The sequence below is a fragment of the Salvia splendens genome, chromosome 2 (genome assembly GCF_004379255.2).
Source record: "Salvia splendens isolate huo1 chromosome 2, SspV2, whole genome shotgun sequence".
In the NCBI taxonomy this organism is placed as follows: Eukaryota; Viridiplantae; Streptophyta; class Magnoliopsida; order Lamiales; family Lamiaceae; genus Salvia; species Salvia splendens.
In genome coordinates, this window is record NC_056033.1 from 41493335 (window position 1) to 41630004 (window position 136670).

General features: G+C 39.9%; 22 protein-coding genes across 26 annotated transcripts in view; 15 read left to right on the forward strand and 7 right to left on the reverse strand.

The window, feature by feature from the left end:
• Nucleotides 1-10041: 10041 nt before the first annotated feature.
• Nucleotides 10042-13320, forward strand: LOC121792896. Of its 2 annotated transcripts, none has more exons than XM_042191028.1 (2): nt 10042-12219; nt 12331-13320. In XM_042191028.1, the coding sequence occupies exons 1-2, from the start codon at nt 11138-11140 to the stop codon at nt 13172-13174; spliced, it is 1926 nt and encodes a 641-aa protein (XP_042046962.1). In that variant the 5' UTR covers nt 10042-11137; the 3' UTR covers nt 13175-13320. The 2 variants fall into 2 exon arrangements, with proteins under 2 accessions (XP_042046962.1, XP_042046961.1); XM_042191027.1 differs by having other exon boundaries at nt 10042-10399; nt 11103-13320.
• Nucleotides 13321-16222: 2902 nt separating this feature from the next.
• On the forward strand, nt 16223-19051 carry LOC121780052 (putative inactive disease susceptibility protein LOV1). Its single transcript, XM_042177577.1, has one exon. The coding sequence runs from the start codon at nt 16223-16225 to the stop codon at nt 19049-19051; it is 2829 nt and encodes a 942-aa protein (XP_042033511.1).
• An 8137-nt stretch (nt 19052-27188) lies between these two features.
• On the forward strand, nt 27189-30271 carry LOC121771260. The gene is made up of 2 exons (XM_042168045.1): nt 27189-27238; nt 28063-30271. Exon 2 carries the CDS (start codon nt 28504-28506, stop codon nt 30139-30141), a length of 1638 nt encoding a protein of 545 aa, XP_042023979.1. The 5' UTR covers nt 27189-27238; nt 28063-28503; the 3' UTR covers nt 30142-30271.
• Nucleotides 30272-30554: 283 nt separating this feature from the next.
• Nucleotides 30555-31968, forward strand: LOC121780060 (disease resistance RPP8-like protein 3). Its single transcript, XM_042177588.1, has 2 exons — nt 30555-30761; nt 30871-31968. The coding sequence occupies exons 1-2, from the start codon at nt 30555-30557 to the stop codon at nt 31966-31968; spliced, it is 1305 nt and encodes a 434-aa protein (XP_042033522.1).
• Nucleotides 31969-33504: 1536 nt separating this feature from the next.
• Nucleotides 33505-41291, forward strand: LOC121792897 (epidermal growth factor receptor substrate 15-like 1). The gene is made up of 13 exons (XM_042191030.1): nt 33505-33928; nt 34641-35961; nt 36674-36889; nt 36971-37191; nt 37556-37630; nt 37774-37845; nt 37936-38034; nt 38393-38464; nt 38536-38650; nt 39539-39607; nt 39791-40082; nt 40192-40267; nt 40396-41291. The coding sequence occupies exons 1-13, from the start codon at nt 33794-33796 to the stop codon at nt 40771-40773; spliced, it is 3141 nt and encodes a 1046-aa protein (XP_042046964.1). The 5' UTR covers nt 33505-33793; the 3' UTR covers nt 40774-41291.
• A 141-nt stretch (nt 41292-41432) lies between these two features.
• Nucleotides 41433-44942, reverse strand: LOC121792898 (putative pentatricopeptide repeat-containing protein At5g06400, mitochondrial). The gene has a single exon (XM_042191031.1). It carries the CDS (start codon nt 44893-44895, stop codon nt 41791-41793), a length of 3105 nt encoding a protein of 1034 aa, XP_042046965.1. The 5' UTR covers nt 44896-44942; the 3' UTR covers nt 41433-41790.
• Nucleotides 44943-45649: 707 nt separating this feature from the next.
• Nucleotides 45650-49450, forward strand: LOC121792899 (U-box domain-containing protein 44-like). The gene is made up of 4 exons (XM_042191032.1): nt 45650-45922; nt 46682-47242; nt 47327-47636; nt 47721-49450. Exons 2-4 carry the CDS (start codon nt 46688-46690, stop codon nt 49298-49300), a joined length of 2445 nt encoding a protein of 814 aa, XP_042046966.1. The 5' UTR covers nt 45650-45922; nt 46682-46687; the 3' UTR covers nt 49301-49450.
• A 6047-nt stretch (nt 49451-55497) lies between these two features.
• LOC121792900 (glutamate receptor 3.3-like) lies at nt 55498-60383 on the forward strand. Of its 2 annotated transcripts, none has more exons than XM_042191033.1 (7): nt 55498-55665; nt 56190-56458; nt 56909-58251; nt 58323-58600; nt 58696-58727; nt 58803-59209; nt 59632-60383. In XM_042191033.1, exons 2-7 carry the CDS (start codon nt 56191-56193, stop codon nt 60106-60108), a joined length of 2805 nt encoding a protein of 934 aa, XP_042046967.1. In that variant the 5' UTR covers nt 55498-55665; nt 56190; the 3' UTR covers nt 60109-60383. The 2 variants fall into 2 exon arrangements, with proteins under 2 accessions (XP_042046967.1, XP_042046968.1); XM_042191034.1 differs by lacking the exon at nt 55498-55665 and adding an exon at nt 55765-55848.
• A 2269-nt stretch (nt 60384-62652) lies between these two features.
• Nucleotides 62653-67146, reverse strand: LOC121792901 (serine/threonine-protein kinase/endoribonuclease IRE1b-like). The gene is made up of 6 exons (XM_042191035.1): nt 66811-67146; nt 65705-65939; nt 64152-65563; nt 63656-63828; nt 63329-63575; nt 62653-63200 (listed from the first exon to the last, which is right to left on the reverse strand). The coding sequence occupies exons 1-6, from the start codon at nt 66927-66929 to the stop codon at nt 62750-62752; spliced, it is 2637 nt and encodes an 878-aa protein (XP_042046969.1). The 5' UTR covers nt 66930-67146; the 3' UTR covers nt 62653-62749.
• Nucleotides 67147-72138: 4992 nt separating this feature from the next.
• On the reverse strand, nt 72139-74745 carry LOC121792902 (glyceraldehyde-3-phosphate dehydrogenase B, chloroplastic). Its single transcript, XM_042191036.1, has 9 exons — nt 74533-74745; nt 74308-74421; nt 73970-74131; nt 73721-73888; nt 73483-73643; nt 73344-73405; nt 73212-73261; nt 72499-72905; nt 72139-72414 (listed from the first exon to the last, which is right to left on the reverse strand). Exons 1-9 carry the CDS (start codon nt 74629-74631, stop codon nt 72279-72281), a joined length of 1359 nt encoding a protein of 452 aa, XP_042046970.1. The 5' UTR covers nt 74632-74745; the 3' UTR covers nt 72139-72278.
• Nucleotides 74746-74990: 245 nt separating this feature from the next.
• LOC121792903 lies at nt 74991-77144 on the reverse strand. The gene is made up of 5 exons (XM_042191037.1): nt 76987-77144; nt 76148-76262; nt 75843-75939; nt 75622-75708; nt 74991-75349 (listed from the first exon to the last, which is right to left on the reverse strand). Exons 1-5 carry the CDS (start codon nt 77045-77047, stop codon nt 75209-75211), a joined length of 501 nt encoding a protein of 166 aa, XP_042046971.1. The 5' UTR covers nt 77048-77144; the 3' UTR covers nt 74991-75208.
• Nucleotides 77145-86079: 8935 nt separating this feature from the next.
• On the forward strand, nt 86080-89832 carry LOC121766904 (protein S-acyltransferase 21-like). Its single transcript, XM_042163136.1, has 10 exons — nt 86080-86462; nt 86983-87096; nt 87177-87303; nt 87411-87619; nt 87749-87817; nt 87941-88012; nt 88094-88222; nt 88326-88406; nt 88525-88731; nt 88940-89832. The coding sequence occupies exons 1-10, from the start codon at nt 86418-86420 to the stop codon at nt 89714-89716; spliced, it is 1830 nt and encodes a 609-aa protein (XP_042019070.1). The 5' UTR covers nt 86080-86417; the 3' UTR covers nt 89717-89832.
• A 331-nt stretch (nt 89833-90163) lies between these two features.
• Nucleotides 90164-93248, forward strand: LOC121780068 (MLO-like protein 9). The gene is made up of 15 exons (XM_042177597.1): nt 90164-90286; nt 90510-90567; nt 90633-90886; nt 90974-91090; nt 91187-91244; nt 91338-91426; nt 91507-91581; nt 91661-91749; nt 91839-91888; nt 91965-92005; nt 92087-92260; nt 92342-92377; nt 92444-92511; nt 92596-92656; nt 92970-93248. Exons 1-15 carry the CDS (start codon nt 90164-90166, stop codon nt 93246-93248), a joined length of 1572 nt encoding a protein of 523 aa, XP_042033531.1.
• An 822-nt stretch (nt 93249-94070) lies between these two features.
• Nucleotides 94071-98505, forward strand: LOC121792905 (spliceosome-associated protein 130 A-like). Its single transcript, XM_042191038.1, has 3 exons — nt 94071-97195; nt 97430-97921; nt 98171-98505. The coding sequence occupies exons 1-3, from the start codon at nt 94190-94192 to the stop codon at nt 98306-98308; spliced, it is 3636 nt and encodes a 1211-aa protein (XP_042046972.1). The 5' UTR covers nt 94071-94189; the 3' UTR covers nt 98309-98505.
• Nucleotides 98506-101741: 3236 nt separating this feature from the next.
• Nucleotides 101742-103106, forward strand: LOC121780077 (histidine-rich glycoprotein-like). The gene has a single exon (XM_042177603.1). It carries the CDS (start codon nt 101742-101744, stop codon nt 103104-103106), a length of 1365 nt encoding a protein of 454 aa, XP_042033537.1.
• A 748-nt stretch (nt 103107-103854) lies between these two features.
• Nucleotides 103855-107868, forward strand: LOC121792906 (dolichyl-diphosphooligosaccharide--protein glycosyltransferase subunit 1A-like). 2 transcript variants are annotated; one of them, XM_042191040.1, is made up of 11 exons: nt 103916-104054; nt 104256-104434; nt 104539-104583; nt 104677-105311; nt 105426-105573; nt 105645-105821; nt 106095-106163; nt 106253-106342; nt 106842-107000; nt 107095-107319; nt 107481-107868. In XM_042191040.1, exons 4-11 carry the CDS (start codon nt 104839-104841, stop codon nt 107670-107672), a joined length of 1533 nt encoding a protein of 510 aa, XP_042046974.1. In that variant the 5' UTR covers nt 103916-104054; nt 104256-104434; nt 104539-104583; nt 104677-104838; the 3' UTR covers nt 107673-107868. The 2 variants fall into 2 exon arrangements, with proteins under 2 accessions (XP_042046973.1, XP_042046974.1); XM_042191039.1 differs by lacking the exon at nt 104256-104434 and having other exon boundaries at nt 103855-104054.
• Nucleotides 107869-108175: 307 nt separating this feature from the next.
• On the forward strand, nt 108176-111221 carry LOC121792907 (outer envelope pore protein 21B, chloroplastic-like). Of its 2 annotated transcripts, XM_042191042.1 has the most exons (6): nt 108176-108427; nt 108976-109050; nt 109342-109494; nt 109592-109690; nt 109801-109871; nt 111046-111221. In XM_042191042.1, the coding sequence occupies exons 1-6, from the start codon at nt 108335-108337 to the stop codon at nt 111140-111142; spliced, it is 588 nt and encodes a 195-aa protein (XP_042046976.1). In that variant the 5' UTR covers nt 108176-108334; the 3' UTR covers nt 111143-111221. The 2 variants fall into 2 exon arrangements, with proteins under 2 accessions (XP_042046976.1, XP_042046977.1); XM_042191043.1 differs by lacking the exon at nt 111046-111221 and having other exon boundaries at nt 108184-108427; nt 109801-110062.
• An 840-nt stretch (nt 111222-112061) lies between these two features.
• Nucleotides 112062-112963, forward strand: LOC121768944 (RING-H2 finger protein ATL80-like). Its single transcript, XM_042165564.1, has one exon. It carries the CDS (start codon nt 112154-112156, stop codon nt 112691-112693), a length of 540 nt encoding a protein of 179 aa, XP_042021498.1. The 5' UTR covers nt 112062-112153; the 3' UTR covers nt 112694-112963.
• Nucleotides 112964-123223: 10260 nt separating this feature from the next.
• Nucleotides 123224-126953, reverse strand: LOC121792908 (monosaccharide-sensing protein 2-like). The gene is made up of 6 exons (XM_042191044.1): nt 126373-126953; nt 126105-126224; nt 125286-125846; nt 124185-125119; nt 123909-124096; nt 123224-123828 (listed from the first exon to the last, which is right to left on the reverse strand). Exons 2-6 carry the CDS (start codon nt 126181-126183, stop codon nt 123387-123389), a joined length of 2205 nt encoding a protein of 734 aa, XP_042046978.1. The 5' UTR covers nt 126184-126224; nt 126373-126953; the 3' UTR covers nt 123224-123386.
• Nucleotides 126954-129633: 2680 nt separating this feature from the next.
• Nucleotides 129634-132527, reverse strand: LOC121792909 (protein PLASTID MOVEMENT IMPAIRED 1-like). The gene has a single exon (XM_042191045.1). It carries the CDS (start codon nt 132426-132428, stop codon nt 129876-129878), a length of 2553 nt encoding a protein of 850 aa, XP_042046979.1. The 5' UTR covers nt 132429-132527; the 3' UTR covers nt 129634-129875.
• Nucleotides 132528-134132: 1605 nt separating this feature from the next.
• Nucleotides 134133-135608, forward strand: LOC121766916 (cysteine protease XCP1-like). Its single transcript, XM_042163146.1, has 4 exons — nt 134133-134615; nt 134708-134943; nt 135024-135164; nt 135273-135608. The coding sequence occupies exons 1-4, from the start codon at nt 134147-134149 to the stop codon at nt 135486-135488; spliced, it is 1062 nt and encodes a 353-aa protein (XP_042019080.1). The 5' UTR covers nt 134133-134146; the 3' UTR covers nt 135489-135608.
• A 633-nt stretch (nt 135609-136241) lies between these two features.
• LOC121792910 (AT-hook motif nuclear-localized protein 10-like) overlaps nt 136242-136670 on the reverse strand; it is a 3620-nt gene continuing 3191 nt past the window's right edge. The window contains exon 6 of the mRNA XM_042191046.1: nt 136242-136670. This exon is cut by the window's right edge and continues 29 nt beyond it. Within this exon, the coding sequence (XP_042046980.1) occupies nt 136472-136670 (199 nt within the window). The 3' untranslated portion in view covers nt 136242-136471.

A 136670-nucleotide genomic window follows, 5' to 3' on the forward strand; every position in this document is an offset into this window, starting at 1 on the left:
TAATATATATAAAAAATACAAATTAAAACATTTTTCTTCTTCAAATTTGAATTTTATAATAAAATAATATAGTTATTATGATGAAGAATTTTTGCGTTATCTTATTTTTTGTGTTATTTTCTATAGCTTTTGTTACATGAGAGGTTTTCTTAAGTTGCAAACTCTGATAACTTATCAATGCAGTGAATTAAAAATGTCAATACAGTGACATTAAAACGACAACAAATAATTTTGTTGACATTTCAATATACTGTGTTGATATTTTAATGTCATTGTGTAGATATTTTCAAGAAAAGTTATTATTTTTGAATAAAATTTATTATTTTAAAAGGATCAATAATAGGTTTCTATTTAACATGTGATGACTCAAATCATTTGGTCTATTGGATAGATAGAGAGCTTGTTATTTACTACACTTCATCATAGAATAAAGAGTATTGTTATTGGGAATAAAATTTACATTTACTATGAAAAAATAGTGTTTAATATATCAATTTACTAATATAGTTTGTTGCAAATAAAAAGTTATTTATTGCATAAAAAAGTTATTTATGTTTGCTATTTGACAAGAGATTATAATTGTTAAAAATATAATCATTTTAATTAATAAAATATTATTAATATAATCAATAAAAACATTATTGTAACAAATACTACCTCCGTCCCACAAGAATATACACTATTTTCTTTTTAGTCCGTCCCGCAACAATATGCACTTTCTAATTTTGGAAAGTCATTTCTCTCTAGTTAAATGAAATTATTGTTCCAATAAATAAAATTTATTATTCTTATGAATAACATTTATTATCCTTGTAAATAAAAGTTAATGTTTTGGGAATAAAAATTACTGTTATTGCAAATATGAGTTACTATTTTGGAAATAAAGTTACTATTCTCATAAATAAATAATTTTGTTCTAATGAATAAAAAGTTAGTAGTATTAAATTTTGTGAATTGACAAAAGCAAAGGGAATTAATCAAATGTGTATTTTAATCTACATGTGATAAAATGGTATAAATAATATTTTTTATTGTTATAGAAAATTAGAAATGAGCAAATTGGAAAAGAGATAAGTTGTTGATGTAAAACTATACTTGGAGAAAAAGAAAATGAGAATTTATTGATGGAGAATTATAATGTGAGAAAAAGGAGAGAATTTATTGATAGACTTATAATTAGAGAAGAGGAGAGAATACTTAATAAAAAATGAATTAAAAATCTTTGAAATTTAATTAATTGTCAGGCACAAATCTTATTAAGACACCCACCTTCCTTAATTGAAGTCATACATACGTTTTTATACCATTGAGGGTAAAATAGTATACATGTAAAGCATTAATTTAATAATAAACACAATATAATACAAAATTACTACTTTAACCTCATTATGTCTTGGACATTATGTCTCCAAAACATTGTCTACTAATAATTAATATAATAATATCTAATATTTATGAATCATTACATAAATAAAAACTAGACTTTGACACTATTGTCTACACTTTCAATCAAAGGTGGAAGTCTAAGGCTACCGGTCCTGAAAACATAACTAATGGGATGAAAAGGGTCAACGGGTAGCGTCAAAAGACAAAGACAGTGCGATGACTATTATCGGCAATGAATGATAGACGAATAATAAGTATGAATTAAAAACTCAAATTTAATGGAATTTGTTTGTTTTCAGGAATCGATCAACTCAGACCTTGGTTTCACCTAGATCTGCCATCGAATTTGAGTCAAACTTTTATGTGAATTCTATTTACTTGATTTTCCTTTTATTTACTATCGTTTCAATCAAAAATATTTTTTTGTAGTAAATAATAAATTATATTTGCTAGTTTATTAAAATTTAAAACTATATTAGTATCATTATAACAATCAGTCAATCACATATTTTTAGGCAATAAATAATAAATTATACTCGCTAGTTTATTACAACTCTATTATCATTATAATAATCAGTCAATCACATATAATTTTTTGGCTATGAATAATAAGTAGATTATTGATGGGATACGAACTAAACAACTAAACAATAATTGTGAGCCCAATAGCAGTGACGACCCATCAGCCCAAAACCCAAGAAAGAGTATCAGTTCGGCACAACCAAAGAGTTCGGTCACAGCCTATAGCTCGGTAAAAGCCGACCAATCGAGCTCAACTCTCAGATCGGCAAAAGCTGATCGGCAAAGTTCAGCAGTTCGGTCTCAGTATTCGACCGAACAAGGAGATAGTGGACCCATGCAGGATCTCCACGACCTCCATTACACCCACGATCTATTTAGTGGTATTAAGCAGTTATCAACCCCCCTACCAGGGCTGCAAACCACGATCTTAGTTCGAATGTATAAATAGAACTTAGATCAGATAGACCAGGGTTAAGTTCTCTAGATCCTGAATCTCATATAGCAAATCAGTATTGTAATCTGTAAGCTAGATCAAGCAATACAAATTTGCCCTCTATTCTTCCCGTGGACGTAGATTTACCTCAGTAAATCGAACCACGTAATTTTCAGTGTTGTGATCTTCATTTATTACTTGCATTTATTCCCATCAAAAATTCGCTAAATCATCACTGGCGCCGTCTGTGGGAAAACAGAAAACCAAAACTGTGATAAAAGCGAGTTTTTGATCCTCTTCCACCAAAAAATGCGTACCAGATCACATAATACCCATACTTCCGTCCGTGATGAACGTGAGGAAGCTAGTCCAGCCCGTAGGTCTGGAAAACAGCCTCTGGAGAAATCTGCCTCCAGTTCTCACGGTGAAAGAACAAACCACTCAAAAAGTCATCGCACCGAGCCTCCCCAGCAGCTCGATTTGAATGAGGCTGTCAAGTTGTTCTTGGCTGAGAAGCAGGATGAGTTCTTAACATTCCTGCAAAAGAGCCAGAAGCCGGAGAAGAAAACGGCGGATTCTCCCTCCCCCTCCAGACATGAAAGTCACTACCGCAGTAGTGTCGTATCTTCCAGGAGAAAGAATCCTCACCACCGATATGTTCCTTCTCCTCCTTGTTACCGAAATCACAGGAGAACTCCATCTCCACCATACCGTAGAGATGTCGGATTCGCTATGTATGGAGCGCTGAAGACTCCATTTTCGGATGATATCACCAGAACTCCGTTGCCACAGAATTACCGAACTCCGTCAGTGACTTATGACGGGTTAGTGGATCCTCATGATTTCCTGGGACGCTATCAGTATAATATGGCGAACCAAGGTCTCAATGAGGTTCATATGTGTAAGCTGTTTCCCGAGCTGCTCATCGGGAACGCAAGAAGGTGGTTTGATAGCCTCCCTCAAGGCAGCATTAGATCTTACAGAGATCTAATGGATGCTTTTCATAGGAGGTTCTTCCAGAAAGCTGAAACCCGAACCACTTCGGCTCAGCTGCTTTCTATACGTCAAGGTCGCGATGAAAAGATTAGCGACTTCATGACAAGATTCCACAAGGAATGCCTACAAGTAGATGATCTCAATGATCTACTTGTCATTTCGGCATTCCAAAATGGAATTCTGCCAGGAGCTCTCTACAGAAAGCTCGTTGAATGCAGTCCGCAAACAGCTCAAGAGATGTGGGACATTGCGGACCAGTTTTCTCGTGCTGATGAGGCAGACCGTCGAAAACGGTCTTTAGACAGCTCTTCCAGAGGAGACAAGAGGAAGCCCGATCATAGCGATCAGGGACATCCTCGCCGAACTCCTTTTGAAAGAATTCAAAGGGCACCGGTACAAGACAGATTGGGACCACGTCTCAATCCTGAGAAACCACCCGCTCAGTTCGTACCATTGAACAAGTCGAGAGCGGAAATTTTCGAACTGCATTATGATATGTTCGAAAAACCAAAGCCGATGACGAAATCGGCCACGCGCCGAAGTCAGGATAAATATTGCTCCTTCCATCAAGACCACGGTCATGATACCGAGGAGTGCCGAAATTTGGCAGCTGATATTGATGTTCTTGTGAAAGCAGGGACGTTAAAAAAATACCAAAGCAAGCCGCCGAAAAAGAATAAGAAACAGAGAAGTGCGAACTGCGCTCCTCAGGATCCTAAAAGGCAACAGGATCCCGAAGACGATGACGAGCCGCAATATGATGGAGTAATACAGACTATTGACGCTCTCCCAGCCGGGAAGACTAAATCGTCTCTAAAATCAGAGCGCAGAGGCTTCAATCGAGAGGAGCCAACACATAAAAGGCTGAAGAAGGAGGAAGTAATTACATTTTCAGATGCAGATCCCGTCCCGGCCATTTCTCCTCATCAAGACGCTATTGTCATTCAAGCTGGAGTGGCAAACAAACTGATCCACAGAGTGTTTGTGGATACAGGAGCGTCGGTTAGCATTCTTTTTAAAGAATGTTTTGATAAACTGGAAGTGGATCCAGCTCGGCTCAGTCCGGCCCCACTTCCTCTGAAAAGTTTCGCCCAGGAGGACACCCGCCCTGAAGGTATTATCAGCCTTCCGATTACGGTAGGAAGAGCGTCTACTAGCTCCAGTACGGTGATCAAGTTTTTTGTGGTAAAAGCTCGATCCCCGTATAACATTATACTGGGAAGAGACTGGCTCAACACAGTTCGGGCCATTTGCTCTACTTATCACCTCACAATCAAGATCCCCACTAAAGGAGGGATAGCAGTCATCCGAGGTGATCAAAAGAGAGCAAAAGAATGTCTGCAGATTGCGCTTAAAAGTGCCGAACAATCAGATCGGCACCATCAAGCATAGCAATCACAGCAGCCGGAGTCAGAGGCAGGCGAAATGAACGAAGTCACACCGGAGCCGAACTCGATGAAAGTTCAGTTATACGAAGATGATCCATCCAGAACGGTCAAGATCGGTTTCGCGGGAACACCTCTACTCCGGGAAAAGACCATCCAGCTCCTCAAAGAGTACAAAGATGTCTTTGCGTGGTCTCCGTTGGACATGACTGGAGTGTCTCCCGAGGTAATTACACATCGGTTAAATATTGATCCTTCAGTCCGGCCTATAAAACAGAAGCAAAGACTCTTTGCGGCAGAAAGAAATCAAGTCATCCATGACGAAGTCCGCCAATTACTGAAAGCGGATGTATTAGTTGAAGTAAAATATCCTTCTTGGGTGGCCAATCCTGTGATGATCAAGAAAAAAGAAGGAGGATGGCGGATGTGCATAGATTTTACGGATCTAAATAAGCACTGTCCTAAAGATTGCTACCCCCTTCCCAACATAGATAAAAAAGTAGAAGCTTTGATAGGCTTCGAAATTTTCTGTTTTCTTGATTTGTATAAAGGATACCACCAAGTTTTAATGGATGAGAATGATGCTTCAAAAACGGCTTTCATTACTGACTTCGGTATTTTTGCTTATAAAAAGATGCCATTTGGTTTAAAGAATGCCGGAGCCACATATCAAAGGATGGTAGATAAGCTATTTCGGCACCTGATCGGAAAAGAGGTTGAAGTATATGTTGACGACATAGTTGTTAAAAGCAGAAGCACTTCGGAGTACGAAAACAATCTCAAATCCACTCTCGACGTGCTCAAAAAAGCCAACCTCAAACTCAATCCCCAAAAATGTACCTTTTTGGTAGATTCGGGAAAATTTCTGGGTTGTTGGGTTTCAAAGGAAGGACTCAAGGCAAATCCCCTAAAGGTTCAAGTTGTTCAGAACATGGCAATGCCGAAGTCCATACATGATGTGCAAAGGTTAACTGGATGTCTAGCCGCACTGAATAGATTCCTTTCCCAAGCAGCCGAAAAGCAAATGCCGTTCTTCAATGTTTTGAAGAAGGCACCAAAGTTTGAGTGGGGAGCCGAACAGAAAAAGGCTTTTGACGAACTCAAAAGTTATTTAACCGAACTTCCTACTCTCTCTGCTCCAACAGATGCCGAAGTGATATTCTTATATTTAGCAGCATCAGATCAAACCCTTAGCGCGGTGCTTGTACGAGAAGAAGGCCTAAAACAGCGTCCTATCTACTTTACAAGCCGAGCATTAAGAGGTCCCGAAACAAGGTATCAACCTCTGGAAAAAATTGCTCTGGCATTAGTAAATGCAGCAAGGAGACTGCGGCCATATTTCTATGCTCACAAAGTATGCGTCTTAACCGATCTTCCACTTCGGCAAGTTTTGACTAAGCCAGAAGCATCAGGCAGAATTGCCAAGTGGGCCATAGAGTTGGGAGAACATTCAATAGAATATCTACCTCGGAAAGCCATCAAGGGACAAGCCTTGGCAGATTTTCTTGTAGAGGCAAAGTTCGATCAGGCAATCCCTATTATTGCCGAACAGAAAAATCCTACCAATGATGAACTAACACAGCCCCAGAAACCCGAAGTAGAGCCGCCGGACTGTTGGATTGGATTCGTAGATGGAGCTTCGAATAAGACAGGAAGTGGAGCTGGTATTCTACTTATCGCTCCCGACGGACACGAAGTAACTTATTCACTTCGGTTCTTATTCCCAACCACTAATAACGAAGCCGAATACGAAGCCCTTCTTGCCGGACTTCAGTTAGCGCAACGTCTACTTGTCAAATCTCTCAAAATTCATTGTGATTCACAAGTCATAGTGAATCACATGCTGGGTACAAGTGAAGCCCGTGGTGAAAGGATGAAAAAATACTTGGACAAAGCGCAAAGTATTAGCCGAAATTTCTCTTATTTTCGGATAATCCGCATTCCCAGAGCGGGAAATAGCCGAGCAGATACTTTAAGTAAGTTGGCCTCATATCCGAGCTCAAAGGTGGAGGAATTACCGCACAGAAGCATTGATGAAGCTGAAGTACACTCAGTAACCAGTTCACCAAACTGGATGACGCCAATATTAAAGTATCTAGATCAAGGACAACTGCCCGAGGATAAGAGAGAAGCAAGGAAAATCACATGCCGAGCACGTCGGTATGAACTTCATGAAGGAGTCCTATATAGAAAGTCCTACCTTCAACCGTTATTGCGATGTGTAGGACCAGAAGAGACGGATTACATCCTTAGAGAAGTTCATGAAGGATCTTGCGGTAGCCACATCGGAGCTAGAGCATTAGCTAAAAAAGTTCTGAGATGGGGATATTATTGGCCAACTTTGGTACAAGAAGCAGTACAGCTAGTTAAGAAATGTACGAAATGCCAAATCCATGCAAATATCCCAAGGACGCCGCAGACTGATCTATGTGCTATGCAAAGCCCTTGGCCTTTTATGCAATGGGGCATAGACATAGTAGGACCACTACCACAAGCTCCCCGGCAAATGAAATTCTTGATCGTTGCCGTGGATTACTTCACAAAGTGGGTGGAGGCTGAACCATTAGCTACGATAACAAGCTCAAAGGCATTAGATTTTGTCTGGAAGAACATAGTTTGCCGATTTGGCATACCCCATATCCTCATTTCAGATAATGGGACTCAGTTTACTGACAAAACATTCAAGAATTGGTGCCAAGAGTTGAATATTCAACAGCGGTTCACTTCAGTCTCTCACCCACAAGCAAACGGACAAACGGAAGTAACAAACCGTACTTTGGTGAAAGGATTAAAAACTCGGTTAGAACAAGCCAAAGGACAATGGGTAGAAAATCTTCCTCAAGTCCTATGGTCTTACCGAACTACACCAAAAACCTCCAACGGTGAAACTCCGTACAGTCTAGTGTACGGCACTGAAGCCGTAATTCCGGTTGAGATCGGCATACCCAGCCCCCGAACCCTTAATTTCTCAACAGAACTGAATGACGACGGACTGAGAGCCGAACTAGATCTTGCCGAAGAAAGAAGAGAATTGGCCTTCATAAAAGAAGCCAAGTACAAGGAGCAAGTAACCCGGTATTATAACCAAAGGGTGAAAAAGCTGCAGTTTCAAGTGGGAGATCTCGTATTAAGAAACAATGAAGTAAGCCGAGCAGAAAAGCTGGGCAAACTTGAACCCACATGGGAAGGTCCGTATCGGGTGTCAGAAGTCCTGGGAAAAGGGTCTTATAAATTAACTCACATGTCAGGAGAACAAGTACCCCGAACATGGCATATTTCCAACCTCAAGAAGTTCTATTTGTAAGAGACAATGTCCGGTCAGTCTTGTGTCTAGTTCGGTCCTAGGGTTATGTGCTTTCATATTTTTATTGTTCTTTATACTTGTCGTTTTTTAAAAGATTAAAATCTTTTTCGTCCTTTTTATTTGTCTCTCTATGTGCGTTTTGTCTCTTATAAATGTTACTGAGGTATATTGTTCCTTAAAGGCTGATCCCCTTTTTTTAGATCATGTATTAAAGACAATTGTGAGTCCAAGCTTCTAAGGAAGATACAAGATTCCACAATTCAGCTTAAGAAACAAGCAATTCGTCTGAAACGAACTGCAATAAGCCGAAAACCACTCCGGTTAACTAGGGAAAGTCCAATCCAAGCGATAAAACTCGCCAAATAAGGACACTAACTAAGTCCGGTCAAAGAAGAGTTTACTTCATAAGACCGAGGACGAGTACAATAAATGAAATAAAAAATCGCTGAACTGTAAATACGCAGTGATAGAAGCGAAATGAAAAAATTTCATTTACTAAGTCTTGTTGGGCATACAATTCCGCTGCCCTACGAGAATGCGTTACACCATTACAAAGGACTATTCTACTGTCTACGATTGCTAAAGTTGAGCCACCTATCCGAAAAATCCTCATGATGCTGAGTTCGGGCGTTCCGAGCAGTTGAAGAATAAGTAGGTGGACGAGATGCTCTGATCGACCTACCGCCTCTTCCCTGAGTCCGGGAAGTTCTAGCACCTCGGCGGCGAAGAGTCTCTTCACGAAGCATTCGCTGATCTTGCTCACTCATATTCACAACTCCTCTACGAACTTCAGGGCGTTCTTGTCTTGACGTTTCCGGTTGCTCCTGAGTCCGTTGCTGATTTGGAGTAGAATTTTGAGTAAGTGGATTAGAGGTTTGAGTTGGAGTGTGAGCATCTGTTAGCGGGAAACGGCTAAGGAATCTCTCGATTGAGGGACGCCGGGAAAGAATGATGTCGTACAGAGAAGCCAAGCGCCGCAATGATTTCACAACTTGTTGGCAAGCCGAGCTCTCCAGCACATTGTTCTTCCGGAGTACATGAAGCTTCTCCCACAGTTCATCAACTTGATTCTGAACTTCAGATATAGTCATTCCCCCGCGCCCGCAGATGAAATCTTCATATGCAGTCCTCTCAGCGATGACAGTATTCAGCTCAGCCTCCCCCTTACACTTATCCAAAATGCCGAAGTGATTCACTTCGCTTTTCGGGGGGGGGGTGGTGATGGGATACGAACTAAACAACTAAACAATAATTGCGAGCCCAATAGCAGTGACGGCCCATCAGCCCAAAACCCAAGAAAGAGTATCAGTTCGGCACAACCAAAGAGTTCGGTCACAGCCTATAGCTCGGTAAAAGCCGACCAATCGAGCTCAACTCTCAGATCGGCAAAAGCTGATCGGCAAAGTTCAGCAGTTCGGTCTCAGTATTCGACCGAACAAGGAGATAGTGGACCCATGCAGGATCTCCACGACCTCCATTACACCCACGATCTATTTAGTGGTATTAAGCAGTTATCAACCCCCCTACCAGGGCTGCAAACCACGATCTTAGTTCGAATGTATAAATAGAACTTAGATCAGATAGACCAGGGTTAAGTTCTCTAGATCCTGAATCTCATATAGCAAATCAGTATTGTAATCTGTAAGCTAGATCAAGTAATACAAATTTGCCCTCTATTCTTCCCGTGGACGTAGATTTACCTCAGTAAATCGAACCACGTAATTTTCAGTGTTGTGATCTTCATTTATTACTTGCATTTATTCCCATCAAAAATTCGCTAAATCATCAATTATATTCGCTAATTTATTACAACTATATCGTCAAATAAAATCTACATAGCGAATGGCTCGCGCGCAATGCACTAATTTGTATAGGTTTAAATTGCATTTTATGAAATCTCACTAAAAATTTATCAATTTTGATACAGGGTGAAATGTTAATCCTTCAAAATTTAGTGCAAATCAAATAACTGAGACAATTAGTAGTGTAGTAATTATGAGAATTAACAAGCATTTAATTAAAACTACATTTTTGGCTCACCGGGAAACGAAATTTCACCACCGTTGCCGCGTTAATTGTTTGACGAAACACCTCTACGCGTAAATTGTTCTCAATTGTAAGTTTTTGGGAAAACAATTTCGTGCATAGGGATTAAGGTAATTGTAAGTTTCCCACAACCATGGAAATTCCAAGGTTTTTCCGGTTCTGTTCTTCGATTTTAGGATGAAATTTACCAAATTGCGCAACGATATGTAAATAGTGAATGCGGTTTCTGAATAGTTTCCCGGAAATGAGACAAAATCGCCTTTAAAAGATCATGATTGGTTAAGCAAGTTATTTACTCGCTTTTGATTTGATTCTGCTCTTCATCAGGTACCTCTCCACTGTTTTGTTCTTCGATCTTTTTGGGGTCTTTTCATGTCATGTGAATTGTTAGACAAGTGTTTGTGCTGTATTTGTTTTTCATTCTTTTTGGTGTCTATTCATGTTTTTGTTTTTATGTTGTTTACATGAAACAAGAGAAATATTTGAAAAGTGATGATGTAAGTTGTTGAGAGTTAGCAATAGGTAGCTTAGATAGATAAAAATAGTAATATAGGCTAAATGGCTAATCCCCTTGTTTACTTAGATGTATTGAGTTTTGGAATGTCCTGAGGCCCTTGATATAACTCCTATCATTCAAGTATAATATAGATTGATTTATATCTCATTGAAATGGTGGGATTGGAGGAATCATAGTAATAAGGGCAAGAATTCTCAGTCGTCTATCTTATTGATCATGAAAAGTAAATGCTCCCTAAATCTAGTTTACTTTTATGGACGGCACTTCACAAAACTGTTGCTAGTGTTAGATTTTGCAAGGTATTGCAGTTTGATGGTGTGATTCTGTTAGATTCTGCAAAGTGTTGCAGTTTGATGGATTGATTCTGTTAGATTTTGCAAAGTATTGCAGTTTGATTGAGTGATTCTCTGCTCCATTGCTTTTCCATTCATTTTCTCTTTGGGTTGTGAAACTATGAGCTGAATTGGAATTGAACCTCGTATTGTTTATCTTATCTTTGGCTAAAATGACTAGTTGTTGGTGCCTTGATTCTTGTGGAGAGGAGGCCCATGGACTTAATTCCACTGAGGTTGATCACATTCTTGAATGAGTGGGAAATCAGGTCGTTCATTATTCTCAGCCTCGCGTTGCAGATTTTACTGACCATGGTGGGTAGTCGCAGGAAGTATGTATGCAAACTTTGGATGAGAATCATCCTTTGGTGTGCTTACGTATCAGCAGATTGGGTGGCATTGGTTGCACTTAGCATCATTGCAAAGAGCACAGTTGATGAGAACCAGAAAAAGACAATCCATGATGATCCCGGGATTGAACTGAGGTGGTTTTGGGCTCAGTTCTTTCTGCTGCATTTGGGCGGCCCCGACACCATTACAGCATATACTCTCGAAGATAATGAGCTGTGGCTGAGGCATGTGGTGGGGATGGTGATTCAAACTGGACTTGCCTTTTATGTACTACTCTTTGCTTTCCCAGGTTCTTATTGGCTTCCTTCTTTGAGCGTGCTCATCTTTGTAGCCGGTGTAATCAAGTACGCAGAGCGCTTGTCCAGCCTCTATGCTGCCAATGGTGAAAACTTCCGCAACGCCATGCTTCCAGAGTCTGATCCGGGCCCCAACTACCCGAAATTCATGGAAGAAGCTGCTATGAAGAAGGCTGAGGGATTCAATGTTAAGGTGGACCACCATGTTATAGATATCCCTGTTCTTGCAAAGCATGAGTTCCCTGACAAACCCAGATTACACGAAGTTTATGACCTATACAAAATATTTAAGCCCCTCTCTGCAGACTCAATCTTGAGTTTTCAAGATCGAGACAGGAGTGAGTCCTACTTCCGGAGGTTCTCATGGGAGCAAGCTTTTCATGTTGTTGAGATTGAGCTTTGCTTCTTGTATGATGAGCTGTACACAAAAGCGTCTGTTGTATACAATCAACGAGGCTATGTGTGTCGGGTTATCACTTCAACTTTTACTCTATTCTCCTACCTAGCGTTTATTTTCATTTGCAAGAACAGGAAATACTCTATGCTCGACTTGACAATTACTCACTTGTTGCTTGTGGTGGCTATGTTCTTAGAAGCATACGGCGTGTGGATTCTTATTGACTCGGATTGGACACGTCAGTGGCTGACCAGGTGCGACAAATTATCTCGTCTTGGTCGCGTGATTAAATGGTTTCAGAAGCCAATCAATAAGAGGTGGTCCAAGAAAATGGCTCAATACAATCTGCTTGATCTTTGTGTTAGGGGCAAATCTGCAGTGTGCCCAAGAAGCTACAGGTTTCTTCCGAGCATCAGAAAGATTACTATATTGGATCATTACGTCGAAAAGCACCAGCACAAGTATTTCGTAGACGTCTCCGTTGATCTGATGAAGCTAATATTCGCGGAGTTGAGGCGCTACACAGCTGTTTCTGATCCTGCAGCCATATGGAGCAGAAAGGGGAGTTTCACTCTTGAAAAGTACACCTCTCTCTCTCTTGACTGGATGCGAGAGAGAGAGTTTCATGAGAGAATCCTCCTGTGGCACATTGCTACAGACATTTGCTACTCAAAAGATTGGGGTGATGACAATCGAGCCTACACGGATGAGAGAAAGCAAACCGCAGACCACAGCAAGCAAATATCCGAGTACATGATGTATCTCCTCGTTGTCTACCCTTTCATGCTGCCACAAGGGAACGGGATGAGAAGATTCCGTGACACTTGTGCTGAAGTCAGAGTTTTCCTAGAAGAGAGAGATGCAGCAATATTCAGCAAAGTTGAGGCTTGCAAGAAGCTGCTCGAGGTGAACACAGAAGTGCCACCGGCTAAAGTGAAGGGTGACCGGAGCAAAACCGTGCTGTTTGATGCTTGCATACTGGCTAAGGCCCTCTTAGCAGAGGGGAAGAGGTGGGAGATTATAAGCAAAGTGTGGATGGAGATGCTGGCTCACGCCGCCACAAATTGCAGCGGCTACCACCACGTCCGCCAGCTGCGGAAGGGGGGAGAGCTGCTCAGCCATGTTTGGCTTCTCATGGCACATTTAGGTATCACTGAGCAGTTCCAGATATCTCAAGGTCATGCTAGAGCTAAAATTCAAGCAAAATAGATTCTTTAATTCATTGTTCTTTACAGGATTAAGTTGTAGTAGTTATATGCTCATTTGCCACTAATTCACGTGTACATTTGTTAAAAAATATAATGTGTACATACATCTTGGGTGCAACTTTTTACTTGGTTTTGAGTTTATGTTTATTTTTGGGTGTCTGTTGTAGAAGAGATGATGCCCAAGTTCTTTGTTCAAAAAACAGTGTATATTCTTTCTGATTTGTAACAGGTACAAACAATTAGTAAAAACAAAAAAAAAACAATTCGTAACACTATAACTACTAGCGATTTTTGTACAGGCATATTTGTAGATTACTAGCAACTACTATTATTTGAATTAGCAAAAATAAAGTTAATGAATAAAGTGGCTTCTCTTTGTATAGATTTTTTTATGAATTTTGGTACCCCATGTCCGTTAAATATTGTCCAAGTTCGACCCAACACGAGTTTTAAGAAATGCGAAAAAAAGTGAGTGGAAAAAGTTAGTGGAATGTATGTCCCACATTTATATATTAGTTTTATAATAAAATGTGAGTGTAATGAGTTAGTGAAAAGTGAGATCTATTTATCAAAAATGAAGAAAAAGTAAAGTAGACAACATTTTACGGACAATCCAAAATGGCAAAACTAGACAACATTTTACGTACGAAAAAAATACTATTTTTAATCAAGTATGAAATAAATATTGTTGCATGTTTTGGTCGGTATTTTCAATTGTTGTATGATCAAATTCTCTCCTATTCTAATTGTAAACATGTAGTGTGGAGGAGAGTTCGTGCTACAGTTGTCACTGCTTTTGATATTATAAATAAGAAAAATACAAGTATCATTCGTCCGTCATTAGGAGTCCCGTTGACTTTTCTGCACCCGTTTTATAAAAATGATAATAAATAGTTAAAGTGGAGAAATAGTAAAATAAGAGAGAAAATAACATAGAAAAGACATAATAATACAGAGGAAGAGTGTTATATTGCTAACTCAATACTTAATTGCTAACTCTAATTAAATAATAGCTCTTAGATATTCAAATGACTAGATCATCAGCCCCGAATTGTTATTAAGATCAACAAAAAAACGTCAATAAGAATATTAAGGTCAATTCACAACAAATTAGTTGTAACTAACTTTTGAAAAATATAACATAACTTTAAAACGCATATAACTTTCTCGATTTAAATTATTTTTTCGCACAACATATATCAAATTAAAGATAATTTCATAAGGATTCTAATGAGATCTCACTTGTATATGTTCCGATGTCAAATTTTTAAAAAGAATTTTGAAAATTTTCAGTTTTTTCGTACAGCAACAAATGTCAGCATAGTACATAAAACATATAAATATAATACATGTAGAATGTCATTCTTAAAGCAATGTGTTGACGTCTTCAAAGCATTGTGTTGATATTTTCATCAAAAACACTGATTTGATAGTTTTTTTTTATCTTTTTCGATTTAATTAATAAAAACGAAAATTACACATGACAAATTTTAGACCGCTAGATTTCTAAAATCCTATGATCTTAAATTAGTTGTAGTTAGCAACTAGAGAGTGAGTTAGCAATTCATCACTCCCCGTAACACAAATTATTCGGTATAGTATATAGTTGGCACTCCCAATCAAACACAAAGACATCTCTAACACTAGTATTAAAAAGCATAAAAACGGAAACTACAAATTAGAAACTCACCCAAACAAGCAAAAACTAAATCAAAGCACTAAACTGCATTAGCAAACAGTTTTCTATAATTTTAAATACGTTTTATTTGGTCTATAATTTTAAATACTGTCTCTTTCGCCAACCAACGATTCATGTTATAAAGGAACTATGAGGGAACTCACATGATATTTGCTGGAAATTCATGAATTACAAAGTACTAACGACAATACTCTTTCATCAACATGTAATTTCAAAAATCACAAAAATCTTGGTCGTTGAAGTCTTAATGTTAATGTCCTAGTTGTAGCATTCTACTAGTGTAACATAACTAAAACTGAACATACTTGAATTCTAACATGGCACCTTAAAAATGTCACCCTCTCATCATCCCATGTATGAATGATTTGCCTACTACTACACTCGTTCTACTAATTTTTTCAACTTACTTTTCTTCACATTTCTTAAAATCCGCACCGAGTCAAACTTGATAAAACTCCCTCCATCCGTGAAATGTTGTCTAGTTTTGCCATTTTAGTCTGCCCGTGAAAAGTTGTCCACTTTACTTTTTTCTATTTTTGGTAAATGAATTTCACTTTCCACTAACTCATTACCCCTACATTCTATTATAAAAATAATATATAAATACGAGATTCTCATTGTACTAACTTTTTCTAACTCACATTTCTTAAAATTCCTGCCGAGTCAAACTTGGACAATATTTCACGGGAGTATTAACCTTGAATAGTAAGGGTCACCCTCGCCAATAAACTACTATCATAAATTCAAGAGAAAAGTATTAAGTACTGCTACTAGCTAAACTACCATAAATTCAAGAGAAGAATAAGTCCAATTCAACAATTACGATTTGAGAAGAAACTAATGAAGCCAATAAATTTTCACCAACTTATTCAACTTATTAAAGACCAAGTATAATGCTATTTTTTCTAGGACATTGCACAATAATTCCCCTTAAATAAATAAATACAAAAACTGGGCCATGAAATGACCTATCTTGACACGGTTTTTACACTATTTTTTCCAGTTTCTTTTCCTCTTTGGTTCAACGAAAATGCATATCAAATCTCTCTCCCTCTCTCTGTATATGTTTCTCTCTCTTCCCTCTACATGTATATAACCACAGCATATACTGCATTCACCATTCAGCCTAACAAACTCAGATCTCTCTTTACCATCTGTGATACATCTCTCCCCAACACACACACATATTATATACATATATGCATCTGAACTCCCTATATATGTACATAAACAACATCATTTACTGCATTCACCATTAAGCCAACCAAACTTAGATTTTCTCTCTACCATCTCTCTCTCTCATACACTAACATTTTCCTCCCAACAAATATTGTGACATCAAAGCTCACCATGGGTGAAGAGATGGCTGTAGATGCAGTTGCATCAGTGGTGCTCCAGAAACTAACTGACCTGCTCCAAGACAAGTCCTTCGCCACCAACAAGATCATAAGCCCTCGCCTCAAGGAGATGAAGGCAACCCTGGAGACGACCCCCTCGGCCAGACCTGCACATGAGGGAACACACGAAAACGATGAAGAAATCAAGAAACTGAGGCAAGAGTACCTCGGCCACATTTACTCTATCGAGGACTCAATTGAGTCCTTCGCCCTCCGCTTCACCCGCCAGAGGAAGAAGCTCGGATTCCTCATGAATTACGCTCTCTTCCCCAAGAAATTCACAGCTCTCAAGATGCTCGACTACAAGCTCTGCAGCATTCAAACGGAGGTCAAGAAGATCAGTAGTCGAACAATCACCCTCGAAGGCAGCAGCAGAGCGGGAAGCCTGTTGCAGCAGCCAGAGTGTGATGACAATGATGTACAAGATGGTGAGGAGATGCAAGAGGTTTCATCTTCTTCCATTGACAAAGAAACTGAGAGCAGTATACAGAGCCTGCGTAGTACTTCGATAATTCGAGAGAGGATAGAGCACTCCAAGCTCATGTATAGCTACTCATACAATGAGGAAGAGCTACCAATCGTCGGATACCAATGCAAGGTGGATGATATGCGGCGTATGCTGTTGAATCCAGATGAAGGCCCGGTAATCCCCATAGTAGGCGAACTGGGCTCAGGCAAGACGATGCTGGCTCGTGCTGTTTATGGGAACAGAGCCATCACCAAGACGTTCGACAGTGCTGCTTGGGTGACTGTTTTCGAGAAATCTACAACCACGGATATCTTGCTCGCCTTGCTGAATCAGGTGACGAAATCTGAAGTCCAAGATGGGACTACAGAGGAGTCACTCAAACAAAGGCTCGCGCAGGAACTGAGTGGCCAGCGATACTTAGTCGTGTTGGACGGAGTTCAGACTTTGGATCGATGGGAAAGGATAAGACATGCTTTCCCTAATCAAGAAAATGGGAGCAAGATCATCCTCACCACTTGTGATGAGGGCGTAGCTGATCCAAAGGGGCAGATGTATAAAATGGATAAGCTGGATCATGAAGAGAGTTGGACTCTGTTCATGACAAAGGTGGGATCACATCAAGATCCAAAAGGAGTGAAGAAGAGGATCATCAAGGTTTGCCAGGGGCTGCCGTTGAGCATTGTCCTGCTCGGCAGCCTGTTCTCGATGAAGGACAGAAGTGAGTGGCCCAAAACACTCGACCGCCTCAGAAATTGGCAGGCCGCCGACATAATGAAGCTGAGCTACAACGACCTTGACAACCACTTGAAACTGTGTCTCATCTACATGACACTATTTCCTAGAGAGATGGACATTCCAGTGAGGAGGCTGCAACGGTTGTGGCTAGCCGAGGGGTTCGTGGAGCAGCCACGTGAGTTCCACGAAGATGTGAACCAGCCACTCGAGTTCCAAGAAGACGTGGCGCAGGAGTATTTCGAGAGCCTGGTGAAACGCAGCTTGATAATGGTGTCGAAGCAGCGCTCAGATGGGAGCGCTAGAAAGTGCCGGCTGCAAGGCGCCATCCATGACTTTTTGCTGGAACAGGCTCAGGATATCCGCCTTTTCCACGTCCATCCCGGATCAGACGAAGGCTTGGCTGGGATGCGGAGGCTCATCGAATATGCTGATGCCGGGATTGTCCCACCCAATACTGCTCCAATTCGACATACGAGGTCTTACATATCATTCAAGCTACAGAAAAAGGATATTCCAGCAAAGCATGTGTGCTCACTTGTTAGCAAAATGGGGAAACGGTTGGGCTTGTTGAGGGTTCTTGATCTTGAGGGAGTGTACCAACCTTGTTTGCCGGACAATCTAGGTGACTTGTATCATTTGAGGTATCTCGGATTGAGGTGGACATTCATCGACAAGCTTCCAAAATCTGTTGGCGAACTCCCTCATCTCCAGACATTAGACCTTAAGCATACACAGATAGACAAGATCCCGAAAACTGTTTGGAAACTGAAGAATCTCCAGCATCTCAATCTCAACGAAGTTCATCTAGACAAGGACACACCTCTGCACTTCCGCAAGTCCTTGCCCGATCTCCTAACTCTCTGGGGGTTATCAGTCAGCCACGAGACCCCAATAAAGAATGGCCTGAGCAAGCTGAAACACCTAAGAGAGCTAGGCATTTCTTTCCGTTGCATCAAGCTCAGTGATGATCATGAAAGATGTCAAGATCCTTTGGTGGAGTGGATTTCCGAGCTAACTGATCTCCAATCATTGAGGTTGCGATCCAAAGATGATGCTGGGAACCCTTTACGCCTTAGTTTAAGGCCGTTTTCACGCTTGGAGAAACTCTCCCACATGAAGTTACTTGGGAAGCTGCAGGAACTCCCTCCATTGGATCACTTCCCACCTCATATCAAGGTTCTCACATTGTCATTGACGTTTCTGTCCAAAGACCCCATGCCAATTCTTGGACAGCTCCCAGATTTAACGGTTTTGAGGCTGCTCGGTAGCTCATACCTCGGAGAGACAATGGTGTGCTTGAGTGGCAGGTTTAAGAGCCTTGAGGTGCTGAAACTATGGGTGCTCGAAGGTCTGAAGAAATGGGAAGTGGAAGATGGAGCGATGAAGAAACTCAAAGAGGTCAACATCAGAAGGTGTTCCAATCTGGAAAACTTCCCAACATTATTGCTGCAGCAGAAAACCTTCCAAGATTTGATCTTGAACAACATGCCCCATGCATTCAAGGATAAAATTGATGACATTTATCAGAGCAAAGTCTCCACCAAAGATTTTAAAGAACAACTCAGAGCTAGAGATTAGGATGATTTTTTGATGGATGTAGTTTATTACACATGAGTGTTTAAAAATCATAGTAGTAATAGTGTTTAATATGAAATGAACTCGGAAACACATTCATGAATGTCAAAATTAGAGAAACAGTGTCTTCATTCATACAAACTAATACGGAGTATAATTCTGTATTAGAATAGAAAAGGACTGAAAAGAGAAAATCCCCAAACAAATCTAAGAAATAATCGCTATTCAGAGCTAATTTCATCAATATTTCTTCATTCAAATGGAAAGACACCCTGAGAGCAAAATCCCCAAATAAATCTAAAAAAATCGCGATTCAGAGCTCAAAAATGCAGTTCTAAATAGATGCAAATTTAATAGAGATTAAAAATTATCAATCGATACATCTGTTAATTTGAGATAATGCGGAGCAGAAGATCTCAACAAAAAATCACAAAATCAATTACCAAACCGTCCATGTATATCTTGAATCGCGACGAACAAGAGAGAAAAATATCAGTTCACTTGCTCTCCGCCGCCGTAGATTTTACCCTTTTATTCCCACTTTTCAAATTTATCTACCAAAATAAGTAAATGGTGACAATATATAACGTAAAAAAATCCTTTAGTGCCAAATTAAAGAGGAGAGAGAATGCCTACTAGACAAATATCAACGAAGAAAGAATTGCTTTCTTGGCCGAAAAATTCGAGTTTTTTTGCTTCTGTTTGAATTTAAATGAAGAATTTTAATGGAACTTAAATATACTCCTAGTTTAACTAATTTGTATACATATATTGATTGGTTTTGCAGGTATGGACAAAAAACAAGAAAAGACTGCTTTTATCCCTTTGAAGTTGGAAACAGACTATTTTTTGTAGTTCTATCCGATTTCAGCTTGGGGAAAGATCCTGTTTTTTGCAGTTTCTGTATAGTTTTGTAGAAAGATCATCAATGGTGAAGTAAATTCTAAGTTGCTTTTTGGCTGAAACAGTTTGATTATGCTCTCATCAGGTATATCTCCCTTGTTACTTCTTTACTTCCTTTGCTGTGCTTGGTTTATTTATTTCAGCAGGTGCTGTGTTGTGCACTCACTCTTAGCTCTTCAGTTTTCAAGTAATTTCTTGTGTGCGTGCTATTGACAAGAAACAAGAGAAAAATCCCCCAAAAAGGTGAAATAATCCAACTGCAGAAACACTTTCTTTGGGCTGATGTAAGATGTTTATGTCTTGTCTTGTAAATGCTACTACTTTCGATGAAATATAGTAGTATGATGAATCGGCGAATTTTTGAGGGTGATGAATGCAGGAAGATGCAGATCACGACACAGAGATTTTACGTGGTTCGATTTACTGAGGTAAATCTACGTCCACGGGAAGAAAATGAGGGCAGAGTTGTATTGCTTGATCTGTTTTCTTACAGCTTACAATACAGACTTGCTATTTTGTATTTGATCTCTAGAAAGCGAGAGAGTCTAACAGAACTTAACCCTATCTATCTGATCTAGGTTCTATTTATACATTGAACCAAGATCGTGGCATGCAGCCATTTACTAGGTAGTGGATGTCGTGGAGATCGTGGCGATCTTGCATGGGTCCACTATCCTGCATGAGTTAATGACTGCTTGACACCACTAAATAGATCGTGGGTGTAGTGGAGGTGGAAATCCTGCATGAGTCCACTGTCTCCTAGTTCGGTCGAATACTGAGACCGAACTGCTGAATTATTGCCGAGCAGCTTTTGCCGATCTGAGAGTAGAGCTTGATGCCGACCTGAGCAGAGTTTGATTGGTTGGCTTTTACCGAGCTGTAGGCTGGGGCCGAACTCTTTGGTTGTGCCGAACTGAACTCTTTAGTCATGCCGAACTGATACTCTTTCTTGGGCTTTAGGCTGATGGGCTTTACTGCTGTTGGGCTTGTTTAGTACGTACTCCATCACTACCCCCCCCGGAAAGCGAAGTGAATCACTTCGGCATTCTGGATGAAGGTACGGGGTAAGTTGATGTTTGTCCTCGGTCTGATGAAGTGAACTCTTCTTTAACCGGACTTGGTTTTGCGTCCTAATTTGGCGAGTTTTATCGCTCGGATCGAACTTTCCGTTGTCCTAATTTGGGGATCGGACTTTCCCTTGTCCTAATTCGGCGAGTTTTATCGCGTGGATCGGACTTTCCCTTGTCCTAATTCAGGCAAGTTTTATCGCGAGAATCGGACTTTCGTTGCAGTTCGTTTCAGACGAAGTGCTTGATTTTTAAGCCGAATTGTGGTCTTGTATCCTCTTTAGAAGCTTGGACTTCACAATCGTTGGCTTATTGCAGTTCGTTTCAGACGAACTGCTTGTTTAAGCTGAATTGTGGTCTTGTATCTTCTGTAGAAGCTTTGACTCACAATCGTTGGCTTGTTGCAGCTCGTTTCAGACGAACTGCTTGTTTAAGCTGAATTGTGGTCTTGTATCTTCTTTAGAAGCTTTGACTCACAATCGTTGGCTTGTATATGTTCTAAGAAGGGGATCAGCCTTCGAAGAACAAGATACCTCAGTAACATTTGTAAGAGACGACACGCACAGAGAGACAAAACACACAGACAAAACGCACAGAGACAAATAAAGACCAAGCAAACCAAATAAAGCACATTGAGCAAACAGGACTCAAGACTGACTGACCGGACTGTCTCTTACAAATGGAACTCTTTGAGGTTGGAAATGTGCCATGTTCGGGGTACCTGTTCTCCTGACATGTGAGCCAATTTGTAAGACCCTTTGCCGAGGACTTCTGACACCCGATACGGACCTTCCCATGTGGGTTCGAGCTTGCCCAGCTTTTCTGCTCGGCTTACTTCGTTGTTTCTCAGGACGAGATCTCCCACTTGAAATTGCAGCTTCTTCACCCTTTGGTTGTAATACCGGGCTACTTGCTCCTTGTACTTGGCTGCTTTTATGCATGCCAATTCTCTTCTTTCTTCGGCAAGATCTAGCTCGGCTCTCAGTCTGTCGTCATTCAGTTCTGAGGAGAAATTTAGAGTTCGGGGACTGGGTACGCCGATCTCCACCGGAATTACGGCTTCAGTGCCGTACACCAGACTGTACGGAGTTTCACCGTTGGAGGTTGTGGGTGTAGTTCGGTAGGACCATAGGACTTGAGGGAGATTTTCTACCCATTGTCCTTTGGCTTGTTCTAACCGAGCTTTTAACCCTTTCACCAGGATACGATTTGTTACCTCCGTTTGTCCGTTTGCTTGTGGATGAGAGACCGAAGTGAACCGCTGTTGAATATTCAGCTCTTGGCACCAATTCTTGAACGTCTTGTCGGTGAACTGAGTCCCGTTATCCGAGATGAGGATGTGGGGTATGCCAAATCGGCACACTATGTTCTTCCAGACGAAATCCAATGCCTTCGAGCTCGTTATCGTAGCTAATGGTTCAGCTTCCACCCACTTCGTAAAGTAGTCCACGGCAACGATTAGGAATTTCATTTGCCGAGGAGCTTGAGAAAGTGGTCCTACTATGTCTATGCCCCATTGCATGAAAGGCCAAGGGCTTTGCATAGTATATAGATCGGTCTGCGGCATCCTTGGGACATTTGCATGAATTTGGCACTTCGTACACTTCTTGACGAGCTGCACTGCCTCTTGTACCATGGTTGGCCAATAATATCCCCATCTCAGAACTTTTTTAGCTAAAGCTCTGGCTCCGATGTGGCTACCGCACGATCCTTCATGAACTTCTCTGAGGATGTAGTCCGTCTCTTCTGGTCCTACGCACCGCAATAACGGCTGGAGGTAAGACTTTCTAAAGAGGACTCCTGCATGAAGTTCGTACCGAAGTGCTCGGCACGTGATCTTCCGAGCTTCTCTCTTATCCTCGGGCAATTGTCCTTGATCCAGATACTGCAAGATCGGCGTCATCCAGTTCGGCGGGCTGGATACTGAATGTACCTCGGCTTCATCAATGCTTCGATGCATTAATTCTTCCGCCTTTGAGCTCGGATCTGAGGCCAACTTACTTAAGGTATCTGCTCGGCTATTTTCCGCTCTGGGAATGCGGATTATCCGAAAATAGGAGAAACTTCGGCTGATGCTTTGCGCTTTGTCCAAATACTTCTTCATTCTCTCGTCACGAGCTTCACTTGTACTCAACATGTGATTTACTATGACTTGTGAATCACAATGGACTTTGAGAGATTTGACGAGCAGACTTTGCGCTAACTGGAGTCCGGCCAGGAGGGCTTCGTACTCGGCTTCATTATTAGTAGTGGGGAATAGGAACCGAAGTGAGTAGGTTACCTCGTGTCCATCGGGAGCGATAAGCAGAATACCAGCTCCACTTCCCGTTTTATTCGAAGCTCCATCTACGAATCCGCTCCAGCAGTCCGGCGGCTCTTCTTCGGATTCCAAGGGCTGTGCTAGTTCGGCATTGGCAGAATTTTTCTGTTCGGCAATGACAGGGATTGCTTGATCGAACTTGGCCTCTGCAAGAAAATCTGCCAAGGCTTGTCCCTTGATGGCTTTTCGAGGTAGGTACTCGATTGAGTGTTCTCCCAGCTCTATGGCCCATTTGGCGATTCTGCCTGATGCTTCTGGCTTGGTCACAACTTGCCGAAGAGGTAGATCGGTTAAGACGCATACCTTGTGAGCATAGAAGTATGGCCGCAGTCTCCTTGCTGCATTTACTAACGCCAGAGCAATTTTTTCCAGAGGTTGATACCTTGTTTCTGGACCTCTTAATGCTCGGCTTGTAAAGTAGATGGGAAACTGCTTTAGGCCTTCTTCTCGTACAAGCACCGCGCTGATGGTTTGATCCGATGCTGCTAAGTATAAGAATATTACTTCGGCTTTGGTTGGAGCAGAGAGAATAGGAAGCTCGGCTAGATGACTTTTGAGCTCGTCAAGGGCCTTTTTCTGCTCGGCTCCCCACTCGAACTTTGGTGCCTTTTTCAACACTTTGAAGAACGGCAGTTGCTTTTCGGCTGCTTGGGAAAGGAATCGATTCAGTGCGGCTAGACATCCGGTTAGCCTTTGCACGTCATGTATGGACTTCGGCATCGCCATGTTCTGAATAACTTGAACTTTTGAGGGATTTGCCTTGAGTCCGTCCTTTGAAACCCAACAACCCAGAAATTTTCCCGAATCTACCAAAAAGGTACATTTTTGGGGGTTGAGTTTGAGGTTGGCTTTTCGGAGCACGTCGAGAGTGGATTTGAGGTTGTCTTCGTACTCCGAAGTGCTTTTGCTTTTGACAACTATGTCGTCGACATACACTTCAACCTGTTTTCCGATTAGGTGCCGAAAAAGCTTGTCTACCATCCTTTGATAAGTGGCTCCGGCATTCTTTAAACCGAATGGCATCTTTTTATAAGCGAAAATGCCGAAATCGGTAATGAAAGCTGTTTTCGGAGCGTCACTCTCATCCATCAACACTTGGTGATATCCTTTGTATAAATCAAGAAAACAGAAAATTTCGAAGCCGATCAAAGCTTCTACTTTTTTATCTATATTCGGAAGGGGATAGCAATCTTTAGGACAGTGCTTGTTTAGATCGGTAAAATCTATGCACATCCGCCATCCTCCTTCTTTTTTCTTGATCATGACCGGATTGGCCACCCACGAAGGATACTTCACTTCGAATAACACATCCGCCTTCAATAATTGACGGACTTCGTCATGGATGACTTGACTTCGTTCTGCCGCAAAGAGTCTTTGCTTCTGTTTTATCGGCCGGACCGAAGGATCAATATTTAACCGATGAGTGATTACCTCGGGGGGCACTCCGGTCATGTCCAACGGAGACCATGCAAAGACATCTTTGTACTCCTTGAGGAGCTGAATGGTCTTTTCCCGGAGTAGAGGCGTTCCTGCGAAGCCGATCTTGACCGTTCTGGATGGATCATCTTCGTATAACTGAACGGTCATTGAGTTCGGCTCCGAAGTGACTTCGGTTATCTTGCTTGCCTCTGACTCCGGTTGCTGTGATTGCTATGCTTGATGGTGCCGAACTGATTGCTCGGCACTTTTAAGCGCAATCTGCAGACATTCTTTAGCTCTCTTTTGATCACCTCGGATGACCGCTATCCCACCTTTAGTGGGGATCTTGATGGTGAGGTGATAAGTAGAGCAAACGGCCCGAACTGTGTTGAGCCAGTCTCTCCCCAGGATGATGTTGTACGGGGACCGAGCTTTCACCACAAAGAACTCGATCATCGTATTGGAGCTTGTAGGCGCTTTTCCCACCGTGATCGGAAGGCTGATAATACCTTCAGGGCGGGTGTCCTCCTGGGCGAAACTTTTCAGAGGAAGTGGAGCCGGACTGAGCCGAGCTGGATCCACTTCCATTTTATCGAAACATTCTTTAAAAAGAATGCTGACTGACGCTCCTGTATCCACAAATACTCGGTGGACCAGTTTGTTTGCCACTCCGGCTTGAATGACAATAGCGTCTTGGTGAGGAGAGATGGCTGGGACGGGATCGGCGTCTGAAAATGTAATCACTTCGTCTTTCTTCAGCCTTTTATGTGTTGGCTCCTCTTGATTGGAACCTCTGCGTTCTGCTTTTAGGGACGACTTAGTCTTCCCGGCAGGGAGAGCATCAATAGTCAGGATTACTCCATCATATTGCGGCTCGTCGTCGTCTTCGGGATCCTCATGCCTTTTCGGATCCTGAGGATTGCAGTTCGCACCTCTCTGTCTTTTGTTCTTTTTCGGCTGCTTGCTTTGGTATTTTTTTAACGTTCCTGTTTTCACAAGAACATCAATACCTGCAGCCAAATTTCGGCACTCCTCGGTATCGTGACCGTGGGTTTGATGGAAGGAGCAAAATTGATCCTGAGGTCGGCGCGCGGCTGATTTCGTCATCCGCCTTGGTTTTTCGAACATATCGGAATGTAGTTCGAAAATTTCCGCTCTTGACTTGTTTAAGGGTACGAACTGAGCGGGCGGCTTCTCAGGATTGAGACGTGGTCCCAATCTGCCTTGTACCGGTGCCCTTTGAATTCTTTCAAAAGGAGTTCGGCGAGAAAGCCTCTGATCGCTATGATCGGGCTTCTTTTCGTCTCCTCTAGATGAGCTGTCTAAAGACCGTTTTCGACGGTCTGCCTCATCGGCACGGGAGAACTGGTCCGCAATGTCCCATATCTCTTGAGCTGTTTGCGGACTGCATTCCACGAGCTTTCTGTAGAGAGCTCCGGGCAGGATTCCATTTTGGAATGCCGAAATGACAAGTAGATCATTGAGATTATCTACTTGTAGGCATTCCTTATGGAACCTCGTCAGGAAGTCGCTGATCTTTTCGTCGCGACCTTGACGTATAGAAAGCAGCTGAGCCGAAGTGATCCGGGCTTCCGCTTTCTGAAAGAACCTCCTGTGGAAAGCATCCATTAGATCTCGGTAGGATCTAATGCTGCCTTGAGGAAGGCTGTCGAACCACCTTCTGGCGTTCCCGATGAGCAGCTCGGGGAACAGCTTGCACATATGGACCTCATTGAGACCCTGGTTCGCCATATTATATTGATAGCGTCCCAAGAAGTCATGAGGATCCTCTAGCCCGTCATAAGTCATTGACGGTGTCCGGTAGTTCCGCGGCAAAGGAGTTCGGGTGATATCGTCCGAGAACGGAGTCTTTAATGCTCCGTACATGGCGAACCCGACATCTCTTCGGTACGGAGGAGATGGAGTTCTCCTGTGGTTCCGGTACCGAGGAGGAACAGGAACATGTCGGGGTTGAGGATTCTTTCTCCTGGAAGACACGTCACTACTGCGGTAGTGACTTTCATGTCTGGATGAGGAGGGAGAATCCGTCGTTGTCTTCTCCGGCTGTTGGCTCTTCTGCAGGAAGGTTAAGAACTCCTCCTGCTTCTCGGCCAAGAACAGCTTGACAGCTTCATTTAAATCGGGCGGCTGGGAAGACTCGGTGCGATGACTCCTGGAGTGGCTTGTTCCTTCTTCGTGAGAACCGGAGGTAGATGTCTCCCGAGGCCGTTTTTCAGACCTGCGAGCTGGACTAGCTTCCTCACGATTATCACGAACGGTATTATGGGTGTTATGTGATCTGGTATGCATTTTTTTTTTTTTTTGGGTGAAAAAAAGGGGTCAAAAATTCGCTTTATCACAAATTTGGTTCTCTGTTTCCCACAGACGGCGCCAGTGATGAATCGGCGAATTTTTGAGGGTGATGAATGCAGGAAGATGCAGATCACGACACAGAGATTTTACGTGGTTCGATTTACTGAGGTAAATCTACGTCCACGGGAAGAAAATGAGGGCAGAGTTGTATTGCTTGATCTGTTTTCTTACAGCTTACAATACAGACTTGCTATTTTGTATTTGATCTCTAGAAAGCGAGAGAGTCTAACAGAACTTAACCCTATCTATCTGATCTAGGTTCTATTTATACATTGAACCAAGATCGTGGCATGCAGCCATTTACTAGGTAGTGGATGTCGTGGAGATCGTGGCGATCTTGCATGGGTCCACTATCCTGCATGAGTTAATGACTGCTTGACACCACTAAATAGATCGTGGGTGTAGTGGAGGTGGAAATCCTGCATGAGTCCACTGTCTCCTAGTTCGGTCGAATACTGAGACCGAACTGCTGAATTATTGCCGAGCAGCTTTTGCCGATCTGAGAGTAGAGCTTGATGCCGACCTGAGCAGAGTTTGATTGGTTGGCTTTTACCGAGCTGTAGGCTGGGGCCGAACTCTTTGGTTGTGCCGAACTGAACTCTTTAGTCATGCCGAACTGATACTCTTTCTTGGGCTTTAGGCTGATGGGCTTTACTGCTGTTGGGCTTGTTTAGTACGTACTCCATCATAGTACGAGTTAGCGTTGTTGGCCTCCCATTTTCACACCTGCAGTTTGATCTTTTCCATTTTTCTTGCTTGGGTTGTGAAGCTATGATCTAACTTGAAACAGAACCTGACGATGCTGTCTATTTTGTCTTCGTATCAGTTAGCATTGTTGGCCTCCCATCTGCAACCTGCAGTTTGATTGAGTTATCTTCCTTTCCCTTTTTCTTGCTTGGGTTGTGAAGCTATGAATATCTAACTTGAAATAGAATCGGATGCTGTCTATTTCGTCTTTGGCTAAAAGGACTACTGGTTGGCGCTTTGATTCTTGTTGAGAAGAGGAGAAGCCTCATGGAGGGAGTGCTGGAAGTGCTTCCACTAAGTTTGATGACATTCTTCGACGAATGGGAAGTCAGGGTGTCCATCATCCTCAGCCTCGTCTTGCAGATTTTGCTGATCACTCTGGGTGGTCGCAGGAAATATATATGCAGACTTTGGATCCGAATCATTCTCTGGTCTGCTTACTTATTGGCAGATTGGGTGGCTGTCGTCTCGCTTGGCATTATCTCGAAGAACACCCTTGATAAGTGCCACAAAAAGATTAATGATGAAACTGGGATTGAACTGAGGTGGTTCTGGGCTCAGTTCTTTCTGCTGCATTTAGGCCCCGACACCATCACAATGAGCTGTGGCTGAGGCATTTGGTGGGGATGGTGATTCAAACTGGCCTTGCTTTCTATGTACTACTTGTTGCTTCCCCCGGCTCGGATTTGCTTCCCTCTTTGAGTGCCCTCATCTTTATAGCGGGTGGAATTAAGTACGGAGAGCGCTTGTCCACGTTGTGTGCAGCCAATAGGGAGAATTTCCGTGACTCTATGCTCCCAGAGCCTGATCCGGGGCCAAACTACGCGAAATTCATGGAGGAATACGCGTTGAAGGAAGCTGAAGGGTTCAGTGTTAGTGTGGATGAGGTTGAAGAAATACAGGGTCCTGCTCAGCACGATTTCCCCGATGAACCAAGTGTACGAGAAGCTTATGACTTATTCTTGACGTTTAAGCGCCTCTTTGCTGACACGATCTTGAGCTTTCAAGATCGTGACAGAAGCAAATCCTACTTCATGAAGCTGGATGGGGAGCAAGCTTTTAAGGTTGTTGAGACTGAGCTTGGGTTCATGTTTGATGAACTGTACACGAAAGCATCCACAGTCTACAATCTCACGGCCACGGGATGTTTCCTTAAGATGATTACTTTCTCGCTCACGCTCATTGCATGGATGGTGTTCATCTTCGTGTGCGATAAAGGGAAGTACAAGGTGTTAGACTTGGTGATCACTCACTTGTTGCTTGGGGTGGCTGTCTTCTTAGAGATATACGCTGTTGGGGCTCTCGTGAACTCAGACTGGACACGTAGGCTCAGGGTATGTGACAGAAGTCTCAGAACAACTAGTTTTGCTCGCGTAATTCTATGGTTTCAGCCAGTCAAGAAGAGATGGTCGGAGAAAGCGGCTCAACACAATCTACTTGATCTTTGTGTCGGAAACAAATTTGCAGTGTTGCCTAGAAGTATCAGAAAGGTTACTAGAATATATCACTACTTCAAAAAGCAGTGGCACAAGTCGTTTGTCGACGTCTCCATAGATCTGAAAAGGCTAATATTCGAGGAGTTGAAGAGCTACACAAATTGCTCTGCTGCTGCTATGTGGAACAGAAGGGGAAGTTTCACTCTTGAAAGGTACACCTCTCTTTGCCTTGATAAGATCAAAGAGGGAGAATTCGACCAGAGGATCCTCCTCTGGCACATCGCCACGGACCTCTGCTATTCGCTGGAACCACCTGACAACAAAACTGCACTTGCACGCCACAGCAAGCCCATATCCGAATACATGCTGTGTCTCCTCGTTGTTTACCCTTTCATGCTGCCAATGGGGATCGGGATGATAAGGTTCCGGGACACGTGTGCTGAGGCAGAAGTGTTTTTCAGAGAGAGGGGCGCGATGATATACACGAAAGGCGAGGCATGCAAGAAGCTGCTGGAAGTGAGCACCCAAGTGAAACCGGCTAAAGTGAAGGGCGACCGGAGCAAAACTGTGCTGTTCGATGCTTGTATGCTGGCTAAGTCTCTCTTAGATGTGAAGGTACAGTCGCAGAGGTGGGAGATTATAAGCAAAGTGTGGGTGGAGATGCTGGCTCACGCCGCCACACATTGCAGCGGCCACCACCACGCCCACCAGCTGCGGAAGGGCGGAGAGCTGCTCAGCCATGTCTGGCTTCTCATGACACATTTGGGCATCACTGAGCAGTTCCAGATATCTCAAGGTCATGCTAGAGCTAAAATGCAAGCAAAATAGTTTCTTGCAACCTTTGCTGATTTTTTTTTGTACTCTGCTTAGGATTTGTACATGTTTTTATATATCATGGACACACACTTGATCTCATAAAGTTGTGTGGTATTTGATTTGGTAATAGACATAGACATGCATGGAATTCCTTCTCTCTTCTTTTCTTTTTTTTTATAAAAAATATAGTACAGTATATTCTATTAGTAAGGACTACTAAACCCTAATACTATTAACTGAGGACAACAATAAAAACAGTTTTATGAGATAAAGAGATAAATGTTGAAGATAGAGAAGAATAGTCCATTTTGGTTGCAAATGTGAATATTCATTCTCCATCACACATTTTGGCTATTCACTAAATTTTGTGAGAATAAAAGATAATGTTGAATCGACTACTTTATACTACAAAAATCAATGATCGGATGTACTTGGTCGTGCTGGATGGAGTTCAGTCATTGAATCAATGGAAAAGACTTAAAGATGCCTTCCCAGATCGACAAAATGGGAGCAAGATCATCCCTACCACCCGCGATGAGCGAGTAGCGATGCATGCTGATCCAATGGGGATGCAGATATATAATTTGAAGAAGCTCAGCGAGGAAGAGAGCTGGGCTTTGTTCATAAGAAAGGTGGGCTCCCAAACACATCCAGAAAACTCTCTGAAAGAGAAGATTAATGAAGTTTGCAGGTGGGCTTCCTTTGAACATTGTTCTGCTCGGCAGTCTGTTGTCAATGAAGGAGGGCGAGAAGTGGTCGGAAACAGTCAAGAAGATCGACAGAAACTGGCAAGCCTCAGACATTATGAAGTTTAGCTACAATGATCTGGATCACTGTTTCATCTATATGACACTGTTTCCCAGAGAGCTTGACATTCCAGTGAGGAGGCTCGGCTTGCTGAGGGTTCTTGATTTGGAGGGAGTCTACCAGCCTAATTTGCCCGACAACCTAGGTGACTTGTTTCATTTGAGGTATCTGGGATTGCGATGGACTTTCTTGGATAAGCTTCCTAAATCAGTTGGTGAACTCCCTTATCTCCAAACGTTAGACTTGAAGCATACACGCATCGACAAGATCCAGACAACCATTTGGAAACTGAAGAATCTCCAGCATCTCAATCTCGATGAAGACAAGGAAACGCCTCTGTATTGCCGCGAGTCCTTGCCCGATCTCCTGACACTTTGGGGATTATCAGTCAGCCACGAGAGCCGGATCAAAAATGGTTTGAGCAAGATGAAACACCTGAGAGAATTAGGCATTACTTTCCAAGAGAGAGTTCAAGGTCAATCTACAGATGCTTTGGTGAAATGGATTTCTGAGCTAAAGGATCTTCAATCATTGAGGTTGCGATCCAAAGATGATTGTGGGAAACCTTCGGATCTTAGTTTATGGCAATTTTCAGGATTGACAAATCTTTCTCACATGAAGTTACTTGGGAAGCTGCAACAACTTCCAACCTTGGATCAGTTCCCACCTCGTATTAAGGTTCTCACATTATCATTGTCAAATCTAACCAAAGATCCCATGCCAATTCTTGGGCAGCTCTCGGATTTAACAGTTTTGAGGCTGCTCGGTAACTCATTCGTCGGGGAGGAAATGGTCTGCCCGAGTGAAAGCTTTAAGAACCTTGAGGTTCTAAAACTCTGGGTGCTCCAAGATCTCAAGGAATGGAAACTCAAAGAGGTCAACATTAGAAGGTGTTCCAAACTTGAAAACTTCCCAGCCAGCTTGCTGGAGCAGGAAACATTCCAAGATTTGATCTTGAACAACATGCCCTCTGAGTTCAAGAATAATATTGCCAACGAGTATCAGTGGAAGGTTTCCATCAAAGATTTCTAAGGGGTGCTCAACATTATGGTGATTCTTTGTTTAAATTCATGTTCTGTTGAATGTATCTTTTTCTCCAAAAAGAATTAAATGGATTGTACAGCTTGTATAAACCGAACTCAGAAACACATTTCTGCATCTTTTATAATAATAACTCTTTACATCTAGTTTGAAATGCACGATATCAGTGCCACTCTCTTGATCCCTCCTATATAATAGTATATTCACACTTTTCTGGTACGAATATATGATTGTATCTGTATCAAACAGTTGTGCAAGTTTTTATCAATAGGCATGCTCTTGTTTTGTGAGTATTTTAGATAAATCCAATTCGAGTATCAAATATCTTATAGTACAAACTATAATTTCAACATATTTTCTGTATTCAACAAGATCAAATCCCCCTAAAAAATGTAGTTCTAGGTTTCTACATGATGCAGATAAAATGGAAAACAGAAATCCTCAAGAAAACATTCAATTTATCCACAATTATATATCTTGAACAATACCAAAATACGAAATTAATCACCCCAGAGATAGGATATTGCAGCTCGCTTGCTTTTCGCCTTCGTTGCATCAGCTCTTTTCCTCCATAATTGAATTTACGAAGTTTTAGTAATTTATAAATATATAAATTATTTCAAAATTTGATGTTTAATGGTGTAGTTTGGGATGTCCAATGGGTTTTTTCTTCTTTTGTTCTAAACTAGAACTTAGGTTCCTTATTTGTTCTAGACTTTTTTTTTGTTCCGGATTTGGGAGAGACGCATGACCCTCATGCGTCTCCTTTTAATGAGACGCATGACAGTCATGCGTCTTTCATAGAGATGCATGAGGGACATGCATCGTTAATTTTTTAATTTTTTTCGGGCAAAGACGCATGAGGGTCATGCGTCACTGGCAAAGACGCATGATCATCATGCGTCGCTATTTCTGACCTAGTTCAAACAATAAATGAAATAAGCACTTCAAATGCGGTGATGATAAGCACGTTGGGTGACATGACACCTGAACCAATAATTGCTAGTCCACTAAGATAGGTAAACTCCTAGAGGGCTGATTTTCTATCCGACAAATAAAGGGTGGTGGACCATCCTAGCCTATCACGTTATTATATTGTGAAATGTGTGGTCAAATCACTGGACAAATACATAAAATAAGGGGAGGTGGACCATCCTAGCCCATCACATGATTTATGGTGTCAAATGTGTGGTCAAATCACTGAACAAAAACCAACAAACTAAAGCAATAAAAACCACTGACAACCGGAGCGAAGCAACAAAAATAGCGACGCATGATGATCATGCGTCTTTGCCCGTGACGCATGACCCTCATGCGTCTTTGCCCGAAAAAAATTAAAAAATTAACGATGCATGTCCCTCATGCATCTCTATGAAAGACGCATGACTGTCATGCGTCTCATTAAGGAGACGCATGAGGGTCATGCGTCTCTCCCAAATCCGGAACAAAAAAAAAGTCTAGAACAAATAAGGAACCTAAGTTCTAGTTTAGAACAAAAGAAGAAAAAACCCGATGTCCAATGTGTACCTCCCCACAAAAAAATTATTTCTTCCAACAAAGCTAATTAATAAAGGGAAGTTTAAATCTGCTGTTCGTTAAATCGTCTCCCTCTGATCTCCAATCGCACCATCTTCCCCATATTTCTCCTCCGATCTGTCGTGGAATTCCCCCAATTTTCTCACTAACTGATTACTATTTGCCAATTCCGAGCTCTGTTTGAGCTGACTGCGTCGCGCATTTGGAGCTATAGGTACCGGTGGAAGTGATATTGATGGAGTAATGCGGTGATCTAGGGTTTGGAGAAGGGGCAAAAGAAATGGCGGGAGCAAGTACGGAAAAATTCGAGGAGTATTTCCAGAAGGCAGATGCGGATCGCGACGGCAGGATCAGTGGAGCTGAGGCGGTGGCTTTTCTGCAAGGATCCAATTTGCCAAGACAAGTTCTTGCGCAGGTCAATTTGATTACTTGTTTTGTTTTATAGCTTAATTTGGGTATTCTGCGAGTTTTTCGTAACTTAGCGTTATTAATTTTTGATAACATGTTGTGGGATCCGTCATTCAAGGTTAAGCTTTTCTGTATCTACCCATGGAGGATTTAGATGTTTAGGACTTTTGGTCTTTTTTTGGAACGGGAGGTGATGTTTATTAGTAGTGCTGGTTTGGATTTTAAGAGCTATATTAAGTGATGAACTTTTGTGAGTTACCGCGATGTTTGTAGTACACCGAACAATTGAGTTGGACTGCTTACTTCCTTTCTAGAAGTTTATACTCAATATGGAAGAGGTTTAAAGTGGTTTTCATGTTTTTGCTGGTCACTGCGATAATCATGATTGAGAGATGGCATAGCACCTCCATGATAGATGAAGTTGGTATAATTGAATTAGAGGGCTTTGCTTTTGATTTTTGTGTGGGTTGTTTCATAAGTTATGTCTATTTGCAAAAGTTGGACCTCACACTTTCCTAACTGATTGCTGTGGTGCGGGATGCATTGTAAAACTAGGATCAATATGTAAATTTATTAAACTGTTCTTGATTGATAGCTGTCTTACACTTTGGCGATTGTTGAGACTAGCAGCTATGTCAAAGTGGCCCTCTATCTTGTTCTGGTTTGTTTGATGATTATATAGTTCTGGTGTTCATTCAATATTGAAATTTTTGCTGCAGATATGGACGATTGCTGACCAAAATCGCACTGGCTTTCTCAGTCATCCTGAGTTTTATAATGCTCTTAAGCTTGTGACAGTGGCTCAAAGCAAGCGAGAGTTGACGAAAGATATTGTTAATGCAGCCTTATATAGTCCAGCTTCTGGCAAAATCCCACCTCCCCAAATAAATGTACCTGCTACACCTGGACCACAGCCAAGCCCAGTGGCTGCTTCACCTTTGACAGTGGTGGGTTCGACTCCCCAGCCATCTTCTCAAAATCTTGGATTCAGAGGGCCAGCTCCTCCTAGTTCCAGCTTTAACCAGCAACCGGGAACAGTTCTGTCAACTTCGGGCATGACCCAACAACTTAGACCAATGCCTTCTACTACTGGCATGAACTGGCAGATTGGGATGGTACCTTCAAGTTTGGGACAGTCTGCCAGTCCAATAAACCAGCAGTCTGGGCAGGCCCCACCTACAAACACAAGTATGAACCGGCCATTTGGGCAGTTGCAACCTTCTAGTACTGGAATGAACCAGCTGTATGGCCAGGTACCCCCAAATACACACCCACAAATTTTCCACTCTCACGGTAACCTGATGAGACCGCCTCTATCCATGCCTACTGGTCCTGCTTCGCTTCAACCTCAGGCTTCTGGTGGTCTAAATGTTTCTGGAGGCATGACTGGCGTAGGTCTTCCCAACACAAATAATGGTTGGTCGGTTGGGTCTGCTTCTGGCCTACCTGCTACACAAGTCTTGGATAGAGGAGTTAATCCATCCATATCAGCAGTTGGTCCAAATTCCCAACACCCTCTTTCATCTTTTTCAGGTGCCAAAGATCCTCAAGCGTTAGCTAGTTCAGGTATTGGGCCTAATTCGTCTGCCATGTTTGCTGGTGATCTGTTCTCTGCAAATCAGTCTTCATCCCAAAAAGTTTCTTCTGCTCTACAACAACCTATAAGTAGCCTGCCTACATCTTCTGCCGCTCTCCCTGATAGTTCGAGTGTCCAGCCTTCGGCTAAGCCTGATCCTTTTGAAGCTTTACAGAGCACTATCAGAAAACCATCTGCTGCAGTTCCAGCTGCACAGACACAGTATGTCCCCAAGTCTAATCAGCAGGTTCCAACCCAAATTACTTCCTCAGGCTTGACACCTGGACTTCAAACAGGTATAGAGAATGCAACGTCAGGGACCTCACAGATTTCATGGCCAAAAATGACACGAGCTAGCATTCAAAAGTACGCAAAAGTTTTTATGGAACAAGACACCGACAGAGATGGGAAAATTACGGGTGATCAGGCGCGTAATCTATTCTTGAGTTGGAGACTGCCAAGAGGTATGGAGTTCATTCGCTATATTCATACCATGCTTCTTGAATGTGCTTATGACATGAAGCTTTCCAATGGTTTCTATTTTCTAGTAAAAAAGTCAAACCATTAGGATTAAATTTGCAATACACATAAGAATTAAAATACTTATGTTCTGCATCACCATTCCACGATGAGCTTTTCTGGTCATCCGGTAGATCACCTAGAATAAAATACTTATGCGGTTAATGGTTATGCCGTTTGCAATTCCCGATTACTATTTGATTGCAAATGGATTTCTTTTGTATTGTCTCGTTCTGCTTTCCGGGAATATTGTTGAATTTCATGAAGCACCATGGTGCTTGCTGATTATGTGGTTATACATGTGCACGAACCATTTGAAATGATGTCATATATAACATATTATAAAGATGCTAATATATTCTAGGAGTATAGATTGAGATGTCATCTTAAGTTGAATTTGTTACCCAGATGCTTCTGTCTATTTAAATTTGTTGTATTGTATTTATGGATTTCTGAGTGGAAATTTGTTGAATTCATCTCAAGTGGAAATACCACTATGGTTTTCTCTGCTGTGATCTTACTTTATTTATTCTCTCCCCGTCCACTCTTTCTTCAGTTCTTGGGTGTGTGAGTGTTCTCTAGAACATTAAAAATCTACCAGGGCGTTACTGTATTAGATAACAGCACACTTACCAACATATATTTTATCATTTCCAGAGGTCTTAAAGCAGATTTGGGATCTATCAGATCAAGACAGTGATAGCATGCTCTCTTTGAGGGAGTTCTGCATTGCCCTCTATTGGATGGAGCGGTACAGGGAAGGAAACCCTCTTCCATCTCTGATCCCAAACAGTGTCATGTTCGACGAAACTTTAGTAACTTTGGTAGGTCCACCTACAGCTTATGGGGGCATGGCATGGAGTCCTGCTTCAGGTACTGACTGGCTTGTGTGTGTGTTATTTTTAAGCATCCTTCAAATTGTTCCATGATGTTTGTTTTGTCTCTTGGTTTCAGGATTAAGACAACAACAGGGTTTACCTGGTTCTCAACCAATTTCGCATGCCGGTTCAAGACCACCAATGCAGCCAGTAGTTTCTCAGGCTGATGGATCGATGCAATTCAATCAGAATTCTGGAGGGCGCACATTAGATAACTCACATGGAAATCAACACAGTAATGGGAAGGTTAATTCTTTGGATGTTGGGGGCCAGGAAGCAGCAGAAGCTACTGGAAAGGTATCTACAGCCATGATGTCATCCCCATGCATCTTTTGTTTTATGTAGGATTATCTTTTTCTGATTTAAGTGTTCCCAGCCATTATACTTTGTCTTGTTGTCATGAGCGTGCTTGAAGATTTGTATATCTCCATTGTGTTGCTAATTATCTATATTTTCGGTGGAAAAGATCCAATTAATAAGATTATTTGTGCCTTTTTCTCTCAAACTATCTGAAATTTCAAATAAATTTTGATGAAGATTTGTATCTCATGTAAGGATGTTAATGCGCACACCATTTTTCTTTGTCAACTTAAAAATTAATGTCTTTATGAGCAGCAAGTTCTGTAACATGGTCTAACAAGTTTCTTGTGATGAGTGCTAGGTTGACAACAAGGACAATGTGCTTTTGGATTCCAGAGAGAAGCTTGAATACTATCGGACAAAAATGCAAGACCTTGTACGTCACTGTACTCATGAACTATTTGTTTGCTCTTCGCCATCGTTGTAATTATGTATCACCACAGTTAATTACTACTACGTTTGATGTGTATGATTTACAAATTACAATAATTTGTCTTCTTTATCAAAATCATATTTCAGGTTTTGTATAAAAGTAGATGTGATAATCGACTTAATGAAATCACAGAAAGAGCTAGAGCAGACAAGGGCGAGGTATGTTTGGAATTCAAGATACATGCTTTAACACTTGATTCCATTACCTTCTTGTAGTCACAATATCATTGATTATCATTTAATTTCCAGGCTGAGTTGCTGGAGAAGAAATATCAAGAAAAATATAAACAAGTTGCAGAAATCCATTCAAAGTTAACTATTGAAGAGGCTTCCTTTCGTGATATTCAGGCAATTTTTACTTGGATCCTACTGCTGGTCTTGTTCATATTGTCCACTTGTTTGCTTGGCTGATTGTCCAAGCTTTATGATTGCTTAGTTACTTTTAATTTTATTGAAGTCTCCCCACTCACATCCCAATGATTGCCATCAGCACAGTTGAAAGTTGTTATCATCATGCCGTTCTTCCTAGTGTTACACTGCATCTACCATCACTTCCCTATGAATCAACCTCAATAGATCAAAATAGTATGATCACCGACAGCCAATATGATTATGGTTAATGTGTGACTGTGTGTCCCACTTGAATATTTCTCCCTCTAGCAATTATCATTAAAACCGATTCAAAACCAGTATTACATATTTACAGGAGCGGAAGATGGAGTTACAACAAGCAATCACAAAAATGGAACAAGGTGGAAGTGCTGATGGTATTCTTCAGGTTAGTACTGCCGCCGCTTAGCTAGGATGGTGATTGATCTTTTACATGTTCTATTGCATACCTGGTTTTAGGTACGTGCTGATCGTATACAATCCGATCTTGAGGAACTATTGAAGGCATTGGCTGAACGTTGCAAGAAACATTCTATAGAAGTTAACTCTGCAGCGATAATTGAGCTTCCCCAAGGTAATCCTGAATTGGCTACGAATTTTCTGTGTATAAAATAAATAAATAAATAAAAATAAAGTTCTGTGTGCTGTATTACTCAATCTGATTCTTTTTCTGCATTTTTGGAATTTGTTTTCTCGTTAAGAGTTTATTGGATTCAGTTCTTACATAGTAGTCCAAAAACAAGACTGAAAATTTTAGGGGCAAAAAGCAAAGGATTAGAGCTCATAGTCCCATGTTATAGGTGTTCGGGTAGCAGAAGATCAGCCAATAAAAGTTTTAAAATGGGAACTAGTGGAGACATATAAATAAGAAATGGAGGGAAGTTGATGAATATAAGGTTGAGGGAGACATGAAAGCCATGAAATGAAGTGGTCAAGACTCGAGGCTTGAAGCTTGAGAGATTTTTGGAAGCTTGAAGTGGTCCCTAACTCGAGCCATGAAAGCACAGCTGAGAAATTTATGGAAGCTTGAGAGATTGAATCTTCTGGTTGCGATTTTTTGTCATGGGCCATGGTAGTCTTAAAGTTAGTTGGGGACAGAAATTTAGTAATTAATGTTAGTCGTTAGAGCAAGAACTTCCAGTATCATTGGCTACCAAATAGAGTTATCAATAGTTTTTTTCCAAACATGAGGCCCACCAGGTATGTAGCATGAACACTGAATCACCGATGTCGAGACACGATTGAAACTATGTAGAGTTGTTACTATTACTCCTATTACCGATCTGTGTTCATACCCACAATTGAAACTATGTCAAGTTGTTATTATGTGATCTGTGTTCATACCCCTACTTTCTGTCCACTTGATCCATTGTGTAGTACCTGAATTTGATTCTTTTTGCTTGATTTGAATTTAGTTCATTACTTCCTAGCCATTAAAATTATTCTTATTTTTTTTCTTAAGGTTGGCAACCTGGGGTCCCAGAGATAGCAGCGGTATGGGATGAAGATTGGGACAAGTTTGATGATGAAGGTTTGATATCTCTTACCCTTGCTCTTGCAATTGCACTTCGATACACATACCCGTTCTCATCCCCACATAATTGTCAAGCATCTCCTTCTCTGAAATCTGCCTTTCCAATGAATTCTTGCATTATGTAAAAAAAAATTAGAAATTCTTTCATTATGGATGACATATCCTTTTTTTTTTTTACAGGATTTTCTTTTGACATCTCCCTTCCTGAAAATGACAAGTCAGCATCTTTGGGGAGAGAAAATTCTTCTCCAACCCATAGTTATGCCCCTGACTCACCATCAAATGCATCCGAGCCTGAGAAACCCTTTGTTGCTGTGGCTAGTCCCTTTGATGAAGAATCAGTTTTTAGTGCAGATGAGTCAAAAAGTCCACATGGAAGTCCAGAGAGGCCAACACCATATGAAAGTCCGTCTAAAGAGTACTCACAGGGACATTTCAGAAAAAGCTCTGATGGAGATACTGAAACCCACAGGTTTAGTTTTTCGCCATACGCTATCACATTACTCAGCTTTCTAAATCGTCAAACTTTTCTTGTGAGTTTCTTCATTGCGTGCTCCTGACATTTTTTCTATGACTGACAGAGGCTTTAATGAACCTTCTTGGGGTGATTTTGATAACAATGATGATATTGATTCAGTGTGGGGCTTCAATACTAAGGCAAGTAGTTTTGCTGCCTGCTTTCTCTTATTTATTATATTTATGAGACCACAAAATCATTGCATAGAAATGATTATTTGGATCTGTATGTGATTATATCTTGATTACTTTACCATCACTACTATCAGGACCCAGATGGTGCAAAGAACAACGAAAAATATTTCTTCGGTTCTAATGATTTTGGTGCAAGTCCTGAAAGAAGCAGCTCTCCTCGTGCAGAAAGTGCCTTCCCAAAGAGTAACCTGTTCTTTGAGGATTCTGTACCCAGCACCCCACTTACGAGGGCCGGCGATTCTCCGAGGTACGGCAATGATTCAAGAGACCCGATCGAGAGTTTCTCAAGATATGATTCATTCAGCACACATGAAAATGCCTCATCACCCCGTGGAGAGACCCACACTAGGTTTGACTCCATGAGCAGCTCGAGGGGCTTTGACCACAGCAGCAATTATTCATTTGATGACTCTGACCCCTTCGGTTCTAGTGGTCCATTCAAGGTTTCTTAAGATACCAAAGAAAATTCTAGACAATCCGGGGACGTATTCTCGTGAAATTACACGAACAGCAACAGCATTGAGATTTTACCAGCGTTTGATCACTGCAGAAATCAGCAATGTTTTGTATTATTGTATTGATCTGGAATGAAGATAGAGTAGGACGATGTATTGCGTCGGCACCGGTGCGTTCTGCTTCGCGTGTACGTCTGGAAGATTATTACAAGACCGCAGGAAGGATCGCAGCATTTGAAGAATCTTTCGGTGAATTTTGTCATCTCTCTTTTCTGCTGAAAACTAGAGCTGCTTTGTATTCTATTCATTATTTTTCCCCCAATATTGGTTTCCTTCTATTTCTGTTTTGGGATTCTTATTTCTCTTTTCATTTCTTACCCTGTGTGTTATTTTTGGGGTTTGGGATGTGTGTGAATGTACAAGAAATTGTCTATTAGTATGTTGTAATTGATAGACAACACACTTTTTATTCCTCTGTAATCTATATTTTGATTTACTGGATTTGCTGTTGTAAATTCAAATCTTGGATCCATATATCACATCCATATATAGCACATGTATGTATTATGCTACAAGAAGTAACATACAAACAAATTATAGTAACTAAAATTTAGAATTAGATGGTGTGTTGAAACAATACAACAAATATATACTAGTAACTGTTTTTTACCGTATTCCAATTAGTTATAAATAATATTTTGAAGATGGATATCCTCAACAATACATAGAGTGAGAATGCTCAGTAACAATTTTATCTAATCTATGCTACAATAAAAAACTAGAAAACAAAAATGGGACAGTGTTACACCAGTGTTTTAAAAATCAGACCGGACCGGCCGGTTGGACCGGTTCGGCCGCAAACCGGTGACCTTTCCAGTCTGGTTTGGCATCTTAAACCGTCAGACAATTGAGCCGTTTTGAACCAGTGAAACCGGACGGTTCGGCTGGAAACCGCTGCTCGGAAACATAAAAAAACAATGTTTAGAAAAAAATAATACTAATGAACAAGCATGCCTATGTTACCACTTGTCTTCTTCTTTTGAGATCCAACTTCTTCTTTAGAACAGCCTGTGCAAGATTTGGTTTTCCCTCTCTATTCAGTCCATACATAATCGTTCGAAAGTTGACAGTACTCGGGACAATTCCATCACGCAGCATTTCGGGGATAAGTGTGAAAGCATCCTCTGACTTGCCGGTTCCACAGAGGCAATCTATGAACATAGAATAAGTCTTGAAATCAGGCAACGGGCCTTCCCTTTTCAGACGGTGGAAAACATCCCAAGCCTCACCAACCTTCCCCAATCTCACGTAACCGCACAACAGAGCTGAATACGTGACTACAGTAGGCTGACAGCCGTGTACTTTCATTTCTTCAAGAGTAGCCAAAGCTCTGTTTATGTCTCTATCTTTAAAGAAATGAACAATCAAAGATGTATACACGTGAACAGTAGGGTGAAAGCCGAGTTGCTTCATACCATTTATCTTTTCCAACGCCTCCTCTGCCCGCCCCTGTCGTAGCAAGCCATTAACAAGACTACCGTAGGTATACTGTTGCAGGAGATGCTTTTCGCAGCCAGCTTCATCGACTAGGGCTAAAGCATCATCCAGCTTCCCTGCACGACAAAGGGCCCGAACATACAAGGAGTACGACAGTGGAATCGAGAAACCAAATTTGTGTAAAGATTCAACGCATCTTCTGGCATCCGACAATCTATTGACTTCACATAAACAGCCAACATAAGCCTCGATCAATTCTTTACATGGAACAAGCCCCGCTTGCACCATTTCCTCATATATCTGGATCGCCTCATCAACTTTGCGGCCCTTCTTTCCACAAAGCGAGGCTATCATAGAGAAATACGTGCTTTTGGTTGGTTTACATGTGCTCAGCTTCATCTCTCTAAAACAACTCAAAGCCAGATCCGTCAACCCTGTTCGGCCATACTGCATTATCATGATTGTCCATGAGTCAGGTGTTATCAAGCAGCCTCGTCTCCTCATCTCATAAAACAAGCTTTTCATCTCCTTAAAGTTTTTTCCCTGACCAGCAATTTTCATGGCCATGTTGTATGATTTCTCATCGTGACTGTAATTAGGCTGTTTCCCAATCCACGCAAAGAACTTCAAGGCAATACCAATATCAAGTCTGGAACTTCGTAAAATTTCCACAACAAGGTCTGGAGTAAACTGGAACTCGAGTTTATCTAGCTTCTCTTGTACAGAGCACCAATCATCCGAGGATGATAAAATTAGGCGAACTTCTTGTGCATCAGAGTAGTCATCTCGTCTCATTTCAGACTCCACAAAGCAAGCCGGACTTCTCTGCAGCATTGGATTCGTATCCAACATTTCTGATTCACTGCACTGATCAGCATTTTTCCCGTTTACACTTCTATGACAAGATGTACAATACCTATTAATAGCATTCACTTTCTCTACTTCTCCTTTCTTCTCAAGATAAGAACGAACCTCACTTAATATCTCGTCTACATTACTTAGTTTGCAGACCTGCATTTCATTCAGAACCTTAACAACCTCATCTGCTTTGCATATCTTACACATCTCCTTAATGAAAACCGAATACGATTTTGATGAAGGCCTAATCCCCATCTCAAACATACTCCTAAACACCTCCAACGCCTCAGAAACCCGATTTTGCTGAACATAACCAGCTGCAACAGCAGTTATAGCCACACTATCCAATCTCAATCCCAACCGAAGCATCTCATTGTACAGCTCCAAACCCTTATGAAATTCACCCTTCCAGAAAAAGTGTTGCATCAAATTAGTGTATGTGGAGACCAACACATTTCCATACCCTTTCGCCTCTTGAAAAAGACCGAATGCCTCAGAAACTCGATTTCTCCCCAAATATGCACTAATAAGGATTCCGTATATGTTCTGATCAAATACATCTCTCTTCTTCAGTATCTCAAGTATCTCCATCGCGTCTTCAATCCTATCTCTGCTACAAAGCCCTTTCACCAACGCCTCAAACATCCCCATGTCAAGTGAGACGTCTTTATTCTCCAGATCACGAATCAACTCCAACGATTCAGTGATCTTCCCTGCTATACAAAAACTCTTTAACATCATACCATAAACTCGAGATTCGGGTATCTCAGATTTGATCATGTTTTCACCAACCAAGCGAGCAGCATCAATATTTCCACACAATGCAAAGCATTTCATCAACTGTTTACACAAATCCACATCTAATTTCACCTCATTACGCACCATATCCTCATAGAACTCCAACGCAATGTCAGCCTTTCTAGCATTGCAGAGCGCCCGCAGCATTGTTCTGTATGCTACCGCATCAGGCTCGACACCAGCTCTCTTCATCTCGTGGAACGCCACCAATGCTTTCCCAATCCATTTTCTACTGCCATAGCACGACACAAGAACCGTCCACGTCTTCAAATCCTTCTCACAAGAACCCTTCCCCATTTCATCAACCAACTCCTCAACCAACCCAAACTCCTCAGCTTCCCCGGCTACATTTATCATCACATTGAAGGTGTTGGTCGTGTGTCGAAACCCTTCTCTGCTTTTCACCCAATTGAAGAACTTTAATCCCAATTTGGGAACTTTGAAACACTTCTTCAGCACATCGATAACAACCTCTTCGCTATATCTACAATCAGCATTTTCCAACCGTTCCTCCATTGAAAGCGAGCTGTTCTCGCACCTAACAATCTCAATCACTTTAAGAACAACTGGACCAACATCTATCACCTCGATTTCATTCAAAACCAAAGACTGATCCTTTTTCTCTTCGGCCTTTCCACAAACACCTTGCAGCCTACACGGATTTGATCCCAAATTTGCCACATTTCCTTCAAAGTTGACATCTTTCATTGCTGAAAACACACAAGGAGTGTTTCTTTCAAATTCAATGCCTTCACTATCCATAATTTTGAGGATCTCACAGAAAAGTGGATCCCCGTGCTTATTTTGATCACCATCTTTGCATACCTTCTTCGAATTTTTATGAGATTTTGACGAAAAATTCGAAATGCAGGTGAGCTGAACAACTCGAGATGACAGAAATTGAGAGTTCGACAAAATTTTGTATGAATTGGAATTCAAAATTCCACATTTAAATAAGTTCTTCATTGTTCTTGGCAATAACTTTAATTTGTGACACTTTCTATAATCATGGGCTAAGCGAATTTGCACAAAAAATAACTGTTTTGTTATGATTTTAATTAGGAAATGATAAATACTCTTAAAATTTAGTAAATCCTAATTTATTTACAATTTTATTAATTCATAATTGTCCCAAAGTAATTGATTATTTTCCCTTTGATTACACGTGTAAAAAATGGATTCATTGTATTCTCATCTAGCAGGTTAAATCATGATATTTTGTTGATGGATTTTAAGCATAAATCAAGTGTTTTTTAATGTGCACTAATGGTTTGTTTTATGACTTTTGAGAATATTAAATCACCAATATTCTTTTTTTTTCAATTGTGGAATAATTTAGAAAAAATAAAATTTAATACTATTCCAATTTCAAAGATCATAGAACAAACTAAAATTTAACCAAACATCATCATTTGAATAACTCTAAATGAATATTGTTTTTTTTAATATATTCAAATACCAAATAATCTTGTTCCACAAATTCCTTCCTCTTCTTAACCATATTCACAAATCAAAGAAATTACAACCAAAATAGATCAACGAGCATAACTAATTTTTCCTTTTAAAGAAACACAACTAAATTCTAATCAATTCCCACACACATTCGTCACAGCTCTACGTAGTTACATTCAAAAAAAAAAACAGGTAACAAAGAATAAGTGACTACTCATTTCTCAGTCAACTCACACTTCCACCTATTATTACCTTTAAACAAATCATTCAGTATTTCAGTTGATTGAAATCTGTATCACTGTAGTTCAACTTTAATAATCAGATAACACTCCAACAAAACGATCTTTCTTGTTTTCTTCCCCTTTTGTCTTTTCCCTTCACCTTTTTTCCAACACCTGCCACCTCTTCTCCTTTCCCATCTCCGCTCCATGATTCAAGATTCATGGAGGAATCTGAAGTTTTGATTTTTCGCAATTGGCTTCAATTTTCTTGACTTTTTTTTGCACCAATTGGGAGTTACCAAAGCTGTGTTCTTTTTGAGGTAATGGATCTGTGTTTTCTTGCAAGAATGTAGCTTTTGGGGTTTTGATTGAATGTTTTGATTTTGATTTGATTTGGTTGGATTGGATTGGGAGTTTCTTGATTTTTAGCTTGTGGGGTTGGATTGGTGCTCTAGTTTAATTTAGGGTTTTAGGTCAGCTTGATTTTGAGAATTCTTGCAAATTTGCTTTTAATTGGTGTTGAATTAGCTATTGCAATAAGTGATCATAGTTGATTCCTAGTAAATTTTACTATGAATAGATGAAAGTTTAGGATTTATTTGCTAGGGCTGTTTTGTGCTCATTTTCTTGTTGTTTAGTGGCTGGATCTAGACTATCAGTATCTTAGGTGGAATGGAGTAGGAACTAGAACACGCGATTCGAGCTGAAAATCGTAGTGAAAGGATGTAATGTGAAGTGGCTTTCATAAGAAAATCTTCACCTTGAGAAGTTGTGTAGTGCTAAGTTGTGTAGATGAAAGTTAGGTTTGATGTGTATAAAATTTACTTCTTGTCTTGTATTTGGCCATTCGGGGATGATCTAAAACCCGATCACGAGCTCTGTTACCAATATCCTAGGCAGAATAGGAACTATGTACGCTCTTTAATTTGCATCATGTGTAACAGATTGTTCTGTTTTAGGTCAATATGCTATTTAAATGATAGGAGCTAGGAATGCGTTGTCTGGATTGAATAATCGAGGTGGAAACAATGTAATGAAGTGTTTCTTGTGTTGAATTTTGTTTTGTTTCCTTTTTCTAGGCTTCTATGGCAGGAAACTGGGACTCGAGCTACGAGCAGGGGGGGCAGTCGGATGACAGCCACCATTTCGACAGATTACATCTAGAGCCGATCTATGACGCATTCATATGCCCCTTGACGAAGCAAGTGATGCGAGATCCCGTTACCTTGGAGAACGGGCAGACATTCGAGAGAGAGGCCATCGAGAAGTGGTTCAAGGAGTGCCGGGAGAATGGGAGGAAGCTGGTGTGCCCGTTAACGCTGAGGGAGTTGAGAAGCACAGAGCTAAATCCGAGCATAGCATTGAGGAACACGATCGAGGAATGGAATGCAAGGAACGAGGCAGCTCAGATCGACATGGCTCGTAGATCCTTATCCCTGTCAGCCCCGGAGAGTGATATCATACTGGCTCTGAAGTTCGTCCAGGACCTCTGCCTGAAAAGCCACTCGAACAAGCACGTGATCCGCCATGCGGAGCTGATACCCATGATTGTCGACGTACTGAAGAGCAGCAGCCGGAGGGTCCGGTGCAAGGCTCTGGAAACGATTCGGATCGTGGTGGAGGATGACCCTGATAATAAGGTTGTCAGAGGTTAACATTTGTTGCGTTTTAGTTGCTTACCTCGAATAGTTTTTCCGTTGGCTCATGGTGTTGTGGTTTTGCAGGATATAATGGCAGAGGGCGACACGGTAAGAACGGTGGTAAAGTTCATGTCGCACGAGCAGTCGAAGGAGAGAGAAGAAGCTGTTGCTCTACTGTATGAGCTCTCTAAATCAGAGAGACTCTGTGAGAAGATTGGATCAGTAAATGGAGCTATTCTCATATTGGTAGGGATGGCTAGCAGCAACTCGGAAAACGTCTTGACCGTCGACAGGTCTGAACGGACGCTGGACAACCTCGCTCATTGCGAGAACAACGTGCGACAGATGGCCGAGTGTGGCAGATTGCAGCCCCTTCTGCACCTGCTACTCGAAGGTGTGCGTTCGATTAATCTTCCACGCCTCAGACTCTCGTCGGAGTGCATTGTTAACTCGTGTTGTTGCTTTTGATCTCTTGCAGGATCCGCAGAGACCAAACTGTCGATGGCAGCATTGCTCGGTGAGCTGGTGCTGAACAACGAGGTGAAGGTCTTCGTGGCGAGGACCGCTGGCTTCTCACTGATCAATCTGATGAACAGTAGCGACGTGAAATCGAGGGAGGCCGCGTTGAAGGCTTTGAACCAGATCTCGTCGGATGACACGAGCGCGAAGGTCCTGATCGAGGCGGATATCCTTCCGCCCCTCGTCAAGGATCTCTTGACCGTTGGGGCCAAGCAGCTGCCGATGCGGCTGAAGGAGGTTTCTGCGACGATTCTCGCGAATGTGGTGAACTCGGGTTACGATTTTGACTCAATCGAGGTTGGGCCGGACCACCAGGTCCTCGTGTCGGAGGAGATCATCCATAACCTCCTCCATCTAATCAGCAACACTGGCCCTACGATCGGGTGCAAGCTTCTCCAAGTGCTCGTAGGGCTCACCAGCTCGCCCTCAACTGTGTACAGCGTCGTTTCCGCCATCAAAAGCTCCGGCGCTCTCATCAGCTTGGTGCAGTTCGTCGAGGCGCCTCAGCGAGATCTGCGGCTCGCCTCGATCAAGCTTCTTCAGAACCTCTCACCGCACATGGGGCCGGAGCTGGCCGACTGCCTGCGCGGCGCCTCAGGACAGCTCGGTAGCCTGATCCGAGTGACGTCGGAGAATGTAGCGATAACGGAGGAGCAGGCTGCGGCGGCCAGGCTATTAGCCGATCTCCCGGAGAGAGACGCCGGCCTGACAAGACAGATGTTAGAAGAGGGCGCTTTTGAGCTCTTCATCTCGAGAATAACTAGAATCCGGCAAGGCGAGACCCGAGGGAGCCGGTTCATGACTCCGTATCTCGAGGGGATCGTCAAAGTTCTATCGAGAATCACATTTGCCCTATCCGATGAGTCAGGTGCCGCCCGTGCGCTTTGCATTGAGCACAACCTCGCCGCCCTCTTCATCGACCTCCTTCAAATGAACGGCCTCGACAACGTGCAGATGGTGTCCGCAATGGCCTTGGAAAACCTATCGCAAGAGTCGAAGAACCTGACGAAGCTGCCGGAGTCCACCCCTCCGGGCTTCTGCATCTCAGTCTTCTCTTGCCTGACCAAGCCTCCGATCATCACTGGACACTGCAAGGTCCACCGCGGCAAGTGCTCGTTGAGAGAGACGTTCTGCCTTTTGGAAGGGCAGGCTGTGGACAAGCTCGTCGCGCTCCTCGACCACACCATGGAGAACGTGGTGGAGGCATCGCTTGCGGCCATTTGCACCTTGTTGGACGACGGAGTGGACATAGACGAGGGTGTCCATGTGTTGCTCGACGCCGAAGGGGTGAAGCCTATACTCGATGTGCTGCTTGAGAAACGGACGGACAGCCTGAGAAGGAGGGCCGTCTGGGCCGTTGAGAGGCTGCTGAGGAACGAAGAGATCGCCTACGAAGTGTCGGGCGATCCCAATGTCAGCACAGCGCTCGTGGACCTGTTCCAGCACGGAGACTTCCGGACCCGGCAAATCGCCGAGCACGCGTTGAAGCACGTCGACAAGATCCCAAACTTCTCCGGTATCTTCGCAAACATCTCTTGATGAATTTGGAATCGATGTAGTTTGTGAAGAAAGTATTTAGTTGCAGGTAAATAACTTTGTTTTTTTGTATTGATTGAACATTTTTTTCTTCCCATTTTTGGAATGTACCTGTGTTTATTGCAATAATTCCTTGCTGTATTTTGTGTCAAAGTCTTGTTATAAAGATTATGCACTGTTTTCACAACTTGTAGATTTTTATTTTATTTTTATTTATTGATCTTGATTTAGTAAACATTGAATGAGTAAACAAATTACATCATTATACAAAAGAATACAAACACAAACTAAGAAAGATAGGCAATGTGTGACAAAAACTACCAATTTCATTAGAAATAATCAATCAAGAAATGATAAGAAAAAAGATTAAGCCATGATTCATTTCTTCAAATCTACCTCACTTACAAACGCAGAACAGCCATCGATTTGGTCATGCACGACGACGCGTCAAAGATCGAGAGCCTCCAGTTGGCCGAAAATCTTGAACATCTTGACTACAAAACGAGGTCTTCATCGGCCCACGATCACGGTGTTCTAGTCCATCGAAGCATCCGGGTGCAACGGGACCGCCTTGCAAGAATGGTGCAGGAGATCGAGCTCCCAAAGCTTCCGGAACTGCCTTGTTCCTCCCGATCTTGCCGTCGCCTTCGCACCATGAGACATAGAGCATGAGGAGACGGCCCTTGCATGAGACGAGCTTCAGATAGTGCACATGGGGCAACATAGAGTCGTCTCAATCCTGATTCAGTGTCCCCGTCGATGTTGTACCTGGCGAGGTGGTCACTACGTAGAAGATTCCATTAGCACGCTTTTCTCATAGTTGTGACAACAGACTTTCAAGTTGTGACTTTGTATCACAATTATATATCTAAAGATGAACATATAGCTTAAAGATCGGTTGCAGTCCAATTAATATAAAGTGACCCTGAAAGAATATTGAAAGGAAATTTTTATTTATTAATATTAACATATTTTTATATTTGTATTAAAAGTTCATATGAAGATTCTATATTGGAAACATATCCACAAAAAACATATCCGCAACACTCTAGGAGGCTTCGTTCTTCAGCTTGGTTGAAAGTTACAAAATCGGGTCAACCTCTTCACTTCAAAAACATATACTCATTCCATATAGAAATGGCAATGTGGTGCATCCTTACCACCCGTCCCCTCCCCTAGTTGTTGGTCGTCTCTATTTTAGCAGAGTTGAGTTTTCCAATAAGAATTCGGCTCATGTCTTAAGACTGTGTCAACAAAATCCGATAAACGGATACCGCATACTTGATCTTTGATGTAGTGCCGGCGACTCCATTCTTCTTCTTCTTCTTGCGGTTGAAGTAATTGTTCTCTGGCTATGCTGATTGATTAATAGAACTAAATGAGAAGAATGTATTTCAATTCTTCTTGTATGTTGTTTGATTAATAGAACTAAATGAGAAGAACGTATTTCAATTTATAATGGTTTTATAAAAGCACAATCCATGTGCTTTTTGATTTGAGACGTTCTTCACAAAATCATAAGTCAATCGTAGCATTCATCTAAAAAGTATAAAATCACACATCAATCTTAATGATCATCGAAAATCATAAAAATATTTTCTAGTAGGTTCTTAACTATAAAAAAAATCAATTTCTCATGAGTTCTAAAATATTGATACTATAAAATTCAACATTTTTCAAGAGGGGGTGGATTGAGTGAAGGATTATTATTTTGTTAGTCATGAAAAGTCTTGGAAAAGTAGTCTATACCTAATTCATAGTTTTATAAAGAAATCGCACATTAAGTAAATCTAAATAAAAACAATTAAAGATAAAAAAAAATGAACAAGACTAATATAAATGTAATTCGTTTAAAAATAATCCGATTAATACAACATATCACTAGCAAAAATTCTCATACAAATATAACTAAAAACTATAAGAAATCAGCATGTCACAAGTTACCTTCTAAAGCTCCTTTGAGAAGATTCTGCCCCATCTGCCGATATGCTCCACCTCACTCGGCTGACGGGGGCGATCTCGATCCGAGGAGACATCTCGATGGATCTGCCGCGCTTCCCCAGCACAGCTCGACAATCTCCCGCATTGGCAACTATCATTTTTCTGCAAACACGGATATGATTATGCAACCAACATTTCTCGTGAAGAGTTTAACGTGAAACTCGTCAAAGCGTTCCAACTCTTCTTGTTAATTGATTTCAACATTGACCGTTTTTTGCCAGGCAACATCGAGAATAAAGGTCGGAAGTAACATACTATGGTATTAATGTAACGTGATCCACAATTACGTTCACATGATACAGAAAACTACAATGTCGAACCATAAACAATTGGACCAATATTCACAAATATGGAATATCAACTAAATTAGGCGTGTGCTAACTCAACGCACAAACATGATACACGCACTATTCAGCCTTTGTGGAAAGCAGAAATTCTAATTCAAAGCTGCACATATATGACTCAAATCCTAAATTAAACTACAGAGAAACTCAAATATTATAATTGAAACTCATCATAATAGAATTAAAATGTTGAGGTAAAAAGCGGAAATTGCAAATAATTTTAAAAAAAGGAAAAAAAACCCGCGGACGACAAAGGAAAAGAGAAGGAAGAAAATTGGGCGAAAATGGAAAGAAAAAGAATCGCGAATTGTTGTTGCCGGAAAATTGGGTTGTTGCCATTTTTTGTTGGTCGATTGGTGGAGTTGAATCCCAGCCGTCAGATCCTGTTGCAGTTTTGTGAGGGTGGGTTCGTTGGCGGCAGTTAAAGCCGGCCTTCGCCACGTGGCGATGACGGTCTTAGTCAAAATTGAGGATTATCAACTTGTTGGAATTTTTTATTACCAAAAAAACACTCCTACGTAATAGTATATTCTGAAAGGTTTGAACTTTTTTTAGTTATTTAACAAAAAAATCATTCTTCATAATACTCTACGATATATTGCTAATATTTTTTAATCAAATGACATTTTATATAAATAAACGTTATTGTTTAATTTATTGTTGATATTCACATTTGATTTTTCGATTTTTTCAGCTGATTTTAAAAGTTGCAGGGTAAACTGAATTTTGACTAAAGTTCCTAAAAGATTGAAGACATATAGAGAGAAAATTGGTTGAATGTAATTAGTTATAGGTGGACGCGGTATTAATGGATATAATAAGGGAGAGATAATGAGTTTTGTCTTGATTTTTCAATATTCTTAATGATATAATATAATGTTTGATGTAATGTGGTTTTATAATTGATCACTTAATATTTATATATTAGTAATACGAAATATTACATGGCACGTCGTTGTCTTTGAAATAAGGATACCATATAAGATGTACTCTTATTTAAAGATGTACTTTAACATCAAAAGTTGGAATAGTGCTCACAACATGATTGTGAAATGTTGAAATTTGAGTTTTAATTTCTCACATGTTCTAAATATATATATAGTGACTTTTTTTTCATTTTTGTTTGTATTACAAAATAAATCAACATACATTTTCAAAACTTTTTTTTATAATTATATATTACTATATCTCACTATCGACACTAACTACGTCAACTATATTTTGTATTTCTCTAAATTAATTTACCAATTTCACATTTTGTATTGTCCTAAAGTTTCTATGATTTCAAGATGGAGGGAGTGTTAAATGTTTATGGTATTTCACGAGCTCATAATTTAGGTTGGGGGCTCACCACTCACAAGTCACAATCTTCATTATTAATTACTAGTAAGAGTCATTTATATTAAATTATGGTTGTATATTATATATACGCTGACGATTTTGAAATATTAAAACTTAAATCGTCATTATAATTAAAGGGATATTGATTGAGTCATGATGTGATGAGCATAATCGTTCACCATATAATACTGATTGTGATCAAACTAGTAGTGTATTTATTAATTTTTAGTATTACAAAGTTAATCTTAGATAATTTCGAGTTAATCTAGTTTCAAACAATCTTGAGATAAACTAATTTTGAACAATCAAACCATCCCTAAATGTGAATGAAAATAGTATTAACATCATCCACATGAATAATTCTATTGTTAGTAGTAACGAAATGTCTTTGTGTTATAGTAATTCATTGGATATTCGTAAAATTAATATTGCATCCAAATGAAAGAGTATTTGAATATAATTTCTAACTATATATCAAATATTTAAATCCACTATCTAGTACTCTAGTATCCTAAATTTCATTTCAAATATTTGATTTTTTCTCTCTAACTTATCACTTTATAAAAAAAACCTTCAATTACTTAATTATGTAACACCTTTATATCCTTTAGACTTTCAAACAATTTTCTTTTGTCTCAAAGCTTCTCAAAAAGTTTAGAGGCAATTAGGAAGAAATTAATTATCGTGATTTGTTCCATAATGATATTTTTTAGGTCCCCACGTTTAATGTGGAAACTGGAAACTATCAATAAATTTGAGTCAACGTCTTATTTCATCGGTGCAAAATTTAACTCTCTTCATTTAATGTTATTTATTGACCCTATGATAAACGTTGGTTGAAATTCCTAGCTTCGTACCCTTCTCATAATAAATAAATAAATCAAGCTCCCTTAACAATTCACATAAATAAAACGTACATTTAGAATAAATAACACCCAAGAAAAATAAAAGGAAAAATAATAAAAGGTTTATCTTGATGATTTTGTCACATATCTAATCTCTTTCTTCCAATCTCTCAATCGTGGACTAATCATAATCATAAAATTGTCAGCATCTTTCTTTGGTATGGATTTAGACATCCAATGATGTAAATCTAAATATTTCACTTTATTCTTTCCTTAATTAGTTGAAATATTCGTTTCAATTTCCAACTCTTGTCATTCGTGTCCCCCACATATTCAATGTGCCCTTCTACACCAAAAAATTTTTAGCACATGCTTTTGTCTCTTATCTTTAGCTATTTATGTAGTTATTGACAAAACAATGCGATAAATTTCCCATTTAAATGAAGGAAAATATTACCATTTGTACGTTTGTACCCTATTTTTATATCTAACCTTTTAAAAGAATATTGCTAGTAAAATATCTTATTTTATAAAGAAAATTGGCTAAGATGGACAGCCGATATTTCCTATCGTATTAGGCAGGCTATGAATGATGAATTGATGGAATTTCCTTCTCCCTTATCTCTCTCGTCTTCTCTCAATAGCTCATTATGTATAGGTGAGATTCCGGTCGCCGTTCCTATCCCCGGTGACCCCAATTCTGCACCACAATACAATATCATTCAATTAATCATAGATGTCATTATATTTTTTCTGGATCTATATAGTCCATTAGGGTAAAACTTGTTAGGTTCAAAATTAGTTGGCTATATATGAATTTTGTCACATGCCCTTAAAAATTGAATTCCTCAAACATACATAATTGTGTGGACATCGTGAGCCCCAATAAAATTATTAATAGGACGATTATCCAACTTAATCATATATACTATACCTACTAAAAGAATAAAATAAATGGCTGTTTACTAAATACATTTACGTACATATATATTGGTAGGGGTAATCAAAACATTTCATATCCTCATTCCTCAATTGTTGATTATTTTTGCTAGAATAAAGCCTAATTACATCTTTATAGCCAATTTAATCTGCAATCGTTGTTCCAAACAAATTATCATTTCTTTCCCACTTTCACCAAAACCAAAAACGTTTTCCACGGCTGTAATAATTGATTAATTAATACTACTAATTAATTCAACAATTTATTAAATTCCCACTTGCACTTCTCAAGTTCATGCATTGGTCCAATTTTTTCATTGCATAAATCATCAAAAAAGAAGAATCAAGAAAACCTTAGTTTGCTGTGATGTGACATCTACACACCCAAATATAATGTCGACAATGTAAAATGGGTATGCTTAGCACGATTTATTTCCATAAAAAAATATCAATCTTGAATAAAATCCAATCTTGAAAAATGAAATAAATGGCCAAATATAATGTTTATAAGGTATCCTTAGCTCGATTTATTATAATTAAAGATTGAATAAAAATCAAATCTTGAATAAAAAATAAAATAAATGGGGCCAGGGTTCAGGTGACTCCCATTTTGTTGGTGGGTTTTGTTTCCATGGATGAGATTTACAGAGAGAAATGGTGAATGAGACATGACCCACATGATGCACTGTAACTTTTTTTGTATATATATATATAATCATAGATGTATTTTGAGATAGTATGTATAGTTGGTTTATCTTTGGGATAGCTCTTATGGCTCTCCTGCTGTCTAATTTGGCTTCTCCAAAACACCCAAAAAGCATCATATTGAATATGAGGCTTCTTAGTCACTTTTTAGGAGCATAATTTTGTGCCAAAGTTGCAATCTTGGTGATCTAAGGTATGCTTCTCAGCTCAGAATCTGATTCTGTATGTTTTTTTTTTCCTGCTGTTTTTCTGTGTAATTCCCTCTTTTTGTTCATTTATTAATTAAGTAGCTTCTTTATCTTTAATTCTTGTACATGTGTGAATGTGTCTGTAAAATTCTGCAAGTTGTTGTCTGTGTGCATTTCCACTGATAAAGGTGCTGGATTTAGATACCCTTTTCTCTTTTTTGGTGTTTTTTGCTACCATGATTTTGGGGTTTTGGTTATAAATTGTGGAACTCATTATTGTTAGGGATTTGTGAAGTTGGGTGTGTGTTTTGGCTTTGCTTAATTGATAGCTCATTGTGTGCTTGTGTGTGTGATTTGAAGATTGAAAGTGCATTTCCATTGCTAAAGTGCTGAGATTTTGTTAGACCTTTTTTCGTTGGAAAGGTTTTAGGTTGTTTTGGTTACAAATTACAATTGATGGAAGTGATTGGGAATTTTGTGATCTTGATCCATTTCTTGAACTGAGAACTCATAGTGTGTGTGTGTGTAGGATGAGTGTGTTTTGGATTGTTCTGCTTTCGACACTCTCTCTAGGGGCGTTGTTGTCGGATGGCTTGAGCGTCAACGGTTCTTCAAGGCCTGCCGTTGTGAATGTTGGGGCGATCTTCACTCTTGATTCGACGATTGGGAGAGTTGCCAAGATTGCCATTGACGAGGCTGTCAGAGATATCAATGCCAACTCGAGCGTGCTTAAAGGATCCAAATACAATGTGATATTCCGAAACTCCAACTGCAGCGGATTCCTTGGCTTGGTTGAAGGTACTCCTTATAGTTATCTCCCCTAGATTGTGTTTTTCATTCGAACTTAATTGGAAAATCGAAGTTAGAGTCTTGTCGTTTCATGTAAACGAGCTCCTTCGGTTGACTCTTGATCTGAAACGTACTACAGAAATGAGTTCTTGAGTGATTTTGAAGCGAGTGGCGATGAAATAGCTGCAGTTTAATTTGATAGAGTGAAAAATGAAGTTGATCTTAGTGTTTGAATTATGTATGAATCAAACTAAGGATGTTTTAGTTTTGTGTAAACGAGCTCAGTTGATCGAATCTTGATCTGTGATGTTCGTGTAAACGATCTTCACCTATCGAATTTTGATCTGAAATGTCTTAATGCCGAGAGTTCTTGAGCTGTTTTGAAACGATAGGCGATTAAAACAGACGCATTTTTATGTGCTCGACGCTGAGACTGACATAACTCTCTACTTTGTGCAGCTCTGCGGTTTATGGAGACGGACATTCTTGCAGTGATCGGCCCTCAATCGTCCGTGGTTGCACATACTATCCTGCACGTTGGGAACGAGCTGTTAACTCCCTTTGTGTCGTTCTCTGCAACAGATCCTACTCTCTCGACTCTTCAGTTCCCCTATTTCGTTAGGTCGACACAAAGTGATCTGCATCAGATGACCGCAGTGGCTGAGATAGTCGAAAACTACGGTTGGAAGGAAGTGATTGTTGTCTTTCTCGACGATGATTATGGAAGAAACGGGTTGTCTGCGCTGGATGACGCGCTTGCAGCTAGGCGCTGTCGAGTTTCCTACAAAGCAGGGATTCCTCCCGGGAATGTGAGCCGGAGCGAAATCATGGATATACTCGTCAAAGTTGCGATGACCGAGTCTCGTGTGATCGTCCTGCACACCTATCCACCAACTGGATTCACGGTGTTTTCCGTGGCGCACTATCTTGGAATGATGGACGACGGCTACGTTTGGATCGCAACAGATTGGCTCGCGTCTGCTGTCGATTCTGCTCCGGCTCTTCAGTCGGTAGGTATGATGGAAACATTGCAGGGAGTGATTTTTCTACGGCAATACACTCCGGATTCAGAGAGGAAACGAGCTTTCTCAGCGCGGTGGAACAAGGTGACCGGTGGTTCGTTAGGGCTAAGCACTTACGGTCTATATGCTTACGACGCTACTTGGTTGCTTGCTCACGCTATCGACTCGTTCTTCGATCAAGGAGGGAAAATCTCATTTTCTAACGACTCCAACTTGCTCTCGACGCAAGGGAGTAAGCTGCATCTCGATAAAATGGTCATTTTCGACGGAGGGCCCCTTCTTCTCAAGAATCTGATGGAGAGCGACTTTGAAGGTCTAACGGGCCGAGTAAAGTTTACGGACGACAGGTCTCTCGTTTATCCCGCTTATGAAATTATAAACGTTGTTGGGACTGGTCTCCATCGGGTTGGATACTGGTCTAACTATTCGGGATTATCAACTCTGCCTCCCGAGACTCTGTATTCGCAACCTCCCAATCGCTCTAGCTCGACTAATAAACTAAACAGTGTTCTTTGGCCGGGAGAGTCCATAAGGACGCCCCGTGGCTGGGTGTTCCCGAACAACGGGAAGCAACTGAGGATTGGCGTGCCACGACGCGCTAGCTACAAAGAATACGTATCTCAGGTTCAAGGCACCAATAACTCCAAAGGCTTCTGCATTGATGTATTCACAGCTGCTGTGAACTTGCTGCCTTACGCCGTTCCCTATCAGTTCATCCCCTACGGAAATGGCCGCGAAAATCCGAACTACAACGAGCTCGTGAAGTTGATCACCACGGGAGTAAGTAACTATCCATCTCTATTCTCTATAAATCGGGATCAGCATCTTAAAATCGTGCTTTCTTGTGATAGTTCTTCGATGGCGCAGTTGGAGACATTGCCATCACGACGAACCGGACAAAGATCGTGGATTTCACGCAGCCGTACGCTGCATCTGGACTTGTGGTGGTAGCCTCGGTCAGTAAACGGAACACGGGCGCCTGGGCTTTCTTGAGGCCGTTTTCTCCTCAAATGTGGGCGGTTAGTGCAGCGTTCTTCGTTTTCATTGGCATCGTCGTGTGGATTTTGGAGCACCGGATGAATGATGAGTTCCGTGGGACGCCAAAGCAGCAGCTAATAACCATCTTGTGGTAAGCTTCAAATACTACTAGCGATTTCTTAAACGAATGTACGACGAAATTGGACATCGTTCGACCTAATTTTTCGCTTCTTTTCTTCGTTGCAGGTTCAGCCTCTCAACTCTGTTTTTTGCTCACAGTGAGTAGTCCTCTCAACTCTGTTTCTTTTTATATTCATGCACATCTAAATTATCGATTCTCTCGTCGAAAACAGGGGAGACGACAGTGAGCACCCTCGGGCGGGGAGTGCTGATCATATGGCTTTTCGTTGTTTTGATCATAAACTCGAGCTATACTGCGAGTTTAACGTCCATACTCACGGTACAGCAGCTCTACTCTCCTATCAAGGGAATCGAGAGCTTGAGAGAAGGCGACGACCCTATCGGATTCCAAGTGGGCTCTTTCGCGGAGCATTATCTGACCGATGGAATTGGCATTCCAAGGTCGAGGCTTATGCCTCTCGGATCACCGGAAGAGTATGCCACCGCCCTTCAACGCGGCCCCAAGAAAGGAGGCGTTGCTGCTATCGTTGATGAACGGCCTTACGTCGAACTTTTCTTGGCTAGCCAGTGCCGGTTCAGGATTATTGGTCAAGAGTTCACCAAAAGCGGCTGGGGATTTGTGAGTAACTCTTCTTCTTCTTCTTCTTGTCTTCCTTTTAGCATGATTTCGCCTCGTTAGAGTGGTTTAGTTGGTGGTGCGATCGAGTCTATGACTAAAATGCGACGAGTCATAGCAGTATAAACATTTTAGATCGCGCCCGATGCAACCCGTCTTAGTTGCTTCGTTGGTGGAATAGTGAGTTTTACGACTGATGCGTCACAAGTCAGAATCCTATTAGTTGAACATACTACTTCGATCTTATTTTGAGTGGTTTAATTGAAAATCGCGTAATTTCGCACAAAAGTGGTCTAGTTGGTGGAGTGACGAGCGTATGAATAAACTAATGTGACCGAGTTCCGAGCCTACCATCGCTTTCTAGGTCGAGCTCGTTGCACGTTACATGTATGAAATCCTTACTAATTTTTTGAATCTTTATCAAGGCGTTTCCACGGGACTCGCCTCTGGCCATCGACCTATCGACCGCGATCCTAACCCTATCCGAGAACGGAGATTTGCAACGGATCCACGACAAGTGGCTGACGACGAGCGCATGCAGCTCGGAGAACACGGAGCTAGAATCAGACCGGCTCCATCTAAAGAGCTTCTGGGGCCTCTATCTCTTATGTGGCATCGCTTGCTTCCTTGCGCTCCTCGTCTACTTCATCCAGATCATCAACAGGTACCGACAAGCCTCTAGAGACGAGCTCGTTTCGTCGGATGGGCCGGGCAGCATGCGCTCTAAACGCATCCAGAGGCTGCTGTCGTTGATCGACGAGAAGGAGGATGTGTCACGACACGAGCGGAAACGGAGAAAGCTCGAGACGTCGTTGTCCGAGAGCAGCGGGGGAAACGAAAGGGAGAGGGATTCAAAGAGGAAACATTCTTCGGCGAATAATAGCTTCAACATACGGAGATGATGGCTCGTCGCGACCTTCTATTTTCTGTCGCGACGAGCACGTGCCATGGCGTTATATGTCTCGTACATTTAACGCGCGTGATAAAAATACGAACACGAGATTTAGAAAATTAGTGGACATAGTTAATAAGTAGATTATGTTCATCAACCTTGAAGCTTATGCTATTGAGCTATTGCCATGACAATTTATTGTATATGAACAATTTTAACTAGTGGAAATTGTATATATTATAGAGGTATATAATTGAATTTAAGTCGAGCTTTAATTTTTCTTTATTTTGCATGAAATGGGAACATAGATTTAGGATATTTGTAAGGATAATTGACATTTAAATTATAATTTCATAGTATTAATTTTTGGTCAAATTAATACTACTAACTTTTTTTGAAAGCAAAATATATTAAGTCGTTATTTTTCATTTTTTTTATTATTCCATGATGATTGAAACTAAAACTAATATAGCAAAAGTTATATATGATGATTGAAATTATAATTTAAATGACAAATATTAAAAAAAAATCAGTATTTAAATGATACGTGAAGATGCTATACTGTATTTTCTTTCATTCAAACGTTAAGATTTTATATTCCCCTGGTGTATACCTGAAAAAATTAACTTCCCTTTTTATGAAACTAAGGATCCAATATGTATCAGTATTATAAATTTAAGGGAGTGTGTATGAAAACAATTTACCTTTTTATGAAAACAGGATCTCAGTATAAAATCCAAGGGATCAACTATTAATATAAACTTTAATTGGAATATTATATCTCTTTTAATATTATTAATTATTTTAAAATTGAAACCAAAAGTCATTACGTTTTTGTTGCTATAAATTGCATGATTATATAGTACTACAGCACTATATTGTATTCTCAAATCATGAACAAATTTGCAACTATTGTTTTGCTTATGTCGTTGGTTCTTCTTTGTAGAGGTAAATTTCCATTACTATTTTAAATCAGTACATATGTATGTACATATCTAGACTAATTATCTTAATGGCATTCAAGCTTTGAAATTTTTTAAATAATTATCATAATGTTAAGGACCTCAATTGTTAGAAATTTTGTAAGTACTCCCTATGTCCCCAAAGAGTATGAACTTTGTATTCGGCACGAGTTTTAATCTATTATTGATAAAATAAGAGAGAGACGGATAGAGAAGGTGTTTTAAGTATTGTAAGTGGAGAATGAGTCACACCTCATTAGAGAGAAAAAAGTTTCCAAAATTAGAATGTTCACTCTCTTTGGGGACGGACGAAATAGGAAATAATGCATACTCTTCAGGGACGGAGGGAGTACTATTTTAGTATGCTCGTGCTATTTATGTGTCTAGGGTTGATAGTTTCGACAAAAATCCGATACGAACACACACGAAATTAATATATTTTGATTAAGCCTAATCGGGTTCGTGTACTTGACCATCCGTTAGGAACCCGATAATTTGTTGGTTGGATTCGGGTTGGCTTTGGATTAGGTTTGGGTAACCCATTGAAAAATAATAATACAGTATTACATTAATTATTTTTATTCTTTTCAAAAAATATGTATATTTTAGTTTTATTCTTTAGGTTGTGTAAATCAGGTGTAAAAATTAGGTTTTATCATGTAATATCATGTTTTAATCCTGTTAATTATGTTTTTGTTGTTAATGGGCGTGTGTGGTATTCGTATTCGAAGGCAGAAAGTTGGTATCGTGTTTGGGTTGAGAGTTTCCTTGACAAGTCTGATTCGGTTTAGGCCTTATATATAGAATTGAGTTGTTGCTAGATTGACCCGATAATAACTCGACTCGCACAATTGGCTATGAATCTAATTCGTTTTCATTTTTGGTGCAGCTGATCTTGATAATGAAATAAGTAAAAAGTGTTTGCATGAGCCAACTTCCTTGTAGTTGTGGTGTGTGTAGCAACGAGATATGTCGGCCACTGCATCAGTCTTCAATTATGTAATTGTATTTCTCAATGTTTATAAACATAATATCAACCCAAAGCAATTTTATATTGGATGGATTGATATAAGATTATTAAAGTTATTATATTCCATCATAATTGTATTCAGCCTACAATTAATATTCACTTTTTTCCATTTCTAATTGTTCATAAAAACTAGTACTAGTATATTTATGATCCACTACTATTTGATGTTTCTCAACACATTTCTTTTTACCCCTCCTATTTACTCACTTTTAATTAATAATATTTCAAATAATTTTTCTCCATCTTCTATTTTGCCAATTTAATTAAAACATGGATTATCCACTATCAATAATTATCAAATTTATATCAAAACTCGTCGTGCACACGAAACAATCACAACGAACACGCACATAAACATTGCATGCTTCATTCAAATTCAAACGCAAATACGACTCGCACAGAACACAAACACATTAGAGACATGATAAATACGAAGTCTAAATTATCTAAGTTTTAAGACAAGCACGCAAGTAAACGGAGATTATCCGTCTTTACTCGATAAAGACATGAACATGATAAGATTTGACACTACCTGCGCGTGTTCACGTGTTATGCTTTCATGTAATGTCCAAAACTGTAAACCCTATACCATATTAATTAGATTAGTTACATTACATGTACAAATTTTGTTACAACAATGTTACATTGCAAGATCTAAGTTAGAATCCACTACCTCTAAAATACTTGCCAAATGTTTCTTCATTCTCGCAATGGCAACGAATCACGTGATACACCTCAATCAAGAGCTTAGGAAATCTGGTTGAGAAATAAGTGTTGAATCCTTCAGGCACTGACCCCAAAATTGCTTGAATCTCCCTTGGAAGCTCTCTATAGTGATTCAACTTGTTCCGAATCACGCGCAGCAGATCGCGCACGCTGTCGTACCTGTATCGCCGGAAGCGCCCAATGTCATTGATGAAGGCACTTTCCATCTTCTCGTCCCATTTCCCGTCCAACGCGGCTTTCCCTGTGTTCTCTAGGGCCTCGAGGAGGTCAGACGCGCTCTCCCGGTCCTGCAGCTCGACTCTGTCGCTGACGTCACGGAGGAACGAGAGCCTCGTCTCGGAACTCCAGAACAGAGGATGGTGCATCACTTCTGCAGCCTTTGGCCTATCATGTATACAAGAAGACGTTCCGATGAAAATGTGTGAAAGGAGTTTCATCGATTATCCGTCAATTTACTATCGAACGAGGGTAAAACTGTAAAACTATCAACTCAAGCTCTAATTCAAGCGTACCTCGTGTCTGGATTAGGGGCGAGAAGGCCGGAGATGAGATCTGTGGCTTCCGGGATATGGTCTATCAAGAAGAGGTCTTTCCGAGAATTGATTATATTAACATCGCGCTCAATACTTTCGCCAAAAGGGTGTTTACCGCCGGTTAAGCAGAAAAACAGCATGCATCCCAGACTGAAAAGGTCTACGGCACGAGTCTGCCGCTCATTACGTAGCTGCTCGGGCGCTTGCCATCCCGAGCTTCCATATCCTATGTAACATGAGAAAATTGAGAGAAAAGGTAAAGTGGGCATTTAATCGAAAAGAAAAGGTCACAACGACATTACTCACCGGTAGCGTGCTTGGATAGAGATGACATGTCTCCATCCAAGTGCTTGCTGATGCCCATATCCGATATTTTTGCAGATATAGATCTATCTTTCATCACGAGGACATTTTGAGGCTTCAAATCCCGATGTATAATCCCGAGTTCGTGCAAATGAGCAAGTCCTAAGACAATGTCCCTACAAGTTGACAGAAATTGCACCATAATTGTATTCGAATATTGGGGTTGATTGACAGAAAACGAATATCCAACCAGACAGGTACATTTGGACGGGTCGTCTGCTAATTACTGAGTTATAGCTAAGATAAATAACTTTGATAATCTGAATATTGATAGCGTAAACCTTCAAAATACTCAATCGTATGTATTGTTGATTTAATCTATCACCCGAAGTAACGACCTCTAAATGGACTCTTCAAGGCTTAATAAATGAATCCCGGTATATATAGTTCAGAGTTCGTGCAACGTTTTGCAGTTAATGGATGTTGAAATTAAAGATACCTCATCAACTTCACCAACAAAGCAGACGGATATCCATTAGCCCTCCAAAGCTCGAGCTCCTCATTGTTTCCAAGATTGCTCAGCAATTCCATGTTAGAACCAACAATACTCGGAGATTGTTGACTTTGATCTGAAGAAGTGCAGAATACGATCAAATCAAACAAACTACAAGTACATCGCTCCAGACATATATAAACGAAATCTTGATCATATTCCACTCCGTGCCAACGAACAATGTTTGGATGTTGATCAGATGCAATGAGATTCTGGATCTCCTTCACAGCCACATCGTGATGGGTGCGGACAAGACGTTTGACAGCAACGGAACGGCCTTCATAGTTTCCTTCGAGTACAATTGTCCCATTGCTCCCCTTTGCGATCTCTTTGCTGGTCACCACCATTCTACCAATCTTACGCCCATACGTGGAAATGCCATTGTTCTCGAAAGGATTAGGGGTCAAAAATCTATCCTCTTTCATACCATTCTTCCCATCGGAGATACTATGTCTTTTCACAACCGTTTTCCGGCCTTTCTTCTTTTTGGGTGTCGCATTTTGCAACTTTTTCAAATCTTCCGATTGCCGATGAAACAGATGTAACACAACCCCTTTCCTCGTAATTTGATGTCTGGCGTAGCAAACGAAAGTCAGGGCTATAGACAGCAAAGCGGAAAACAGCATGGAAGGCCACAGATGAGGATGTGCTATGCTATCAGATTCTACACGACCGCTGATTTGACGAGCGCCAGTGCTGGGAACACTTTCAATCATAAAATCTTTTCGTTCAGGAGTCGGCAGCGCAAGCATAAGTTCATTCTGATTGCCACCATAAAGTGCCAATAAGTTTTTGGGTTCACCATGATCGGTAGCAGGCAAAGAAAGAATTCCACCTCCCGGAAGAGCATCTCCAACACGATTCGCTTTAAAAAGCGGCTCGAGAGAGCTACGATCCCGGATACGGTAGACTAGAGGCCGTGTCTGACAAGGCATCGGCAGCTTCATATCAATCCCTCTCCCCGAGAAACCCCCCAAAAAATCTTCAATTCCTTCACACTGAAACGACGCTTCAATGTCAGCAAACATAAGATACCATAGAACCTCTCCCGTTTTCGCAGACGTATACTTCACTGCGTAGTCAGTCCTGGTAAGATAAAGCGGCTTCTCAACGGCCTCGGCATCCACAGAACTTGCAGGCAACCATTTTTCAATGTCAGCTCTAGTCATAATCGAAGTTTCATCAGCACCACGATCCTCGCCCGAGGAAAGGTTATCCGACCTTAAAGTGCGAACGACCTTTCCAGTTTTCGCATCCACGACAAACACAGAAGTCCTTTTTGATCCTAGCATAATCCCACCACCAGCCGACACAAATGGAGTGCGTTTTACGAATTCTTCAGCACTCATAGGGAGCTTCTGCAATAACACAATAGGATTTCTCGAAGTAAGACGCACATAAGTCAAATGCTCACATACATAACACACAAAACACTAAACAAAGACGAGAAATGTTACATTGATAAGTGCATCAGTTCTAATTCAGACCAGTGAACATACCACTTTCTTAAGGCCAGTTCCATGTAAGTAGAGTTCCCAATCTTCTCCACAATCTATATAGAAATTATCACCATCAGCAGATGTGTTGAGCTTTTCTCCTTCGTGGTTAGGGATTTGTTGATACGAGGAATAAATTGACGGGCCAGATGAGAACGACCAGAGGATTTTTCCGGAACCAATCTCCACCATATATACTGTTCCATCAGGAGCAGCCAATATTGCTGTCTCGTGTTTGCTGATTATATACCACCAGAAGTAGTAGGTCAGGAAACGGAAATTAGTATGTCTACATAAGCTCGGATTTATTTGCAGAAACAATTTTTCAGCAGTGAAACCAATGCTTTATTTTACACAAAATTGCAATCGGAATAGTTAAAATTCACTACAATTATCTGCATTTTGCTCGCATATAATAAGCAACTACATTCACCATATGCTTTCCTCAATAAGTTGTGACTGATGTACCTCCGGAGATCATAATCAATTAATCGAACATTCATCCACGACCCACTATTCAATCTATGAAATTACAGACCAAGCCAAATCAAACTGAAACAGTAAGCCCTTCCGACAACCATGCACGACTCAATATCCAATTGAGAAAAAGCAGAAAGCTTCCAACACAAAGAAGGTAGCAAACAAGCCAAAGAAACAACCTTTACTTCATTTTCATGGTTCTTTAAATCAATAGTATAACATTCTAACTAAGAACTTGCACAAGCTTTCCAAAACTCGAACGAATTTACAAAGCAGAGAAATCAAAAGCCAAAGAAGCAACCTTTAAATCATATGCATGACTCTTTAACTCAAAATCAAAGTTCCATCCTACCAAACCATATCTCATCCCATTTCGATACACAAAGTAGTTCATTTCTGAATCCAAGCCAGCATATAATCAATAATCCACCTAAAAGCCCCAAATTTAGCATAAATTGAACCAGAATCACAACAAATCCTTAAACTAAATAGTCTAAATTAGGCATGAACTGCAAATCACCAATTCCCCTATCAAAATATATGAACATAAACCTAATTTTGGTCAAATCATTTTCAATCAAAATTCATCCCAAACCTCAAAAAACAGTAATTAGATTCAGTGAACTCACGCAGTCAACGGCAACGGCGGATTATCGGAATCCGGATCCGGGTCGGAGCTTGAGGAAGCTCCAATTACAACAGCTAAAATCAAGATCACGAAAAACAGCGGAATCAATAAGCCCCTCATTTGAATAAGATTTCAATCAATCATGAAATCATAAATTGTTGAACACAAATTTGAGTGTTGGTGTGTGATTTTTCTCCCCTGATTCCAAGGTTTTCGATTCGTACGGATTAAGAAAAATCTTAGCTGAATCTATGTCGTGAAAGGGCGTGTTTGGGAAATGGAGGAGAATGTGTTCAATTTGGAATGTATACTGGAAACGTTATGTAATCTGTATTCCATTAATGACTAATTTGCTTGCTACTAATATTAATTATAGCATAAGAAGGAAATCTGACGACTCAAAAGTTACAATTTACAAACATTATTATTGACTGTGTAAAATCAAGTGTTTTCGCACAGTTTGGATCAATATGGCAAAATAAATTAAGTATAGTAGTATTCATTTATTAGTAGTATTCATTTTTCCACCCCTAAACCTATGCCTTTGGATTGCAAATATATTGGATTTAATTTAACTAATTGAAAATTTGGTGTCAAAATAAAACCAAATTTATTACAGCTTAAAAAATGAGAGAGAAAAAAATAGAAGTGGAGTCATGTCGGATTTTAAGAGCATCTCGAATAGAGATAGCCCCGTCATAGCCCAGCCATAACCTAGCCATAAACTTCACATGTCACATCATCAGCACTAAAAACTCCTCCTGCCACATCATCAGGACAAGCAACTGGACAAGCAATAGGTCAGCCATAGCCTAGGCACAATAAACAAAATTATAAAAAACAAATAATTAACAATCACACTAAATACGGAATTAAATTTACGACACAAATACGAGAAAATTCAATAATAATATTAATTAAAAAATACGGAATTAAATTAATATTAATACTTTTTTAAAAAGTACATTAATTAAAAAATAGATTAATTAAAAAAAATTACATTAATTTAAAAAAAATTACATTATTTAAAAAAAAAACTCCTCCTCCACACACGAGCCCCCCGCCGTCGCTGTTGTCGCCGCTATCCTGGACCCCCAAATCTACGGCATTTGAGCCCACGTCTGAGCCCCCCAACTGTGCCGCAGCGGCATTCAAATCGGCCCGCATACTCATGAGCATTGAGTGAAGAAAATGCTTCTCCTCGGGGTCAGTTGCCGTCTTCCAGTCAGCTAAGATCTTGTACATCTGAGCCCGCGTTTGTTGATGCGGAAAGAAGGCGAGCTCGGCTGTCGACCTGCCAACAGGGGGGATGCCAACTGGACCTCCTGGGACCCCTGGCGAGCTCGTTGCGCTCGCCTTTGACCAACCTGGCGAGTGCAGCAAGTAAACGCGAGAGGGGACGGGAACTCCTGAATATCCTCGGGGAGGTCGTGGGAACTGCCGCCGCTGCCGCCGCTGTAATCACCGGTATAGTTCAGTCGCTGCTTCTTCGGCCAGCCAGCATCGACACCTGCCCGAAACTTCTCGGAATCCATCAGCACCTCATAGCAGTTCAAGTAGGTGAACTCCTTATAAGGCCCGGGCACGGGGAAGGCTTTCTCCGCTATCCTCCTGCAGTCCTCGTCAGTTTGGCCACTGGTTTGCATGCGGAGGGCGTTGGTGTACAAGCCAGAAAATCGGGAGACCGCAGCCCTGATTCGGTCCCACCCCTTCCGGCACTCCTCCCCGCACGTGGCCTCCACTCCGGGCAAAATGCCTTGTAGGCTGCTGCTATTTTAGCCCACAAGTTGACGATCCTCTGATTGTTCGAGGCGAGGGGATCATCGCAAACACTCACCCACGCCTTGGGATCCTCTGATTGTTCGAGGCGAGGGGATCATCGCAAACACTCACCCACGCCTTGGACAGCGCGACGTTCTCCGCATCCGTCCACTTCCTCCGTGCCAGGCTCTCGTCATCAGCCGGCTGCGACGACTCGCCGACCACCCTCTTGCCCTTGCCCTTCTTCTTCTTTGGCACGCCCCGACCCCGCCCTACTCCCCTCGTTTGAACGGGAGTGTCCACATCCCCGAGATCTATCACAAACTCCTCTAAGGAGAAAATATCACACCATGTGAACTGCGTCTCCGATGGGGTCGATGTGTGCGAAGAAGTAGTCAAAAAATCAAAACTGGGGCGATAGACGTTGTCCCCCCCCCCCCCCGGCGTCCCCTGCATCCCCGGCTGCCACCCCGGCATCATCTGCATCTCGGGTACCCCTGCCCGCCCGGCATCGCCGGTCCGCCCTGCATCCCCTGCCATCCCGGCATACTACCCCCGGATGTCATCTTGGGCATCATCTGCTTCCAATGGTACATGTTGTAGTACCCGGCCATCGGACCCCATCCACTTCCACGGGTACCGTGGGAGTTTGAGACTCGCTCGTCACTGGAGTAGACTCGTTGTTGTGCTCCATTTCGTGTTGTTGCTCTTGTACAGAAATTAAGATAGAGAGAAAACTCGTCAAAACAAGTGGTGCGAATGAAAATGATGTGCAAATCGCGTATATATAGTGTTTCGAAAATTAAATAAAATAAAAATAAAAAATCGGCTGGCCGATCGCTCGCAGATCGGGAGCCTGCAATGGCGGCCAGCCGATCGGCGAGCTCATCGGCCAGCGCCCGAAAATCGACGTGCGCTCACCGTTTTTCTCGCGTCGGCGAGCGGACCACTGCAATGGTTCGGCGAGCGGACCAGCCAGCGCCGGGAATCGGCTAGCCGATCCGCTCACCGCCATTGTGGATGCGCTAATGATTTGACTCAATAATAAATCGATCGGTGAATTATTGTTTACATTATAGCTTAGCTTTATATTGATCTCTTCCAAAATATCTAATTACAAGAGAAAATAGGACCATATATACAATTACAAGAGAAAATATCAGCTTGTAATAATATACTCCTAGTACAAATTTAAATCGACGAGAGGAAGAATGTAGAATCATCATTTTGTGGAGATGTTTTAATATGAGAAGATTTTATACAACTAAGCAAGCATTCTTTGCTACAATAATCCTCGTTGAAAATCTTGATTTCTAGGCATTGGCTGTAACACTCGCTCACACAGTAGGCTGTGTTTCTCGCCGCAGCTGCTGCAGCCTGCGCTGCCGCGAGAGCCACCATGAGCACGGCGGCGATCACCCCATTTCTTGCCATTTTATGATAAAATAATATGTTATGAGTTAGTTATGTTATGTTCGTGTATATATATTTCTTGCCTATATATAGAGATAGATGGAAATTGGACTTCTTGGGAGTATTAGATTAGGGGGGTACATCAATTATTTATTTGTTTTGTAGTCAAATATAAAAGAATGGCAAATAATCATAATTCAGTCTTGATTCTTGAAAGAGGGTAGTCTATTTTATAGAAAATGAAAGTAAATGTATTATTGCAGTTTTATTATGTGAAAATATTGTTATTTTCATGGCTTCTTTATTTTTATTGATTGCAGATATCCATTAAAATGTCATTTTTTCCCTAAACATGCAGATACCTAAAAACACAACATTTTATCGGTTATATAAGCGAAAAATGCGAACAAGAATATTTTGAAACTATATACTATTATTTATATTTTAAAACTAAAATTTGACCAAATTTCTTGATTTTATAGATAACTATTCGTTTGTTACATAACTAAAGAAAAAAAGTCCACTAGATTTTAAACTCTAAAAAGTGGAGTACACATGAATTCATTGCATGTTAATATCTGAGAGAATACTGATATGTTTGACATGTGAAAATTTCTATTATTAAACAAACAATTTATCTAATATTCATCAAACAATAGTGTATGTACATAATTCTTAAACAACAATTATGAAAAAGTGACATAAAAAATCTTAAATCCAAGAAGGGAAGAATTTATAATCGTCATCTTGGTCCCTCAGTTTCTTTCCATTTCCATTTCCATTTCCATTTCCAGATTTAGCACATGCAAAGACGCAATCTCTTTTGCACTCACTATCGCTGAATATTTTAATTTGAGTGCAATCGAAATAGCACTCTGCCATGCAATGGGCGGCGCTTCCACTCCTCTCCGCCATTGCCGCCGCCGCCATAAGAGCCACCACCAACACGGCCGCAATCACACCATTCCTTGCCATACTGTAAATGATTTAGATTTTGATTTAAATTCAAATTTGCAATGGAGTATATTATTTTGAGTTTGAGGGTATATATAGGTTAAGAGGCATACAAATTGAAGAGACACGTTGTTTGGGATTAAATGGAAAAATATTTACTTTATTGTATTTTATGAGGGTGTAGGAATTTTAATTTTTAAAATTTTTTAATCGGTGCTTTGTGAGGGAGTTTTTGATTTAGTAACCAAAGGATTTTTGTTTATGAAATGAAAACCGTAATTATTCTAATTTTTTGCCACTAAAATATAACTGCAAAAGTTGGAGATAATAAAGCAAAACAAAAAAAGAAGTATTTTTTACTAGGCTAAAAAATATCAAACCATTTTCTTTTCTTTTTGATTGAGTAACCAATGGTGAAAACCGTAATTATTCAATTTTATTTTATTGATAAAAAAGTACGGACGGTTGAGTAGTTTGCCGCTAAAATATAACTGCAAAAGGATGGAGATAATAAAGCAAAACTAAAATGAATCTTTTTAGTTTTTTTTTAGGTTAAAAAACAATACTGGTATTATACTATCAAACCATTTTCTTTTCGTTTAGAACACCATTCTTTACAATAAAAAAATCTGATATTATATCTAAAAGTTGATTAATGTTCAAAAGTGACAATGTATATTAGCCTAAATGCATATTTAAGTCTACACATTGACTTTGGTATTTTTTTGGTCTCATTCTCATACAATATAAAATGGTCAAATTTTATCAGTTCCGTTGACGGTGAGCAATTAAATTAATTAATTTAATGACTAAAGTTCATTTTAGTCTCAGCATTTGTCAAAAAATATATTTTGATCCTTATATTATGAATTGGTCTAAAAAATTTAGAAAAAAATAAATAATATTTTTTGAAAAAAATATGTCATAGAATAAAATTCATATAACTAATATATTAGAAAATATAATCTGTATATCAGAAAATAAAAATAACGTGCTCAAAGCTTTTGAATTTGAAATCCATATAAAAGAGCTATCCAACACTGAATTCAAAAAAGTTGGTTCAGTGCTAGATTCGATAGTAAACGAGCCAAACTCGAGCCCGAGTTTCGGGCTCGAGCTTTATTGTGCTGGGTCCATTGGACCTGCGAACATGCTCGGATTGGTTTGTTCAACAACGATCTTGTTAGTAAACTGAGAAATCTTTAACAACTGAAAAAAGATGCTAGAATTTTCTATTACACTTTCGTGTCACATAATTTTAAGCGAAAAATAAGATGTGAAGATGAAAATATAACAGAAAAATCCAATCAACTGAGGCGAATTAAAAAATCATACAAAAAACTAAGCTTCATAGACCTTGCATTCCTCCTCTGCAGGGTTGGTCTTGCAGTAGTCCTCCAATGGATCACCGCTCCCTTGTGTCGAATCCCCGGGCCATTTCGCCGCCACCAGATGTGCCAAATCGACCACTCGTTGGCTGCAAAAAGTCCGTAAAAACGACCATAAGACACGTTGCACGCGATCCTAAATCCTAAACCTTAAACTGTAAACCCGTCCGTACCTGTAACCCCACTCGTTGTCGTACCATGCGACAACCTTCACCATGTCGTCCCCCATCACCATGGTCAGCGATGAGTCTATGGTCGACGAGACGTCGCTGCACCGGAAGTCCACGGAGACGAGCGGGACGTCGCACACGTCCAGCACGCCCGCCAGCGGCCCCTCGGCCGCCTTCCTGAACGCGGCGTTCACGTCCTCTGCCGACATCCCCTTCTTCGCCGTGTTCACGACGAGGTCCACGACCGAGACGTTAGGCGTCGGCACACGGAGGGCGATACCATTCAGTTTGCCCTTCAGCTGAGGCAGGACTAGGGACACGGCCTTGGCCGCACCCGTGCTCGTCGGCACGATGTTCAACGCTGCGGCTCTCGCCCTCCTCAGGTCGCGGTGCGAAGCATCTAGAAGCCTCTACATGATTCATACACAACCTGAGGTGTTAGAAAATTGCGCACACAAACGAACACAACAATAAGATATGAACGAAGCAAGACGACACCAAGATTTAACGTGAAAAACCAAATACAGAAAAAATCAGGGGGGTGCACGAAGGCAACCAAAGTATGCACTAGAGAATTGAGATACATGATCAAATGGTTCCAAGGCCTAACACTATACAACCAATAATCCGACCAGTCGAGGGGATAACGATCACAAATTAACACGAGGCTTAAGCGTTCGAGTTTTTTAACAGCAAACATGTGGAATTAGTCATACCTGATCACCAGTGTAAGAGTGTGTAGTTGTCATAGTTCCCTTAACAATGCCTGCAAATTCAAAGAAAATTTTCACATACTTTTTTGAATCAATCAAGGAAAAGAAGTTTCTACTCTTAAAATTCTGACTTACCAAATTCTTCATCCAATATCTTCACAAAAGGAGCCAAACAGTTGGTAGTGCAGGAAGCATTGCTGTAAATGCATCGATCACACACGGTTACATAAGATTCTTACAAAGATCGGACGAGAGCTGGCTCGACTATACGGACCTTATGATGTTAGCGACTTCATGAGAGTAGTCTTGTTCGTTCACACCGACGACGTAGGTTGGAATATCAGCCCCTTTAGCCGGAGCAGTGATGATAACCTTCTTGGCCCCGGCTTGGATGTGCTTCCCAGCTCCCGGACCATCCACAAAAACACCGGTCCCCTGCATTTGTTATTTCTCAGTATAGTCCATCTAATCTTGATTAATAAACATTGGATTTTGGTTCTGAGCATAGTAACCTCAATGACAATGTCAATGCCAAGTTCAGCCCAAGGAAGCTTGAGAGGGTCCCTGTTGGCAACAACCTTGATGGGCTTCCCGTCTACGCTGATGGTCTCGTTGTCGACTATCTTGACATCTGCCTTGAAGGTGCCGAGCATGGAGTCGTACTTCAGCAAGTGGGAGGCCTAACGTTGAAATGAAAATCAGTTGAATACCAAAGGTGGGAATTCTTTTGTGAGTTTAAGCTTTGAATGTCACAGACTTACATTCTTGACACCACCACTGTCGTTCACGACCACCACCTCGAGTGGCGAGTCCTTCCGGCCATGCCAGCAGCGTAGGAAGTTCCTCCCAATGCGCCCAAAACCATTTATCGCGACCTTTAATTTGGCAACGGTTTCTCCCTTAATGGGTGTGGATCCTGCCACCTGATCTTGCACGACAAATGTGTTACTTTTCGTTCAAAGATTTGTGTCATGCTTCATCATTCAATACATCAACCTTCTTAACAAAGATGAATCTTAAACAGACACAGAATTTTTATTTTTCAAAATTTGCATATGAATCAATCAAAAAGTAGGTTTCAGTATGAATCAATCTGTACCGGTGTAGTGAGTTGTGCAGCCACCACATCGAAGAAAGAAGCCTCCCTGGCATTCTTGGCAAAAGTCGCATATCCACTCGACCTAAGGCCGGAGAATTCTGCCACTTCGAGCTTCTAAAGACATCCCCGGAAACAATTGATAAGTCGAAAATCTGCTTTTGAATTTTTTTTCTGCCAACTGCAGTAGACACAACGAGAGATGCAAGAAAAGGGAAGGAAACTCGCCTTAGAGAAGCATTGAGAAGGGAAAGAATGAGCGGTTTTCGAAGGAAGCCTCGTGCTCGTTGGGATTCTTGAAGATGCCAATGCTGCATGGGAAGCCATTGCTGCAACTCAATCTACAGGGGAGCAAATTTCAAGATAAATGTAATACTATATGGCTTTAACATATGAAAATAAATTATCTTTTTTTTTTGGTGTTTTTTGAAGAAATTATTGGCTATGATTGACTTGTAGAGTGGTGAAGACTGTGAAGTTGATGTTTGAGGACTAATATCAGATAGGATCAACCTTGTTTCTCCACCATTAGATTTTGCACCACAAGATTGATCATTTTATTTTTCAATTTTTAACTTCTATTTTTATATTATACAACCAATTTGACATTACCTAAACAAGGATTTTTTAATTTGATCAAATTAATCATGAATTCAGATATCCTGCAAATGGAAAAATGCAGCAAATGAGGAAAATGAAGAAGTGAAAGTTATTATTTCATATCTCCAACATATGAATAATCTCAGCACTCACAGAATTCATAGATTTTCAGAAACGATTTCAAGCTAACATCTCGGGTAAACTAGTCTCGAAGCACAAACAAACATGAGTGTGTGTTCCAAAACGAGGGGCGTCTTATGCAAGAAACGAGCAGGAGGTCCGGTTTTGAGACGACTGACATGGTTTAAACGAGAGCCTCTACGTCGTCCTCAACACTCAAAGCTTCCTCCTCAGTAGGGGGTTCTTCTGTCCTCAACTGAGTCGACACGTTATCTATAGCTGAGTTGAGTTGTTCGATCTTCTCAGACAGTTTCTTCCGTTGTTTCTGTGGATAAAGTTATATGTAAGGAAATGATCATAAATGCGGAAAAGAATAAGAAGCCTATACTAAGATTGATTTTTAAACATCATTACCACCAGAAGCCAGTAAAAGAGTTTAGATAGAGCTATCCTTTCTTTATCTAATATATTACGCAGGACCTTCAGTCGAGACCAGGGCGGCGTTTATTTGTGTTTATTTATGATCTAAACTAGTAAGTACTTGAATGGGACGTGATAATTATAATTGGCATCATTACAACTACAAGAGCTGCTTACCTCCAAAGCCTTCTCTTCATCGTAGATGAATTTGGGCAGTTTTTTCATCAATTCATTCTTCTCAGTACCAATTAAAGCCTTGCTGATCTGTGAGCCAACGAAAAGACCAGTCCGACATCAGCTATGAGCGCATTGTGCAGGAAACAAAATGTGCAGCAGAAAACACATATTGACAATTTGATACGAATCAGATTAATACTGATTGATCATATCAGACGTACCTTAGGTGCGTAGATGCAACCAAGTGTTCCGACAATCAATCCCCCTAGAACAAATCCGCTAATAAAGGCACTTCCGTTGCTTGATCTTCCATCGTCACTACATCAAATGCAAAATCCCAACGGCACTTTTAGATAGCTTCTCATACTGAATCTCAATTATATTACTAGTATATATGTGCATTATATATTATCCATCACATTTTCATTTAAATCTTGATAAGAAACTAAATATATTTGGGAAAAAACAGGAATTCTTGATAGCACCTAAAGCTCACGGAACTGCAAATCAAACGTGAAGATTTTACCTGTAACTGGCTTTGACTGTGAGTGCTTTACTCAGGCTGCTCGATTTTCTAGTGCTGTTTACGCTGAAGGACAACTTGGAGGACCCTAATACATCTGCTGATTTAAGAGACGAACCTAACAAAACGAACAAAGTTAGGAGATACGTCATAAATATACAGTTGCATATGACAAGATGCCATCAGCTGTAGATCATGAGTGCCAAATAAATTCGGAAAAGCAAATATTCTAGAATGCAGGGCAAATCTCATTGCAGAACTCGAGAAACTTCATCACGTAAAATGTGGCTAACTTTTTCCTTCTGAAGAGTGTACACAAAATCATAAAAGAACCAGAACGATAGTAACCAAGATCAATCTATATAATTCAAAAGTAACATTTTCTAATCACAAGCGTTAAATTTATACTAGAAGCAAACAATATTATAACACAAAAGAGCTAAGATTCAACATATTAACGAAATAAATGAAAATAAAATCCCCTAAGTTTGATAAATTAAGAGAAACCTAATTAATTAGTTAATCAAGAGCTGTTTCATTTTCACTTAATGTCAGCAACAATATTCAAAATCCCCAAATTTATCAAGCAGTTCTTTTCTATCTCCAGATCTAAAAATTCGTACAAAAATCATACTTCCGGAAAATTACAACAGCGTTTGATTCTCGCATTATGAAGAAACAATGGAGCCTATAAAAATTTGATAAAAGCAATTACACAAACAACAGTAAAATAAATCAGAAAATCCATATATAGTTCAATTCCAGCATTAGGAAAATAATAAAAAATCAAAAAGCAAACAAAAAGAAAGATACTACAAAACGAAATAAATCAGAAGCTTTACCAGACGAGAGATGGAGAAGAGGGCGTTCCGAAATCACAATAGAATTGGATAGAGCTGACATTTTTGCTGAGATTTCAGCACCGCAGTGTGTAGTGTGTGTGAACAAATCAAAGACTGTGAGTGAATTTCCTTCTAGAAGTTTCAGTCGATTCTGATTGGCGGTGACGATGTTTATGTCATCCGCAATATTGTCTCTTATCCGTCTATTAACCATCTCATCACTATTCATGGGCCCACTATACTTTTCACTCCGTCTCTTAACTAAGAGACAGCACCTGCAACCCTCCGTCTCTTAATCATCTCATTCCTTAACTATTCATTCAATTTCATTTTTTATTTTTATTTCCAACAAATTCAATTAATAAAAACACACTTCATTAAATAAAATAAAATTACAACTTAAAATCCTAAAAAAATACATAAGTAAATCTGTGGCAAAATAAATAAAAAAAGACATAATTTAAAATACAAATTTATAGAAATTATAAAAACTATTCCGCCGGCGAATCATCCCCCGAAGGGGGTGGCGGTGCACCGAATGGAGGCGGAATACCAAGTTGTCCCGCCAGATACACAATGCCGGCATGATGGGCTTGATATTGGACGGACGTCATCCGGGAAGTGTCCGCCATCGTGGCGGTGAAGTACATGGACATTAGGGAGGAGGGCGGCCCTTGGGAACCCGCTTGGCTTGATTCGTCTCGGCCTCTCCTCCCTCTAGCCGCCTTCACCTCCTTGGTCCCTTGCGGCTGACGGCGCACACGGGAGGACCCCCTGCATCGTCTCCCGTGCCCTCAACCTCCTGCGAGGCAACCTCTTGTGCGGCACTGCCTGAACCTCCCCCACTAGACGAGTATTGGTCACCCGCCGTGTGCTTCGTGCGTTTCGAGGTCGAACCCGTGCTGGACTGGACACCGCCGGCCCACCTTTCAACGTCTTTGACGGTCTCCCAAACATCGACATGTTTGAATTCTTTGTCATTGTCGTCGAAATAGACTTGCAAAGCCGATTTCAGAATGTCGGCTCCAGTGGCTCCGCTTTGGTAATGAGCCGCTTCATTCTTGTAGATGCCGCATAATTTTTTTGATCTCTCTGTCGACTCGGTCAAAATGACTTCAGGGCATCTTCAATGTGCGGCGGCGGGACCCCTTCGGCTTAATTTCGTTGTAGGCCCTCGGTGACCTTTCCCAATAGCACTTCCGGGATTGTTGATTCCCGACGATGGGATCGTACGAGACGCTGATCCAGGCGTTGTACAGGGCCATCGTGTCCTTGCGGCTGTACGGATGACGGCCTACATCCTCCTCCTCCTCCTCGGCCGCATCCTCCTCTTCCTCCACGGTGTCGAATGCCCTGGAGCTTCCACCGTCTCGTCCTCCTTTCAGATTGGGTTCATCAGGACAATCCTCCCTAATTTGGGATAATCCCTGCGAATACCTGGGGGCGGAGGGACGAGCGTATGCATCCACATCAAAATAGGGTGGTTGGTACCCCGCCGGCGTCGACGAGCCTTGGGTGCCCGACGTCGACGAACCGGAACCAGAACCACCCAAGACACTGTACATGCCACTCAGTCGCCAAACGCGTTGATGTCAAACCCGCCGGAGCCGCCAGAGTTTCCGTAGCCGAACATTTTGTGATGAAAATTGGAGAGGTCAGATCAAAATTTGAGAGGTAATGGAGATGATTTGGGAAGAATAGATGTGTGTTTGTGTGTATAATGAGAAGGAAATAGGAGTATTTATAGAGTAAAAAAAAGAAAGAAAAAAAACGGACGAAAACGGTAACATTACCGTTTGAATTTTTTATTTTTTTTATTAAATTCAAATTTTTTTTAAAAAAATGATTTATTGCATCAACGTGACGAAGCCCACTCGCTGGCCGGCGAGTGGGTGTCACGCCTAGCGCCACGTCGCGCGGGCAGGTGGCGAGCTGGCGCGCCAGCCGTCTCGGTGGGACGGGCGTCTCGGCGAGATCGGGACGAGACGGGACGCTGCAACGCGTCTTGCTGCCGTCTCTTCTCGGAGGGACGAGATACGAGACACCCGCTCGACGCGTCGCGGGTGCTCTTATAGACAAAATAATAAAATTGGAAAATAACTGAACGACAATAGAGTATTCTTTATTTAACTCGAGAAAAATGAAAATTCATGAAATTAGACAATTTTGTAATTTGCTTTTATGGGATAAACAGATTTTAGGGGTGCAAAATACTGAAAAATCAAGCATCTAAATCAAAATTTAAATTTGGTTTGACTTTATGAAAATTTGTTTTGTTGTTACCTTCTGTCAAAGTTGAAACTTAGGTAATTACTAAAAATAATATAGATAAAATTTAAATTTAAATATTAAAATAAGCATTATATTGTTTTTTTTAAAACTTTTTAATAAGTTCCACTATAATGGAGCATTTCTTATTCGTCCACTAGTTAGATTTGTTTAGTAGTAGTATTGTTTTGTGAGTCAGGTGGAGAGAGAGAAAAAAATTAGGGAGAAAAAAATAAAGAGAAGGTTAATTTTTATATTTTAAGAAATGTATCATTAAGATACCCACGACTAAAAAGGAATGTGTGTGAACTAAAAGATGATGAAAAGAGTAAATGCTAGTACTAAGTTTGTTGGTTTAACATAAATAGATATATTTAATATTTTTAGGATTGAAATTGAACATATATACACATTATATAATATTAGAAGAATTTTTAATATTTTTGGATAATTTTTTAAAACAAAATATTTTTTTGGGATTTCAGATCTTATATTTTTGGATTTCATTTTTTCAAGTGTTTAGATTTATATTTAAGTTATTGATTCAGTTAGTAGACACAAAATCGAACCGAAACTCGAATGTTTGGTCCTAAATTCTATGATTAAAAAGTAATACAATATTCTCTTTTAAAGAAATACAAACACAATATGGAACGATTTGATATCTTTATTTATTATTTGATAATATAGTATAGTATTAGTACATTGCTTTTGATGTTACTACTTTAATCAACAACGAGAAACACAAGTGCATCTATCACTTGCACCACCGCAATTGCCTTGCACCTTCGTTCCTTCAACCGTTTTTTGGCAGAGTGCTAGACATAACTCAGGAGTACACACATCACACTCACAAGGAATTTCATTCAGACAAATTTTAGGCTTCATTATTTCATTATCTAGACGACCTGTAAAAGAAAAGAAAATAAATTAATTAGATTCACGGGCAGTATCGAATCCAGGTGGGGTCGGAGGGGATCGATCGATCTTATACTATTAAAAAAATGTTAGTACTTACTTTTGGTTATACGTCATAATCAAAATCCAATTTTCAATGTCCGATAAAATTGTTTACCTTGTACTTATATACTATTCTTTTAAATAAAAGATTTTTCAAGAATTTATGATTTAACTTTAACAACTTCAAATTTTTGTAAATGATGCAAGAAAAGATACATGTTGCTCGAGGCGAGCCAAAACGATCAAGACACATGTTTTCGACACCATATTTGAACATGAAAAAAAGAGTTTAAAACAACGATGGTATATGTGTGAAGAAGACTGATTACTTTAGCAAGGACGATAAAGAAGACGATGGAAAAAGAAACCATGAAAAGGGCAACGTCAAAGTCGAGACATTGCAATAATATTCTTCACCGTGTTCAACCCTACGAATTCTAATTTCTAGTTTTATTGATGGAGTGACGAAACTTGTAAGCACGTATAAATAGTGAGTATGTTGGAATAGAGGCCTACATTTCCAGATAATAAATCTTTTAGAAAAAGAGCAATCGAAAAAGATATAAAAATAAACATGATATTGATCTAGAGAAATGAGATTTACCTCTAACAATAAGAACCAATGACAAAAGCATAACAATGATAGCAATTTTGAAATAATCATTATTATTTATAAAGATGTACAGTCACATTAAAGTTAATGGATTTTAAATAATCCGTAGATACTATAAATACATAAAATTAATTGTACCATTGTCCGTAGATACTATAAATGCATAAAATTAATTGGGTCATTGTTTCATAATATACGATTCGTGCAATAAAAACTAACATCCTTAATTTATAGAATGTAACCTGTATTTTCATTGAAATCACTTAAATTGTATTAGTGAAATTATTCACTAATTAAACCTTTCATTACATGGAAATGAATTGATTACACTAGGCCCAGTACCTTTGATAATACTAATAACTAACAATATTTTTGTAAACTTGTTACACATGCTTAATTAATTAATTAAGTAAAATAAACACAACTATTATTTAATTTAATTAATGTAATAAAACAAACTAAGCTAACAAATGGAATAGTGTTGCAAATTCATGAATATAAATTTATTTCAATCGGGACTCAATATTCTTATTAGACGCAAATAAGACATATATAAATAAAACATGAATTCACCCTCAATAAAATAAAATCGAAAAACGATAAATATATAGTAGTACTACTATAGACTATGAAATAAAATAATAGAAGAAGCTTATTAAGGTTACTGTTATTTTGAATTATGTCTCATTTCTTCATCTCTTTTTGAATTCTGGCATTGTTAAAGTTGAATTTTTATAGAGTGTGAGTTTTACACTGCTTCTGAATTTTGTTTGAGCCCTTTTGTTTGGTGAGAGTTTGAAAATTTCCAATCTTTACTTTTGTTTGGTGTTGATTTTTATTGCTACAAATAAATGCACAGCTGTAAATTTATTCAAACAAAATAAATTAAACTATATGTTGATGGGGTGACGAAACTTATAAACGAATATAAATAGTGAGTATATATGTTGGAATAGAGGCCCTAACATTACAAAAATTAATAAATGAATGAATATAACAGCGTTTAAAAAATAGGTTTTCGGGAGTGTCAAAGTCCCCCACGAAGCTAATATTTGTACGTTCGACAAGATAATAAGGTACTCCAATATTGATAATTAAGTCACAATAAACTTTATCTATCATTGAATGAATCACATGAGTTGGGAGTGAGATGGAAAATCGTGAAACACACTCATCTTAGCAACGTGGAGACAAGCCGAGATCGAGATACATTACCAAAAAATAAATTTTTGATAGAAAGAACAATCAGATAAAATATAAAAATAAACATGACATCTAATTACGAGCAATGTATAATAGAAAGAAGAGATGATCCATAAAATTGAAAATTTACCTCTACAAGAAAGAACCAATGATAAAAGCATAACAAAGATAATTGCGAATTTGTTCATGGTGTGAGATTGAAATATAGTGCTTGTTGGTTGTTATTTTCTTTTATTCTTTGGGAATTTTGTATATGAGTTGAATACATATACTTATAAACAAAGAGATTGGTTTTTAACTTTGTTTTCGAAAAGCATAACGGCTTAGTTGCATAAAAACAAAGATTAATGACTTGTCGTTTCAGTTTTCAAATAGTCAATTAACATTAAAATAGATGTAACAGTCACATTAAAGTTTATGGATTTTAAATAATCCTTAGATACTATAATACATAAAATTTGTTGGTCGAAAATACAATAATAAATTTATAGTACTGATAGTACTATATAAGGATAATTGTTTCATAAGAATTTTTTTTCAATGGTATACATAATTCTAACCTTCTAAGTTTCGTATAGTACAAACGAGTATATCCTTAATTTATAAAATGTAATCTGTATTTTCATAGAAATTACTTAAATTTTTATATGTGAAATTATTTACTAGTACAAATTAGTAAAACTTTATATTACGGGCGTGTTCACTATAGGCGATCTTCATTTATAACATTTGGAAGAATTAAATCTTTCAGGAATTGAGCCATAATTAGCCACATGTATAATTATTTCCCCATTGTTTAGTATTCAAGAATTGGCCCAAATATTATCCAAAATAAAGACTTTGACTTAATAGAATTATGAATTAACAAATTAGAAAGATGAAAAAGTAGAAAGGTGGAAAAGTGGTGCATTTTTCAATGCACAAACAAATCTTACTTATAAGGCAAAAATTCAATTCTTCCGCAATTGACATGAATAGTACGGACCACACCTCAATTGTAAAGCCCCCAATAATTAATTAGTGGAAGGTGAACATCATGATTCCCCTAATTGGACCAAGAATTACCCAATTATTACATAGTGAACACGCCCTACATTATGCCCAAATGTTGAATACAACCCATATAAATATTTAGACCCAGCCCAATACGAATAAGATATACTACTACTAACTAACAATAATTTTGTTCAAAAAAAACTTATAATCACATTCTTAATTTTAACAAAATAAAATAAACGTAACTTTTAATTAATTAATTAATTAATGTAATAAAACAAACTAATTAACTAATGGAATTGTTTACAAATATATTCATGAATATAAATTTATTTCAATCGGACTCAATATTCTTATTAGACGCAACTAAAATATTTATACATAAATAAAACATGAATTCATCTTCAATAAGATAAAATTATAAAACGATAAACAACAATAAGAAAATAAATAAGTCGAAACAACAATATATAACACTATAATAATAAAATTAAATAACATGCTTCTAATTTTAATTTTTAAACAGATAAAAATGCCTCTTTGCTGTTATCATCATTATTACTACTACTCCACTAATTATTTGTAATTGTACTAATTATTAGTAATTAGCACAAGGATAAGTACAATTACAAATATCGGTAGCAACATTGCAATGGCCTTTAATCCCTCCTTTAACCTTTTGTTTGCATAGTGAATTGCATATATCATCATTGCACACTCCACAGCCACAACAAATTTGTTGTATGCAAACTCCAGCCTTAATTATTTCATTATCATTGTCACCTAAAAAACAAATGTCATTAGTTATAAGTTATAATTGATGGCAGAGCAAGATATTTCACGTTAGGAGCTAAAAACAACTTTCTCAACAAATTTCTTTTTAAATCAAAACAAAAATTAAATGCTGAATTATACACATTTCACTAATCTCCAAAAATCTATTTTTGTTATAGATTCTTGATATTCATTTCAAAACAAAGAGATACTACAAAGACAGATAAATGAGTCAATTGAAGGTCTAGTATATGTAAAACAAACCCATGATCTCATATTTAACTAGTTAAATAACGATCTTATAGTTTTTACATAAATTTACTAGAATTTTCCTATAAAATTATAAAGTTATTGGTGACAAAACTATACTTCTAAAATAATATTTCCCTCATCCCACGTTACTTGAGTCATTTATTTTCCACACTCGTTTTGAAAAAAATGATAATAAATAGTTAAAGATGAGAGATAGTAAAGTAAGGGAGAGAATAATATAGAAAAGAGTCTTCTCGTTCGTATTCTCTCCCTTACTTAACTTTCTCTCCATTTTAACTATTTATAATATATTTTTTAAAATGATTAAAAAAAAGTGACTATGTGAGACATATGGATTAATTAACATAAAATATAAATCTATTATTGAAAATTACCTCTACAAAATAGAACTAACGATAGAAGTATAACAGCTCGTGCAAGTTCTTCATTGTTTGAGACTTAAATTGAAATGATAAGTTGATGGATACTAATAGATGATTTCATATTATTTATAGATGAGTGCCAACTTACTTTCTTTTTGTAAATTAAATATTTATGTGGACAGGATAGCAGCAAATTTAATGATTTGGCCTTTAAATTTGAAAAGGAAATAAATATTAAATGAGAGATATCACTGGCAATAAAGTACTTATAAATATTTATACAATCCCATTAATTTATACTCCAATATAGATTGAGTCCTTTTATTTTATAAAAAAGTAAGTTATTTTTCATGAAATATATGACTCACTTCTTCTCTGAAAATTTGTCACTTATTTCAATTTTTTGTTCGTCACCAAAATTTGTCACCTTTAATTTGTAATACTATTTTTGGCATTCGACTAATGCTATAAAATTAGGACTCATATTTCACTTACTTTTTGAACTCACTTTCTATTATTACAGGTTCTTAAAATCTGTGTTGGGTCAAGTGGTGACAAATTATTAGAAACGGAGAGAGTAATAGTATGAAGTCATTATTGTATTATGACAAATTTACTTATAATTTTTAGTTAAAAAAATTATACTACTATCTAAACTATGTGGTTTCTTGTTAAGTTATTATATTGGCGTCAATGCAAGACGTTTATAATCAAAAGAACGAAAAAATATTGTTCAGATTTTGAAATTTGTATAATTATTTTTTATATACTCGAATCTAAAATTCTGAATATGCCACTGGTAGCAACGTGGAGTGAAAACCTCCTACCATGTATGATGAATACGATTTATGGTAGCTTGATATACTTCCATTGAATGTAAGTATACATTTAACAAAGAGTTAATTGTGACTAATGAAAATTCAGAGTGATGGCCCACCCAATAATGAACAAGCAAAGAATTGATCGAGACCAATGTGGTCGTCGCCAAATAAGGACTTTGGCCCTAAATTGGGTCAGACAAAGAATTGATCGAGACCAACGTGGTCGTAGCCAAATAAGGACTTTGGCCCTAAATTGGGTCGAATACTACATACTCTAATGTCTCATGTCGGTTTTGAGTGGTAATTGGCGTGGAGTTTATGCCATCCACAATGATTATTTTGGGGGCAGTTTCAATAAATTATTTCAAGTCGAATTACTTCGAAAAAATATAGAGACATGGCCTTAGTAAGTGACAAAAAGTTTTTTCTAACTTCGTCAATATTTACATAAACAAATTATGAATCGCAATGCATTAAAATAAGCCTTTAGCTTTATGGGTTTGACTTTTTAAAAGTAGAATCTTTTATTATAATACCCAAATTTAATATAGATTATTTACCAAACAAAGCCAGTACATATCAAAGTTCAATAAAAGATTAAATCATTAAAGTAATTATGATGCTTTTAATATGTTTGTTGTCATCATTCTTCACAATTTATAAGTTGACAACACATTAAGTAAATAAGTAAAATTTGCTTTACTATTTACACCAGAAAAATAAGTTAATGAATTTATTTCTCTGTTTGGTGCTACATTTTGAGGTAAAAAATAAAATGTTAGTCATTGACCGACCATTCTTTCTCGAGAATATAGTAAATGTGAGCATTAGTTCAATTTTGTATTTATATTTTCTTTTAGTTTCCTCACCTTTATGCAGGCTGATTGCTCGATAATTCGTATTGCATAGCCCTAGATGTCTGAGTGAAAAAGTAACTGAATGGGTCGTGTCAAAATGACATTTTTGCATATGGGTCAGCATTAGAATCTAGTGAGGGATATTGGAGTTTGTGGGTTCAGTTATTAGTTCAATTTGCTTGAGAGGAAATATAAGGTTACTGCTATTTTGAATTATGTCCCATTTCTTCATCTCTCTTGGAATTCTGGCATTGTTAAAGTTTGAATTTTTATAGAGAGTGAGTTTTACACTGCTTTTGAATTTATGGCGAGGCGTCATGGGTGGCAACTCCCTGCTCACTCCTTTCAGGTTTGAATTTTTAGTTTTTCTCTTTTATTTTGTTTGAATCCTTTTTGTACACTGTGATTGGTTGATATTTTTGAATGTAGGTTTTATCTTTTGTTTGGTGAGAGTTTGAAATTTTCCATCCTTACTTTTGTTTGGTGCTGATGTTTACTGTGACATGCTTCCATTTTGGGATTGTTGTTTATTTTAGTAGTTTCCTTGTTGCAGTTACAGAATTGTGATTTATGATTTGGCAGAAAGTTTTTATTGATATACTATTTGGGATTTTGGATAATGCCTTTTTGAGCAAGTTTGAAAATGATGTTTGAAGTTTTTTAGTATTTTTTGCTTATTTATATTGTGGGAAATAAAACTTAGTTGAAATCTGGTTTGATTGATGTAAATGGAGTAATTTTCCAGTGCTTATTGGCTGAAGCTGCAAAATTAGTGATTTTGATGAAATTTAGTGGCATTTAATGTAAAATGATTTGGAATATGTATCTTGTTGTGTCCACATTCTTAAATCTTTTCCTTCCCTATGCAGGTTGTGGCAATAATGGTTTTTTTCCTATTATCCATTGCTTTCTATTCATTTTTCGCTCCTTTTTTGGGGAAGGAAATCTGTGAGTACATTGCTATAGGCATCTATTCTTTTCTGGTAAGTGTGATTGAAGCTCAGTTTTCTTCTTTATGTTCGTTTGAATCCCAACTCTTAATATCAGTTCAACATTCATCCAGGCACTCTCCGTGTTTATACTTTATGTGCGATGCACGGCTATAGATCCTGCTGATCCTGGAATTCTCATTGAAGCAGACAGTGACAAGATGTCACCGTGCACATCTCATGTTGGCACGGAGTCGACTGGTAAGTAACTTGAAGAGATGCATATAAGAAGTGAAGGGTCTCTTTTCAATGACCATGTTGCTAGTTTAGCCTAATCTTCTAGTAACAGCCTTGACTGTCGTGACTAGGTACGTTATCTGCAGCTGAAGAGCCTGGTAAATTCGTAGGGTCGAAGAATGGTGGAGCATCTTATGAACATGATTCAGGTTGTTGTTCGAATGTGGGATGTTGCCTTTGCTATTGCCTTGTGAAGGAGGATTGTCGCAAGTATGAAAATCATGTAGAGGAACAAAATGACGAGGAGGAGGCTTTGTTCTGCACATTGTGCAATGCCGAGGTACGCCAGTTGAAGGCCTATTTAAGGGGTTTGGTAGTTTGCATTAGTAACACCAAATTTTGAGAGTAATTTATACGATTGATTTCTAAAATGGCGGTAAAAATTGCTGATTTAGTTTCCAATTCTTAGGTTCGCACATTAAGCAAACATTGCAGAAGTTGTGACAAATGTGTTGATGGATTCGATCATCACTGCCGGGTGAGTAAAAGAGGTTCAACTTGATTAGTTAGATAATCATGTTGTCTACCATGCTCCTATAGATTATCAAAGTAATATATGATGGATCTTAACTGTCGTGATTGATTTTTCCGATGCTTGCAGTGGCTGAATAATTGTGTGGGCAGGAAAAACTACATATCGTTCTTTTGTTTAATGGCTGCAAGCCTTGCCTGGGTATGATCTTCGCTAGTCTTGCTTGTATAGCCGATCCTGTTTCACCACTCGTCCAATTAACATATGCATTTTTGGTTCCAGCTCGTATTCGAAATCACAGTGGGGATTGCCGTGCTTGTTCGCTGTTTTGTTGATAGGAAAGCTACTGAGGTCGCAATCGCTGACAGGCTCGGAGATGGATTTTCTCGCCCTCCATTCGCTACTGTGGTGGTATATTATTACAACCTTTTATATTTTATCTTCTTTTTTATGTAATTTGCTCATTTATTTCGCTGTAAAGATTCAATTGTCGTCATGTTTGCTTCCTTTCCAGGCTCTGTGTATAGGTGTTTCCTTACTCGCGACCGTTCCTTTGGCAGAGTTATTCTTTTTCCACATCATTCTTATCCGAAAGGTGGGACGTGAGATTTGATTCTCATTTATGCTTCTGTTCTTTGCCTAACGAGACTCGGTCGTGTGTCAAATCGAAGGTGGCAGTGTAGTTATGGCATGTTCTTTTGCCTTTTTTGCAGGGTATAACGACGTATGAGTATGTCGTTTCCATGAGGAGCCAAAGTGAACCCCCCGGACCTTCTGTAGACGGAGGAGATCTGGAAAGCTTACCCTCTTCGCCAACAAACTCTGCTGTGACCGCCATTAGCGGTAAAAGCTCCATTGGAATGGGTCTGCAACGTAAAGGCGCTTGGTGCACTCCACCGAGGATATTTATGGATCATCAGGTAACAACGATGCTGAAATTTGACCTCGTTTTCGTGCGTGCCATCTAGACATTGCCGATTTGTTCGGTTACTAGGGATGCCATCTTCATGTGAAGCCTAATTTGTTGTTTGTCGTTGGATCTTTTATATCGTTGAACGTGGAGTCGGTTGTTTGTCGTCCGATCATTTGTCGTGTTGATTGTTTTTGAAGTTTCTTGTTGGTTTGCAGGACGAAATCGTATCTCACCTTGAGCCCGGTCGGCTACCATCGACTGTCGATCCGGATCACGTCGTCCAACCCGACAAGGGAAAAAAACCGTCACAGCGACCCATCAGAATCAGCGTGCGGAAGCTGGCGAAACTGGACTCCCACGAGGCGATCAAAGCCGGTGCAAAGGCCCGAGCATCGTCCTCCGTCCTACGCCCCATCGGTTCCCGACCTCATTCGTACGACGGCGACCACTTGTCGAGCATGACCATGAGCAGCCCTGCTAGTACGAGACACGGTCACTACAAGACCAACGCTCGAGCGGGAACGTCTCGGTTGTCGCCGGCGAAGAGCTCGTACCCGCCGAGCCGAAGCGCCAGCAACCGGAGCAGCCCTCTCACCGCAAACCTCACCCCCTCGCCGATGGGGCAGCACTCATCGAACTTCAACCAGACGAGGAACAACAACAATAATGCGGGACCCGCAGACAGGGCGAAGTCCTCGGTGTTCTGGGATCCGGAGGCAGGGAGGTTTGTCTCGTCCGCGTCGAGGGGCGTCGGTGGTTCTTCTTCGTCTGCGGCGACGGAGCTCACGTACTCGGGCCAGTCGATATTCTTCGGAGGGCCGCTCGTGAACGAGCAGATGAACAGGAGCGGGAGCTCGGCTGGGGCACCACAACGGAGCTCGACGGCGAGTTACTACCAGCAAGGGAGATCGCAGCGTGGAGGGCAGCTTCCTGTGTTTGTGCCGAGTGATTCACAGCAGCAGCAAAACCAATATTCTTCTAATTTAGATTAGCATTTTGATTAATGTTTTCTGTTACTAGTTTTCAGCAGTAGAGTTAGATAGTTACATTTATCATGTCACGTCAACTTAATTTTGCAGCAAAAGGAGAAATAGTATTATTACAATGTTTAAAATTACAAAATTATACAGTAAATCTCATTATATTTATGTCATTTTTTATTCACATTTCCTTTCTCACAATGGCATTCTCGTAATTAAACCCAACTCCACGCTCCAATAGTTGACTCACCCGGTCCAGTTCTGTTACAACTCCCTTGAACCGGCCTTGCTCTTCCCTTCGAAAATCTCTTTCAATTTACTATTATAAGATAACATGCCAAAAAATCATTCTCTCACATGGATTTTTATTCATTCCAACTTGAAAAAGACTTGAGAAATCAACAGATTTGACTCTTTTTCTTTCTTTTTTTTCTTTCCTTTTCTTGTTGGTTGTTGACTATGGGCGGAGGCGGAGGAGGGAGGGAGCTCGACGCCACCCCCACATGGGCAGTGGCGCTCGTCTGTTTAGTGATTGTTGTGATCTCCATCATATTGGAGAAAACTATTCATAAAACAGCACATGTATTTTTTAATCCTTTTTCCTCTTTGAGTTTTTTTTTGTGATATGGTCTAGTTTTTATTGGCCATGATCATAACATTTTTGGAGAAAAGTGTGTTTATGATCATGATTAAACGATTTTTGATGTTTTTGCAAGAAAATTATGAATCATTGTTCCATTTCTTTCCACATCAAAATCTTCTATTGAAATGTTTGTTTTCCCTTAATTTTTTTTTGTATTTGTAGGCTTTTGAAAAGAGGAAGAGAGTGGCATTGGTTGAAGCTCTTGAGAAAATCAAAGGAGGCAAGACCTCTCTCTCTCTCTCTCTCTGAGTTACTCATCTTCCGTTTCTCATGTGCAATCTGCAGAGCTTATGGTGCTCGGATTCATATCCCTACTTCTCACGTTCGGGCAAACTTACATCACGCAAGTGTGCATCCCCGAGAAAATCTCAGAAACAATGCTGCCATGTGAGTTCAAGGAGAAGAATCATGAGGAGGGTGGTGGCGGTGCGGACGCAAAGGCTCCAAGTCAGGAGGCAGCCCATCGGAGGAGGCTCCTCTCGCACACACGAAGGATGTTGGGAGGAGGTGGTGCTGACTCAGCCAAAGGCTGCCATGATGTGACAATGCCATCTCCTTTCCCATATATATGTGATGGATTAATTGATCAAAACAATAAAAAAAAGTTTATGTTTTGAATTTGGTAGGGATATGTGCCTCTCATCTCTGTAAGTGCACTTCATCAGCTCCACATCTTCATCTTCTTCTTGGCCGTGTTTCACGTCTTCTACAGTGCTATAACCATGATGCTCGGGAGGCTCAAGGTACGCCTCATTGAATCTTCACAAATCACACTCTTGTGATTAGTCTTGTTTGGGTCGAACTTTAAGGATGTCTCACTCGCGCCTCCTTTGGTCTAGATTCGAGGATGGAAGGAATGGGAGAGACAGATTGCAGAGGAAACTGATGGATCTTCTGGTATTTTTATTTTTGTTTTATGACAATAAAGGAAAGAAAAGTGATCAACATAAACATGGGTTTGAACTAAGTTTTCCTTCTTGTCTTAAGCAGATGCTGCAAGATTCAGGCTTACACATGAAACATCTTTTGTCAAAAGCCATTCGAACGCGTGGATGGAAAATCCCATCATATTTTACATCGTAAGCATGAAACTTTTTGCAAGATTTTTGAGGCCCTTTTTTCATCGGCTCCATTGATGAGTTTGGAAGCTTGTTTTTAGGTCTGCTTTTTCCGACACATGCTGTATTCAGTTCAGAAGCCAGACTACTCCGCTCTGCGCCATGGATTCGTATCAGTGAGTTTTTATGATGGAAAATGTGATGAGCTATGAACATTTTAGCATATGAACAAAATCTGCATATCTATCTATATAGGTCCATCTCTCTCCTGGGACGAAGTTCGACTTTCAGAAATACATCAAGAGGTCATTGGAGGATGACTTCAAAGTGATTGTGGGAATTCCGTATGGTCCCTTTTTCTCCGAATACCATTAATGATCAGAAAATTTCAAAGTAAAGTCACATGAGTAAATGTTCGTATTGCCTGTTTCAGCCCGTATCTGTGGATGATATCAGTCGTGTATCTGCTGTTGAACGTCAAGGGTAAGTAGGTTGTTCCTATTCTATTTCAAACTCAACGTTAATTTTTCGTCACACGTTCATCTGCAATGTTTTGCAGGAGGGCAGGTTATGTTCATAATGTCGATTTTCCCCCTACTGGTAAGGCAATGGCCTTAGAAAAGCATGATTTCTTGATCATTTTATCAAATGTGACAGAAGCTGACTATTTGGTTGATTAAGGTAATCTTAGCAGTTGGCACGAAGCTGCAGTCGATCATAACACAGATGGCAATCGAGATCCAAGAAAAGCACGCGGTAGTGCAGGGCATCCCGCTCGTGCAAGTCTCTGATAGGCATTTCTGGTTCAGCAACCCCACATTAGTCCTTCACTTGATCCATCTCACCCTATTTCAGGTTTCCAGACTCGTTCCTCGTTCTCTTGAGGCACGTTTTCTTGATCTTCTTGAGACTGACTGCGATTTCTGTTTCTTGCAGAACGCATTTGAGATCACATTCTTCATTTGGATAACGGTATACACCATCTCTCTCCTCCTCACTCTCTCATGAAATGGCTTAAAACAGCCTCTTCTGATGCAGTATGAATTTGGGCTGCATTCATGTTTTCACAAATACTTCCTTCTTGCTGTCATCAGAGTTTGCATCGGGTAAGTCCCCCGGTTCTGTGTCGCACTAAACGTGCTTGAACGAGCTTTTATTATGATAAACGAACCTCAAAATCTTCACCTCAGGATATGTGTGCAGATCGTCTGCAGCTACATTACTCTCCCCCTCTACGCCCTCGTCACACAGGTAATACAAGAAACTCTCCATTCACAATCAAGAAAGATTTTTTTCAATAATTCAAGAATCCCACCAAAATCTTGGCCTAGTATTCTCCAAACATGAAGATGGGGATCATGGGATCACACATTAGTTAAAAAAACAGAAAAATGCAAAATTTCAAGAATCCCACCAAAATCATGGCCTAATTTGATTCAAACATGCAAAAAGATGAAATCTTTAGGTGTGATCACACATAAGTACCCCCCCCCCCCCAAAAAAAAAATCAAGAATCCAAACCAAAAATTTAGCCTAATTTACTTCAAACCTGCACCTTTTATAGATGGGATCACACATGAAGAAATCCATCTTCGATGAGCAAACTTCCAAGGCTCTCGTGAGCTGGCACAACAAGGTGAAGAAGAAGCACGACCACGAGAGTGACCATGTCCCCATCCACACAAAGAAGGTAGGAGAGAGCGACTCATCACCCGACCACTCTCCAAATCACCTGGCTGCAGGTGGGGCTGCCTTGGTTGTTGCTGAGTCGAGCATTGAGATGTCCGATCAGAACTCGCCTAAGGAACGGATGATCAAGATAGATCTGCTAACGGGGCTTTGATCCCCAATGCTGTTCATGTAGGAGGTAGAAGTCATAGCACAAGAAGGTTAGAATAGGCTTGCAAATTTAGTTAGTACTTAGGAGTAGTTGTTTAAGTCATCTTGTGAAGGTGTTATTTTTTGTACAATTCTTTTAAGTTTTGGGAAATCTCACATTCTTTAGCGATAATCCAAGAATCTGTTGTGATTGAATCAGTTGCATTCTTATCATTCTTCTACACTTCTTTCATCTTTTGAGTTCAAACATATTCTGCTTCATACCTTTGCCTGATTTTATTTCCATTATTTAATTTGTTAGTGATGATTCTGGAAAAACTGTGAGCTGTTTCAAGATGGGATTTTTATGAGGTGAAGATTGCCAATTTAGTAAGTACTATGACAGATGAAAAATCAGTAAAATTGCATTTTAAAAAAATGGGATATGGATCTGTGCTATTATTCTGCATTTTCTTGATTCAAGGTTTATTTTTTTCTTTATTTACTGTATTAGCTATTTGTTGATCATGTCATGATGTTGAGATTCCATAGCTTTAGCTGTTTTGTGGAGTAATAGATATGATTTGTTTATTTAAAACAATCAATCTGCATTGCCTAATGATGTGAAAAATGTGGCATAAAATGTGACAGAAGGAAAAAAAAGAAGAAGAATTGAATTAAAAACTATCTACGTATAAATATAATAAAAATGACATCAAATATTTAAAGAAGCATTTCAAAATGAGACATTTAATAGAAGACAGAGAAAAATAGATTTGAAGATCTCAAATCTCGGGGCATTAAATCCATTAGCCAAACGCGGTCTTAAATCAATAAAACAAGGAGCCAAATCACTTCCCTCCTACTTCACTTCCCCAAATTCTAGGGTTTCTCTAAACCCTCACTCGCTCCCTCTCTCTCTCTCTCTACACGCAAATCTGACCTTCTTCTTCTCCGCCAATCACCATGTACCTCTACAGTCTAACCCTTCAACAATCCACTGGAATCCTCTGCGCCATAAATGGCAGTTTCTCCGGCGGCAAATCACAAGAGATCGCGGTCGCGCGCGGCAAGGTCCTGGAGCTTCTGCGCCCCGACGACAACGGTAAGCTCCAGTCTCTCCTCTCTGTTGAAATCTTCGGTGCTATTCGCTCATTAGCTCAATTTCGCCTCACTGGTGCGCAAAAGGATTACATAGTGGTCGGGTCGGATTCGGGGCGCATTGTAATCCTTGAGTACAATAAAGAGAAGAATACGCTCGAAAAAGTTCATCAGGAGACGTTTGGGAAGTCGGGATGCCGTAGGATAGTACCCGGCCAGTACTTGGCAATTGACCCTAAGGGTAGAGCTGTAATGATTGGTGCGTGCGAGAAGCAGAAGCTTGTTTATGTTTTGAATAGGGATAGTGTAGCTAGGTTAACTATTTCGTCTCCGTTGGAGGCGCACAAGAGCCACACTATAGTTTACTCGATTTGTGGGGTGGATTGTGGGTTCGACAATCCTATTTTTGCGGCTATAGAGCTGGATTACTCGGAGGCTGACCAGGACCCCACCGGTCAAGCTGCTAATGAGGCGCAGAAGCATTTGACCTTCTATGAATTGGATCTGGGGCTTAACCATGTGTCTAGGAAATGGTCTGAGCAGGTTGACAATGGTGCTAATATGCTTGTGACTGTACCCGGTGGTGGGGATGGGCCGAGTGGTGTGCTTGTTTGTGCGGAAAATTTTGTAATATACAAGAATCAGGGGCATCCTGATGTAAGGGCAGTCATTCCGAGGCGTGAGGACTTGCCTGCGGAGCGTGGTGTTCTGATTGTCTCGGCTGCTATGCATAAGCAGAAATCCATGTTTTTCTTCTTGTTGCAAACTGAATATGGGGATGTATTCAAAGTGACACTGGACCATGACAATGACAGGGTAAAAGAGTTGAAGATCAAGTATTTTGATACTATTCCAGTCACATCTTCCTTGTGTGTCTTGAAATCTGGGTTTCTGTTTGCTGCATCAGAATTTGGAAACCATGCCTTGTATCAGTTTCAGGCGATTGGTGATGATCCTGACGTGGAGGCGTCTTCTGCTACACTGATGGAAACAGAGGAAGGTTTCCCGCCAGTGTTCTTCCAGCCTAGAAAGCTGAAGAATCTTGTTCGGATCGATCAAATTGAGAGCTTAATGCCTATTATGGATATGAAAGTGTCCAATCTATTTGAGGAAGAAACCCCTCAAATCTTTTCACTTTGTGGGCGTGGACCACGTTCTTCTCTGCGGATACTGAGACCAGGTTTGGCTATTAGTGAAATGGCAGTTTCACAATTACCTGGTGTTCCAAGTGCTGTATGGACTGTCAAAAAGAATGTGAATGATGAATTTGATGCCTATATTGTTGTCTCTTTTGCAAATGCCACTCTCGTACTTTCCATTGGTGAAACTGTTGAAGAAGTTAGTGATAGTGGATTTCTTGACACTACGCCTTCTCTTGCTGTTTCTTTGATTGGTGATGACTCCTTGATGCAAGTCCACCCGGGTGGTATCAGGCATATCAGAGAAGATGGGCGTATCAATGAATGGAGGACTCCAGGAAAGAGAACAATTGTTAAGGTTGGGTCTAATAGAAATCAGGTTGTCATTGCTCTGAGTGGAGGGGAGCTAATATATTTTGAAGTTGATATGACAGGGCAGCTGATGGAGCTTGCAAAACATGAAATGTCCGGAGACATAGCCTGTTTAGATATTGCTCCTGTCCCAGAAGGACGACAGAGATCTCGCTTTCTGGCTGTTGGATCTTATGACAATACGATCCGCATCTTGTCTTTGGACCCCGATGACACCATGGACATTTTGAGTCTTCAAAGTGTTTCATCTCCTCCGGAGTCCCTACTCTTTCTTGAAGTTCAGGCTTCATTAGGAGGTGAGGATGGAGCAGACCACCCCGCTAACCTCTTTCTAAATGCTGGTTTGCAAAATGGAGTTCTATACAGAACGGTTGTGGATATGGTGACTGGCACACTCTCAGATGCTCGTTCTCGATTCTTAGGTCTCAGAGCACCTAAGCTCTTTTCTATTTTTGTGAGAGGGAGACAAGCTATGCTTTGCTTGTCAAGTAGACCTTGGCTTGGATATATACACCAAGGTCACTTCCTTCTTACCCCTCTGTCGTATGAGACACTTGAATATGCCGCCTCCTTTTCGTCGGACCAGTGTGCAGAAGGTGTTGTAGCTGTGGCTGGGGATGCTTTGAGGGTTTTCACCATCGAGAGACTAGGAGAATCATTTAATGAAACTGCTATACCTTTGAGGTATACACCAAGGAAGTTTGTTGTTCATCCCAAGCGAAAGCTTTTGCTTATAATCGAGACCGATCAGGGAGCATTCACTGCAGAAGAACGTGAAGCTGCAAAAAAGGAATCATTTGAGGCTGCTGGGATGGGTGAGAACGGAAATGCAGAGCAGATGGAGAATGGTGATGATGAGGAGAACAATAACCCTCTTACAGACGAACAATATGGTTATCCCAAGGCAGAGTCTGGAAGGTGGGTTTCTTGTATCAGAGTTTTAGACCCGAGGACAACACAGACGACCTGTTTACTTGAGCTTCAGGATGGTGAAGCAGCATTTAGCATGTGCACTGTCAATTTTCATGACAAGGAGTACGGAACTCTTTTGGCTGTAGGAACAGCAAAGGGCCTACAGTTTTGGCCCAAAAGATCCTTCGAGGCTGGATATATCCATATATATAGGTTCAAGGAAGATGGGAAGGTTCTTGAACTTCTGCATAAAACACAAGTGGAAGGTGTCCCTCTTGCTTTGGCCCAATTTCAGGGAAGACTGCTGGCTGGAATAGGACCTGTGCTTAGATTATATGATTTGGGGAAAAGAAGATTGCTTAGGAAGTGTGAGAATAAGTTGTTCCCTAATTCAATTACATCTATCCAGACATACCGTGATCGGATTTATGTTGGTGATATGCAAGAGGTATGTCGTCTGAACATCTTTGTATATTAAATTATTAATTGGCGTGTTTGACAAAATTATAAAGTTTTATCCTTCAGTATGGGGGTTGCAAGTTATGTTCCTTATTTTACAAATCGTTAGAGAGGGTGCAGATTCTACCCTATCCCTAGATGTATAATATTAGAATGTTACTATATAGATCTAGGTGCAGTTTCTTCCAACTTATTCTAAATACTGTAACTGTTTGTTTTGCAGTCATTCCACTACTGCAAGTATAGACGCGATGAAAACCAGCTGTACATATTCGCTGATGACACAGTCCCCAGATGGCTTACTGCCGCACAGCATGTAGATTTCGACACCATGGCAGGGGCAGACAAATTTGGTAACGTTTACTTTGTTCGGTTGCCACAAGATGTCTCTGATGAGATCGAAGAAGATCCAACTGGTGGTAAGATAAAATGGGAGCAGGGGAAGCTGAACGGGGCACCAAACAAAGTGGAGGAAATAGTTCAGTTCCACGTTGGTGATGTGGTCACTTGCTTGCAGAAGGCATCTTTGATACCAGGAGGTGGGGAGTGCCTCATTTATGGGACTGTAATGGGGAGTTTGGGGGCGTTCCTCCCATTCACATCCCGTGATGATGTTGATTTCTTCTCTCATTTGGAGATGCACCTTCGACAGGAGTACCCACCTTTGTGTGGCAGAGACCACATGGCCTATAGATCTTCCTACTTCCCGGTGAAGGTGAGTTGCAAGATTCTTCCATCTCTGTCTGTCATGATTGCATGCGATTTGTTTTGTGCCCGATATACTGCTTACTGAATAGGGAGGGAACTAGACAGGGATGATGCCTAGCTTATGTTACATTGATCAGTTTTCTTTGATGAACTCCTCACTATGTTTCGGTTTCACTCCACGTGGCTCAATGCATTGGCACCACTTCCGTTGTATTAGTCTATCTTGCTTGTTAACTCCACTCCTCTGTGACTGCAGGATGTGATTGATGGAGATTTGTGTGAACAGTTCCCAACTCTGCCTATGGACATGCAACGCAAAATTGCGGACGAGCTTGATAGAACTCCAGGGGAGATCATGAAGAAACTGGAAGAGATAAGAAACAAAATCATCTGAGATTGATCTTCACGTTGATGACTCCTTATCTTTACAGCATTTGCGTTTGCAGGCCTGTTGTTTTCCTTGTTACTAAGTACTTAAATGTTGATGCATCATCTTGTTCATATATTTGAGGTTTTTGCAGTTTCACTTTCTTGTTTGTGTGACATTTGCTCTAATAGACGATTTTATATACATATTTTTTATAAGGGAAATTGGTAGACTATAGTAGGAGTGAGAAATAGAAAAAGAAAATGTCGGTAAAATAAGGAAAATTATATGAAAAAATAATACTCCTAGTATATCTTTTATTCATTAGAATTATAATTTCATTCAATAATACTTTTTCTAACAATAGTAACTTTTATTAAAAAAAAATTAGTAATATTATTTTTTAAAAAAATAGTAATTTTAATTTGAAATAATTTAGTTTAGTAAAAAAGTTTTAGCAATAATGAAATATGATGTGTCTTATTACCCACATCAAATGAATTATAATAGATATTATTAAATGTAAGGATAACAAAATCCATTATGTCGAATTGAATGGAATTACAACCATTAAAATAATACTAATAATCAACATGGATTGAGGCCATGCTCCTCCTCTAGCTGATTATCAATTAATTTATCCTTTTTATAGGAAAGATCTTAATAATTATGTTCTATTATGAATTAAATGTTTTTCAGCAATATAATAGGGTAATACATTTGTTTAGGGAAGTTGAATTCATGGCATTGCCATTAACTGATAATAATAATAATAGGTTACCATTGACCAACAAATTTATTCGACGAATACAACAAACTAATTATTAGCATTATATGTTCTTCTCTAAATGAGTCAAGATTCTATATTACTAGCAATCGAAATGTGTTAATCTCATTTTATAAATATTATTCTATGGTTCAAATTTTCCAAACAAGGAAAAAAATTAAAATCAAGGGGCAACAATAATGGAAAAATAGGACATTAAGTCCTATATAAAGCAATGCATGTATTACTAATTTCTGAAGCAACATTGCAAACTTACACACAAAAATGTCAAACGTCTATGTTGTGATGCTCCTTGGGCTTTTGGCTATTACCAATACCCTTTCTCTCGCTCATGAACTAGATGGCTATCACCATCATCACCACGAACACGAACACGAACACGAACATGCATTCCCTCCTTCCCACCACGGCCACACCCCATCTCCTCATGCTCAACACGCTCATCCTCCTCATAACCATGCTCTGTCTCCACAAGCTAACCACGCTCATCCTCCAAGACACCATAGTCATGCTCCTACTCATCCTCGTCATAACCATGCTCCATCTCCTCAAGCCCATTCTCCTCATCACCATGCTCCGTCTCCACATGCCCACCGCGCTCATCCTCCTCACCACCACAGCCACGACCAACATGCTCATCCTCCAAGACACCATGCCCCATCTCCTCAAACCTACCCCGCCCATCCTCCTCATCACCATGCTCCATCTCCACATGCCCACCATGCTCATCCTCCAAAAAATCATGGTCATGCTCCTGCTCCACAAGAAGCTCATTCTCAAAGACATCATGATCATTCTCCTGCCCCTATTCCCCAACTTGCTCATTCTCCAAAACACCATGATCATGCTCCTACTCCTGCTCCTGTTCTTCAACGTGTTCATTCTCAAATAGACCATGGTTATGCTCCTGCCCCTACTCCTCATCATGCTCATTCTCCAAAACACCATGGGCATGCCCACTCTCCAAAGCATCATGGCCATGCTCACTCTCCAAAACATCATGGCCATGCTCATTCGCCAAAACACCATGGTCATGAATCATGATCATGCCCCTTCTCCTCAACTCGAATAATGAGTATCCAATTGCATAGTATCGTTGACTAAAAATTTAGTTGCTTTTCATTGTAATAGCATCAAATTAAATTCTATTGTTACTTTTTATATGGCGCAGTACTTTTTGGACCTAGTGTTTGATGTTAGTTTGTATTGAAGATTTTTGTGAAATCAATTTGAATATTATGGCAATTTATATAATTACTTTGTGTTGATGATTTTTATGAAATAAATTTGAATATTTTGGCAATGAAACTTTAAGCTAGCTAATGAATGAAATATAGACCTAAGTCTAAATATGATTTTTTTTAATAAATAATAATCTTATAAATCATTTATAATGTGGATCTCACAATACACTAGCATTCCTTCCACTACATTTTTCCTTCCTTTATCTCTCTCTCTCTCACACTTTTTCTCATCCAATCTTACTTTATCAATTGTACATTAAAATCGTGTCATTTACAGGTTTGTCTGTTTTTTTTAAGACGGGGGAGAATTAAAAATATTTGTGAAATCAATTTGAATATTGTGAAACGGAGGGCGTATTAAAGATATTTCTTTTAATATCAAACAACAATAAAGAATAATAACTTTTATTCATTTACAATAACATTTAACTACAAGAATAGTAACTATATTCATTAGAACAATAATTGTATACATTGAAACAAGTGGTAATATTTATTTATTAAAATAATATCTTTCATTATTTGAATAATGACTTTTATTCATTAAAATAATAATATTTATTAAAGTAATAATATTTATACAAAATAATAATAAGTTTTATTCACAAAAGTAATAAATTTATTCATGGGAACAATAACTTTTATCCACAAAAATAGTTACCGTTTACTTACAAGAATAGTAATTTTAATTATTAGAAAAATAACTTTTGTACACTAAAACAATAACTTCTTTTTATTAAAGTAATACTTAACCTTTTCCATTAGAACAATAAGTTTTATTCGAATAATAACTTTTAATCAATTGAACAAGAAATTTGATCCGGAAAAAACAGTAACTTTTACCTACAAGAATATTAACTTTAATCATCTTTACAAAACTTTTGTGTACATTAAAACAATAACCTTTATTTATTAAGATAATAACTTTTCTTCATTAGAATAATAATATTTTCATAACACATAATACGGAGTATACCTTTAGTTTATTAGAATAATACTAAGATTTTTTATCAATTAATTTTTATTTTTATAGGAAAGATCTAAATAATTATGTTCAATCATGGAATTAATGTTTTTCTACATTATGATAGGGAAATAAATTTGTTTAGGAAAATTAAATTTATGTCACTGCCATTAAGTAATAATACAATATCATTGACCAACAAACTAATTAATACACATCATGTATTCTTTTCAAAATAATTTAAAATCCTATTACTAGCAATCCAAATGACTCGATCTCATTTTATCGATTTAGAAATTTAAATTATGAAAAAATAAATGTAATTATATGATTCAATCTTCCAAACATGGAAGGAGATTAAAATAAATGGGCGATAATAGTGGAGAAATAGGATTTAAACTCCTATATAAAGCAATGCAAGTATTACTAACTTGTCAAGCAACAGTGCAAAATAACCAAAAAAAAATGTCAAATGTGTATGTTCTTGTGTTGCTTTTTGGGATCTTGGCTATTACCAATAGACCTTCTCTTGCTCATGAACTAGAAGATGACATGATGTGGAATATGAAGCATCACCACCAACATAAGCATGGTTGCCCTCCTTCCCACCACCATCACCATGCTCCATCTCCTCATGCTCATCCTCCTCATCATCATGCCCCATCTCCTCATGCCCATCCTCCTCACCACCATGACCAAAACCAATATGCTCATCCTCCAAGACACCACGGCCATGCCCCTGCTCCTGCTCCTACTCCTCAACATGCCCATTCTCCAAGTCACCATGGTCATGCTCCTGCCCTTACTCCTCAACATGCTCATTCTCCAAAACACCATGGTCATGCACATTCTCCAAAACACCATGGTCATTCTCATTCTCCAAAACACTATGGCCATGCTCCTGCACCTACTCCCCAACATGCTCATTCTCCAAGTCATCATGGTCATGCTCCTGCACCTACTCCACAACATGCTCATTCTCCAAAACACCATGGTCATGCACATTCTCCAAAACACAATGGTCATGCTCATTCTCCAAAACACTATGGCCATGCTCATGCTCCTACTCCTCAACATGCTCATTCTCCAAGTCATCATGGTCATGCTCCTGCTCCTACTCCCCAACATGCTCATTCTCCAAGTCATCATGATCATGCTCCTGCTCCTGCTCCTACCCCTGAACATGCTCATTCTCCAAGTCATCATGGTCATGCTCCTGCACCTATTACTCAACATGCTCATTCTCCAAAACACCATGGTCAAGCGCATTCTCCAAAACACTATGATCATGCTCCTGCACCTACTCCTCAACATGCTCATTCTCCAAGTCATCATGGTCATGCTCCTGCTCCTACTCCTCAACATGCTCATTCTCCAAGTCATCATGGTCATGCTCCTGCTCCTACCCCTCAACATGCTCATTCTCCAAGTCATCATGGTCATGCTCCTGCACCTATTCCTCAACATGCTCATTCTCCAAAACACCATGGTCAAGCGCATTCTCCAAAACACTATGATCATGCTCCTGCACCTACTCCTCAACATGCTCATTCTCCAAGTCATCATGGTCATGCTCCTGCCCCTACTCCTCAACATGCTCATTCTCCGAGACAGCATAGTCATGCTCCTGCACCTACTCCTCAACATGCTCATTCTCCAAGACAGCATAATCATGCTCCGTCACCTACTCCTCAACATGCTCATTCTCCGAAACACCACGGCCATGCTCATTCTCCAAAACACCACGGTCATGCTCATTCTCCGAAACACCACGGTTATGCTCCCACACCTACTCCTCAACATGCTCATTCCAAATCACCATGGTCATAATCCTACTCTTTCTTCTCAACTCTATTAATGAAACTTCAAAAGAATAGTATCATTGAATAAAAATTTAGTTACTGTTAATTGTAATAGCTTCAAATAAATAAACTCTATTGAGTTCTTATATGGCGTAATATGTTTTTGACTAAGTTAGTTTGTGTTGAAGATTTTTGTAAAATCAATTTGAATATTGTGGCAATTGAGTTAGTTTGTATTGATCATTTTTATGAAATTTATTTGTATATTTTGGCAATTAAGTTGTTGGCTAAGCAGCTAGCTATTCAATGAAAATCATACGAAATTCAATTATATATGTACATTAGTAAAAACGATCCGCAGAACCTTAATTATATCATCTGAAATCTAAACTAATACTATATGCAAAAATCACTTTACTAATATTAAATTTCAAGTTAAAACGTTGTAAAATTACTCAGATATAAGTACGATTTCGTGATTGTATGATAATTCGCCTTTTTGTTGAAGATATAAAATAAAATAAATAACACTAGATGTAAATTACAGAAAATATTGCGCACGGATGGTGCCCCCATTAACATAAAATATAACATTTCTCATTTTCAACAATTTCATATCAAAATATTTAAATTGAATCAAGATATTAGTTGTACTACTAATACTACATAATTTAACTTCAATTACAAAATAATTACAAAAGGGAAAACGTTGTTACTGTATTTTGCGAGATCAACTGATATAGCGTTGAAAGCGTTACCACAAAACGCGACAAGAGTCTGTTATCACTTTCCACCTTCATTTTCCGGTTCACTTCCACTCCAACCGCAGTGCTAATTCCGGCGACGCTTTTTAGAGAGAGAAACTGCACAAATGAATCGACTCCACCGCGATCTCTCTCTACTCTTCATTTTCAGTTTTTTCACGCTTTTCTCTAATGTCTGCTCCGATCTCGTGATTTCCAAATTGGATCGCCAGGTAATAATCGTTGCTCTTCTTTTCAGTTTACAGATTAGCTGTGTTTTTTTTAATATTTCTGTTTTGGATTCTCATTTTGGAAATTCAGTGATTTTGATAGATTTTTTTTGTGTGTGGGATGGTTAGGGTTTAAGAAGCTGAATGTGAAGATGTGTTATTGGTAAATTAATGAGCTAGGATTAATAATGTTTTCGTGTTTAGGGTTTTAGCTATTGCTATTGTTTCCCTTTTGAGATTTGGTGTGCTTAATGAGAATTCAAGGAGGATATCAAATGGAGAATGCAGTGATGTTGCTAGGATATAAATATGAATTGATGACTTGCAATGTGAGCTGAATGTAGAAAGAGTCATGTTGAATTTGACTGCCAAATGAATTTTAGGTATGCTTGTTTTTTTTTTTGTGGAGCTCACTGTGATCTTTGTTACATTGAATATCTGAAACTTATTGATGGCGGCTTGCTAATTTTTGATGATTTTGGTGCAGATCGATTTATCATCACAGATAGTTCGATTCACTACATCGCTCAAGGTACTTTTTACGCTGGTGTTGCTTGTGGTTCTGTGTTAGAGTTGATTGCTTTACATTATTATGGTACTTACTGTTGGTATTATCCTGGTCCAGCTAGAAAATAATGGCCCCGAAGCAGTATCAAAGGTTTTGTTGCCCTACCCTGAAAATCAAGCAAAGAACTTGGCTTTCCTGTTGGTGACAATTACTGAAGGGAAAGGAAAAACGAAAACTGCTTCTGACAGGTTGCCTGTTGATGTTATACACCCTGAAGGAATGCCCCCGTCATTGACTTGGTATGCTGTCTCTTTGCCTAAGGAACTGAGTAAAGGAGGAAGCTTGACTTTGGAGGTTAAAGCAGTATTCACTCATCTACTGACGCCGTTCCCCGAGAAGATATCTCAGGCTGATGCTCAGCTAGTTGCCTTCCAAGATAGTGCACATTATCTCTCTCCTTATGCAGTGAAGGTCCAGTCACTCACTGTAAAATTACCCGAACCAAAAGTTGAGTCTTATACAAAATTGGAGAATACCAAGTTTTCTGGTTCAGAAATAAAATACGGTCCTTATGAGAATATCGATCCTTTCTCACTTCCAACAATTATAGTTCACTTTGCAAACAATAAACCATTTTCTGTTGCTCAAGAGTTAGTGCGTGAGATTGAGGTTTCCCATTGGGGAAATGTGCAAGTCACAGAAAACTATAATCTCATTCATGCTGGTGCTGAGCTCAAGGGAGAGTTCTCAAGGTACAGTAATGCCCTCTGCCAGGAGAATCTCTTTTCATGATTGACCCATCATGTTTAAGATAGCCTTCATTTTGGGATATTAAGTGTATTTATCTATCCTGTTGGTGATTTCAGACTGGACTATGAGGAACGACCCCATGTTAGAGGGGCATCAGCACTAAGAAGTCTTGTCGCTAGACTACCAGCAAGAGCGCATTCTATTTACTACAGGGATGAGATTGGGAACATTTCTACTTCCAATGTATATAGTGATTCAGTAAAGGTGGGTCTTGATCCCCTCTGAAATGCTCTGATTTGATTTCCTTGTTGTATAACCATTCTAGTGATGTGCAGACGCTTCTCGAAATCAAGCCGCGGTACCCAATGTTTGGTGGTTGGAGAACAGCTTTCACAATTGGATATGGATTGCCACTTCAAGATTTCTTGTTCAAGTCAGAGGGAAAACGTCTTCTAGATATCACGTTTGGTTGCCCAATGAATGATATGGTCATTGAAAATATCTACGTCAAGGTATTCTTTGATTCTTAGAATGCAACATAACTATTCTTGATTTTAATTGAACTAAAAAGTATGAATATGAAGTTAATGGTACGGTGCTGGCATAACACTTAGCACCCATTTGGCCATTTCCCTTAACTCGAACAAACTTCTATTAGTAATATAAATTGCTAGAGATTTGCTTGCTTCTATATTCCTAGTGTATTAACACCATGTGCTTGATTTCTTTCTTTATTTCCTTCTTTTGGTTATGATTAGTTGTTGATAGCTATTCTGCAATTTTAGGTCGTTTTGCCAGAGGGGTCAAAGGATATTTCTGTTGTGGCTCCATTTCCTAGCAAAGAGACTCGAGAGGTGCGACTAAATTGCATTTGAATCCACACTTTTTTCCAAGCAATTAACTGTACATCTGTTCTTTTACATTGTGTCTTGATCTGATGCAGACAAAACTTTCACACCTCGACATTGCTGGAAGACCAGTCATTGTATTGGAAAAAAAGAATGTTGTCCCAGAACATAATAAAAAATTCCAGGTAATTTGCTGAAATATTTTACCATATGAGAAAAATATACCAGTAATTGAGAAACTAAATTTCTCTTCAAATGGCATAAAAGACCTACTTCCATTGGAGAAGTCGGTAATAATCATCATAATCTACACATGTTCTTTTCCAGAAGCTTGGCATCGTTTGGGAAATTGAATTTAAGGAAAAAGTGGTTGGCAATAAGTACATGTTATCTAAAGTTGTTAATACTTTTTCATGATTCTGAGAACACGTTAAACACTCTTCGGAGCAACTGTAGATGGCATAAAGGGGTCCGTTCGAGTGTGTTTGTTAGATGTAATATTTAATGTCTCATTAGACATGCAGGAAACAACTTGTTTGTGGAGAATACTATCTCAATGTGGACAATAACTAGCATATCGCACTTAGTTTGCTCTCTTTTGCTAATTCAGTGTCTACCAAATGAGGATAATTCTCTCCCTCAGTTTCTCAATATCTAGATCTAATTTTTTTTTTGTGGGGAAAGGTTTACTACAGATTCAGCAGTTTATCTCTCCTCCGAGAGCCATTGATGCTGGTTTTTGGATTTTTCCTCTTTTTTGTCGCATGCATAGCATACGTGCATGCAGACTTCACAGTCTCCAAGTCTTCATCTTCTTATATAGCAAAACTTCAATGGGATGAGGTATGCTGATATTCTCCTCCTCTATCTTCGGTTGGTAAATAAATCGATATTGCCAATTCTCATACTCAGATTATTGATTGATTAAATTTTACAGGTCCAAACTGCAACCCAGCAGTTCCAGAACATCATGAACCGTGTATTGGTCATTCACGACAAGCTAGATGCCTCTCTGCGTGACCTTTCAAGGACAGGCGACGTGCAGGCTTGCAAAGCAGCACGCAAAACTGCAGACTCTTTTCTTAAGGAACTAACGAAGGAATTGAAATCCTTGTTGTCGTTCTTGCAATCTTCTCCGCAGGCGCTTCATATAATGCCCAAGGTCACATTCTGCCATTCTGTTATTTTAAATTTTAGAGCTTATATATATACCTGCTCATTGCATATTCATGTGGTCCATCTCTTAACTTTCTGGAATTATAAGCAAATGAACGTGCAGCAGATCCCGATGGACTTGACTTTCTCTGATACATGCATACACAGGTGGACGAATTGGTGGTGAAGGAGAAGGAGCTGCAAGAGAAGGTGATGCTGAAACACTCCATGGTCGTGGACTCTTACGAGAAGAAGTCCGGTGGTCGCGACATCGACAACCGCGTCGCCGCGGTTCAGCAGAAAATCACACTCTTGAGACAGGAAGTTGATGATCTTCTTGAAGTAATCGACGAGATATAATGTAGGATGGAAATAAGATGAGATTTTAACAAAATAGGTGGTAGGCATATCATTCTCAATTTTTGCTTGAATTTTGGGTTGAAATTTTTGTTGCGACTTAGAAACTAGCTACATTTATTTGAAGTTAACATAGGAGTATAAAACATGAATTTGTGCGGCACTGCAAATTTTATAGAATGTTCCACTATTTAGATTATTACTGTCATTTACTACTACTTATCGTTTTATGATTTAGAATAAAATGTAAAATTTGGCGATTGAGATATTGATGCGGCAACCAGATATATGCATCCTTCATTTACATGGCAAATATGTAAGATGTCTAATTTCAATATAACAGAAAAATAAATCAAAAATTGAACCAATTATCCTATTTTATTTTATTTTATTTTATTTTATTTTATTTTATTTTATTTTATTTTATTTTATTTTATTTTATTTTATTTTATTTTATTTTATTTTATTTTATTACTTGAGTGTTTTTCTATTAATTGAAAATGTCCATTTATCTTTATTTGGAGACACGAGTTGGCGGTATTGCAATTTAGCGATGCTTAAATCCAAAACCTTCAAATTGCGATTTACGCCATATCCAATTTTTGAGCTTTGGTACCTACAACCAAACCCTAGAAAGATTCAACATTTCTTTGTTTGATTCACAAATGGAAACTTCGCTTAGGTATGGTGGAGATTCCAAAACTCTGCGTATTCACGCCAAGGAAAAAATCCCCATTTCCCCCAATTCCATCTGCCAGGTTGGAAAATTTCTCGCTTTTTTTGCCGACTCATCTCTTTTATAATCGTGTTTGCTTACTCAGTTACGACTGTGTTTGATACTTGCTGTTACTTGTATTTAGTAGCTCAAATTTGTGAGTAAAATGATGTGTTACTTTTGAAGGTTTTTGAGTTTTGTGTGAAAACTGGATGTTTTGTTTAGTTAGAGATAAGGTGTGAAATTGAACTATGTTGTTAAGAAATGTTGTTTCCAGTTATGATTTGGAAGCGATTGTGCTATTTTTTGTGTTGATTGATGAGTTTTCTCAAGGTAGCTCCTTTACCTGTTTTAATTGGATTATTCTGGTTTTCGATTGCTTGTATGAGTACGGCTTTAACTATTAGTAGCTCTTTAGCTCACCTCCTAATCATACAATGTAATTAGATATGCTAAGAATCCCTGGTTTCTTGTTTTGTCGCAAGTTGTTTAGAAAGACGTTCAAGAGGTTGTTCGATGTCACTTTTTTTATTAGATTCTTGTGCTTTTATTTATTCGTGTGTTAGCTTGTTTGTGTGTTTTGATTGGCAGATTCAAGGAGAGCTCGACACGAAGCTTGGAGCTCCTACTTTCGTGCACGGGTTGATTAGATACTTCCACCCCGAGGTGTATTTTTTTCGTGTTTTTCAATTGGTTAAATTGATTTCAATTTATCACATCTTCAGCTCAATTTATCCCAACCGTTTTTGAATGTGTCATCATTTAGACAAAAGAAGTTAGCCCCTTATCATGTGTAATAAAAATTGGAAATATAAGTATGAAAATCATGGGATTGTTTCTTTTATTATGAGATGAGTGATTGCACATTTTTCATTTTCACCCAACGTAGTATTTGATTTGCTCTCCATAGATATTAAATGTTGTACCCAGAGTTTGACATGTTTCCCGCCCTTTTAGTCATCAGCTAGCCTTGGTGTGGGACTTCGGTACAATAAGCGGGATAAATTGCACTACCACGTACGTGGGAAGAAGGCATTTCCAGTGACTGCAGATAAATTGTTTAACTTCCATGTCAAGGGTCGTTGTAATATCGATGAGGAATTGAAGCAGGTTACTATTATTCTCATTGACCTAGCACGCTATTTTCTTGATTCTTGAACTTTTTTTTTCGGGCCAACTGCCAACCTTAACGCTATGTTGGACACAGTTTGATTACTCTGCTGCTACTGAGTTTGTTTGGAACATCTTTGATGTTAAAAAGAGCCAGGATGTACGCATCAAGTTGGGATATGATGTTATCGATAAGGTACATTTGCTCTCCTATGGTCGTTCTTGACTCACTTTACCTCACTGTTTCTCCCAAATGAAATGAAACCTTGATTATTCTAACACTGCCTTATATGGTCATGTCTGCAGACTTCATATTTGCAGGTTCGGGAGAACAATTGGACATTCAATCTTGATCAGAACCGGAGATGGAATGTGAGGTACGACCTCTAGACACATGGCCGATCTTATGCCTGTGATGATATTTCATTCGGATTGACTGTTATTGTGATGCATTTAACTGTAAATCGCGCCGTCTTAGGAGTTGTCGATGTTGAAACCAGAATTCATTTTTTGTATACCTGTTACAACAGTTTTTCCTATTGAAATATTTATGCAAATGCATTTTGAATGTGTTGTCACAGCCATTTATAATGCATTTTTTTTTCTCAGTTACAGTCCTTATTTTGTTTGAATTTTTCAATTTCCATACTATCTTTGTTCACAGTTAGTTGAGTTGTTATTCATTTTTTGATCTTCCCATTATGATTGCGTAATTTCTCTTCATGACAAAAATCAACAGATTTAATCTCCCTTACTTTACGCATGTTTTAGCTATAAAACTGGGAGTGATACTTACTAAACTTTACACGCTGTTACTAATTTACTAATTTCTGTTTTGTGTTATCCATAAAATTAATTAAGTATATTCTATTTTTAATAACTTCCACTAATAATATTTTAATCATTTTTTGTCTCTAGTCTACTTTACTAATTTTGCATTAAAATGTGTGTATAATACTATTGACAGTGGACGTCTGGACGAAGGTAGTATATATATGACACCTCACATTGAATTATCGTTCCATGTTCTAAATCCGAGTTCAACAATTTAATTCAACTTTCCGATGTCGGATTCTAGGTCACAAGCCAAAATTGTAACTTTATGCAATGCTCTAAATTTCAATTGAAAAAACGAAAGTTCATTTCACGCTTGAGAAATTGGGTTTAATTAATTAGATAGCATATGTTTCTTGATAGATAAGGTTAGTAGTTTTTTTTTTTTTAAAAGACAAGGGCATATGTATAGATAATTGAAATTGTTGCTCGAACTTGGCACCTCATGCAATAATGTCTAAGCTTCTTGCTGCTAGGACAAAGGCTTTGGACAAATAAGGTTAGTAGGTTACTACTAATATCAGTGCCTAAATCTGGGTAGGGCAAAGAAAGTGGGTTAGGATCGGGTCGGTTTGCTTTACTCTCAACCTCTCTATTCAAATTAATTTAGGGTGGGTCGGTCTACTCTTTTTCCACTAATATATTTATATATTTGAGTTGAAAAGTGCATTATTATTGCACCCAAAAACTAGTTTTAATTGAGGCTTTCATTTGTAGACACACAAAGTGGTTCGAGAATGCGTGTGGATTGGATCCATTTCCACTCAAGTCAAATGTTTGGTCTATGAGTACCATTGGGCAAGTAATGATTTGAAATCGCAAAGTTTTGTTTTGGATTGATTACAAATTTGTAATAACAATTGGTTTGATATAAGTTTTTTTTTAGATTTTACGGTTACTAAGTAAATTCTCGTTTACTGAAGCAAGCCTCACACGTAAAGGGAGATTAATCAAATTCTACTGTGATTTCGTTTCCAAACCAATCAGTCGTTTTTTGCTTCACATTTTTTTTATGTGAGACAACTCATATATGGATATTTCATGTATGGATATTTCAATGTGTCCATTATATGAGCATGAGTACCCAAGGGTCAAACAAATATAATTTACTGAATATACCATATACCAACGTAATAAGTGGAGTACTTTTTATAGTCAAACAAATAGTATATGAAAAAAATAGTACTATCAAGAAAGTGGAAATTTTGCTCTTTTTACTTCTGATGAATAAGGGAAATAATAAATAAAACAATACAAATAGGGAAAAATGAGTCCCAAAATAGATTTACTTTTGAGTGTTAATGTCGGTTTGGAGATAGAAATGCTTCCTTCCTAACATGATTATTACTTCAATGATTTGGACCGATAAGCGTAGTTTGGTAACAACTAACAACAGATTAACATGTTTCACACATAGTACTAGTTTTGATTTATTTTAAAAATTTGTCGCAACCTAGCTTATTTTCAGCCACATATATTTATAATTGTATATAGTCCAATCACATTTCACGTACCCAAATAAAACTCAATTAATTTCAAACTATCTGATCAATTAGCTCCAACTCTAGTTAATTGGATAAATACATGAACTAAATATTCCCAAAGTAGTAGGGATATAGATTTGATTAATAAAGTAATTAGCAAACACTATTCTAAATTGCAGAAACGCCCCTGCATTAACGGTATTTCCCATATCAAAATGTTAGTTAAAAATCAAATCAAAAATAAACTTCAAAACCCAACATACGTTTCAGCTTAAGCTTACTCTCAAATCAAACACACACTCTCTCTCTCTCTCTCTCTCTACCGAACTTTCTCTCTCTACATGACCGCCCGTTCACGGCAGCTCGGCGGCGCAATCTCACCGCCGTCGCCTTCCGAAACCCCCTCCCCGCCGGCCGACCCCCTCGACTCCGACTTCGTGGTCATCCTCGCGGCTCTCCTTTGCGCCCTAATCTGCGTGCTCGGCCTCGTCGCGGTGGCGCGCTGCGCCTGGATTCGGCGCCTCTCGGGGAGGGCGGCGGTGCCGTCGCAGCCGCGGAGGTCGGCGGCGAACAGAGGCCTGAAGAAGAAGGTGCTGAAGTCGCTGCCGAAGGTGACCTACGGCGAGGACGCGGAGCAGGCGGCGAAGCTCTCGGACTGCGCCATTTGCCTGACGGAGTTCGCCGCCGGCGAGGAGATCCGAGTGCTGCCGCAGTGCGGCCACGGATTCCACGTCGAATGCATCGACACGTGGCTCGGATCGCACTCGTCGTGCCCGTCCTGCCGCCAGATACTGGTGGCGGCGCGCTGCCGGAAATGCGGCAATTTGCCCGCGGCGGAGGGCGGCGGCGATGAGAATCGTGTGAATAGGTTTTTGCCTTGATTGATTTTTTTGAAATCTCTCTCACCTGCTTCAAATTAGGGATTACGAAAGCAATCGATTTTTTTCTTCTTCTTTTTTGTATAGATTGAAATTTGTGGTTTGAGAGGCATAGTTTGGAAGCTCGCAATCACAAAATTTGGTAAGTTAGGTTTTTAGGAAGATTTATTTTTTGTTGAAAGTACTTATTAAGTTATTTATTCAATGTTTTTGTAATTTATTTGAATAAAAATTAGCGGTGAAAAATGATTCTAGCAGTGTTGTATTTTTAAATGCGTATACACTTTTCTACAACGTACGTTAATTTATTTTCGATAATTTTGTCATAATCCAGAATTAATGAATACTCCCTCCGTCTGCGAATAGAGTCATGTTTTTCCATTTTAATCCGCTAGCGAATAGAAGTCCCGATTCACTTTTACCATAAATAGTAATAGGGTTGTGCCACCAAGGAATGAGACTCTTAATGGTGGACGGAGGGAGCAGTGACTAGTGATTAAAAAAAGTTAAAATAGAATGTGCACTTAAACTTCCCTTCTATTTGATCTATTATAACAATGGTTTATTTATGTATATATTCATGAATTCTAGTATGAATGTCTACACTTTTGAAAATTCACTACATACTTATTTCTAATATTGTTACTAAATAGTAGGACGAGTAGTAATAAGAAAAAAAAAAGGAATAATCTTTCATGAATAATGATGGTTGGGCGAATTTTTGATGGTGATGAATGCAGAAAAATGCAGATCACGACACAGAGATTTACGTGGTTCGATTTACTGAGGTAAATCTACGTCCACGGGAAGAAAAGAGGGCAGAGTTGTATTGCTTGATCTGTTTTCTACAGCTTACAATACAGACTTGCTATTTGATCTTTGATCTCTAGAGAACTTAACCCTTCCTTCTCTGATCTGAGTTCTATTTATACATTGAACTAAGATCGTGGCTTGCATCACCACTAATGATGGTTGTGAATGTCGTGGAGGTCATGGAGATCCTGCATGGGTCCACTATCCTGCATGAGATCCTGCATGAGTCCACTATCTCTGTGCTTGGTCCACTATCCTGCATGTGATCCTGCATGAGTTGACTATCTTCCAGTTCGGTCGAATACTGAGACCGAACTGCTGAACTATTGCCGAGCAGCTTTTGCCGATCTGAGAGTAGAGCTTGATTGGTCGGCTTTTACCGAGCTGTAGGCTGGGCCGAACTCTTTGGTAATGCCGAACTGATTGGTCGGCTTTTACCGAGCTGTAGGCTAGGGCCGAACTCTTTGGTAATGCCTAACTGATACTCTTCCTTGGTCTTTGGGCTGATGGGCCGTCACTGCTATTGGGCTTGTTTAGTACGTACCCCATCACTACCCCCCCCCGAAAAGCGAAGTGAATCACTTCGGCGAAGCGAGTCACTTCGGCATTCTGGATAAAGGTACGGGGGAGGCTGACGTCAGGGGACGTGCCTTGCGCGTGACTGCATTAAATGCGACAGTAAAATCCGGCCGTTGAATCCTGAAAAGGTGGGATTCGAAACGGTGCGATGATTTTGAAATCTTCTCCGAATCTGATAAATACGTCCTTTCTTCATCAGTTGAACACTTTTGCTATAGCTTCTTCTGCACTCTATCTCCTTCGCGTAAAAATTTTCTTCCGCTTTCAAGAATTTTTTGAGAATTTCTTCAGACTTTCGAAGAGTAAGAACTATGTCTTCTTCTTCTTCTTCTGAGTCAGGTAGCGGTAGGAAAAGGGATAAGGGGTCTTCTAGCCGGAAGGAATCCGGGGAGAAGACCGTAGAGTATTTTCACAGCATCTTGAGTAAGGATACTGTGATATCCATATACGAAAAATATCTTCTTCCCAGGGGGAAGGCGGTGGTTCCCGACGACGATCATAGGGCTAACGAGCCGCCGGAGGGTTATGCCACCGTTTACGAAGCCTGCTTAGAATGTGGGCTTCGTTTCCCTCTTCCCCCACCTTTTGTAGAGCTTCTTGATTTCTTTCAACTCCCTTTAGGTCAGGTGACTCCGAATTCTTGGAGGCACTTATCGGCCTTTGCTGCCGAACTGCATAGGCTAGATAAGGATCTGTCTCTGAGGGCAATCCTTAATTTTTTCCAGTTTAAGAGGAAGGGATCTTGGTTTTACCTGATCCCTTTACAGCCTTTTAGGGCCTTCTGCAAAACCAAATGGCCGAAATGGCAAAACCGCTTCTTTTTTTATAATAGGACAACGGCTCCGGGCTTTCCCTGGAGAGGGCCGAAGTCCGTGATTCCTCATCCTCGGTTAGAACCGTTGGCCGAGCTCGAGGGCGAGCTCAATAAGATTCCTATGATTAGGAAACAGTACTCGGAAACTGAGCTCGTCAAGGGCGACCTCGTGTTCAATATCTCGTCTTCGGACGAAGAAACTGAGGGTGAGGATTTCTTTTCTATGCTTTACTGCTTTAGCGGCGAAAACTAACCTTGCTTTCTTGCTTTTTGGCAGTGTACATGCTGAATAAGATTAGCCGCAAATCCTCCGAGCTTAAGGAGCCGGAGAAAGAGAAGGCTACCAGCTCGGCGCCTGATGCCGAGAAGAATCCGAAGAGGCAAAAGACCTCTTCGGATCCAAAGAAGCCGGAGTCGACTTCGGCAAGTAGGAAGGGGAAGACCCAGAAGCCCCCGAGAGCGCCAGAGAAAGACGTGGTCTTGGCGCCTCCTTCGGAACATATCTGTGAGCCCTTTTTATGGCCCACGGACTTCGCCGAGGTGAATTCTCTTCTTGATTTTCTGGCCTTGCTTTTTTTCCTGTATTTTTTGTGGCCCCTCTGTTGACTTTTTGCTTTTTCCATTTTCAGAGGAACGATATGCTCTCCAAGCTCGTCGCCGTTGAACTCTCCAAAGCGTCCAACGACTATGCTGAGATGCAGAGGAAGTTGGCGGCTGCTTGTCACCGGGCCGAGCAGGCTGAGGCAAACTTTGAGAAAGCCAGAGCTGCTAGGATTTCGGCCCAGGATGAAGCTCAGTTTGCCAAAAACCAGCTCGTCATCCAGCGAGAGCAGACGAAACGGAGGGATGCTGCCGCCGTGGTTGCCCAAGGGGAGGTTCTCCGTGCTTTCGCGGAGAAACTCTTTCTGAGCAACCAATTTTCAGCCTTTGTCGGTGATCTGCTGAAACTGATGACCGATAAAGCCGAGCAGGGTCCCGAAGTCATCCTGCCGCTGTACGGCCGAGAGATAGCAGCTCGGCTTCAGAGTCTGCCGGTGCTTGAGGAGCTTGCTTCGTCCTCGGTCCTGCTTTCTGCAGACCAAGTTCGTAGTTGCCGAGCTGACCGCGATGAGAACATGGAGGCTATCTTTGCCTCCATAGGGTCAGTTTCACCCGCTCCAATTTTCCATGGAGAGGGTGAGACCGAGCAGCATGAGCGGCAGACCGGCGATGAGCAGGCCGAGCAGGAGGCGCAGCAGATCGGCTACGGTGGCGCCGAGCAGGCTGGGGAGAGCAGGGAGGCCGAGGCTGAAGCTGAAGCAGACAAGGAGAAGGAAGCTGAACCTCACCGAGAAGGCGGAGACGAAGCTGGCGGAGTATGATTTCGTCTCCCTTCTCTTAGTTTAGTTTCTTCCTTCTTGTAAAACGGCCTTGAAGCCCTTGTGTAGAAAAAATTTTTTCTTATGAATGAAAAAATTCTTCTTTCTGCTCTTGTGTCTTCGTATAGCCTTTCGTACTCTCTTTTACTCCTGTTGTGGTTTACTACCTGCTGAGTAATCTGAAATGCCGAACTGACATAGCTGCTCTATATTCTGAACTCTTAAGGAGCTGGAGGTACTTCACTGAAAGCGGCTGTACTCTTCGGCTTTAGACGAAGCTGAGAAAAGAGCCACAGCTGACCAGGTGAAGAATGACGAACTCTTGGCTCGTTCAGTGAAGCTGGAGGCCGACAATAAGGACTTAGAGTCCGAAAAGAAAGATCTGGAGGCCGAGCTGAATACCGCCGTCGCTGAGAGGACTGCGTATGAGGATTTCATCTGCAGGCGCGGGGGAATGACCATCTCTGAAGTTCAGGAACGAGTTGACGAACTGTGGGAGGAATATCACGTACTCCGGAGGAACAATGCGCTGGAGAGCTCGGCTTGCCAACAAGTCGTGACATCATTGCGGCGCTGGGCTTCTCGGTACGACATCATTCTTTCCCGGCGTCCTTCAATCGAGAGATTCCTTAGGCATTTCCCGCCAACAGATGGTCGCACTCCAGCTCAAACCCCTGATTCACTTGCTCAAGACCCTACTCCAAGTCAGCAACGAACTCAGGAACAGCCGGAAACGTCAAGACGAGAACGGACTCAGGAGCAACCGGAAACGTCAAGACGAGAACGGACTGAAGTTCGTAGAGGAGCTGTGATTATGAGTGAGCAAGATCAACAAATGCTTCGTGAAGAGACTCTTCGCCGCCGAGGTGCTAGAGCTTCCCGGGCTCAGGGAAGAGGCGGTAGGTCGATTAGAGCATCTCGTCGACCTGCTTATTCTTCAGCTGCCGAGAATGCCCGAACTCGGCTTCACGAGGATTTTGTGAATAGATGGCTCAACTTTAGCAACCAGGGACAGTAGAATAGTCCTTTGTAATGGCGTAACACCTTCTCGTAGGGCAGCGGAGTTGTATGCCAAACAAGTTTTAATAAATGAAATCTTCATTTCGCTTCTATCACTGCGTATTTACAGCTCAGCGAAAAAATTTCATCGTGCTCGTCCTCGGTCTTATGAAGTAGACTTCTTTGACCGGACTCGTCCTCGGTCTTATGAAGTAAGCTTCTTTGACCGGACTCGTCTTTGGTCTTATGAAGTAAACTTCTTTGACCGGACTTGGTCCTCGGTCTTATGAAATAAACTTCTTTGACCGGACTCGTCTTTGGTCTTATGAAGTAAACTTCTTTGACCGGACTCGTCTTTGGTCTTATGAAGTAAATTTCTTTGACCGGACTAAGCTTGTGTCCTAATTTGGCGAGTTTTATCGCTTGGATCGGACTTTCCCTTGTCCTAATTCGGCGAGTTTTATCGCGTGGATCGGACTTTCCCTTTGTTACAGTTCGTTTCAGACGAACTGCTTGTTTCTTAAGCCGAATTGTGGTCTTGTATCCTCCTTAGAAGCTTGGACTCACAATCGTTGGCTTATTGTTGCAGTTCGTTTCAGACGAACTGCTTGTTTTTTTAAGCTGAATTGTGGTCTTGTATCCTCCTTAGAAGCTTGGACTCACAATCGTTGGCTTATATATGTTCTAAAAAGGGGATCAGCCTTTGAAGAACAAGATACCTCAGTAACATTTGTAAGAGACGACACGCACATAGACAGACAAAACGCACATAGACAAACAAAACGCATATAGACAAACAAAACGCAAGTAAAAAACAAAGAAAGCACATACCCCTAGGACCGAACTAGACACAAGACTGACTGACCGGACTGTCTCTTACAAATGGAACTTCTTGAGGTTGGAAACGTACCATGTTCGGGGTGCTTGTTCTCCTGACATGTGAGTCAATTTATAAGACCCTTTGCCGAGGACTTCTGGCACCCGATATGGACCTTCCCTTGTGGGTTCGAGTTTGCCCAGCTTTTCTGCTCGGCTTACTTCGTTGTTTCTCAAGACGAGATCTCCCACTTGAAATTGCAGCTTTTTCACCCTTTGGTTATAATACCGGGCTACTTGCTCCTTGTACTTGGCTGCTTTTATGCAGGTCAATTCTCTTCTTTCTTCGGCCAGATCTAGTTCGGCTCTCAGTCCGTCCTCATTCAGTTCTGCTGAGAAATTAAGAGTTCGGGGACTGGGTATGCCGATCTCAACCGAAATCACGGCTTCAGTGCCGTACACCATCGAGTTCGGATCCGATGTGACTTCGGTCATTTCGCCTGCCTTTGACTCCGGCAGCAGTGATTGCTATGCTTGATGGTGCCGGTCTGATTGCTCGGCACTTTTAAGCGCAATCTGCAAACACTTGCTCTTTTTTGATCACCTCGGATGACCGCTATCTCTCCCTTAGTGGGGAAGGAGTTCAGCGAGGAAGCCTCTGATCGCTATGATCGGGCTTCTTTTTGTCTTCTCTAGATGAGCTGTCTAAAGACCGTTTTCGACGGTCTGCCTCATCGGCACGCGAAAACTGGTCCGCAATGTCCCACATCTGTTGAGCTGTTTGCGGACTGCATTCCACGAGCTTTCTGTAGAGAGCTCCGGGCAGGATTCCATTTTGGAATGCCGTAATGACAAGTAGATCATTGAGATCATCTACTTGTAGGCATTCCTTGTGGAATCTCGTCATAAAGTCGCTGATCTTTTCGTCGCGACCTTGACGTATAGAAAGCAGCTGAGCCGAAGTGATTCGGGCTTCCGCTTTCTGAAAGAACCTCCTGTGGAAAGCATCCATTAGATCTCGGTAAGATCTAATGCTGCCTTGGGGGAGGCTATCGAACCACCTTCTTGCGTTCCCGATAAGCAGCTCGGGAAACAGCTTGCACATGTGGACCTCATTGAGACCCTGGTTCGCCATGTTATACTGATAGCGTCCCAGGAAGTCATGAGGATTCACCAACCCGTCATAAGTCATCGACGGAGTTCGGTAGTTCTGTGGAAGGGGAGTTCGGGTGATATCGTCCGAGAACGGAGTCTTCAATGCTCCGTACATGGCGAACCCGACATCTCTTCGGTATGGAGGAGATGGAGATCTCCTGTGATTCCGGTACCGAGGAGGAACAGGAACATGTCGGGGTTGAGGATTCTTCTTCCTGGAAGACACGGCACTACTGCGGTAGTGACTTTCATGTCTGGATGAGGAAGGAGAATCCACTGTTTTCGTCTTCGGTTCTTGGCTCTTTTGCAGGAAGGCTAAGAACTCATCCTGCTTCTCAGCCAAGAACAGCTTGACAGCCTCATTCAAATCAGGCTGCTGGGAAGACTCGGTGTGTGGACCTTTTGAGCGGCTTGTTCCTTCATCGTGAAAACTGGAAGTAGATGTCTCCCGAGGCTGTTTTCCGGACCCGCGGGCTGGACTAGCTTCCTCATGGTTTTCACGAACGGTATTGCGGGTAGTATGTGATCTGGTATGCATTTTTTTGGGGTGGAAAAAGGGTCAAAAATTCGCTTTATCACAAATTTGGTTCTCTGTTTCCAACAGACGGCGCCAGTGATGGTTGGGCGAATTTTTGATGGTGATGAATGCAGAAAAATGCAGATCACGACACAGAGATTTACGTGGTTCGATTTACTGAGGTAAATCTACGTCCACGGGAAGAAAAGAGGGCAGAGTTGTATTGCTTGATCTGTTTTCTACAGCTTACAATACAAACTTGCTATTTGATCTTTGATCTCTAGAGAACTTAACCCTTCCTTCTCTGATCTGAGTTCTATTTATACATTGAACTAAGATCGTGGCTTGCATCACCACTAATGATGGTTGTGAATGTCGTGGAGGTCATGGAGATCCTGCATGGGTCCACTATCCTGCATGAGATCCTGCATGAGTCCACTATCTCTGTGCTTGGTCCACTATCCTGCATGTGATCCTGCATGAGTTGACTATCTTCCAGTTCGGTCGAATACTGAGACCGAACTGCTGAACTATTGCCGAGCAGCTTTTGCCGATCTGAGAGTAGAGCTTGATTGGTCGGCTTTTACCGAGCTGTAGGCTGGGCCGAACTCTTTGGTAATGCCGAACTGATTGGTCGGCTTTTACCGAGCTGTAGGCTAGGGCCGAACTCTTTGGTAATGCCGAACTGATACTCTTCCTTGGTCTTTGGGCTGATGGGCCGTCACTGCTATTGGGCTTGTTTAGTACGTACCCCATCAAATAAGTTCAATGCGGAAACTAAGGACTGGGCAATTATGATAAATCAATCAGTATCATATTGAAAAACATGATAATTTTGTCTATCATTGAGATGAATTAGTTGAGAATGAGATTCCATAAGTAAAGATACAAACTTTTTTATCTTCAATTAATCATGCAGGCTTTATGTCCAATCAATTAAGCTTAAAATAGAGGAGAAATATCATTTAATATGAGTATCTTCTAATTATTACTTTTTTTTTAAAAAACTCAAAATCATTCCCAATTTTTTCATGTCTCCTGCACTAGTTCCATTCCACTGCTAGCCAATTTTGGCTCTAAATAGGTAAGTATATTTATATAATAAAAAATAACTATAACAAGAAAAAGAGTGACCGGAGCTATTTATTAAAAAAATTATCTTCTTAAACACAACCAATAAAATAGTGATGAGTTGGTTAGATTGTGATCGAATTTTCTTACACATATATATACACCTGTCGTATCAGGTTTGATGGAGGTTTTAATGGTATCTATATTTGATAAATGTAAGGAAACGAGAGGTATGTACATTTATTGTGAATAAAAAAGTTTATTATTTTAATCATACAAGTTACTAATTTTACCATCCCATGATTGTTTTAATTATTTATATATATATACTTGACCGATTGTTTATTCATTAGATATTAGTCAAATCAATTAGTGACACTTAAGTTTAAGTCGGTAGCCAAATAGTACTCCACAACCAATTAAACACATCAATATGACAATGTTGATGAAGCCACATGCTTTGTTTGCAATATACTTTATGTCCTATTTCTTGTCGAATTCTACATATCTTAGATGATATTTCAAACATATGAAAGAAATTAAGTAATCCATTTTTTTAAGTTAATTAATTCATATTCCTTTCTGAAACGTTTCAAAGATCCAAACACCATTTACTTAAATTTTGTCACAAAATTAAATGTCTTATTTAACTTCGGACAAAGGGAACATTTTTTACATTGAATTTTCAAAAATAGCATGAGAACGAATTTTTTGTAAATGTGCTTTTTCCCATTTCTTATCTCCTATAGGCTCCTAAGTAGATTGAGGAGAGAAGAAAATACTAAATGTGTATATTTAAGGAGTACTAAACATATCGGAAAATAGAAAGCATCTTAGTTGGTAAGACGTGTCATCTCCCCTTAATAGCTTGAAGCTTCAAATACCCATACACATCTTAAATAAGAATAGCTATATCGAAAAAAAATTTTAAAAATGAATTTAAATATCAATAATTAAAAATTACATTTTTTTGTTTTAATATATAAGTTGTCATGCCAAGAGAGAGTTTGGTAAACAAACCGATAAGCAAAATGTAGAATTATTGAAGGGATCATTGAATACGTGTTGAAAATTTGATCATACCAATAAACTTCCACTCCAACTACTATCCATTTTTCATTACATTAATCATCCAAACCTTAATTAAAACTAGGTTGTAATAATAGTGAACTTATGATTAATTAATAAAAAGGATTAAATTTTGGAAAACCATATACCAAATTTATAATTTTTGTACTCCTATCATTTTTAAAATGTTGCAACTATAACATCGTATTTTTTTATATATATAGAGGGAGTAGTAGCATGTCAAAATAGATGACTATTCACAGTGAACTTAGCTAATAAATAACTTAATTACTAAGTGGATGTAATTATTTTAAAGTGTAAAAGTTAGGCGAAGATAAAGGAAAAGGATAAGATTGTAGATAGTTATTACACCCAAAAATTCATGCCACTTAATGCTAGTGTTACTATCTAAATAATTGATTAGTAATTAAATATCATTTTCAGGATGGGCGCCATAATTATATAGTTGGAATAAACACAAAATATCGAATTTTGTCGTTGAAAGAAATAGAGTATATATCCTATGTCTTCAACCTCATGCAAAGAACATGCTCCAACCTCATATTTTTTGATAAATCAGGCATAATATGTGATTTTTTGCTTCCTACATGTATTTGTTTTAGTTAAACGTTACATTGGCAAAGAGTGTTAGCTTTTAACTTGGTAGTTCTCATTTCAAGTATACAAGGCATTACTTAGGTTTCTTTGTCTATTTTTGGTAGTTTTGAGGAAACATGTTTTTTCCTTGTATTCTAGATGGTGTTAACTGAAATTTGCAAAACATAACTAAAAAATTAATGACTGGCTCTCCCTTAAAGAATGTGTATATTAGGATTAGAAAAGTAAACAAATTAAACCGTTTAATGTTTTAAATATATAAAAGTAGAAACTATGCTAACTATTGAGGAAATGACAAGTGTTGAATCTTCAATTTTAAGATACAGAACTATCGTTATTTGTTTTGTAGCTTACAAATCTTTAAGTCCACATCAATTTGAATCCAATTCTAGAATTTATTAATTTTCATTTCATAAAACCTCACGATAATAAATTTAAATTGTAGGAGTAGTTTTTTTCAAAAAAAAAATAATTTTGAGAATTATACTGAAATCTGAATGGCTGATGAAGAGATAGGGCTTTCAAAAATGAAGGGCTCAAATTTGAGCAAAAAATGATTTTAAAGGGCTCAATTTCAGAAATTTAGCCCAAAATTGTACTCCTATGAGAATCCTATTTTTATACAAATACTATATGTTAGTAGTTTTTAAGTTTAATTTTTTTACGTGTATGGCATATACTTCATGTAACATGTAGTAACATTTAATATAAAAATAGCATTAAAATAAAAATAAAATAAAAATTTAAAATGCACCCAAAAATTAAAATCTTGGACCTCTCATTGTAACAAAATGCTTAAACAAAAGTGTAAAATACAAAGTGCAATGCTACACACTGCACAAAACTGGTTGGGATGGCACCACCATCCACGTCAGCACGGCCGACGGTCTACTCGTTCTTAGCCGCCCCTTGCTTGGCCCCGACAGCGAAGAACTCCGTGATGACCTCCAACGGCATCCCCTTCGTCTCCGGAACCCTCAAGAAGATGAATATCCACGAGACGACACAGACGACAGCGTAGATCCCGAACACGCCGGCTAAACCAATCGAGGTCAGCATCACCGGGAGCGTGTATGTGACGATCACGTCGCATATCCAGAAGACCAACGCGCAGATGGCGATGCAGATTCCGCGCACCCTGGTCGGGAAGATCTCCGAGCATAAGATGTTCGGGATCGGCCCGTACCCCATCACGAACGTGCAGAAGTAGATAACGACGCAGACGGTCGAGACAACGGCATGGACGACCTCTCCGAAATCGAACACGTTCCCGATAACGAGAGCGGCGAGGGATATCACTAGAACTGGTATTGTTGTCAGCAGCAGCCACCTTAAAAACATCAAGCAGAGGCAGCTTAGCTTCGACTACACGTTTTACGAGTATATGAAATTCGGATACGGAAGTCATACCTTCGACCGGCCACGTCCATGAATCTCATTGCAACGGCGATGCTCGGAAGCATCAGGAGATTTGTGGCGGCGCTGATGAGGAAAGACGCAGAGTTGGAGCCGAGGCCGAGGTTCGAGAGAAGAACGTCCACGCCCGCCTGCTGAAGGATTTGAGGTGTGTAGTAGAGAACGCCGTTGATACCGGAAAACTGCACCGAAGAAAGGATTCATCAGCTAGTAAACACGAGAGGCGCGTCCGTTTAAAACACGTACGAGGTTAGTTTTAAGTATTCGTACCTGCTGCAGTATTTGGATCCCGATCCCGACAATCAAAGCCCGTTTCACCCCTGGCTCAAGGAGGGCCGCCAAAATCGAGACTTCTCCAGCAGATTGCGAAGGGTGCGCCATTGCAGGTCCGGCTGGGCGGCGCTGATTCATAAGATCTTTCGAGAAAAGGGCCGGTTGGCTCACTAAAGCCGCTGCCTGGATATAGTCTCCGTCGACATTAGCAGCATGATCTCCAGGGAGTGAAACGAGTGAGCCTCGTCTCGAGCCAGGGACACCACCCTCCTGGTGCAAATATATCCTCTTAAAACCTCCCTCTTTAGTCCCGTCTTCCCCTTCTCGTTCGGACCATTTCCACGCCAACTGCCAGCCACCGCCGATGCCCATGCTACTCGCGTCTCCCGCGTTCCCCTGCATAGCCAGGACGCTGCCATGGGACTGAGGCCCCATTCCGTCCTTCTCTAGACTCGTCGTTTGGCGCGAAATCAGCGGGCTATGCAAGTTATCGTCGGACTCTACATCATCCGATCTGTAACCCTCGCCTTCTTCTCTCTGCAAGCTCTCTTCATCCCACTCGTCGTCATTCTTCATATTAGGCTCGGCGGTGCTGAACATGCTGCCGAAGTTGGGGAACAGCATGCTTCTCATGCTCCCTGTCTCAGGAAGCTTCTCGTGGACGCTGCCGAAGAGCGTCACTAGAGGGTCCATAAGAGGCACGCTCGGAGTTACCAAGCTTCCTTGGCGAGAGACGATGCTGAGACGGCTCTGACCAGTGACTGGCTTTGCAATCCACGAGAGCCCCTCCTCAGGTCCGTACAGTTTGATGGCGTCTCTGTCTGCAGTCGGCTCCTGGTCTTCGTCTAACTCATCTACTGGACCGATGATGTACTCTTCTATCGACGCATCACCACCAACAGCGAGGCCTTCGACCAATAAAGCAATTTCACCTGAGGATGAAAGGAGCACGATTAGTCTAATAAGACAAGTAATTAAACAACTGCTATCAAGAAAAATCAGCTACGCCACATGTTAAAGCGACATGATAAGAAACCTTAAATCATGTCATTCGAAACACAAAGCGACATTTAAAGTTTCTAAATTGAGCAAACATACCAGAAACGTCTTCCCTGCCACGTAGTCTCTGCAGCACTCGTTTGGCCTCGAGCATCTTCCCTTTACTCACGAGCCATCGAGGAGATTCAGGCAAATAGAATACAGTCAAAGCAAAATAGACAAGAGCCGGGACAGAGAGAACTCCTAGCATCAATCGCCAGCTAGGCGAGGCCAGCAACGACATCCCAAAAATCATACAATACGCCAGAAACATCCCACCAGAGCCCGTGAACTGGGGGAGCGTATTCAGCAGGCCTCGTATCTCCGAGGGTGCAGTCTCGGATATATAAAGGGGGACGAGAGTAACGGCAAGGCCAGTACCAAACCCATTCAAAAGCCTTGCCAGGAGCAGGACATAGACGTTAGGCGACCACAGCATTATAATCCCACTTAGGAAATAGAACATGGACGAACAAATAAGCATAGGGCGTCGACCAACCCAGTCTGAAATCGTCCCCGAGCAAGTAGTGATGAGCGTGGCACCAATGAGGGACATTGCCACGATAAGCCCTTCTATGGCGGCAGACAACTCAAGCTCTTTTTTAATGTAAACAACAGCACCTAATTACACGAGGATTGCATGGATAAGCATAAAAACGAAAACTTGAACCAAATGCTAGCTCTAAGAGCAAAATTGATGCCAAGAATCAGCAATACAAGCATGATTTTTTTTTCAAGATTAGACACAAAACAATATGAATCACAGCACAGAGCTTGATTATCCACAATATAACTCTCTACAACACTTCAAACATATGTAAATCAATCAATCTATCATAAAAAAAAAAAACTAAAACATAATCAAAGTTGAGAAATAACCAGCAATGGTTGCATTATCCCATCCCTGCAAGAAGTTGCCAATTGTGGCAGCAATAGCCACCAATGCAGCTCCGTTCATCTTCTCAAAATCGAAATCCACAAACTTCAATCCTCAAATCTCTGTCCAAACCAAACACCAAGATATAAAACAGTATCAATTCAAGAAAGAAGAATGCAAAACACAGATCCTCATAAACCTAGGCTCAAAAATCAGATTCAAAATCAGCCATCAACATCAAGAAAAGAGCAGAGAGAGAGATGGTATTACCTATTGAGAAAAGCTAAAAGGGGCAAAACTGAAGTAAGCTGATCAACTCACTATGCCTACTAGCAAAGAGTGAAATACATATTGATTCACTCACTAACTTTAAATAGAGAGAGATGCTAAAGAGTGAGAAAGAACCGTTCGAGGACAGCTATGTGAGAATCTGAAATATCAGCAAAAATGGGATGAAATTTGTGGGCGGAATTTGACAAACTAATGTCTCAAAAAGCAATCTTTTTATGTAAGGGTGTGACTATAAACTGAAACGAGGTAAGCTCCATCAGCATCCATGTGAAAAGAAATCATTCGATTAAAAACTGCTCCTTTATGCAAGGATTCCTCAAAACTAGCGAGCCCAAAACCTTAACACGCGAATTGAAGAAAGCCCATGACCTCAAATTCGGAATCTTGGAAAAGAACCGAATCTTTGGGAAGAACTTTTTTAGACAGCAGAAGCTAGAGAGAGGGGATTGATGAAGAATATGAAACAGAAAACATTAGATACCGTGAATTCATTGGATCCATCAATTTCAATATCAAACAATCATGACTAGTATTGTAAATTATTCCTTTTTGTTTACTCTATTTTATTAGTATCTCTGTTTTTTTTTATCGTTTTGATTGATTTTCTTATCGTTTCTGGATAAATGTAGAAACAAGTCTCTTTCATTTCCACTTCATTTTTGGGTAAATTGTTAGGTAAAAACACTACATTTGATCAACTTTTAAAATGATATACAGTTTTGACAGTTTTTTTTTTAATCGCCACGTGTCAAAAAATTACATTATATTATGTCCGAATTTAGTGATGTGATACATGTATGTACGTAATTAAATTCGCGATATATATGTTTTACACAAAGTCGTTCTATTAGTTAAACATTTCGTTCGCATTATATTTATCGTTTACCACATTATACTGATTTGCCTATAATCTTAGATTATGACAAAATGTTAAAATCGAAGTCGTTCTATTAGTTAAATATTTTGTTCACATTATATTTGTCGTCTACCACATTATACTGACTAGAGATTATGAGGAAATGTTAAAATTATGATATGATCAATCAAGTATTTTTAAAATTGCAACTTTGATATAATAATTCATTTTTAAAAGTTCTAAGATTGACAAAAAAAATAATTGAACAAATTTAGTGGGCTTTTTTTAACAATTTGACCATTTTTTTCTTATTGTTTCCCGATTGTTTTGTAAGATCTCGTGCGTTATCTTGTGATTATTTTTTCTATTATTGTGATATTTTATTTAATTTGGGATAGAGACAATGTTTCTTTTTCATCCTAATATTTTCTATATTTATGCACTCTACGCGGTTCAAGAAAATAATTAAGATTAGGTTTTTGATGATTGTGGAATATGCATAAACATCTTATTTTAATTTACAAATAATGACCAAATTTTACTTTAAAGACTTCCAATTTTGTTTTATAAGTATTTTGCTTACTAGAATATGCAATAATTAAGTATTGGCAAAAACAAGTTACTATATGTAGAAATGTAGATTGAGTATGAAATAATATAAACTCATGGAGAAAAATTAATCAGTGACAGTCTGGCACATAATAAAAAATATTATTATAACAGGAAAATAGTAATTATATTTTATATCCATCAATCAAATATATGGAATGGAAAAACTATTATTGTATATAAAGTGGAAAATAGTGGATTTCTGTTAGAAGACATCATTATGCAATACCGATTTAAAAATATCAGTCCAGTCATAGTGATCTTGATATATAATTATTAAACTACGATGGTGTGATTTAATCAACATCACTCATCATAAGTAGCTTCAATAATTCTGCTTGTACGATATAGAGGGTTTAATTAAATGAAATTAATAGAGTTTAATTTCATTTATATATGAAATTGGTCACTTTTTCACACCAATCTTCGAATGTTTTCAATATTTTGTTGATGAGCACAAAGAGAATATTAATGCACTTGACGATATATGTGGATATATTAAATATCAATAAATTATAAATTGTAAGTTTTCTTCTTTTTTTTTTTTAATTTTGCCGCTTTGACTTCTTTGTCCTATCTGTTACGGTCCACTATAAGTTGTGGCATTTTAAATTTTCGATATCTAATTATTATACTGTTTTAAAAAAATACTCCCTCCGTCCCATATAATTTGGGACACTTTGACGGGGCACGAGTTTTAAGAAATATAATGAAAAGTGAGTTGAAAAAGTTAGTGGAATGTGAGTCCTACTTTTATATATTAGTTTTATAATTAAATGTGAGTAGGAATGAGTTAGTGGAATGTGGAGTCCATTACCAAAAATGGTAAAAGTGAAATGAGTCAAATTATGTGGGACGGCCCAAAATGAAAAACTGAGTCAAATTATGTGAGACGGAGGGAGTAGAGTACTATGCAGTAAGAAAGAATATGCTTCATTGCCACTTCAAATCGAGTGTACACATAAACAATTCAATCTTTTCTAAAGTCGAATATACAAATTATTTAAGTTGGTAGTGACATTGGAGTATAATGTAAAGTAATGCATAGATAAAATACTTTAATAAAATATTCAAAGGATATCGTTTGCATTAAAAAATCAGTCATTGTCACAAGGTAAAGTTTGTCTTTTTAAGTTGATATAATTATTTGAAATTTAACGTATTTAGATGATTAGATAAGTCTTCAAGCTTGCATTGTAGTCCACAACTGATCTGACAACTTTGATAGTCTAAAAATAAATTTTAATTTAATGCCATATTGATGTATTAAAATGTACTGTATATTTTTATTAATTTCTATTACTAAGAAAAATGCTATACTTGTTAATCAAGTTCGTTGAATTTGAGAGGTGTGCTTAATGGACTTTTGTTGTCATATGAAAGCCCATGGGCCTAATCTGATAAAATATGAGAATTGGGCCTGAGAAAAACCTCTACAACGACAGGATTGTTGCATAAACAATAGATTCAATTTGTCATGCTTATAAAAGAATTAACATTCATAAATTCAATAAATACAAAATACGAGATCAAAATACGATAACCATGCAGTAGTAGTCTATACAACGCACAACATCAAAGTAATATCTTGTTGCATTATTATATCATATACTAACACTTTTAATGCCTTTCCAAAATAATCATACTCTATATTCTCTATAAAATGCTAGTAATAAATTGGAAATCATTCATCCATAATCCATCAGCAAAATGTGTAGCAGAATACACATACACAGTTTGCATGCAAATTGTGAATAAATTATTGAGCAAAGACAAAACATAAGCAATCTTATCCACTTTCAAAATCCTAAAACAAGTAATAGCATAATTATCTTCCTATAGAAATGCAACTTATAACAACTTTTCACAGCATAAATTTCAGCAGAAAAACTAAACTAAAAAAACAGAGCCAGCAATCCTTCTTATATACAGAAGCAAATTATTCCAAATTTCCAAATACTGTATAAATTGAAATCCAACCTAACAACACAAACAAAATCAACCTAACTCACATTCCTCACTTTGTGTTGAACTTGACATCAGGATTCCTAATAGGCTTGAGCCACATATCAGCCATGATCCGCGACGACACGCTCCACAGCGCGTCCGGCCCCTTGGCACCCCCTCGTCTCCCCTTCTTCCCGGCCTTCCCCATCCCATACGCCACGAGCCAATGCAGCGCCGTGAGCCTCTGCTTCTCCGTATCCCACCCCACCCTCGCCCCTCCGCTCCTCACCTTCATCCCCCCAACTTGCAAACTCGACACCTTATACCTCCTCTCCCCATCCTCGCTGGTGCACGCCTCAGCGTGCACCAACACCACCATAGGCCCCCCGACCCCCTCAAACTGCCTGATGGGGTCGCGGAGCTGAACCAAGACCGCCACCGTGATCGCCTCTGCCTCCATACCTCCCCCAACCCACTCCTCCACCGCGACGGCCGAATCAAAAACATCCACACCACCATCATTGAAAGGCGAAACCTCAAAAGGCGCCTCGTCTTTAACGACTTCCGCTTGGATTTTAAGCGCCTCCACGGCCATATCCTCGATCTTCTGCAAACAAAACCCGAGAAGATAATCGACCGTCACCCCTTCCTCACTCACATTCCAAATACCACTCGACACCCTCTCCCTCCTCCCGCTGCTCATCATCGCGGCCATGGACTTCACGGCCACGATGGTGCGCGCAGCGCTGGAGGAGGCGCCCTCCTTGCTCCTCCCCTGTATGATCGCGCTGGCGATCCCCTCAAACGCCACCTGCTCGGCCGTCTTCCCACACAGCTCGTCCAACGCCATCGACGACAGCAGCCTACTCGACAGCCCCTCAAGGCCTAATGCAGCCATTTTCTGAAACACCTCAAACCCTCCCTTCTCTGACTGAATCACCACTGGCTTAGACACCTGCATTGCTAGCTTCGGCGTCTCCTTCCTCCCGACAACCACGTTAAACGGATTCGCAGACGCTAAATACCCCCCGTTACGTGTCTGCACAACGCAGCCGAGCCCCTTGCCTAAATCAGGCAAGAAGACCTCTGCCTCCTTTCCATCCTCGTCCTCGTACGCGTCTTCCGACTGCAGAGCCTGCATCCGAGCATCCTCGTATTTGGATTCATCGTCGTCGTCGTCATTGCCATCGCCACCACCACCACCTCCTGCTTCAAGCATTGAGAGAAACTCTCTAGTCACTTTATCCTCATCTGCATCTAGTGCTTGTGATCCTGTCTCCTCATCCAATTTGAGTGCTTTCTCATCTCCCATCAATGATTCAAGCGCCTTGATTTGCTGAGCTATGGAGTCAAGCTCATTCAATCTTGTGAGATGGGATTGATCTTGGACAACAATTTCCTTAACAACCTCACTTGAAACTGATCTCTTGTCTGAGCTCTCCTCACTCTGTTCTTCCTCATCTTGGATCTCAACTCCCTTATCCTCCACTTCAAAATCAATAATTTCGATATCGTTGTTGTCATTGTTGTTGTCTGTTTTAGCTGGGGCGGGAGGCAAAGGCAGGGGTGTGGCTTGAGGAGCCGGCTCGTCAAGATTCAAGTCATCCATTTCCGAGCCGGCTCCTAACTGGGGGAGTCCCCGACTAGTCATCCTTGGGCTAGGCACGCTGAAGGATGACTTGGACTGCTTCCTGGCAAAAGAAGGCGAGTGGGTCCGGGTTTTCCCGGACTTCTGGCCTTCTGCCTGGGAGTAAATCCCAACAACTCCATCTTTTTCCATGATTTGGAAGCCTAGCTTCAAAACCAGCTCACCACCTTTAGCCTTTCCAGAAAGGCTAAAGGTGGTGTCCCATTGCCTGATTCTTGTCCCTTCGAAGCTCTTCTCAATGGACTCTTGAATCAAGCCACTCAGGTCAACTGTTTTCCTACCAAAGTCCAGCTCGCCGGCGTCGACCGCGGCCACGTAGATCAAGAAAGGCCGCGGCTCGAACTTCATGTGGGCCCCGCTTCCCGCCGGGGTGTAGTACACGTGGCTCCGGATGAAGAGGGTCTCCTCGAAATCCGCAGCGCCCTGGGAGACTCTGGAGGGCATGGTCTGGACCCCGCCGTCTCTGGTGTCCTTTTTGCGGACGCAGACACAGAGGCGGAGCCCATTCATCGAGGTCGGGAGGCCCTGGGCTGCCACGACCTCGACAGAGAATAGGCAGCTCAGCTTCTGCATGCCTATGTGAGTTAGTGCTCTTATAGGCTTCCACTTCCAAATGCCTTTTTTCTCGGGAGTAGTGGCGGCAGTTGCAATGGGAGTTTCGTCGCTAAATAGGCTCTTTTGGGACTTGATGGGGTCTTTGGGGCGGATGTCCTCCGTGTCCATCTTTGACCTAGACCGCCATGGGGACAGGGACATCCGCCTTGACCGAGGTTTAGGGTTGAGGTCTTCTTTGTCCGGTCCAGTCTCGCTGGACGAGATTGGAGGGACGACGGATTCTCGGGGGAGGACTAGGGAGGCGGTTCTCCGTGTGGTTGTGGATGCCATGTGGGATTGGTATAGGGAGTCGCTCAGGTCCTCCAACTCCTGGAGGATCTGAGTGTTGGACTTTCTCGAAGTTGGATAGTTTGCTGCCATGATTCGATCTGAGATTTCTTGTTCTTTCTTTTTCTAAAAGGAAAATGGTTGGTTTGTTTATGAGAATTTATGGCATTGTATTTTGTTTTTGGGTTGGAAAAGATGTGTGGAGGTGTGATGATAAGTTGATGGTTGTTTGTGAGCCAGAAATTGGCTTTGGTTGTTTGTGTGAAGGATAAGGGTTCAACGTTGACATGCTGTGTTTCTCACATGCTTTGGAATTTACTAGATGACAGAATTTGGAAGTGGAAACAATAGACAGAATTTATTGTATTTCATTTCTTTGTTTAGTTAGTTTTATTTTGCTATCTACTTCTGGCAAAAGCAATAATGATACTAGGGTTGTGAATTTTAGTAGGAAACAAGGGTAGTAGAACGAGAAGCATTAGACAGAGGAAGAATATTTCTACAATCCTATAATCGTAATTGGCTGGATACATCACGTGACAGTATATCCTATATCCAGGCCTCGAAATATTGAGACTTGTGAGATTATTGGAAGTTAGCATGACATTATTACAAGAAAAATTGTGATATTTTGCTCATAATTCATATGCTTTTATCTCCAAAATGAATGAAATCCTATTTATATAATATGAAGTACTTTCCAATTCTAAAGGAAGAAACACACGGATTTATAGGATCTATAAATGCGGCCAACTTGTGAATATTTGATCTCCAAACTTCATCAATTTTACCAATAAAAAATAATACCTGAAATTAAATTTCAAAATCAAGAAAATGGAAGGACAACTTCAGCTGAGGAAAGAAAATCATGAACACGAACACGAACACGAGCACAAATACGAACATGAAAGAGTGGTCGAAATGAAGGATTTGCCATTAGAAAGCAGCCCTCACCTCAAGTGTACAGATTTGGAGAGCTACAAAATGATGTTAGGTTACACCGCTGCCGCCACGATGACCCAAGGCCAACTCTCCCTCCAAGGAGGTGGCGCCACCGCCGCCAGCGATGGTGACGGAAGCCATATTTCACAAATAGAAGCTGATGCTATTGAAAGGAAAATGAAGTGATTGATAAAAAAAACTTATTGATGTATGATTAATTTATATTTATGTATGATTTTTTTTGTAAATATTGATGTTTGATGTTTTATTATAATATGAGTAATATTTTATCCGTTTCACCGTAATTAAGTCATTTTTTTGTAAGAGGATTAATGGATGAGTATTTAGTGAACTAAGTGGATGAGAATAAATAAGTGATAGACAAAATCAATAATTGGAGAAAAAGTCTAAGAAATTAAAAAATACAGTAGATAATTAGAGAGAAAGTAAAATCGGATATAGAATAAAATAAAATGACTCAACTACGGCACCTAAATAGTGTCTTTTTCACTTTTCTTCCCTCTCGTCACATTGTCTCTCCGGGAAGAAGATTCTGTCCAACCTCGACGAAATATCTAAATACCTAAAATTGCTAACTAAAATTAACTTTGCTTACCAAATAATAGCATCATGTGTTTCATCAGATGATTATTGATCAAAGCATAGAATTTCACACATGCTTTGATTTAAAGCCTGTTCATAAAGAATTAACCTTAAAGTCTCGGTATAGTCAGCCAACATTATTTTTATACTTTCTTACTTCAATCAAAAGCAATATGTAATAAAATATAATTATTTTACATGTATAAATTTCTCAAGAATCTCCATTGTTTCTCATCATCTTCTCATTCCAATTCTAGCAACAAAACATGGCTATTTCTCTAAGTTCCAAGCTGTTTATTCTAGCCGCTTTCGTGCTATTCTATGCCGGCACCACAGCCTGTGCACGTGAGCTCTCGATCGTGGGCTATGAGCCCGAAGATCTCACGTGCATCGACAAGCTCATCAATCTTTTCGAATCTTGGCTCGATAAGCATGGCAAGATTTACAAAACCATAGAAGAGAAGTTGCATAGGTTCGAGATATTTAAGGATAATTTACACCACATTGATGAGAGAAATAAGGTTGTTAGCAACTATTGGCTAGGGTTGAACGAGTTTGCGGATTTGAGCCATGATGAGTTCAAGAAAATGTTTTTAGGTCTCAAATCCGACCAAATTCCCCAGAGAGACGCGTCTCTTGAGAATTTTAAGTATAGGGATTTCGTGGATTTACCCAAATCCGCCGATTGGAGGAAGAAAGGAGCCGTCACACGAGTCAAGAACCAGGGTCAATGTGGTACGTTTATAACATTTTTTATTACATTGTGTGATTATTTAAATTTGATTTATTTCGTAATAATTCAAATTCTCAATCATAATGCAATGCAGGAAGTTGTTGGGCGTTTTCGACTGTGGCTGCAGTAGAAGGGATCAACCAAATTGTGACAGGAAACTTAACTGAGTTGTCCGAGCAAGAGCTCATCGACTGTGACACGGCCTACAACAATGGTTGCAATGGAGGCCTAATGGACTACGCGTTCGCTTTCATTGTCTCCAACAACGGCCTCCATAAGGAAGACGACTACCCTTACCTCATGGAGGAAGGCACTTGCCAAGAAAGCAGAGTAAGTTTTGACCTATTTATCGACAGTTGGAATGTTATTTTGGACCCATTCCTAAGCTAGCTAGTTACATTTCAATTTAGGATGAGGCGGAAGTTGTGACGATCGATGGCTACCATGATGTGCCAAGAAACGACGAAAATAGCTTCTTGAAAGCTCTTGCAAACCAACCCTTGAGCGTGGCCATCGATGCTTCGGGGAGAGATTTCCAGTTCTACCACGGGGTAAGTATTGATTTCAATTGTATAAGTCGTTATTATGAGAGGAAAAAAAGTTTGATATGTTTAGTAATCAGACGATCGAAGTAAATGGGGTGCCTCGATTTTTTGCAGGGCGTGTTTGACGGGCATTGTGGGACGGATCTCGACCATGGAGTCGCGGCCGTTGGATATGGCACGAGCAAAGGATTGGACTATGTGATCGTGAAGAATTCGTGGGGGGAGAAATGGGGTGAGAAAGGATTTATAAGGATGAAGAGAAACAATGGGAAGCCAGAAGGGATGTGTGGTATCAACAAAATGGCCTCATTCCCAACCAAAAGCCATTGATATCGATTGATATTTTTCCAAGTGTTGTTTTTTTTTTCTTTTCTCATTATCTTTGATGTTATTGTTGTTGTGATGTTCAATGAATAAAACTAGTTGATTGGAAAAGTGTATGTTTTTTCAGTTTTATGTCACATATTACAAGAGAAAACTGCCTAAATAGCTATGATGATGAATTGATTACTTTTAGCAAATATCCATTTTATATAGGATGAATTATCAAAAAAAAAAGTTCGGTTACATTCTGGCTAGTTTATCTCACAATTTTAAAAATCACTTGTTCATGATCGAATTCCTTCATAATTATCTCAAGATGAACCTTTTTTTTTTAAAATTGTATGGCATACGATAGCAGGAAGATCATAATGAATTTCATCACTCTTGTGTTAAACAATACTGCACGTTTTTCTACAAAATTTTTCTCAAATTTCATAAAATTTTTGGCAAATTGCACTTTTATATACAATCATAATATAACACTAGTATGTATATTTACTATGTATTGTTATTCTATTGTGACAATTTTACTTCTAAACATACCAACTTGCTTTCTCACAAAAAAGAAATTACCTTCATAATTAATGTTGAGATGGATGTCTTAAATATTTACTAAACGATATAGTAGTTGAATGTCAATATCATCGATGACATAACTTTGCCACCTCAACTAGCTACGATGACATCAATACGTCGGAAACTGACAACATTGTGAAAAATCGAAAACTAGGTGAAAGTTGGTGTATTTCGACGCACAAATTTGTGACCAAATTAAGAAGAAGATTAAACTAGGAGCCGACTAAGAAGCGTTTTTACAGCAACAAATGAAAATCAAGAATCATCAGTTGGGTAAGAGGTAAGAACCTAGCTGCTCTACTGCAAAGCATTGCGAAAAACTAAATAAGGAATCCCATGTTTCAGTCTCTATCAGAAAATAATATTACACCAAATCTAATGTCACATAATCTCCAGAAGCATTTTGCAACTACTTATTTCCATGGAATACCTGACATGCCCTGTGTGATATTGTATGCGCCGGAGCTCAAATTCAGCGGACTTGCCGCTCCACCTGAGGATTCGCTGGGAGTCCCTCGTGATGGCGAGCTGCTACCACCAGCACCAACTTGCCCTTGGTTCAGTCTTGGAGCTGATGAAGGCTCCACGTAGTTTGTCGGGGCTTGCCTCTGA

What these genes read in the sequence shown, in the direction of transcription:
- LOC121771260 (XM_042168045.1), top strand. Translation starts at nt 28,504, where the DNA reads ATGGTGATTCAAACTGGCCTTGCTTTCTATGTACTACTTGTTGCTTCC.
- LOC121766916 (XM_042163146.1), top strand. Translation starts at nt 134,147, where the DNA reads ATGGCTATTTCTCTAAGTTCCAAGCTGTTTATTCTAGCCGCTTTCGTG. An exon ending in GCACTTGCCAAGAAAGCAGA is followed by an intron (nt 134,944 to 135,023) that starts GTAAGTTTTGAC and finishes ATTTCAATTTAG; the next exon opens with GATGAGGCGGAAGTTGTGAC. An exon ending in ATTTCCAGTTCTACCACGGG is followed by an intron (nt 135,165 to 135,272) that starts GTAAGTATTGAT and finishes GATTTTTTGCAG; the next exon opens with GGCGTGTTTGACGGGCATTG.
- LOC121768944 (XM_042165564.1), top strand. Translation starts at nt 112,154, where the DNA reads ATGACCGCCCGTTCACGGCAGCTCGGCGGCGCAATCTCACCGCCGTCG.
- LOC121780060 (XM_042177588.1), top strand. Translation starts at nt 30,555, where the DNA reads ATGTACTTGGTCGTGCTGGATGGAGTTCAGTCATTGAATCAATGGAAA. An exon ending in GGGCTTTGTTCATAAGAAAG is followed by an intron (nt 30,762 to 30,870) that starts GTGGGCTCCCAA and finishes TTGTCAATGAAG; the next exon opens with GAGGGCGAGAAGTGGTCGGA.
- LOC121792898 (XM_042191031.1), bottom strand. Translation starts at nt 44,895, where the DNA reads ATGAAGAACTTATTTAAATGTGGAATTTTGAATTCCAATTCATACAAA.
- LOC121780068 (XM_042177597.1), top strand. Translation starts at nt 90,164, where the DNA reads ATGGGCGGAGGCGGAGGAGGGAGGGAGCTCGACGCCACCCCCACATGG. An exon ending in ATCCCATCATATTTTACATC is followed by an intron (nt 91,427 to 91,506) that starts GTAAGCATGAAA and finishes GCTTGTTTTTAG; the next exon opens with GTCTGCTTTTTCCGACACAT. An exon ending in AAAGTGATTGTGGGAATTCC is followed by an intron (nt 91,750 to 91,838) that starts GTATGGTCCCTT and finishes TGCCTGTTTCAG; the next exon opens with CCCGTATCTGTGGATGATAT.
- LOC121766904 (XM_042163136.1), top strand. Translation starts at nt 86,418, where the DNA reads ATGGCGAGGCGTCATGGGTGGCAACTCCCTGCTCACTCCTTTCAG. An exon ending in GATTCGATCATCACTGCCGG is followed by an intron (nt 87,818 to 87,940) that starts GTGAGTAAAAGA and finishes CGATGCTTGCAG; the next exon opens with TGGCTGAATAATTGTGTGGG. An exon ending in CTCCATTCGCTACTGTGGTG is followed by an intron (nt 88,223 to 88,325) that starts GTATATTATTAC and finishes CTTCCTTTCCAG; the next exon opens with GCTCTGTGTATAGGTGTTTC.
- LOC121792908 (XM_042191044.1), bottom strand. Translation starts at nt 126,183, where the DNA reads ATGAACGGAGCTGCATTGGTGGCTATTGCTGCCACAATTGGCAACTTC. An exon ending in TGGCAGGGAAGACGTTTCTG is followed by an intron (nt 125,120 to 125,285) that starts GTATGTTTGCTC and finishes TTTCATCCTCAG; the next exon opens with GTGAAATTGCTTTATTGGTC. An exon ending in GGATCCAAATACTGCAGCAG is followed by an intron (nt 124,097 to 124,184) that starts GTACGAATACTT and finishes TCTTCGGTGCAG; the next exon opens with TTTTCCGGTATCAACGGCGT.
- LOC121780077 (XM_042177603.1), top strand. Translation starts at nt 101,742, where the DNA reads ATGTCAAATGTGTATGTTCTTGTGTTGCTTTTTGGGATCTTGGCTATT.
- LOC121792907 (XM_042191042.1), top strand. Translation starts at nt 108,335, where the DNA reads ATGGAAACTTCGCTTAGGTATGGTGGAGATTCCAAAACTCTGCGTATT. An exon ending in CCCCCAATTCCATCTGCCAG is followed by an intron (nt 108,428 to 108,975) that starts GTTGGAAAATTT and finishes TTTGATTGGCAG; the next exon opens with ATTCAAGGAGAGCTCGACAC. An exon ending in TCGATGAGGAATTGAAGCAG is followed by an intron (nt 109,495 to 109,591) that starts GTTACTATTATT and finishes TGTTGGACACAG; the next exon opens with TTTGATTACTCTGCTGCTAC.
- LOC121792906 (XM_042191039.1), top strand. Translation starts at nt 103,950, where the DNA reads ATGAATCGACTCCACCGCGATCTCTCTCTACTCTTCATTTTCAGTTTT. An exon ending in TTGAAAATATCTACGTCAAG is followed by an intron (nt 105,822 to 106,094) that starts GTATTCTTTGAT and finishes CTGCAATTTTAG; the next exon opens with GTCGTTTTGCCAGAGGGGTC. An exon ending in AACATAATAAAAAATTCCAG is followed by an intron (nt 106,343 to 106,841) that starts GTAATTTGCTGA and finishes TTGTGGGGAAAG; the next exon opens with GTTTACTACAGATTCAGCAG.
- LOC121792900 (XM_042191033.1), top strand. Translation starts at nt 56,191, where the DNA reads ATGAGTGTGTTTTGGATTGTTCTGCTTTCGACACTCTCTCTAGGGGCG. An exon ending in CAGCTAATAACCATCTTGTG is followed by an intron (nt 58,601 to 58,695) that starts GTAAGCTTCAAA and finishes TCTTCGTTGCAG; the next exon opens with GTTCAGCCTCTCAACTCTGT. An exon ending in AACTCTGTTTTTTGCTCACA is followed by an intron (nt 58,728 to 58,802) that starts GTGAGTAGTCCT and finishes CGTCGAAAACAG; the next exon opens with GGGAGACGACAGTGAGCACC.
- LOC121792896 (XM_042191027.1), top strand. Translation starts at nt 11,138, where the DNA reads ATGGACTTAATTCCACTGAGGTTGATCACATTCTTGAATGAGTGGGAA.
- LOC121792902 (XM_042191036.1), bottom strand. Translation starts at nt 74,631, where the DNA reads ATGGCTTCCCATGCAGCATTGGCATCTTCAAGAATCCCAACGAGCACG. An exon ending in ACAGTGGTGGTGTCAAGAAT is followed by an intron (nt 73,889 to 73,969) that starts GTAAGTCTGTGA and finishes TTTCAACGTTAG; the next exon opens with GCCTCCCACTTGCTGAAGTA. An exon ending in GCATTGACATTGTCATTGAG is followed by an intron (nt 73,644 to 73,720) that starts GTTACTATGCTC and finishes TAACAAATGCAG; the next exon opens with GGGACCGGTGTTTTTGTGGA.
- LOC121792897 (XM_042191030.1), top strand. Translation starts at nt 33,794, where the DNA reads ATGGCGGGAGCAAGTACGGAAAAATTCGAGGAGTATTTCCAGAAGGCA. An exon ending in CAGCAGAAGCTACTGGAAAG is followed by an intron (nt 37,192 to 37,555) that starts GTATCTACAGCC and finishes GATGAGTGCTAG; the next exon opens with GTTGACAACAAGGACAATGT. An exon ending in GATAATTGAGCTTCCCCAAG is followed by an intron (nt 38,651 to 39,538) that starts GTAATCCTGAAT and finishes TTTTTTCTTAAG; the next exon opens with GTTGGCAACCTGGGGTCCCA.
- LOC121792909 (XM_042191045.1), bottom strand. Translation starts at nt 132,428, where the DNA reads ATGGCAGCAAACTATCCAACTTCGAGAAAGTCCAACACTCAGATCCTC.
- LOC121792905 (XM_042191038.1), top strand. Translation starts at nt 94,190, where the DNA reads ATGTACCTCTACAGTCTAACCCTTCAACAATCCACTGGAATCCTCTGC. An exon ending in ATGTTGGTGATATGCAAGAG is followed by an intron (nt 97,196 to 97,429) that starts GTATGTCGTCTG and finishes TTTGTTTTGCAG; the next exon opens with TCATTCCACTACTGCAAGTA. An exon ending in CTTCCTACTTCCCGGTGAAG is followed by an intron (nt 97,922 to 98,170) that starts GTGAGTTGCAAG and finishes CTGTGACTGCAG; the next exon opens with GATGTGATTGATGGAGATTT.
- LOC121780052 (XM_042177577.1), top strand. Translation starts at nt 16,223, where the DNA reads ATGGGTGAAGAGATGGCTGTAGATGCAGTTGCATCAGTGGTGCTCCAG.
- LOC121792903 (XM_042191037.1), bottom strand. Translation starts at nt 77,047, where the DNA reads ATGTCAGCTCTATCCAATTCTATTGTGATTTCGGAACGCCCTCTTCTC. An exon ending in ACAGTCAAAGCCAGTTACAG is followed by an intron (nt 75,940 to 76,147) that starts GTAAAATCTTCA and finishes CATTTGATGTAG; the next exon opens with TGACGATGGAAGATCAAGCA. An exon ending in GTTGCATCTACGCACCTAAG is followed by an intron (nt 75,709 to 75,842) that starts GTACGTCTGATA and finishes GTTGGCTCACAG; the next exon opens with ATCAGCAAGGCTTTAATTGG.
- LOC121792899 (XM_042191032.1), top strand. Translation starts at nt 46,688, where the DNA reads ATGGCAGGAAACTGGGACTCGAGCTACGAGCAGGGGGGGCAGTCGGAT. An exon ending in AGGATGACCCTGATAATAAG is followed by an intron (nt 47,243 to 47,326) that starts GTTGTCAGAGGT and finishes GTGGTTTTGCAG; the next exon opens with GATATAATGGCAGAGGGCGA. An exon ending in TCTGCACCTGCTACTCGAAG is followed by an intron (nt 47,637 to 47,720) that starts GTGTGCGTTCGA and finishes GATCTCTTGCAG; the next exon opens with GATCCGCAGAGACCAAACTG.
- LOC121792901 (XM_042191035.1), bottom strand. Translation starts at nt 66,929, where the DNA reads ATGAGGGGCTTATTGATTCCGCTGTTTTTCGTGATCTTGATTTTAGCT. An exon ending in GAACTGGCCTTAAGAAAGTG is followed by an intron (nt 65,564 to 65,704) that starts GTATGTTCACTG and finishes GTGTTATTGCAG; the next exon opens with AAGCTCCCTATGAGTGCTGA. An exon ending in GCCCCTAATCCAGACACGAG is followed by an intron (nt 63,201 to 63,328) that starts GTACGCTTGAAT and finishes TATACATGATAG; the next exon opens with GCCAAAGGCTGCAGAAGTGA.